The 106,342-nt window shown below is 40.7% G+C and overlaps 12 protein-coding genes across 14 annotated transcripts in view; 6 read left to right on the forward strand and 6 right to left on the reverse strand.

Annotated features, from left to right (window-relative positions):
* Positions 1 to 10,226, reverse strand: part of nup153 (nucleoporin 153) — a 12,833-nt gene extending 2,607 nt beyond the window's left edge. Inside the window, exons 1-18 of one of the 2 annotated variants that reach the window (XM_079571113.1) lie at positions 10,111 to 10,203; positions 7,067 to 7,283; positions 6,716 to 6,991; positions 6,467 to 6,606; positions 6,228 to 6,356; positions 5,146 to 5,262; positions 5,032 to 5,076; positions 4,891 to 4,944; positions 3,298 to 3,435; positions 3,147 to 3,199; positions 2,948 to 3,062; positions 2,526 to 2,696; positions 2,345 to 2,443; positions 2,165 to 2,249; positions 1,986 to 2,087; positions 1,405 to 1,905; positions 1,094 to 1,297; positions 108 to 1,016 (exon numbers count right to left, since the gene is read on the reverse strand). In XM_079571113.1, coding sequence (XP_079427239.1) covers positions 108 to 1,016; positions 1,094 to 1,297; positions 1,405 to 1,905; positions 1,986 to 2,087; positions 2,165 to 2,249; positions 2,345 to 2,443; positions 2,526 to 2,696; positions 2,948 to 3,062; positions 3,147 to 3,199; positions 3,298 to 3,435; positions 4,891 to 4,944; positions 5,032 to 5,076; positions 5,146 to 5,262; positions 6,228 to 6,356; positions 6,467 to 6,606; positions 6,716 to 6,991; positions 7,067 to 7,283; positions 10,111 to 10,188 — 3,433 coding nt within the window. In that variant the 5' untranslated portion in view covers positions 10,189 to 10,203. Of the gene's footprint in view, positions 1 to 107; positions 1,017 to 1,093; positions 1,298 to 1,404; positions 1,906 to 1,985; positions 2,088 to 2,164; positions 2,250 to 2,344; positions 2,444 to 2,525; positions 2,697 to 2,947; positions 3,063 to 3,146; positions 3,200 to 3,297; positions 3,436 to 4,890; positions 4,945 to 5,031; positions 5,077 to 5,145; positions 5,263 to 6,227; positions 6,357 to 6,466; positions 6,607 to 6,715; positions 6,992 to 7,066; positions 7,284 to 10,110 lie in introns of both variants that reach the window. The other variant, XM_079571114.1, reaches the window with a different exon arrangement.
* A 3,823-nt stretch (positions 10,227 to 14,049) lies between these two features.
* Positions 14,050 to 16,816, forward strand: mterf3 (mitochondrial transcription termination factor 3). Its single transcript, XM_079571116.1, has 8 exons — positions 14,050 to 14,134; positions 15,028 to 15,311; positions 15,386 to 15,538; positions 15,642 to 15,831; positions 15,906 to 16,053; positions 16,132 to 16,203; positions 16,302 to 16,463; positions 16,554 to 16,816. The coding sequence occupies exons 2-8, from the start codon at positions 15,035 to 15,037 to the stop codon at positions 16,746 to 16,748; spliced, it is 1,197 nt and encodes a 398-aa protein (XP_079427242.1). The 5' UTR covers positions 14,050 to 14,134; positions 15,028 to 15,034; the 3' UTR covers positions 16,749 to 16,816.
* A 2,255-nt stretch (positions 16,817 to 19,071) lies between these two features.
* On the forward strand, positions 19,072 to 20,023 carry uqcrb (ubiquinol-cytochrome c reductase binding protein; the record flags this gene model as incomplete). The annotated part of the gene is made up of 4 exons (XM_079570391.1): positions 19,072 to 19,090; positions 19,407 to 19,487; positions 19,570 to 19,736; positions 19,824 to 20,023. 4 exons carry the CDS (start codon positions 19,072 to 19,074, stop codon positions 19,899 to 19,901), a joined length of 345 nt encoding a protein of 114 aa, XP_079426517.1. The 3' UTR covers positions 19,902 to 20,023.
* Positions 20,024 to 20,695: 672 nt separating this feature from the next.
* Positions 20,696 to 25,335, reverse strand: lrrc14b (leucine rich repeat containing 14B). The gene is made up of 3 exons (XM_079570746.1): positions 24,516 to 25,335; positions 23,001 to 23,626; positions 20,696 to 21,464 (listed from the first exon to the last, which is right to left on the reverse strand). Exons 1-3 carry the CDS (start codon positions 24,789 to 24,791, stop codon positions 20,792 to 20,794), a joined length of 1,575 nt encoding a protein of 524 aa, XP_079426872.1. The 5' UTR covers positions 24,792 to 25,335; the 3' UTR covers positions 20,696 to 20,791.
* Positions 25,336 to 25,934: 599 nt separating this feature from the next.
* LOC306973468 (protein naked cuticle homolog 2) lies at positions 25,935 to 29,526 on the reverse strand (the record flags this gene model as incomplete). Its single annotated transcript, XM_079570392.1, has 8 exons — positions 29,099 to 29,526; positions 28,958 to 29,028; positions 27,626 to 27,668; positions 27,119 to 27,180; positions 26,961 to 27,047; positions 26,758 to 26,887; positions 26,437 to 26,574; positions 25,935 to 26,365 (listed from the first exon to the last, which is right to left on the reverse strand). The coding sequence occupies exons 1-8, from the start codon at positions 29,157 to 29,159 to the stop codon at positions 25,935 to 25,937; spliced, it is 1,023 nt and encodes a 340-aa protein (XP_079426518.1). The 5' UTR covers positions 29,160 to 29,526.
* A 116-nt stretch (positions 29,527 to 29,642) lies between these two features.
* Positions 29,643 to 31,481, reverse strand: gatad1 (GATA zinc finger domain containing 1). Its single transcript, XM_079571156.1, has 5 exons — positions 31,122 to 31,481; positions 30,816 to 30,938; positions 30,682 to 30,741; positions 30,341 to 30,524; positions 29,643 to 30,265 (listed from the first exon to the last, which is right to left on the reverse strand). The coding sequence occupies exons 1-5, from the start codon at positions 31,299 to 31,301 to the stop codon at positions 30,075 to 30,077; spliced, it is 738 nt and encodes a 245-aa protein (XP_079427282.1). The 5' UTR covers positions 31,302 to 31,481; the 3' UTR covers positions 29,643 to 30,074.
* A 314-nt stretch (positions 31,482 to 31,795) lies between these two features.
* Positions 31,796 to 33,510, forward strand: chrac1 (chromatin accessibility complex subunit 1). Its single transcript, XM_079571387.1, has 3 exons — positions 31,796 to 32,013; positions 32,459 to 32,585; positions 32,657 to 33,510. The coding sequence occupies exons 1-3, from the start codon at positions 31,855 to 31,857 to the stop codon at positions 32,734 to 32,736; spliced, it is 366 nt and encodes a 121-aa protein (XP_079427513.1). The 5' UTR covers positions 31,796 to 31,854; the 3' UTR covers positions 32,737 to 33,510.
* A 163-nt stretch (positions 33,511 to 33,673) lies between these two features.
* LOC306974250 (uncharacterized protein) lies at positions 33,674 to 35,403 on the reverse strand. Its single transcript, XM_079571425.1, has 3 exons — positions 35,059 to 35,403; positions 34,310 to 34,830; positions 33,674 to 34,009 (listed from the first exon to the last, which is right to left on the reverse strand). Exons 2-3 carry the CDS (start codon positions 34,819 to 34,821, stop codon positions 33,871 to 33,873), a joined length of 651 nt encoding a protein of 216 aa, XP_079427551.1. The 5' UTR covers positions 34,822 to 34,830; positions 35,059 to 35,403; the 3' UTR covers positions 33,674 to 33,870.
* Positions 35,404 to 36,378: 975 nt separating this feature from the next.
* pip4p2 (phosphatidylinositol-4,5-bisphosphate 4-phosphatase 2) lies at positions 36,379 to 50,009 on the forward strand. Of its 2 annotated transcripts, XM_079570510.1 has the most exons (8): positions 36,379 to 36,607; positions 41,281 to 41,429; positions 42,912 to 43,018; positions 43,333 to 43,456; positions 44,529 to 44,606; positions 46,199 to 46,251; positions 48,331 to 48,421; positions 48,843 to 50,009. In XM_079570510.1, the coding sequence occupies exons 1-8, from the start codon at positions 36,502 to 36,504 to the stop codon at positions 48,984 to 48,986; spliced, it is 852 nt and encodes a 283-aa protein (XP_079426636.1). In that variant the 5' UTR covers positions 36,379 to 36,501; the 3' UTR covers positions 48,987 to 50,009. The 2 variants fall into 2 exon arrangements, with proteins under 2 accessions (XP_079426636.1, XP_079426637.1); XM_079570511.1 differs by lacking the exon at positions 44,529 to 44,606 and having other exon boundaries at positions 36,380 to 36,607.
* Positions 50,010 to 52,584: 2,575 nt separating this feature from the next.
* necab1 (N-terminal EF-hand calcium binding protein 1) lies at positions 52,585 to 74,913 on the reverse strand. The gene is made up of 13 exons (XM_079570747.1): positions 74,682 to 74,913; positions 72,970 to 72,994; positions 69,596 to 69,704; positions 68,712 to 68,737; positions 68,404 to 68,501; positions 64,447 to 64,583; positions 61,434 to 61,555; positions 58,355 to 58,431; positions 56,254 to 56,310; positions 54,834 to 54,946; positions 54,217 to 54,294; positions 53,722 to 53,813; positions 52,585 to 53,065 (listed from the first exon to the last, which is right to left on the reverse strand). Exons 1-13 carry the CDS (start codon positions 74,766 to 74,768, stop codon positions 53,037 to 53,039), a joined length of 1,050 nt encoding a protein of 349 aa, XP_079426873.1. The 5' UTR covers positions 74,769 to 74,913; the 3' UTR covers positions 52,585 to 53,036.
* A 732-nt stretch (positions 74,914 to 75,645) lies between these two features.
* On the forward strand, positions 75,646 to 88,104 carry LOC306973469 (ATPase family AAA domain-containing protein 2-like; the record flags this gene model as incomplete). The annotated part of the gene is made up of 28 exons (XM_079570393.1): positions 75,646 to 75,735; positions 76,341 to 76,399; positions 76,487 to 76,515; positions 76,606 to 76,675; positions 77,513 to 77,591; positions 78,087 to 78,159; positions 78,841 to 78,933; positions 79,083 to 79,149; positions 79,233 to 79,304; positions 79,409 to 79,481; positions 79,735 to 79,850; positions 80,020 to 80,194; positions 80,409 to 80,497; positions 80,600 to 80,759; positions 80,849 to 80,939; positions 81,178 to 81,492; positions 81,602 to 81,701; positions 82,237 to 82,423; positions 83,219 to 83,404; positions 84,066 to 84,195; positions 84,697 to 84,893; positions 85,536 to 85,698; positions 86,006 to 86,128; positions 86,464 to 86,508; positions 86,651 to 87,238; positions 87,550 to 87,665; positions 87,728 to 87,856; positions 87,928 to 88,104. 28 exons carry the CDS (start codon positions 75,646 to 75,648, stop codon positions 87,967 to 87,969), a joined length of 3,657 nt encoding a protein of 1,218 aa, XP_079426519.1. The 3' UTR covers positions 87,970 to 88,104.
* A 564-nt stretch (positions 88,105 to 88,668) lies between these two features.
* tmem64 (transmembrane protein 64) lies at positions 88,669 to 105,315 on the forward strand. The gene is made up of 3 exons (XM_079570507.1): positions 88,669 to 90,072; positions 100,389 to 100,544; positions 104,380 to 105,315. Exons 1-3 carry the CDS (start codon positions 89,368 to 89,370, stop codon positions 104,572 to 104,574), a joined length of 1,056 nt encoding a protein of 351 aa, XP_079426633.1. The 5' UTR covers positions 88,669 to 89,367; the 3' UTR covers positions 104,575 to 105,315.
* Positions 105,316 to 106,342: the final 1,027 nt, after the last annotated feature.

Consider the following 106,342-nt stretch of genomic DNA (forward strand, 5'->3'; position numbering starts at 1 on the left):
AATACATTGTTGCCCATAACATGCATGTAAAAATGTGACAGTCTCATTTGGATTTTTCATTGGGTCTGAATAAAAGACTCAAAATAAAATTGTAATAATGCAAATACCTGCTGCACTTTGTCCAAAGCTAAACACAGGCTTCGGAGGCTCCGTCGTACATGGTTCATTCTTGTCTGCTGGCTTGCCAAAGGTGAAAGTGGGTTGATCAGCTGGAGCAGAAGGTTTGCCAAAGGAAAATCCTCCAGTCGAAGCAGTGGCTGGAGGAGCCGCGGCATCTTTACTGGCGCCACCAAAAAGGAATGCTGATGGAGCAGGAGATCCTTCCTTTTTCTCTACTGGTTTTCCAAAGGTGAATGTAGGAGCAGGCGTTTCCTTTTCAGCAGATAGTGATCCAAAAGTAGCGGCTCCTGACGCTGTGGAGCTTGCTAAACCTCCAAATACAGAGCCAGAGCTTGTTTCATTGGCGCTGCCTGCACTGTTGTCTGACACTGCTGTTGCAGAGGGTGCTGGGCTGATGCTTTTCTCTTGAGATGGAACAGAGGGAGTGAAGCCAACACTTTCTGAGGTGGAAGTGCTGTCAGTGCTTTTCTCTTCAGGTTTTGACAGTCCAAATGTGAAGTTCCCTTTAGAGGAATTATTTTCTGTGCTAGAGGAGCTTGTTCCAAAAACTATCCCACCACCGTTTCCAAAATTGAACCCAGTGGCAGTCGGTTGTTCAGACTTGTCTTCACTAGATGCAGTCCCAAATTTAATGCCCTCAGACGGGATACCAAATTTAAACGCTGATGAGGCAGTAGTGTCTTTAGTTTCTGATGAGCTTCCCAAAGTAGTCCCAAACTTGAATCCTCCAGATGCTGAAGAGGAATCTGTGAATGAGCCACTGCCGAATTTGAAGCCGCCAGATCCCGATCCAGACGACTTGCTGTCCGTTGTACCAAATTTAATACCACCAGAGGAGCCAAATGGAGAGGAGCCGTTTGTCCCAGTGGTTGATGAACCAAAGACTGTACCAAAAGCTAGATGAGAGAAAGCAGGGGTTAAGAGCACTGAACCACAACCGTAAACTAAACAACAGTTTTCTGAGTCATGTTACCTTTGGGCTCTTCTTTAGCTCCAGGTTTGAGTGACTGACAAGCAACACACTTGACATCAACAGCTTTGTTCTGCACTAGACAAACGTCACATTCCCATTCACCTTCTGGTTTTTTAAAGCCAAACAGCGGAGTACTGCTAGGTAATGCGGGGGCTGAAGTAGAGGCAGCCACTGGGGGCGCTGCTGCGGCCGTTTCTGATGCTCCTGAAGCATTAAAACAATAGAATATAAAATAGTTGAGTCTTGAACAAATAATAGATAATCAAGAGTTTAAACACTACTGTAAAATTGCTTAGTTGTGACAACATTACCTGGTTTAGGGGTAGTGCAGGCCACACACTTTGTGTCCTCAGCCTTATTCGACACCATACATGTGTCGCATTCCCATGAGCCTTCTGGTGTTTTGAACATGTCTCCAAAACCAGTCGTTCCTGTAGAAGTCGGCTCAGGAGCTGGAGAGACCGTGTTAACAGCAGAGAAAGCCGAAGGAAGAGTCAGTGACGACTTGAGTCCAGTCCCAGGCTTCGCAGTTTCACAGGCCACACACTTCACAGCCTCTGGTTTGTTTTGCACCATACATGTGTCACACTCCCAGGTTCCTACGGGTTTGGAAAACAGCACCCCGAAACCTGTGGAGGAGGATGTGGTGCCAGAGTCAAGACCCGTTGAGAGAGGTGCGGGTGGTTTACTGTCGGAGGGTTTGAAAGAATTGGGCAGTGGTTTGAATGGATCAGACAGTCCTAATGAAGGACCAGATGTTTTTAAAGTCGCTTCAGGAGCAGATGCCTTTGGGGTGACGGGTGAAATAAAGCCTGGAAAGATAGAAACAATGAATTAACAAAACCACTAAGTTTACAAAAATGATCCACAAAAACACAATGAGTGAACTTACCAGGATCTTTGAGGAGATCAAGCACACTGCCCTGCTTTAGGGTCTTGGCTGGTTTGAAGGGTCCATCGAAATCCTCAATGCTTTTGTTTGCAACTGGTTTCACTATAAATAAAATATTCAATTTCTAGATTTTCACGATATGAATATTAAAAGAAGTCAAAGTAGTTGAGATGTCAAACCTGATGCTGATATTGCTGTGGTGGGGTTGCTATTTAACATAGAGGACCCCAGCTTTGCTACAGGTGCACTGAAGGTAAATCCAGTCTAGTATTACAAAAAAAAAGTATTAAGGCTAAAAAGTATTAAGAGTAAGTACTTGTACTTTTGGGTTATTTGCATTTAAAAAAAATAATTCATACCGATGGTGAGAAGGAGGGGGGACTTGCGGCAGTTGCTTTAACAATAGGTGAAGAAAACGTGAATGGAACACTGGGAGGCGGTGATGCTACAGTGGGCTCCTACGAAGAAAAAGAAGATATGCAATAAAGAACTAATCACTGCTTTAGTCGCCACAATATATACATTTTAAGCTTTGCAAACCTTATTTATGACTTTATCCATTTCTCTGACAGGTGTCCCAGTCAGTGTGATAGAGGCTGGGCTGGGTGCGGTTGTGGCTGGACGAGGCACTGGGGAGGTGAAAGTGAACGTGGGCAGCGCAGAGCTGCTAATGGGAAGGGAAATGGCAGGCAGGTCTGGTGCTTCAAGAACCTGACAAGACAAAATCATATCTTGAAACAGGGCATTCAAATAAAGGGTGCATTTATCTCAAAGCCTTATGTCCATTATTTTAGTTCATTATTTAATCTGTATGTGGGGGAGGTGTGTGTGCTGTCATTTACTGCGTGTGTGGGGTGATTTTAATCTGTAAAGCTCTGTGTGTTACATTTTGCACGAAAAGCACTATATAAATAAAGTTTGATTGATTAAAATTGTCAATAAGTGGAAGTTGAATATCTCACCATATCATCATCATCTTGACGTTTAGCAGAGGGTCGTGTAGTGGTCCGTTCCCTCTTCATTTTACCCCCTCCAGAGCCTACTGCACTGGCTGCAGGGGTGCTGGACAGCGGGTAGCTTTGGGGAGATCATAAATTGATGTTGAACTATTAAGTGAATATTCACTTCTATTTAATTCAAATGATTCATTAATTAAAATACCTTGTAGATGCACCGTGTGTCATTTCTGGTAGTTGTGCCGATTGTCGTTTTGGCTATTGGAACAGAAAATAGAAGAAAGTGTTGTTTCGATTTGGGCAAAATATAAAAAATATTTAATATACTCTTTAATATTAACTAAATTAGCACTGACCGTGTCCCTAGGAGTCCTGTCCAAGGTCTGGCTGACTCCTCCTGGGGTTAAAGTAGGTCTAAAGGACACAGAGCGGTTTGTCGTCAAAGGCGCCGTCGAGGGGACCATCAACTTCTGCACCGGTGGGAGGTTATCCATCTGAATTACAAAGCAGTTCAATTATCACCCAAAACCTAGTGTTGTCAGTCACACACACAAAAGGAACACTAACAATGCATAGAAATTCAAAATAAGACATCATTAGCCACTAGTGTTGTCACGCGACTAGTTCTGCGATATGCATAGTCGAATACTTGTACTGCAAGTAAGGGATAAAGCACCGTTCGCATCGCGTCGGACGGTTCACGCCTCCACGTCGGCCATTTATTTGGACGAAGCTAGTTCCAGTGTAATTGTTTATCGTTACTAAGGAAACCGGTGCAGCCAATCAAAATCTAGTATTGACCCAGAACGTGGTATAATAGGCAACATAACCTACAATATAAACTATGAACCAAATTTGGCCCATGACCATCATGTTAATACACAGTCTGTTTCTGCCTTCATGAAGTCGCATTCAAGTCGCATTAAAGTGCATTATTTCAACTAAACAACAATTAACATTTAAAGTATACAATTTTAAGTATATTCAAGAGCCAAGTACAAATAGTAACATCTAACTATACATTTGGCATTGATACTATTTAATTTTATAGAGTATTTTAAGAGAAAAAAAACTGATAAATATCCAATGCTACCCGATACATGTAAACAAATGTAAGCGGCTAAGCTAAGCTACGCATGGCAATGAATGGTCTGCTACGGTAACACTATCGATACTTGCAAATTCTACCATTTTCATCAAAACGCAGGCTCCTTTCAACATGCCAGTGGTCGTATCCTACATTTGGACAAAGGATGCTTTTAGTGTTTGAACTTTATCCAGGGTTTTTAGCTCAAGTGTTGTGATACATGGCACTGACTGCGCAACAGCGGTGGGAGTGGAGCTGAAGGAGGAGGGGGCGGGGCTGCTCTGCACATGCTAAACATAAAGCCAGAAGAAATGACAGGAAGTATACCTTCAAATGAATATTTAGTTTAAATACTACTTATATTATCGAGGAATACATTTTTTGACAATGCTATACGAGCGATCACGATGTCGTAACATGGGCCATGGTAGGCATTTTATGTTTTAAACAAATGATAAAAATCCTAGATCGGCAAAAAACAATGTTCATAAACAGGGCATTGATTCTCTTGCGCTGTAACGGATCTATCATTTTATAAAACCGTGTTAGAAGCCTGGATGCATCAGCTGTTGCCGACCATTCCCCAAAACATCCGGCGAAAATTGCGGAAGTAAACAATAACAGCGATCGCTCGTATTGGCCACAGAAACGGACAGGGGTTAACAGCTGCCTGATGTGTGGAGAATCCTGTATCTGTATATGGGCCAACTGACGGCAGACAGAAGACGCACCACAACAAATGCTGTGCTCAGTACAATGAAGCCACTGTTGATGTCAGGAAAGTTTGCTTTGGAACAACTACAGCACACACAGCAAAAGACATGCTAAAGGCAGATGAGGACACGTCTCAGTAAGGACTCACCCGTTTCTTTTTGGCATGTATTGGAGACATATCTAGATTTGTGCCATCTAAAGACTACAAGAAGAGAGGTCAAATCAGTGTTTAAGTTAAAAACATACATGGGTATATTGAACAGCAATAGAACTTAAATTCTGTACTCACTGCTGAGAAAGAGGATGCAGTCGCTGAAGGGATTCTCTTTGCATCCTGTTAAGAATAGAAAAAGATATTCAAAATGCCCGGTCTTAGGTGACAAGATGCTGAAGATTTTCTTACAGCCAAAGGACTGGACATGCGCTCCAAGGACTGCAGTATCCGTCGTGCGGTTGCACTCGTCACACCACAGGGCTGAGCACCAGCCGGTTTGGCCTTGATCTGTCTTCTGACTGGAGCCTTCAAAGAAAAACTTTTATCAAAATCTATAATGGCATTTGATGTCTGTTTAAGTGCATATTATACAATGCTTTTTCTAAACAATAGTTAACGTGATTATATTTAAGATTTTGCTCAAGATTGTACCCAGCTTTCCGCCATTTTTGTGATGTTTATAGTCTCACTTCCTTATTGGACACCAACAGGAAGTGACATAGAAGAAGATAAACAATTCTAAACTGTTGCCATGTAGTTCAATGGGAAATGAATGAAACTGCAATGCGTTTGTTAAGTGATGACGTCACAGCTCTACTTCCGGGTCCGCATAGACCGGCAGATGTGCGAGAAACTACAAAAAAACCTCTTCAACGCCACAATCAATATTTCTGAAACTCAGCAGAGTTATGAACATACTTATTTATCGGGCACATTAGCCAAAAATGCTGCACCTACTGCTATAAAAGTAATATTTAGCAAAATCGCTACATCCCGGTTAGTGGAGAAAAATGCTTACATACGGGTCAGCGCAGCAGCTACGCTAAACCTGGAAGTAGCAACTTTAGGAAAATATTACTTTTTTTTGGCTGTGGGTAATATATTTATTAATATTGATTGTGTTTTTTTTTTTTGTGTTTGCCGAGCTGTGACGTCACACATTCTTATTCTATGTCACTTCCTGTCAGTAGCTTAAAAATTCAAAATGATAATTATGCAACTGGTGAACTTACAACTGATGTTATCAATCTAAATAAGTCATATTTTCAAAAGCATTGAAATGTGTCATGTGCACTTTAAAGCACTTATAACAGTAGGCCAGGATGAGTGAGAGTGTTTCAGAGTGCAGTAGGGGGCAGCAGATGGAAATGAGCCCATAGCTACAACCTGGAGCTGTGTCCAGACCAAATGAACAAATAAATTAAATCAAATAAGTAAAGCTGCTGTACCCAATATCTTTTGTCATACACAGTGTTTTTCATAGCACTAACTTGGTATGGTGTTCCAGGACGTGTGCGAGAGCTCTTCACAGCAGCTGCACCCCCATACGTCGTCTTTCCAGGATAGAATGGGGAGTCTCCAAGCCGACTTGAATTTAGGATTGTGCTGTTTAATGAAGACTACACAGAGCCAGACAAATGTATTATGAACGTTTGATTACATACAATGGAAAATTTAAAATATTTTTTTTAAAACACACAATCCTTTTTAAATGATGAAAATAACTCACATTAGATGAATTGCCAAAGACGGACAGGTTAAATGCGGGTTTTTTCAGACTATTATGAGATGGCTGAGGCCCAGAGTTTGTTCTGTCCGTCTCTGGAGACCAAAGCTGATGAAGTGATGCCGTTTTGGAGTTTGGGACATCTGTAAAATTAACAAAATGTTAATAAAAAACTGTATAGCATAAGTTAACCAATTCTAACAACTTATGCTCATAGACCAAACACTAGTAAAGATCGCTAGTGCTTGATACCTTTATCAGACGCCCGTGACGAGAAACCACTTGTCGTGGATATATTATCATCCTCATGTTGTGAGAGATTGTCCTTGATTTCTTTGACCAAGGAGAAGCCCGTGGAGAAGGGTCCAGGGGCTGAGGAGGTGGAAGGCTGAGAGAAGAGGTTGCTGGACATCCCGAGAGCTGGAGAAGAGGCATCCAACGAGGCAAAGTGGAGATGGGAACGACTCAGAGGAGGTCGGGACAGCACACACTCATGAAAGTTCAGGGAGGCACGGCTTGTTGAGGGCTCTGAGAGAGAGAACACAACATGAGCATTGGTCTGTCCTCATATGTTGATCTGACAGTGATGACTTGATCACTGACCCGCGTTACTGGTGCTGGGCTCAGGGGAGTCTCGTCCATCCACAGGAGGAGGCCCCTCTTCACTGCCATTTGGAGGAAGAGTCGTCTGACAGTTCTGTTCTTTGCCCACGGCAACCCCTGCTCCAGGTGAATCTCCATTGTTAAAATATTTCTGCAACCATGACGGGACGATGCTCTTGACTGTGTCTGTGACTCTGCTTATCAGGCCGATCTGTTGCTACAGGAAAAACAATGAATCAACATCTGCAATGACCATTGTGATATACAGTTTAAGTTTCACTAACAGAATTTTAGTTTTCATTTGTCTATGTTATTTATTATCATCATTAATTTCCTTTAGGTTCATTTGAAAAAAAAAGAAAGAAAAAGGGGTGAAAAGAGCAGCAATGGAAAGACATGATTACCTAAACCAGTACACAGTGGCTCAGTGGTATACTGAGCCACTGTGTACTCCTACTAACCAAAAGATCCCCACTCTGACCAGTGTATCTGGTATTGTGTTCTTGGTAGGCCTGTTGCGATAAATACTATATCGAATTATCGCTCGGTAAGTAAAATGAAGGACGTTTTCTAGTCTCGGTAAATCAGCAATAAGTGCATGTGCTGCGTGTGCTTAAATTAAATACAGAAGAATGAATGCTATTACAGCGCCGAGTGAGCGGAGTATACATCCAATCTGTCTGCCTGTGCGTAAAGGCAGCAGCATTGAACACACGGTCGAATTCCACATGTATCCAGATCAGTTATACATCAGCGCTGCTTTTGGAGAGAGGCGGGGTGTAAACAAAATGCCGTGCTACGGAGCTTTGCCGATGCCGACACTTTCTGAACTTTATCATAGAGCACTTTGAATTCCAGCCAAACGAGCGCATCACGGAGAGAACAACATTAATGCGCACAGCAGGTATGTCCAACGTGAGTGAGAACGAAACCACCGCCCAGTCAGTCAGTCAAGCACAATAGTCCTGAGAACATTACTCAGTGCTTTAACACAGAAGTTTGCTTTTGTCAGGAAATATTTAACCAGAATAATGTAGATGAAATAGCAATATTATTGTTAATAGGATACTTTTAAAGATGATATATTGACTATTTAAAAAAAAATGTGATAGCCCTAGTTCTTGGGCAAGACACTAAAATTGATCAATGCAATGCTTGTTTGGGAGTGTGTAAGTGTGAGTCAAAATCTTTTCTTGAAAAGGGTGTATATGCTATGAAGTAACCAAAGACCTTCTTAAAAGGTGCATTATGCAATTATTTTATGTGGGGGGAAAAAAAGAAAGTTATTATTGTGTATTTATTGTGTATTTCTGTGTTTGACCTTTCAGTGACCCAGTAGCTGTATGGGTGGTTAGCTTGTCTTTCCGTCCCGGTGGCTTCGATGATGCTCCAGGATCACTTTTATTTCATGTTTCTGGTAGGTTTCTGGATGAAATGTGTATGGAACTATGGAGACAGTTCCATGAGCAGTGACCAGAAACCCTAAAAATAATTATTCCTGGAGCGACATAGAGGCTGCCGGGATGAAATATAAAGAAGCGAAGCTGAACACCCACACAGCCGCTCGGTCACTCGGTCAAATAAGTACTAATATTAACTTTTTCTGCAAAAAGAAAAGTTGCATAATGCACCTTTAAGCAAGCTACAAAAATTCAGTTTGTTGCATTACCGATCGGGAATTTGTTCAATTACTGATCGGCTCAGTGGGGCCCCAAACATTCTATTTATCTGTCAACAACACCTGTCAGCAAGTACAACTTTTGAACTTTAGCCTCTGAGCAAACACAAAATGCATATTGAAGGTAAGATTAGCTCAAGTGCGAAAATTCTGCTTAATGTACTTTCCTCGAGGGCTGTCTTTAAGAATTTATGTAACTAAAGTTAACATGTCAGTGGTAGAGAAATTCACATCTATGTGTGCACAAACTATTCTGTAAACTAACAGAACATTTACAAAAGTGCTCAAGGATTTCTCATTATATTCGGACATAATATAACACTATATTTGAAGAACACTGCATAGAAGGTTTACAATGAGTACATTTTTTCAGTATTCTGGAGTGTCAAATCAATAAATAAATAGCATGCAGACTCGCTACTCATTTGGATTCTGATACCAGCTATTGCATGAATAATAATATCTTAATATACTAATCAGTCTGCTGGTCTTGATATGAAATTTCGCTGGACCATCTGAGGGGAAAGGTAAAAACTATAATTCAATAATTAAAAAAATGATTATGTATGGCAAGTGATTTCCTGTGTTTTGAAATGATGGACCCTTCCTTGTAATGTCAGTTAATAGGGGTGTATTTCTATTGAAATTTGTATTAAAGTTGTAGCCTTACTGTATGCAGTTCCTAAATATGCAATGTTGAGAATCAATGTAAACACAGTGCACACGAGAGCGGCAACGTAACGCACACAGAGCCATGTGAGTTTGAGCCAATGATCTGCGCAATCCAGCTGAGATTTAGCTAACATTAGCAGTGTTCAGACTCACATGAAATCAGAAACAGATTACAACTTTGCTCTATACATTACTCGCGTCTAATATTGATCGACATTAAATCTGCAACTAAATAAGCATGCCATTTCAAATAACACAGTCGCAATAGGCTGAAAGTTTGATCTGGAGACAACAATGCACAGCTCGCAGTTAGCGCGCTAGTTAGCTTTAGCAACATAAGCTAACTGTTGCAAAGCCATTTACTTGCTTTCCCCCAACTTCGCACCATGACATGCCACATGTTGTTACGGCTCTTTAATCACAATTCTCAACATTACTTCAGCAAATCTGCTTGATTAGACAGACAACAACTGTAGCAACGGGTTGACTAGACAATCCCGTCTGATTTGTGTGGCTCATAAGCCCTTTTGCTAACACACATCATTTCCCGGACATGCTAACAACGCGTGGAGGCCACGAGCAGGCCATAAATGTCTTCAAGATAACAAAAACATGGACACAAATATTGTCACGCCAACACCCGTGGAGATTGGTCCCTCCTGTGTTGCCTCGCGACTAATTTGTTGTAGTTTACCTGTTTGTTCTTGGCATAGGGTTTAGAAGCGATATGAGCTCTTCTGTTCCTAATTTTCCCTCCACCCGTGGCTGCCATGATAGCTTGAGTATGCGGTTTGTCCTGTCGGTGTTCGGCGCCGGATAGCTGTCATCCAGCAGCACCGCGGCCGACCAGTGAGGTATTATGGGAAATGTAGTTCTTAACATTGAGGACAAAAACAATATTAATCATAGGCGCGCCTTTACCTGCCGCATAGAGTTAGGGCTGGGTAACGTTAAAAAAAAAAAAGTTTAGGTAGGCCTGCTGGTATTAAAAAATAAAAATAAAAAACAGTGAAAGCAGTTACCGATTTTTTTTTTTTTATGTCTTTAGATACCAAATTTTGATGCCTGTTTGGTCCTGGGCAGTGTTAATTTCATCGACTAAATTATTTAGTCTTAATTTTAGTCAAAGTGATATTTCTGACGACTAAAATTGGACTAAAACTAAATTAAAAGTTTTTCATGAGACTAAAACTATGACTAAAATGTCCAGATATTTTAGTCGACTAAAATAAGACTAAATAAAAATGAAAGGGAGAGACTAAAATCATCCAAACTTCTATTGACCGTCTGAAAGAGCCTCAGATCATGTAAATTCTCTGCCAAAGGATCAGCTCTGAGCTTTGTTCATGTGGAGCAGCTCCATGAAGCAGAAGAGCTTTATTAAATATGATTATAATGCATATTATAAAAGCAAAGCCGACTAAATTAGTCTTAAATTTAGTCGACTAAATTTACATGCAATTTTAGTCGACTAAAACTAGACTAAAATTGAAAAGATTTTTTTGACTAAATCTCGACTAAAATTAAATTACATTTTAGTCAAAAGACTAAGACTAAAACTAAATTAAAATATGTTGTCAAAATTAACACTGGTCCTGGGCAGCATTAAAGCCACACCGTGTACAATTTTACCCACTAAATAAAATTGAAATACAAGCATTTATTTTATGACATATATATTCATCATCAGAAAAATACCTCATAAATGTACTGCCTTTGCTGTGAGCAGCTCACCTCGCCTAGGACATGTTTGCAACTTTAGCGGGAGTGGGTGCGTCTCCAGCTCGTCTCCAGCGAGATGTGACTAAAGGCAGAAGAATTTGAGATTTAAACAGGTTAGGTCCTCATCCAAATCCGTTCTTTGTTGACCCACTGCAGTAATAGCATTTTCTGTGCTGAGCTGGTCATTAGGAGCATGTTTTGTGTTGATGGCAACAGTATAGTTAAAAATGTTACGCAGTGTACCTTTAAAGGAAGTTACTAAATGATAGGCATAAATGATACAAATTTAAACTAAATATTAGGTCAGATTTTATGGATTAAATTAAAATTAATTGGGAAAAATAGGTAGGCTATCAGGAAAAATAGCCATGTTGAAGAGTGAAATGGAAATAGCCTACTATTTAGACTCGTTGAAAACTTGAATGGAAAATGATTAACACAAATAATACACAGCGAAAAGCAAAAAATATTCACAAAAAACGCAAAGAAAGACTTTTTATTTTCACAAAAAATAACCAGGGGTCCGGTCTAGGCCAGTTGTCCCAAAAGCGGGATTTGGGACCCCTGGGGGTCGGGGACACTGAAGTGGGGGCACAAGATGATTTTGAGACAACATTTTTTTTTTTTACATTCCTGACATTGAAGTTGATGTGTTTTGGATTTTTGACAGCATATTTTAGTGAAATTAGGCCATAATATCAAAATACAGATCTTTTACACTTTAAGTTATTATAAATGCTACATACATTTTACAGAAGGGGTCCTGAGTTGTTGATTGAGTGATTTTGGGATCATGGCCTGAAAAGTTTGGGAACCCCATGGTCTAGGGCTCTAGGCTATAGTGTCTAGGCTGCATAATTTTCATTAACCAAACCGAGAGACAAAATCGAATAACAATCATTCTCCTCTGCCCATAGCCTTTAGACCTACGCACATGTCTATTACTCCTAATCACATTGTTAGTGTGTGAGGGCAAATGCTACTGATATGCTGGATTTATACATAAAGTAGGTCTTGAGATGGGGCCTACAAATAGACAAAATAACCTTATCGAGAGATTTGCAGACAGAATTATCTCATCCCGTTGCTATAGAAACTGAAATAGACTGGAGGTGTCTTGTGTCTGAGGTCAATATCTCTCTGCACTGTGCATTCAAATAAAGCAGACAGATTGTGATATAAAAAAGATGAATGTAATGTTTTTAGACCATAGCCTACTAAAATGTTGGGATGCTTCAAAATCAGCTGAGTTTGGTAGTTTGTAATTAAGTGTAAGTATTAGTGTAATTAAGAAATATGACACTCCAAAACTCGTGTCTGATTTTAAGAGCAAATGCTTTTGGAACTTCCTCCTGCTCGTCCCTCCACAAACAGAGAAACCTGCAGCACCAGGTGGAATTTTATTGGCCTATAGGTCAGTGTTTTTTCGAACTGTAGCCCACTTGTACCACTGGTGGTGGGCTCAGGGGCGTAGCACCAAATTCTGGGCCCTAGGGACAAACTATCTTTTTGGACCCCCCTCATATTTCTTGTTCTTTAACCTCATAACAGTGGTTTGACAGTGCAGTTGATTTATTTTCTATTATAACTTTATTGTATACAATGACCTAAAAATCTAAATTAGTCCTGGATACTCAGTTCACTGTTTTGTTTTTGTTTGTTGTGTACTCGATGTTTGACTTGAAATTGAATCTGGATTGGCTTCAGTTACAGAAATTGAATAACCTTCAAACCCGGTAGTGATATAGATATTTAAATTGGTGGTGGAATATTCTGCATGCATAATGATTATTAGCATACCACATTAAACAGGACGACTGCACCAGGGACATGGGATATTTGTGCTGGGAATAACAAATGTGTGACTTTAAAGTAGGCATTAAAATGCTGCAAATTTTGCAAAAAAACAAATATTATACTATATGTTGTCTCATGAACAAAAAAGCTCAAGGGCTTCAGCATCATTTAGTCTCGCACCATATTTGAAGCCGGCTGAACCATTTGGCACATTTTTAAATTCATCCATGATTATTGTTTGTGCAAAATTCTGTCTAGCAACCATTGTATTTCAGCCTAGTTGTGTTCAATTCTTATAGTATCAATTATGAGGAAGCTTAGAAAGTACAATACAGAACGCTTTTTGCAGCACTTTTTAGGGCCCCCACCCTGCTCTGGGCCCTGGGTACACAGTACCCTTTACCCCCCCAGTCCGACGCCCCTGGGTGGGCTACTTGGGTTTTGTCAAGGGTTTTGCAATTTTACACTTTTTAGACTCAGCTTATAATCTCCTCTCTGCTTTAGTTTTCAAGTTTTCTGGTGAGACATGGTTCACATTTCCCCAACTAGTCCTGCACGATTTGATCTTGATTTAGTCAAAGAACTCATGAGGTGGTAGGTGCGCAATTTTTTTTGTGAGTTTTTGGGCTATACACAATCCAAAACAGTCTGCCAAAATTGTGGTTGATAATAATAATCGAATAATAGATTATTGCCATTGTCAGCGAACAGGGTCACAAACTGGGAATTTTCTTCGGTGCAACTGTGCAACATGAAACATAAAAAACATGGAGGAGATAAAAAGTAAGCTATAAAAACTTCAAAACTCTAGATCTGTAAGGGCATGCATAAAAATAGATGAATATAAAAAAAAAATATGATAAAATAACAAATTAACACAGAACAGCTTGGATGGATTTCCAGATGTAGGCTACAGCAGGTATGAGTGCAGACATGCCACAGTGCAATAAAGCAGTGCAAATGGCTGGAACAGATTATTAATTAACTGGTTAATAATCATTATCACAACAATCACAATTAAAATCATGAAGGAAACGAAGGATATAATCTAGTCTCTAATCCACTAGGGGGAGCTACTGGTGTGAAGAAGCGAACGTGCTAGCCTACATTTTCAGTCTTCTTCCGGATTTGCACGTGAAGTCAGTGGTTGTTGACATTGTACGGAGTCTTTTCTGTCAACGATTAGAGTAACGTGAACGGTTGGTCGTTTTACTGTCTAAAGGTTTTGTTGCAGTTATATTTGCTTCAATGGACACTTTGCTGTCATAGCACAAGTTTTGACCTCATTTCAGAAGTAGAGCTAAAGGCTACTAAAGGTAGCTTACATATTTCAGTATCTTGAAGCATAGCCTTCAAATAGTGCAAGTAACAAGGACGTTTTTGTTAAGATGATGGGATTGTATGAATTAATGTCATGTATTGCTGGTCAGTCAGTCTACCCCAGGGCAGCTGTGGCTACAACAGTGGCTTACCACCACCGAGTATGGCGTGAATGAACTCCCGCAAATGCACACTGTTGTTGTGTCCTTGGGCAAGACACTTCACCCTACTTGCCTCCAGTGTCTGCGTACACTGTTGTATGAATGAGAGAGTGAATGGGTAAAGCGCTTTGGGACTGATAAAGGTAGAAAAGCGCTATATAAGTTGAGTCCATTTACCAATAATGATGCTTGTAAAGCGCAATACAAGTGTATCATTATTATTAAAGGAGCTACACCTGAGCACAAAGAAACAGGGTCACTCAAATTTCAAATTGCTATTTTCTGGTCCAAACTCATCTCAAACTTTCCTAAAGCATTTACAACATCAACATTTGTTTGAACCAGGTTTCACAACTTTCAGGGAGGAAAACTGTCATTTCACTGTAAAAAAGAAAAGAAAAAAAAAAGCCTACTAGCCTGACATTTTAGGACTGTTTAAAAGGCTTTAAAACCAGTATTTTTTTTTGATAAATGTCTGCTTTTACCATGTGGACAAAACAATTTTTATTCCAATAACAGAAAAAAAAAAATCATCATTTTAATGATGATTTTTTCGCTTACATTTCGCTTACATTTAATTTGCAACGTCAATTATGTGTCCTTTATCTCAGGTTCCAAATGACTTCAGTCTATGTGCAGTTGTGTCTGAGATGCAGGAATCTTCTTGGCCCAAGGATTTCTACACAGGCTTTTACCAATCCAACACGAAGCTGTACAAGAGTTATCAGTGTGGCCACTCATGCTGTCTGGTCACCCGGTGGAAACCGAAGAGGGACAAGACACATGCAAATGTGCCATTACAGCTCTGCCAAACATGTGGAAGCCCTGACGGCAACAGAGTTTGTAATTGATAAAAGCCCCATATTATCAGCCACTGAAAAGGCACAGTTAATAGGTATAAAGAACGCTGTAGTTTGATAATATTATTCTTTTTTTGCTTGTAGTTTTAATCTTGCATATCATTTTCAGATCTAGAGGCTAATGTTGAGCCCTCAGTGCTAGAGGAAATTGATGATGAAGAAGCTGTCTCTATATCTATTCCTGTAGCTTTACCTCCATCATCGACTTCACTCAGAGACTATGTTGATAGATCTGAGACACTGAGTAAGCTGGTCCAGCTCGGTAATAAAATGTTCTCAGTTTGTCTTCATCTCTCTTTTCTTTACCCTCCACAAAGATTATTAGCATGGTTTATTTGTTAATGATTATGCTTTGTTTTTCCCAGGTGTCAATCTTTGGAAACTGGAACAGAGGCCCAATGTGGGCTCTATGCTTCTGAGACTTGATTTTGAGACAGATGTTGCACCAAAGCTGCTGTTTTTGAAAGACATTGGGGTTGAGGAGTCTCGCTTTGGCTACATCATCTCCTACAATCCATTCATTATTACTGAGAGTCTAGAAAACTTGGAAACAAGGTACAATGACTATTTGTTACAACAAAATTCAAATGCTGATGCTTGATTTGTTTTGTTTTAATATTCCACTAAAGAGTGAACTATCTGGTATCCAAGAAGTTCAGTACAGAGACAGTGGCGTCTATGGTGGCTCGGGCACCGTATCTACTCAACTTCAGTGTGAAGAGGCTCGACAACAGACTGGGTTTCTATCAGCAGCAGCTCAACCTTAGTGTTGCCAATGTAATAAGCCAAACATTTAACATTGTAACAGTAAAATGTTTAAACAATGTCAAAATCTTGCTTGAAAATCTTTTTCAGACAGTCAATATTTTATCCCGCCTACCCCGATTGTTGTGTTGTAGTTTGGAACCTGTGAAGGAAAATCTGAAGGTATTTTGTTAGAAGTTGATATAAAAAATGAATTCAACGGTTATTTTACTGATTATTTACTGTATTTGTCAACCTTTGCATATTGTGCACATTCTCAGGTTTGTGAAATAGAACTTGGCTTTAAAAAGAATGAGATTCAACACATAGTCCTGGCCGTCCCAAAAGTGCTAACGGCAAATAAGAAGAAGCTAACACAAATATTTGACCTGCTCCATAATACTATGAAGGTGCCCCATCACATGATTGCCAAGTTTCCTCAGGTAAATTGTGAGCCTGTTTTTATTGATTGATTTGCTTTTCTGTCCAATATGATATTTGAAATTGTATTAAGTATGCATACTTTTTTACAGGTTCTGAATACAAAGTACTTGCGTGTCAGGGAGCGACATCTGTTCCTTGAATATTTGGGAAAAGCTCAGTATGATCCTGCACAGCCAAACTACATTGCCCTTGATCTCCTGGTTTCTTTGCCCAATGAGGCATTTTGTTCTGAACTGGCCTCTGCTAAATTAGAAGATTTCTATTTGTTTCAAAAAACCTTATGATCTTTCAATAGTATGTTGTATGTATGTTATGAGGGATAATGGTCCTTGGTTTTTGACAGCTATCTCAAACTCTGAAATCTTTACAATATATCTCCATACAATGTTTCAGTGTTCAATGTTGCCCAGTGTTTGACTCTAAAATACACAATAAACTGAAGAATAACCCCAACAGGCAGTGAGTTGTCATACATTAAATTATGTTTTATTTTATAATCTATTATAGAAAACGCTATCTCAATGGCCGCCGCCTGGGCGCCGCCATGTTTATTTCCCATACCGACTTTGAAGCTAAGCAGGGACGGGCCTGGTTAGGACTGGGATGGGAGACCGTTTGGGAACACCAGAAAGCCGCGGTGCTGCGGTGCTGCTGTCCGAGGACAACCCACCGTCACAAATACGCGAGTGCACGAGATCTGACTGCCGTGCGTGTGCGCGCCTTCAACCTGGGCGCTGTGTGTGTGCGCGCGCGTTTGTGTGTGTGCGCGTGTGAGCGGCCGTGCGTGTATGTGTGCGCGCGTGCATCCAAACAGGGCTGTGTGCGCGTGCGTGCGTGTGTGTGTGCGTGTGTGTGCGTGCGCAGGCGTGTATGTGTGTGCGCGCGCGCATCCAAACAGGCCGCTGTGTGCCATCGTCACTCACCCTAAACTGCAGCCTCTAATCAAACGCGCTGCTCCGACTGATTTCTCCTCCGTGTGAGTGAAAGCGAAAATGAAACTACTACTTAACGAGCGCATGGCCTGCACTGCGTAGTTTTTTTTCTTTTTTTTTACTTTGCTGCTGTACCATTTGTTTTCTATTTTGCTCTCACGTATTGTGAGCCCAGAGGTACATTTCATTCTAAAGCAGCTTTGAAAGCATTGCCAATTTTATTGTAAGGTTATAAATACTGTCTAACAACGATCATTAGGCTATTTCAGTTCAAAACCTACTCATTATTTTTCTTTTTGTACACTACCGTGATGCACCAAACCACGGGTCCTGCACCGTGAACCAAACCGTTAGAGCTGAACCCCTAATATTTATCCATAATTATTCCACTGTCTCTTGAATTCTATTCCCTGAGTTTAGCATATAACATAGCATATTGTCGTTGTAGTTAATAAGAAAGGAGTACGGGTGCATCAAACTCTCCAATTGCTGTTTGTTTGAAATTATTTTTTGCCTTCATTATTTTAAACATTTGTCGTGGCCATAGTTTTTGGAATGGGTTGGGAACCACTGGTCTACAGCTGAACTGTGTGACGGGTTGGACATTTCTTTGTAATCACTCATAATCTCAGAATATCAAATGTGGAGACTAGCGAGGCCCGGCCGAAGGCCGGGTCTCAGCTAGTATAAACTATAATCAGGTACATGAGGCCGTTTTTATTTAACCTCTTAAAGGAACAGTCCACCGTTTTCCATACTGAGATATGTTCTTACCTGAGCTTAGACGAGTTGAAGAGCTTGATCACTTCTAACTTCACCCTATAGCTATAGGAGCTATAGGAATATACTGGGAGAGGCCAAATGCGAACAACATCTTTGATCTTATTGTGTGACTGAGGGCACACAGTTCTTCCATACTGAGATATGTTCTTACCTGAGCTTAGACGAGTTGATGTGTACCTGTCTGGTCTTTGTGCGTGTCTGTGGAAGAGCGTGGTCGCTTCCAACTTCACCCCCGTTTGGTGCTATAGGAATACATTGGGAGAGGCCAAATGCTAACAACATCTTTGGTCGTTTTGCGTGATTGAGGGCACGCAAAACGACCAGACAGGTACACATCAACCCGTCTAAGCTCAGGCAAGAACATATTTCGATTTCAGTATGTAAAAAAGTGGTGGCCTGTTCCTTTAACTCCCGCCCTAACCGAGTGCATTTTCTCCGTTTTGACTTTACCCAAATCTAAAAGCTTCTCGACTGGAGCTTACATCTTACAGGCCAGTGTAACGCCTCATTTGAAAGCTAAGACCTACAAAACAGATTTTTCCTTGTATTGTCGCTTGTTTTAACGCTTTTTTGTTGCATTTTTCTCACATTTTTGATGTTTTTTTGCTGTGTTATCATCCTTATTTACGTCTCGTTCTTGTCACTATTTTGATGCCTTTTTCAAGAAGCTTTCAGATTTGGTTAAAGTCGAACTGGAGAAAATGTGCTCGGTTCAGGCGGGCGTTATGCGGTTAAATGTAAAATTGAAACAGGCATCTTTGTGCATATGAAAATCTATATAGTTTCATTGATGAAAATGTGCATTTATTGATCCATGATTGTATTGCGCAATTTCCTGTTTATGACTTTCCTTACCCACAATCCACTGCGGCAGTAGCTTTCACAGTACAACATGGCGGCTCGGGCACCAGGTAAGTGATGGTCGCCTCTTTAGATTTTCGTGTTATAACATGCCTTAAAGCCTCCTTTGGCCATTAATTATCGAGCATAGATTATTAGTGCATGATCTAGAGCAGTTGCCATGACGATTTCCACCTGATTACTTATGTTTCCACGTTCAACTTGGATATGTCCTTTGGTGTCCCTGTGCTAGCTGATGCTAACAGCTATATTGACGTAATTGACGTAATGCCATAAAACGTTTAATACTAACGATGTGGATCTAATATGGTATATACTCTAAAAAGGTGCAACGTTTATAATTATAAATTTATCATTTTAATGTTTTTTCCCCCCCAGCAGCATCAGGTAGACTCCTGCTGGGTTTACGAAAATGGTACTATAGCATGTCTGGCTTTAACAAAGTGGGTATGTTACATGCTCTCTTACATACATGATTTACCTCATCTACCCATAATCTCAGTGGTTATAGCAATGTCTTTTTTATTAGGCCTAATGCGCGACGATATTATCCACGAGGATGGAGACGTGCAGGAGGCTATTCGGAGACTTCCAGAGGATGTGTACAATGACAGGATGTTCAGGGTCAAGAGAGCCTTGGATCTGTCTATGAAACAGCAGATCCTGCCCAAGAGCCAATGGACAAAATACGAAGAGGTATGTGTCTGTTCACATTGTCACTGTGGCATCAAGTCAATGTTTAGTAAAGCGTACATTCATACTTTATCTTAATTTCCTCTTTAGGATGTTCCTTATCTGACCCCGTACTTGGAAGAGGTCATCCGCGAAAGGAAAGAGATGGAAGAATGGATGAAAAAATAGAATATACCTTAAACCAATGTTATCCCTCATCTTGATTCACTGATCCATTGTAATATTTCTGTAACATTATCTATTAAACTGTCAATTAAATAGAATATTTTAAAAAGGGCACTTCATTTGTGTAGGAAAGTTTTTATTGTGCACAAAACAGTGTTTGAGAATAAACAATTATGCATGTGCTGTTAAAAATCAAGCTTTTAATGAGGTGAAAAGGGTAACAGAACCTTTTACAGCTAATTTAAAGCCACACTGTGGAACATTCCAGGTTGTGTCTACAGAATGGCAACAAAACTCATACAAGTCAAAACGTTGTTGCCAGGTATTAGCAGGCAAACACCACTCTCTCACTCTACCCAAAACCCATAATTGCAGCACGGCCATGATTTCTGATCAGTGCTTCCTAACCATTTTTGTCTCACGTACTCTAGTCATTCATTTACGCTCGGAGTACACCCTACCTCAAGGATCCTGCCAATATTCTTTACAAAGTGGTCAACTAAACTTAGTCAATGGCAGAGTGTTTTGTTCAAAATGAGGCTAAAATACTGTCAAACTCAAACCTTTTACTGAGAAATTAGCCAAGTGTGTCGTTTTTGCTTAAATCTTACATCTCGATTTGTAAAACCTCAAAAATCAGCTTCTGCTCAGTGTCACATAATTTGTTTTTAAAAAGTTAGGAGTGTTTTTTGGCAACATAAAAGAAGAACTGCATTAACATATTATGTAGCCAAGTGAAATGGTCCGCATTGTGGCTTTAAGGAGGGGTGTTGTGAGTTACAGCAGTACAAAAAATATATATTGGGATTATATTACAAAACTATATTATCAGTAATGATCATTAATGAACATGTTTCTACCCTGCCGACGCTATGGAGACCACTTAAGACCACTTAATTACTTGTATGTGATCTCCTAGTGTCTATGTCATGTATGGTGCCAATAAATGTCCCAATAACTGTGTTGACTGATTTTAACATAGATACCCCTAATTCATTTCTGGTTTCGTTAATGTCAGCATCAAAAGCTCCCAAAAGTGGAGTGCACACCTCTACCCCGCCTTTCCCTGCACCGTCAAGAATCCCCATGAGCTGCCCCCTAACCACTTGAAACAGTTCCTTGTTGTGCTGTATCAGGACTGAATCATCAAGGGGGTATGTGACACCGATGGGGTAACATTCACGGGGGACAGGCAACTCCAGATACCTCAACTTCGGAAAACCTGCAGACAGGACAGAGAATAATCGTCGCAGAGCCGTGCCTGTCAAAGGATTGCCAAGAAACTTAAGCTCCTCCAAGTTCGGACAGCACGTGAGGGCGCTCGTAAACGCATCCACGTGCTCATCTTCTATGCCGCACTCTTCGACTGTCAGACTGATGAGAGTTTTTGAACAGCGGCTCAGCAGTTTGTGGAAGGATGTGGGGAAACGCACAAAGATGACATGTCCACTGATGTCCAAGCGGGTTAAACTCTCACTGTGGAGGCTGTTGGACAAGTAAGTCATGTCCACACGGCTTAAGCTGCAGTTTGCCAATTCCAGGCATTTCAGCGGTGTATTAAGTGGGCTGGAAAAAGCAAAAGAGAGACAATGTTGAAACAGTTGTAATTATAAAGGTTAATACCCCAAAATTGCCACTTAACTATTTTGCAGGTGGTTTATTTTAAATTTGATTTCACTTGATTTTATCATATTTATTCATTTTTTCTTCCTAAACTGCCGATTTCATGTGCAGCACTTTGGAAGCACTTGTTTATAAAATGTGTAAATAAAGTGGATTGGATTTCCCCTTCAGAAAAAAGATAAATCCTCCAAATATGATCTATTTTATCAACTAATTAAACATGTTTTTATTTATTTTAGTTCCTCAGTATGTGCTAATTTTCCTTTTTTTTTTTACATATACATTTTCATATAAAATATCTTCATGTTCAAATCGAAATATGCAAATGTACTTATTCACCTGCAGTGTCTCGCTCAGGTAATATGGCCATTACCTGAGACTGAACTATAATGTAACTGAGTAATAAGGGAGTGCGTGTTGTTTGTGGTCTGATATTCGCATTTGACCCAGCACCTCTTTGTCAGGTTAACAAGCAGCTGTTTGTCCTCAAGTTGGCTTAATGTCAGCAGTTGAAACATCATGATGCCACACAGTGTTGACCAGAAGCCGCAAAGTATCAATGCATGACTGTGTGGATTAAAGTGATCCTTGTGTAAACGCCGTAATGATTTTGAAGACACGGAATGCAGTGAATGTCTTTGAAGGTGTCTTTCAGAGCTAATTTTACATGGAGCAAACAAGGGCACATATTATGACTCCTGAAAAGTAGTGATGCAAATGACACTCCCTCTGCCACCCCCTATTGTGTATATATGGTATGTATTTCATATAGTTCTTAGCTCTTTTTTGCACCAACATTTAAGAGCAAGACAATTTCAGTTTGATTTGTCTGTGCTTAACATGAGATAGAATTGAAAATAAAGCAAACTTAGTATAATTATTAGCTTTCCAATTTCATGCACAAGAAATGTTAGTTTATTACGTATTTATTTATCTAAAACCATTTCTATGCGCAATTTAAAACAACAAACTACAGTAGGACAGCACAATTAATTGCATTGAATTAAATCGCAATTTGAATAGCTGCAGTTAGCAAACCACAGACTGAAAAGACTGAAAAAATGTTGTATTTTTGATGAAAAAAAAAAAAATACAAACTTTTGTTTTCCACCTTTGGGTATGTAAAGTAGTGTTTTATACATTGTAAATTTCATAAATATTACGTCAGTGTCTCTGGACAATTATCCCATCAGAAAGCACAAATAGCTCAACTCATATTGTCACCAGATCCAATAGTTTAAACCAGTTTGGAAACATAAAAGGAGTCTCTCGCACTTCCTCAATCCCAGCTCCTGTCCCCGATAAAGTCTGGATCAGTGGATTCTCAGCCTTCAAATGTTCACAGAAACTTGTGCATGTCTAGAACCCTTCACAGAAAAAAGACTAAATATTTAAATAAATAAATAACAAATACACAAATGCAATACAATACCCAACCCTTTACAGGTACTACAGTATAGTGACTGGTGTGGTACTCACTTGAGTAGCCTGCGTAGGTGTCCTGTGAGAGTGGAGAATCCCAGGTACAGCTCAGTCAGCCGATCCAGCTTGGACAGGAGTTTCCCAATAGTGTCCAAAAGGTCTGCATCGTCTAAGCACCTTCTCACGTCAAACGCTCCGGCCGGAAGGGTCAGCGACTGCATTTTGGGAAACTCTACCCTGGACAGTAGCACCTCTAGGTGCGAGGCCTCCAGGGGAACATTATGTACCACTTCAAGTTTCGTCATGCACTCAGGCTCTGCTAGTCGAAGAACATAAAACAGGTGCTTAAGAGCGAGGGTGTCCGCTCTAAACCCGTCAAAGTGAAGCTTTAGAGGACAGCAACGATGGAGGAGCAAGGCCTGTGCTACTGGCTCGTGGTTGCGACCCGTGACAAAACCGTTAAAATGGATATCGATGAAGGTTTCAAAGGCAGTGTAACAAACGCTGCTGTCTTGCATGGCCACCAAAGTCTCGTAGCACATCTGAGTGAGCAGCAGTGTCCTCCCCCATCGGCCCAAAGTCGTCTTGCAAGGACAAACCTGGTGCTCAACATCCTTCAAAGCAGTCAGGTCCACTCTGTGAAGGGTTTTTGCGTATGTTTTTGGAGGACACAGCACATAATCCTAAAGGAAACATTGCAACTTAATGCATCTCAGTTGTAAAAGTCTTCTTAACTTGTATAACAGTTATGCTTTAACACAGTGGTTCTCAAACTGATGGCAAGTATCAACTCAGAAAGAAGTTAGCTCTCAGAGTAGATCTAAACCCACTCGATCACCTCTTAACCCCCACCTGATGAACCAAGCCCATTTTCTCCAGTTTGGCTTTTCCCAAATATAAACAACAAACAACAAACAAAGCATCAAAATAGTGGCAAAAACGAGGATGAAAATACCAACACAAAAAGTGACAAAGAAGCAACAAAAAAAAGAGCCACAAAAGAATGCCGGAAAAGCAACAATAATACAAAAAGAAAGTGACAAAATTGACAAAAATACAACAAAAAAGAGTAAAAAAGCAAGGAAAAAATGATGAAGAAGGTAACAATAAAAAACCTACAAAAACAAGACAAAAAGAGACGAAAACACAACAAAAATGCTTCCAAAATGTGACAAAAATGTGGCGACGACACAATAAAAAAGTGTGAGGCATTACTCTGGCCTATAGACTGTAAACTCCAGTCCAGAAGCTTCTAGATTTGGGTAAAGATAAACTTGAGAGTAAGAGGTTAAAACATTTCTGGTGAGGCTGCAGATTAATATTTTGCAATACCTTAATAACAATACATTTCATTAAAAAGCGTCTTTCAAAATACCCAAAGACACTGTAAAGTTGAGGGATAAAGATGGGGGAATTTTGTCAAACATAGAGGTTTTGTAAAGACCTATTTTTTGTTGGTAAAATTACAAATAAAAATAGTCACACATTTGTCTCTGAATTATGCAAAGAGTAGAATTGCCACAGTTTGAGAAACACTACATGAACAAGTTGTAATCAGATTGTTTTTGGTACCTTGAGACCAGTTATTAGAGCCTCTACACATCGGCGGCAGGTGCTGGAGGTGAGGTCCATCGGACAGTCTGAAGTTTTCCCCAGAAGTCTTTGCAGGTTGAGTTCGGGCAGAGGCCAGGTCTGCACTAAAGCGTGCAGCAGCTCAGCCTGTTCATGAAGATAGCATGCTTTAAACAGAAGAGGATACATGTTAAAAGAGACACACGTGAGGCTCTCCAAAGCCGCCGGGCCACTGTTTATGAAACCCTCCGCGGCAAGGAAACGCAGAGACTTCATGGTTGCGGGGCTCAATCCCTGAGGAACCGATGAGCTTTTGTCAGCAGTTCTCAGCAGAGTCTTCCTTGTTATTGTCCGTCTGCCTGTCTGTCTGTCTGTACGCTCTGCACTTGTAGTGTACCCGGCTCGCTGTGATAAGGCACAGGTTGCGTGGTTCAGTAACAGGCTACAGGGCTATTTAAAGAAGCAGCTGTCTCACGTCCCTCGCCCCGGTCCAGTATCTATTTGCAGTTTTCACAGAGCGTTAAGCTTGAGCAACATCCAAGCTTCAGCGGAAGATCTATCACTATTCATGTCACTCCATTGTGAGGACAGCGCTAGGAACAAGAGAGACAAGACGACAATACTTTCTGCTCAGGAATAGATCAATGCCAAATAACAGACAGGAATAATCACATAAATAGGACATGTGCTACTTGTTTACTTGCTTAAAATGTGGCCACCGTTCAAAGGCTATAGGGATGCAACAATTCTCAATACTAGAATCGATGAAAGATCGTAGAAGTATTTTCAGATGTGTCTCTTTTTAAAGGTCTATAGGAGCTAAGCATGTGATTCTGTGAAATAAAAGCACCATTTTATTAATTTGATCAACTTTCTATTAACAGACAGACTTAAAATGTGTGTGTTTAATTATATTCTTGTAATGTTGTTGCTGAACTAATCAATGAGACGAGCTGTGTGCTTTTATTTTGGCGTGCTGGATCGAAACAGGAAGTCACTTCTTGGGCGGCGTTGTTATGATTTGAAGTTATGCAAAGTCAATTTTGGACGAGAATGTATTTGGATGCAGTACAGCAGATCGTGTAATTCTGTTATATAAAAATAAAACATTTAAAAAGTAATCTATACGTTCAATATTTTGCAAATTGACTATTATTTGGTAATATTGAACTTTCCTGTGAATCGGCTGGTCAGTTCCAATCAGGAGGAGAGGGAGTTTGATCGTTTCTCTCTCCTCAGTTTGCAACCCTGCAGTTTAAATGTGTTGAATCAAAATCATGACCCTCATATCACAATACATATCGAATCGTGACTTAAGTGAATTGTTGCATCCCTCATAGAGTAAATAAAGTGGTTAAATCCTTACCTCGTATGGCCTTTGTTGTCAATAATGGATGTGGTTGTGTTTTCAGGGTCTCTTCATGCAGCGTGGTGATGGTGGTGGTGATGATGATGGTGGTGTTCATGCAGATGGTGGTGTCTCACTAAAGGAGAACATGGGCGCAGGTGAATTTGGGATAAAACATCACTGTCTCTGCCCGCATGGCCATAGCAGCACTGTGGTCGCCGAGGTGAGGCGTGATCTTGAAGTCGCAGCCTTTTGCTGTGGGAGCGATGAACAGGGCCGTTCACAGTGTGTTTGAAGTGGGAGGGAGGACACTGGGAGGGAGGACACTGAGACGCAGGACGCGACCCATGCAATCGACTGGACTTTTCCTCTTTCCAGACCGGTTTTGTTTTCAGGGAGTTTAAAACAGGAAAAGATGGAGAAGTCTGTGGGTGGGTGCAGTTATCACTTGTCACCACAGGATGGTGCTGATGTGGAGAAAGAGGCTTCTGAGAGGTGTATTCTGTAAAAAAAAGATTCGTTTTAACACTTTGGGTATTTTATGGTGGTTTATCAGCGCCTGTGTAGACTTGCCTTCATTGTCAAACTTTGAGTCAAAGTTTTCAATCCCGGCTAAATCCAGATAGTGGTTTCTCCGCTCAATGTTTTCTCCTGCACAATAGAGTCTTCTCACTGGCCGTCCTGTCTCCTCAGATGGACTGTGCTTCTTGTCTGAATAAAATTTTAAAAATATGGCCATTAAATTGTTTTCTGAAGTAACATTCTACAACGAAGTAAAGTTACTGGACAAAATTGTCACACTTTTGAATCGCCTGTGCCTCGGTTTTATTCACTACAGAAGCCAATATAACCTGAGTAAAATGTATCTTATGTATCTTGGAGTCTGTCATTTACCAGTTTGCGGGACTTGATCATCAGAGGAACTTAGGACGATCTTGATCTTGAACGCTGTGGCGCTTTCTGAAGCTGGTCTTAGGGAGGAATCAATAGCTTTACACACTCCATGCAAAAAGTTGGACATGTCCTGAACAGAAAAAAGGTTTTTGCTTAAACAAGTCAGAAACATTAATAAAACATTTATGAAAGTAGAAATTCACCTCCTTGTTGCCAGAGTCGCGCTCATGGCACAATGTGAACAGCCACTCCTGCCCCGTATCATCTGGAAATGTGCTCCTCTCTTGGCCCTAAATTAACCATAAGATATCACATTAGAGTTGAGTATATTTTAGGTAAAAGTAAGGTAAATTGCACTTACATCTGAATGGATGTTCAGTACAGTTTTACTCGTGTCGAGCCCCTGCTCTCCTGGCAGCGCCACTGAAATATATATTTTTGAAAAATAAAAGGGTTGAAATGAATTCTTTGGAAGAGTTTTCCCTCCAGCTCGTCAAAACAGCTCAGTCTTTGAATGTTTTTCTCTTTTGAAGACCCATTGGTTTTCACGGACCGATTTTCTTTGGTGGTTCCTGTTATTACTATTGTTTATACTTTAATGTATTTTTAACTGTTCAAATTTTGTATTGCCTGTGTGTTCGCCACTTTGGGCAGCGATGGTTGTTTTAATTGTGCTTCATAAATAAATTTGACCATGGCCTATTCTTGAAGTTATGAAGTTATTATCAAAGAAAACAACAAACAATAGTACATCCAGCTTATAATGTTGCTTCAGCCTCAGATTGAAATCTTTAATTTCTTGTACTTGAATATACTGTTAATTTAAATAATCTACTAATCTACTACTACTAATGAATACTCTACTTACCCTTAAGTGGACAATTATCGCTCTTTACATTCCTGCACATGTTCTGTAAATAAAGGGAGAGCTTATGTTGAGGAAATGTAACAAATCTTTCACTTTAGGCTTGTCAAGTGTAGGAAATGTGTAAGATCTGGATTTAATGCTAATCTACTTTACAATTGTCACGATGCCATTTCAACTTAACTTAAAAATTTACCTTTTTTTTTTTTCTTTTGTGCCACAAATCTCAGATATTCATTTCAACATAATTTGAAACTGGGACAGATAAGCAGCTTAAGGAATGCAGCCATTTGCCGACATCTACAAAAGTCTCTCCACACCCTCCTCTTCATCTGACACGCTCTGTCGGCTGTGACGCTTTGATGCTGACCAAAAGGGTACTTTACTTTTGTATTGGATAATGTACTTAATCCCACAGTAATCTAGAGCCAAGAACTTACTTTTATCGTTTTCTCATGGGATATAAACTACATCAGTTTGGAAAATCTAATGACAGGAAACTCTGGCACTAACAAGTTTTAATGAACTCCAAACAAGCTTTTACAACAACCTGGCGGCAGCAGGAATTCTCCTCTTACTGTAAGAATTTGAGATCGTCATAAGTACAGTATAGTACATGTAAGTATTTTCAAACCACCTCCAGTGATTTCAATCTTTATTTCAACTAATGCCATGTGAAATAATCGAACAACCACTACTTTTGATCCATTACATTATTAAGCCTCTCTTAGTCTGTGTCTGGCCGTCCCAAGGAAAAGTGGTACCAGATGTGGGCATAAAGAGCCTGCTGTTTCGGAGGGGGCGGCTGAGCTGCACTTCAAACTCCAAAGTCTCTTTATAGAGTCAGTGGAGGAAAAGGGTGGAAGAATAAATAGACGACTACCTGGATGTGATGTGGGCAAATAGTGTTTATCCTAAAACTGGCCCAAGTAAGATGAAGCCAGTCTGGTTTGGAGCTGCTGGTGCTGCATTTTGACCAGCATTAAGAGCACCTTCATGTCACATGTTGTTTTCTTTAGTGAAATATTCAGTGTTTATGACTTGGAGGCACTTAATGCATAGACGACTAAATGAGTTTGTGCAAAACATTGAAACAAACATGTGAGCAGTCTGTCAATGGTGACTATTAGTATCAAATTTACATATTTATATATGTGAAAAAATAGAATATATAATGACATAAATATATACCTACATACATAAATGATTGTATAACAACAACAATAATAATAATAATAATAATAATAATAATAATAATAATAATAATAATAATAATAATAATAATAATAATAATAATAATAATAATATAATGACTTCTATAGAGGTTTCTCTCACCTTTTCCTTACTGCTAGAGATGGATTCAAACTCCCTCTGACATTTCAGTAAACTGGACGGAAGAACACCACCTACAAAAAGAAAACTTTTGCGTAATAAAGACACCATTAAAATGCACAAAAGCAATGTTTAATCCCAAACCTTCAGGGCTTTGTCTGCGTTTTGAAGCTGAAGTGTAACAGAAAACAAACATCAGAAACATTTCTCAACACATATAAAGAATAAGAGTGACATGTGAACTCACAAAGTTTCGAGTGGAGTTTTCCCATAGCTTCGTTCTTCAAATAAATATTCTGTTTACCAGCCAATAAAACAAGTTATGAGTTAGACTTCATAAGAACACCTCTAAGGTAGACAGGACTGCGCTAACTCTCTCACAGGGACTTTCAGCTGAGGAGAGCGGGTAGTGATCCAAGAGCATGCGCTCTCTACAAGATCACCTACTGCAGAGTACTTCCTGCATTGGTGGAAAACCCAGTGGTTTCACATTACACATGTTATGGTTTTGCCTTAAAGGTTATTGTTGCCATAGTAAAAGCTCACACCCAACCATTGCCATTTTTGTCATAGAAATGTCTGCAAAGCAGATTTTCAATGAGCACTTTGTTGTAGAGCAGTGGTTAGATTGACAGATCTGCTTTTTTCATCATATTTTTTTACATTTTATTAATAGACATATTTATTCCTCAAGTCAACAATAATCAGTAGGAAAACATGATGTTTTGATAGAGTTTGGGTTGCAAAATATTCTTATTTGGGTCTTGTCATCCTGGGGTGATGGTGGGTCCTGAGGTCACACTAGTTTAGAACCACTGAACGAGAGAAACAATAAATCACAACATCTAGAGCCTCTAAAATGGCAAATCTTTGAAGTTAAATATTGATTGGGACAAACTAATAGAAAAATGTAATTCGAAAGACATGTAGTTTATTCATAACTGCAACTGCATAATTGTCAGATTGTTTTTCATCTACAAACTGACTAAGGCTCTTTATATCAAACTTCAAATCTTGAGGTTCCTTTAATCAGAATAAAAAATGTCTTTGCGGTCTTCATTTTTACACAAATGTACAAAAGAAATGTTTGTCAAACAGGTCCAGTCCATGTTAAATCGTTTCAGCAGCTGCCACTGATGGGCTCTTTGACAGAGAAAGTTGGAGTTGGTCCTATGTGTGTCCAGATGTAGCCTTTCTCTGGTCGAATGGGAATAATGGGAAATGGAGATGTCCGAGATTTGAAATACTCAGAGGGTGCATGGCACACAAACTCCAGGTACTCCATCTTTCTGGGCAGGTCCTCCTCTGGACCTGAGAAAACCACAAATCATTTCATTACCAACAAAAATAAACAAGTTTCAAAGAAAAATTATTAAAGTTTCTTACCAAGAATATATGTCCCGGGGTCAAACTGACCCTTTGGACTGGCCTGAGTGGGAATTAGCCATGTCAGCGCAGCACTCTTTTCACAATACTGATCTTGAACAAAGCCACGGATCTGGGCATAATACGCCTTCCCGTCCTCCTCATCGGTGACTTTAATCACGTCTCCAGTCTGGTAGTAAACCCCCTACATGATCAGAAGGAAATAAAGTTGTTATTCCAGTATGAACACATGGTAAACGGTCTCAACTAGTAAACATCAAGGAACCACTCACGCATTCGCACTCTCATTCACACACCATGCACACAGACACTGGAATAATAAATAATAATAAAATCTATACCTTGTAGAACACAGACTCAGAGGTAATGAACGTGGCAACTGATTCTGGTGCTTTGATCGGCTGAGGGAGAAGAACATAGTCAGAGATTATTTTACATTAAGTATTGGCTATTTTGCCCATGATTTGACTATTACATTTTTCAGCTTAAATATGTGTCTTCTCCCTTTGCCTTTGGTTGACACCTTCTTCTCTGATGCAGGGGCTTTATACTTTGTGCTTCTTAGTCGAGCAGACCTTCTGTGAATCTCCTGCTTTGACTGAAAACAGACATGTATATTTTATTCAAAGTAAAGCACATACTGATTTAGGTGGAATATGACAGTGATGACTATTTATGGTGCATACATCTCATTACTAATAGCCCAAACTAAGACACCTTTTTGTGCAGCTTACAGAATGATGTTTAAAGTTGGGGGGAAAGAAAACAAAGAGCCTCATACCTGTTTCCCCCCACCGTTGCTGGGTTGTGTTGCAGAGGACAAGGAAGGTCCTGATGTCCCGCTAATATTGCTTTTCCCTGTGCACGTGTTGCAGAGTATTTCTCCTTGGTTTCCCTTTTTCCACATTGACGAGGAGTTGGTCTTGCAAACCGCACAACACGGCTTCAGCCCCAGCGGCATTTTGCTCTCAGAAAGTAATGACAGAAGGGTATATAAACAAAGCACTGTGCAGATCCACTAGCGACTTGAGGTCATTTAAAACGCCTCTGCACAGTAAAACCTGATAACCTATAGCTATTCGTCTTTCCAACGTATAACTAGAAATAATAAAGGTAAATTAATACCGGTAAGTATGATTATTGATTTATTTTCTACAGATAAGCTGTGGCCATTTTTCCGGCTTCTTCTTCGTGGGTCTCCGCCTCTTCTTCATCCATCGCAGGCACTGGTGTAAATATTTAGAGCGCCACCTCTGTTTGTATGTGTCCAAAACGCTATCACTGTGGCATGTTTTTCCGTTCAAATGTATGCACTATTTGCGGGAATAATTAAGAGTTAATTTAATGTTACCTTTTGTCCAACGCAACGCAAAAAAAATCAAATAAGACTTTTTTTTATGTGTCTCCAGCAGGGGGCGGTAATGCGCCTCTGACTCTTTAAGTCTCGAACGTTGGAGCAGTAGAAGAAGAATTGCGTCACAGTTCAAAACAAAAGCCTCGCGCCGTGTGGGTTTATGAAGATGTCTCAAAACAGTTGTGACAAGGATGACCAATCTCCAAGTGGCAAGAAAAGCATCTCCCTTCCCATCTCCAGAGTCCGACTCATCATGAAGAGCTCCCCGGATGTGTCGAGCATCAACCAGGAGGCTCTGTTCCTCACCACCAAGGCCACAGTAAGAAGCCGCACATTTGGAGCTAAAGCCCCCGCGTCACTGAGCAATGCTAACCGCAGTCTGTGCACAACAAGGGATTAGCACCCAGTTAGCTTCCTTATTGATATAATGTCAAAATGCCGGTCTATTTGTAAATAAGGCCTGTATTCGTTGCTGAGACAGTGCGTTTATTCTGGCAAACGTGTGTTTAAGTTAGAAAAAGACAACAGTACAATTAATCCGGAATCTTTACTTCCTCTCTGAATTAAAGTTGATCCAGGCTATATAATTCAGAATCTGAACATGAACTTGAGAGAGGCACAGGGGATGTTGCACACTTATACTTGTTGCTTGGATGGCAGCACTGTCATTTAATGTGCATTGGATCACCATGCCTTGTCTATCTAAATAATTGCTTGATCATACTTGCCACACACTCATGAGGCTGACTGAATTGTTGTTACAGGAACTTTTTGTGCAGCATCTTGCTCTGTCTGCATTCAACAACGGCGCTGGAAAGGAGACCAACTCTCTGCAGTACAGTGACCTCGCCAGCACCGCAGAGGAGACAGAGACTTTTCAGTTCCTCACAGGTAAGACACACTTTCAGCTTGAAACACTGCGACTTCTATCACTGTCATTTATGATATGTCATCAATAACAGATATCCTTCCAAAGAAGATCTTGGCACGAGAGTATTTAAAGTCTTTGGAGGAAATGCAAGAAGAGGATGGAGACTTTTGAGATGGACAGTGGATACATTTAAAATCCAAAACTTGAATCGTATGTAAGATATACACACCTCTCTTTCCTGCCTTTGAAATGGATGTAACTTTGATACTGTTCTACATGTAACATAAATTAAATGTAGAGCATTTGGGGAGAAAAAAGTCTAATTAAATCAAGGGACATGGTTTTTAGGAAAAAATAGTCACATTTAAGAAGAACTCTTGCTACTTAGAGTTTCGTTAATGATATTCAGAAAACCTGTAAAGCATCCCTGTGTGCTTGACATTATTGTTGATGTTCAGTGTATATTAAACAAAATGTAAAGAAATGGGCAATTAACCATCTTGTTTTACATTGAAAATTCAATGGTAGCATTGCCATTATACCAGTTAACAGCTCTCACTCAGCCTTTAAAATGGCGTCATCATGTTCGTTACACACAGCTGCCGTGCAGATGTGTCAGCTCTTGCTAAACATTTCTGAAACACTGTTGCTGTTTCTAGTTAAAATGCACTCATTTATAAATGATTGTAGCTACTGGACTGATGAATTACAAAAGGATACCTTTGCTATACTTGTGAATAATATTAAGTGTCATGGAACAACTGATCACAACAAGCCATCTACTATTTTATTTTGATATTAAAACAATCATAAAAGCTATGTTTTGAGTTTGTTCTTGTAAACAGTAACGTTAGATAAACTCTTAAGCTGCCTGGGGTGGCTGTAAGATGTTACTAATTTTACAATAACTTGTTGAGTCACTTCAAAATCCACATTTAAAATGTTATAAAGATAAACATGATTAAATTGCATCATATCAACTCATTCTCTTCTCTTACTATACGATATCATTGTGCTATGATAATTATTGATGAAATAGCTCAAACGTATAAACAAAATAACATGCGCTTTCCACAATTAGTACATGGACAAGATAAATACATTTAAGGTTAACGTTAAGGTATACTTTATTAATCCACGTAGGGAAATTCATTCTCTGCATTTGACCCATCCTCTATGCTGCTGGGGCGACCTGTAGGAGCAGTGAGCTGCCAGCGTGGGCCGGCGCTCGGGGACCCATCTCCATGATGTGCAGCCAGGCTGGTGGTCAGAAACATCTGGCTGAAGGATTCACCTATTGTGTTGTTATTGGATGAGTTTGTTGATTCGAAGCTGCATGTTCATCAGCGTCTGCTCCAGGATAGTAAACTCATTTTGCAGGATTGACGCCGCAGCCAGTCTGTGGTCTATGGCAGTTCGTGTGTTGATGAGATGCTTTTTCATGCTGTAAAAGGCACAAACGTCTGGTTTGTAAATGTGCATTTTTAACTTTAACCATCAGTGTTATATAATGTATTCTTTAAGTTATGTTTTTTAAGGCAAAGGTGTTACATCAAGCTTTACATCATTGACAGTTTAGCAGCCTGTGTAAAACCCAAAAATTCAGTTTTGTTACAACTATAAAAGGAGATAGACTTTGACTCAATGCAAGGTTTGTGCGCTGAATTATATAAAGGCAGTGGAACCTTTTTTACAGGCCAGACACATTTAATGACGAGTGACTTGTCATTTATGAATACTTCACCTTGTGAGGACTCCCTGTTCTTTGCCTTCTCTCCTTTTCTCCTCCAAAGACACAAACACCTTCTCCACTGTCAGCATAGTTTCCGCTGCGCTCTGGTGGTCTGCGTGGATGCCTTGGACCTCTTCTTTGGCCTGGAGCTCATAAGAGGGCCCTCCCTCCTCCACTCCACTGGACACAGACACAGCCTGTAGGGCCGCTCTGTTCTGCAGCATCAGCAGACGGGACTGGGTGAACTCCTCTGCCCCTGCTACATTGTCCCAACACGCACTGGGGGCAGAGGGCAGCACAAAGCGCTGGGTGCAGTTAGCTGGTTTCCCGAGTGTTTCTGTGACAAAGGGGCTGTCAGCTGGAAAACTGTGGAGCAGGTGGAGAAAAGATAATCCTGAGCCCCATTCCTCAAAATTGGCTTCTCCAGAGCCATCTTCATGGGCCAACAGTATGTCCTCAGCCATAGATACGAGCAGGCAGCAGGACAGGCAGAGCAGGGCTGCCCTCTCTGAGCCCAGAAGCATCTCACAAACCTTCAAGAAAGAGATCCAAACGACCTATTAAGCCTCACAAATGTGCAAACTCAGACAAAACAAAGAATTTAAGTTGTGACGTGTAAAATAAAGAGAGGCTCATCTGAGAAGATTGCAGACTGTAGTTGGCAAATATCCACAAACCATCACAGACAACTTTCTTAGCAGTCCTCTTAATACCCTAAATATAATCATAATATTGCAATTTAAGACATAATAGGATCTTACCTTGTCAATTACTTCCAGCGACAGAGCAAAGCAGAGCGTGAAGCTGCAATAGTGCTGTGGATCCTGAAGTGTTTGGAAAAAATGACTCTTCTATTACACGTAGTCCAATCTGAATCACTGTTTACTGGCGACAGCAGCAATGATTTTCCCTCTAAATCTGCAATCTCCAAAGAGACTATCCCCAAGACAACAGTAAAGCAGCCTAAATCAGGTACAAATGTGATGAGGCAGGCTACAAACGACACAAATTAGTCTGGCACCTCCCTTTTAGTCTTTTCTGTTTTGCTGCATTTTCCAGCCTCTTTCTACTACAACTTTGTGAATGGAGTTTAAAGAAAGGGAGGTGTGATGCCTTGGAATTTATGAGCCATTTTACTATGTGCTGAACATGACCAGCCTATCCCCCTATTTGGCTGAAGTCCACTTAACATTATAACAAAACATTATGGAAAATGAAAAACATGTATCAGAAGATGTGTTGCCAAAAGATCTAAAAGCAAGCAATTAGCTCACCACATTTGTTTTTGTTTTTTTGAGTGAATGGCCAGTGAACATGCTCTGAGGCAGACTTCCTGACATAAGCATCCAGGAATGGGAGACATTTTGGCACAAACAAACAGTGCAACATCAAGCTCAGAGGAAAAACGGACATGAGGCGCACAGCAGCTGAAGCACAGTACACAAGCTTGAGAAATGTTTTACTGCTGGAGTTCAGTGTTCCCTTTCCATCAGATTGAATACATGTGTCATCATGTGATTTAAAGCTGGAGGGTCTGTGCTGAGCAGAGGTTACATGGTTAAAGAAAACAATGCTTTGTCCTCTTTCACACTTCTATCCACATGTTGGAGGCTTTCCATACGCAGCCGTGGGCTGTAATTTTATAGCAACGCCATCCCGAGAAACCGACATGATTTTCGTCATAAATTTATCCACGAGTAGCATCTAGAGGCCGGAATTGGTATTACAGTCATTCCAGGCCTATTTCACTGGATTTATACATTTTTCTATTATATATTTATTGATTTATTTTACAAAACGTCATTCAGTTTGGTTGTTATTGAAGTTTTGTAAAAAAAATAAAAAGGGGAATCCCCAGAAGAGCAACGCTTATGGGGGGGACCCAGGGACCCATAGTTAAAATACACATACAATGTAGGCCTAAAAAATTAAAACAAGTTAGATCCAATTAACTGGGATATTATCCATATTAAAAAATGAAACTATAATCTGCTTAATCGCACTATTACGCAGCACAAATATTGGCCTGTGAGGAAACTGATTCCAGGGACCGAGGGGGGGGGGGACTGAGGGGCGTGCTCATGCTTAAGCCCACCCCACTGCGCTGTACGTCAGCGGTGCTGCTGGACTGGAGCTCGGCACCGACAGCCACCAGCCTCTGGCCGCTGCTGCGCCTATCCTGACCGACATTTGCGCTCGTCGACATGGCTTCCGACGGCATGGACGAGCGCTCTCCGCTACTGTCGGGCCCCAACTCCGAGAACGTGACCCCCACTGCGCCTCCGTATCTGCAGGACTCCAGCCCCCGAGGTAAACACGACGCATGTAGCTCGGGAAGGGGGTATTACTGCCACAACAGATGCGTGCTGAATCATTACGGGGCGTATTGGTTTTAGTCCAGTTTTGTTCGTAAATAAATTGCAACACAGCAGACAAGACATGGCATCGGCGTGAGTCCGATCAGCCGCTGAGAAAAAGGTGGAGCTTGTGCAGAAATCTGGAGCAGTGGGTTAATAAAGAGAGGCCCTGCTCCAGAGAGCTGTGGTTTACTGCTGAAATATCATTTTTCCCTCATCAAATGCCTTTGTGTGCAATATATCTAATGAGCACGCACGTCAATAAACAAACACGTAGCCTATATATTAATGGTGCAGAATAATGGCCTCTTCATTTTGTTTGTCTCTACACACTGAACCATGTGCGAGTAAATGACAATGATCATTCTGTTCACAAAGCGTTTTTTTTTTTGTATGGAGACCTGTCCTTCAGGATATAGGATGAAAGTGGAGGAGGGCGCTTTGATTTACTATTTGCCTACACTTGTTTTTGACTGCTGCTGTCATTTCAAACATTACACACTGATGTTTACATTTCACAGCCTTCTCACTGATTCTCCTGGCACTGGATTTCCTCAATACAGTATATTAAAAGCACTGTGTATTTGGACAGGGCTCCAGACTTGTACTGGTTGGAGCTGGTTGCGCCGGATGAAAAACTTTGGTCATAATTTAGGTTCAGTGTTTCACCAGTTGAAAATGCACCAAAAACAAAACAAAACCTGAACTTCTCTTGTTTAGGAGGAAAATAGTGCTTTAGATGATCTACAAGTCCTGAGTGTTGCAGTTTAGTTTACACTCTCTCTGTTTCTTGAAAGGTAACGAGCAAATAGAGACAAATCAATGGCAATTTAGGATTTGCAAAGTGGACAACAACTACACTTCTATGTAGGAGCACAAGGTTGATGGAAATATCGATCAATTTATTCAAAATAGTCCCGTCTTCGGATTGTCGTATCTTGCTTTCGATAGTTTTGCTGCAGGGATCGACAACCTTGGCAGCTTTTTTGAATGGATTTTCTGCCAAATGCAACATTTACTGAACAAATACTGCATGACTAATCACACAGCATTATTTATTCTCATAATCTGGTTTAGATGTGATTCAGGCCACATCTTTTCGAGATACTTTAGTCACTCAAAGTTCTCCTGCTTGTTTAAACTTGTTAAAGTCTAGTAACCACTCCTATTTATTCCTGTATTGTAGAGCAAGTAGGTCAGTTGCCATCAGATTAATAGCACAGCCACTTAAATGCTACAGACCCATTTCATTATTGAACTTTGAATAAATCCCCCACTTGTTCAGTCGATAGTCATTAAAGCAAAGGCCACTACGTACAAATAACACAGCACATTTCTTTGAAGTTCTGCTGTAGTTTTTTCCAATGAGTGTGTTTTGATGGATTAATGGTTTGTAGATTATCGACCACTGCTTAGGCTTACTCACATGCAGCACCAGTGTTAGGGGAAAGGGAAATAGTTTGGTTCAAATCATTAATTGCGGTAAAAGCTCATCTCTATCCTTTTCTTATATTCCTGACAGGGATGAGTTCATAAGCACATTTTACATCTTTCACGGGGCAAATTGCCACATCCTTGTTCTGGGCCCTTTTTACCCCACGTACAGTCTGTCACCAAAGACAAAGACTGTACTGAAGGGGCTAAAATGGAGTGCACTATACTACAAGTTAAAAAAAAAACTGTGAAAAGCAACAAACTTTAAGCTCAGTGTTTTGCTCAAGTTGTCAATGAACTGATTTTGTTCATATGTATATATTTTTTTTAAGATTCAGTTGAACTTACTGTAGGTGCTTTAAAGGGGCTGGATACAAGTTTGCCATTTTATACTCACTACTGCCACCTCAGGTCATACGTGTAACTGCACCTTCTATATTATGCTCGTGCATGACGGCACTTCAGACCCGAAGTAACAACTTTTTGAGTGACAGTGCAGGATTTTAGAGGCAGTTGTGGTGAACAGGTCTGGGCTCATTCTACACATTAGGACAAGGCTGGTACATGTAGGGGGAGGAAAATACATAATTTTAACATTTTTAAACTCCATATAGCCCCTTTAAGGGCTGGACGATATGGCAAGATTTTTTTTTTTAATTGATCAATCTAAATTTACGATTCCTTTTATTATTTCATACTAAAAACTATGCAGCTGATTCCTTAATTTCGACAGACCTTTTATACAAACCTCAGCTTCTTTTTTTGACCAAAGTAGAGATTGTGATTTCAATAAAACTTTGATTATTTTATCCAGCCCTAGGTGCATTATTATTAGGACACTTTTCTGTGAAGTGTCTATAATCATTGTTGGTAAAAAATTCCACTGGAGCTAGTTATAAATCACAAGAAAAAGATTTTGCGAAAACCTTCTGTACCAGTTTCTCCAGTTTGTCGACGTCACAAATCCGTCCACACATCCTTTTTCTTCCTATGCACTGATTTTTGTGCATATAGTTCCAAGTGCTTCGATGATCATTTTGTATCACATTGCGGTCTTCGTGGATACTGTTTGTAAATATGTCTGTTGCTTGGCCTGGTTCGAGTGCTGCCGGATGTGCTGGTGTGGCGGCTCTTTGCACAACCCCGTCTGCCCAGAGTAGTGTCTTCTCATCTTACCTTCGGAGCAAAGGGCACGCTGCCAGCATCATATAGCAGCTGAATACAGTTCCCCCCCCTGCATTACGGCAACTCACAGAGGAGAACCAGGGAACTTGAGATTTTTTGGGAATAGCCGTGATTTGCCCATACCGTTTCTGGTATTGTTTTTGCAGCAAGATGTAAGAGAGATGACTCATTATGAAAAATAGGTGAAGCCACTTTTTTCACAGCTTGACAGAGTGTAAATGTAGTATCCCTCCTGTCCATACAGCCACAACACCACTGGTCCTGCTACCTTTGATCAGTTTATAAATTCACACAAAAGTTTTTTTATTTTGGTTAATTTGAATAAGTTCTTATTTCACCACGGGCTCGATTTATAAGATATGATTGTGAAAAGGATTAGCAGAAATATGTAGACTAATTAGCAAGAGCTACTGCTGGATTACTCAGACTGCTGCAGTTACCTCGCCTCCACTCATGACCTGGAAGTGAATTCATGGAAGGCTTCTGAGGCTTTGTGTCGCCAGTAAATCGCAGTATGATCATAATGGGTGGAAGTGATCAAGGCGATATTAAGCTATATTAGTCTAGTACAATTGTGTAGGTCCCTTGTTGTTCAGGTTTCCATTAAAGGGCATATGACACATTAGACACAGCTTTTGCTGAAACATGGCTAACACGATTATATTTAAGATTTTGCTAAAGATTTTACCCGGCTTTCTTTCGTTTGGCTATTTTTGTGATGTTTATAGCTTCACTTCCTTATTGGACACCGACAGGAAGTGACAACAACAAGTGAATGTACCATTTTAAACTGTTGCAATACGAGCGATCGCAATGTCGTCACATCCGTTGGCCGTGGTAGGCATTTTACATTTTCATATTTGATAAACATTTTATTAAAATCCTTTAATCAGCAAAAACAATGTCCATAAACAGGGCATTGCTTCTCTTGCGCTGTAACAGATCTGTCATTTTATAAAACCGAGTTAGAGACCTGTATGCATCAGCTGCCTACCAAACATCCGGTGAAAATTGCGGAAGTAAACAATAACAGCGATCGCTCGTATGCCAACCATGTTAAAGTCAATGGGAAATGCCTAATATTTCTTCATTAAAATTGCTGCTTCAGTAAAATAAAATTCTAATTAATATTTTAAAAAGCATTAAAAAAGAACCTTAATGTTTTTAGAGATGGCTATATGGACCTGTTTTGTCCTTCTTTGATCAGAGTTTGTTTAGGATTCAGCAAATTTGAATTGAAAGTAGTTTTTGTTTGGTTAAGTGGTTTTAGTTTTAGATAGCTTTGTATTTGTTTTCTTGTTTATTCCAAGTACAGACATATATAGTTGTAGACATATATAAATCATTAATCTGGTGCACTGAAAGACAGATTTACTAATGTGTCCCTTGACGTGTTGAGTTCACAGTTTATTTCACAACATTGACCAAATTAAATAATGTAGAAATAATTATCCCGGCGGATGTACAGGCTTTTATGTTGGAACCTGACAGTGAAAGGATGATACCGTTTTGTGTCCCAAAGCCTCATTGTTCCTCCTGCACTTCCACACGCATGAAAAAGTTAATCTGAATACCGTGAACAGCTTTGGACAGGATTTAAAAGCAAAGGCTTATGTGACTTTGAAAGGGAGTAAATGACTGTACCTACTGCTTGGTCAACAAAGCAACTTTATATGAATAACATTGCGCTACTGTTTGGCTACTTATCTCTGCAATGCTTTAAACTGATAGGAATTTACTGCAGTATTAGTACATTAATAGCAACAAATATCTCTAATTAAACTTTGACTTGTATCTATATTTAAAAAAGCAAAGAGCAGTAACTTGTATAATAAAGTACATTTTACAATTGGAAAACATTTTACTATATGTATATTTGCCTTTCTAATCAGAGTTGTACAAAGTTTTTTAGCCTGTTCTTTGTTCACACGTGCAATGACAAATTATTTCAGAGCTCACGTTATGCTGGTGATACTAATGGATATTTATGTTCTTTTTCTTCTGAAGCCGAACTACCTCCTCCCTACACAGCCATCGCCAGCCCAGACGCCGGCGGAGTGCCAGTAATTAATTGTCGTGTGTGTCAGTCGCTCATCAACCTGGACGGGAAACTGCACCAGCACGTCGTCAAGTGCACCGTCTGCAACGAGGCCACGGTGAGCTGCTGACGGGATCATGCGTCTGATAGTGTGTAGTGGTAGTTTCAGGTTCGACAGTTAAAGGTCACCATTCATTCATTCATTCTGCAAAAATTAGATGTAAAACTAGACTATTTGAATTTGCGTTGTTTAGTTAAAGTTGTTTTACCCAATAGATAGAAATGAATATTTTCATCATTGAAAAATACCAAATATGAGCCTTTGCTGTGAGCGGCTCAGCTCTCCTAACACATGACTGTAACTTTACCACAAGTGAGTCTCCAGCCCGTTTCCATGGAGATGTCGACAAAAGTCTGCACAATTTTAGATTTTAATAGGTTAAGTTCTCCAAATCCATTCTTTGATTACCCACTGCAGTAATAGCATATTATGTGTTGAGCTGGTCATTAGGAGCATATTTTGTACTGATTGCAACAGTATAGTCCAAAATGTTACATTGTTTGCCTTTTAAAGCAGTACTAAGTAACTTGTTTACCTTAATAATTCCTTTTTGCTGTCCGTCTCGGGGTAATACAAGTGTTAATTGATGATTGGCGGGTCTTTCATCTCCCCCTTGTGTCTCTGGCCGGAAAGCCATGCTTGCAACTTTCCCTTCTCCGACCTGGAGGCCCAATACACACTAATGGAATCATGACGAAGAAGCTAGCAGGCTAACTGGCAAAGCTAACTACGGGCTAGCGCCACTTAAACTGTATTTATAATACAGCCAAGTTGGAGTGAAAAAAATTATCTCCATTGAGTAATTGGTTGTGGCACAATATATATCCCTCTCTCCCTTTGTCTTTTCTGTCAGCATAGTATTTACTCTCACGGACAATTAATGAGTAAAAAAACAACAACAACATGCTACGACACCTGCAGTGGCGCTAATGGCCTCTTGGGGCATGAGCTACTTAGTTCTGCTTTAAGTTCCTCGGTATAATAATTATGACTATATCAGGGCTCGGCAACGTGAGGTCCAGTGTCCAAATCTGGCCCCTCAGCATATATTCATTCCATATTAATTCCTTTCAAGGAGGACCTCGAGAGGCACAATACATTATTGTACAATTGAGATTTGTCTGCAAACCTGAGCCCTCGTTGATAAGCAATGCGCAACCATCACGCTAACACTTTCGGACAGGCAAGTGGGATGACATGTCAGGCTCAAGGGCATAATGTCAGTTTGCACCTCTGGAATTTAACCATTTTCCCCATCTTGATAATGTGCAAACGATTAACTAAGCTTTTGTGCCTTCTCGGGGTAGAGATCGCCCTGTATTGTTCCTGCAGACACGGGGCTCATTAATGCCCTGCATCAGTCGACAGACGTAAGAGGCTGATGAGGCGGACTGTTGAACTTATATATATTTCATGATTGAAAGGCAAAGGAATTGATTTTTCGGAACACTAACCTCCATGAAACACAGAGGCAAAGGAGGCGCTATTAGTTTGTAGCAGTATATAAAATAACATGGCATTCTGATTATTTCCTTGCAGCCTATCAAGAATCCCCCAACTGGTAAAAAGTATGTGCGGTGTCCCTGTAACTGTCTGCTCATCTGTAAAGACACGTCGAGGAGGATAGGATGTCCTCGACCGAACTGGTAGGTCGTATTAAAAGTGAGCGAGAAAAGAAAAAGCAGTTGAAACAAAAAACAAGCATATTTGATCAGTTTGTGAAAGTGGAGACCTTTCTGTGTAAAGTTTGCATGATCTGCCTTTGTATTGGGTTTCTGCATGAGTTCAGGACCTTCTGATCGACATAATTTTGTTTTACTTGTTACCGTTACTTTACCCAAACTGAGAGGTTTAATCAGGCTAATGTTAAACCTGACAAAATATGAAAACATAAGTTCTTTTTGATAAATGTTCTCTGTAACTTTGCTCTGACTCTGCTTCTCTTGCTTTGCTTTCACAGTAGACGCATTATAAATCTTAGCCCAGTCATGGTGATCCCAGAGGAGCAGCCCGCTCAGCCAGCGCTGCCCATCCAGCCGGAGGGGATGAGAGTGGTCTGTGGCCACTGTGGGAACACTTTTCTAGTACGTAATGGCACTGAGACACTCGATCTGCACGCTCTCACCAAGGTTGTTGCTGTGCTGTAGTTTTTGTACTGTGCAAACTCGACGACAACTGTGGGCAGAGATTGTCTAAATCATTATCACGATATTTTTAGATCTCATGGCTTGCCAAAGTAAACGCACAAACTACATCTGAAAATGTCATCAAGCATATCATAGATCAATGACAATTATGTGTGTTTGTTTATGGATTTTCTTTTAAAGCGGTTTAAAGCCACACTAACAGGTGGTAAAGCAGGGCATGGGAACTGCTCTTACCCGCCCAATACCCTCAAAGAAGACGTCACTGTAGAAAGCTTAGATATTTACAAATTTATTTATTTGTATCTGTATAAAAAGGTGGTTCTCAACTGGTGAGTCGGAAGACTTTGCCTAAAAGATGAATTGCTTTGATTGTTTTGGAAACTCACCTTTAGGATCAATGCTTTGAATCAACAGGGGTAGGCAAGTTTGTGTCATGGAGGGCCGATTTTTTTTCAATGCCAAAACACCAAAGCCCAAAGTAAAGCACCTTTTTTTCTACAAATATACGTTTTGCACACAATACATGACCTAATCAGGTGTTTTGCTGGGAAATGTGAAAATATTGACAGTATTTTCCACATTATAGAGTCCTTTTCACATATTTGGTCTCTGATTTATGAATAAATGTTTCTTCAAAATTCTCTTGGGGACCAAAGGTTTTATGCTGGAGGGCCGAATTTGGCCCCCGGGCCTGACGTTGCCTACCCCTGGTCTATAAGGAAACTGAAATTACTATATTTATTTGGGTCGCGGCTTGTCATGATAAACTTTTTAAGAAAAGTCTCAAAGCTGTTAAGAACCACTAATCTAAAAAACATAATTTTCATATTTGCCGGGCACCCCTTATTTGAATAGAGGGTGTGTCCTGTATTTTCCAAAGGAGACCAGGGTTATATTCATCATAAAAACAACTCTTACTATTGAGATGAATCGGTAATATCTCGGGTGAAGTCGTTGAGCTGAATTACCTCTATTAACATGTGCACATTGTCACTTGGTGCGTCTGTAGGGCAGTGAGGATGCCAAGTCATCTCAGCCAATGTCTGGCCTGTCCAGCGATGGCTCTCCCCCAGCAGCACAGCAACAGGTTCACAGTGTTGGAGATATTAACCTCAGTCTAACATTTACATAGTGTTTTTCTTTTTTCATTGGTGATGACATCCATTTTGTGCACATCTGACTAAAACCTTGTACATTTGTGTTTTGCAAGTGTTTAAACATGTCGGATGTGTACAAGAGCCAGCTACTGTGATTTGGGTTATCATAACACAAGCTTATTAACAATGCTTTTGGTGAAACTAACACAATTCATTTGTGATTTTGGTATGATTAGTCAATGAAAACTTCAGATAAGTTCTAGGTAGGGCTGCACAATATGAGAAAACTGTCTTGATTCATTTTTAATCATCAATTTGTTTTTGTAAAGCCCAATATCACTACAGTTGCCTCACAGGGCTTTCCAAGTAATGACAATTTGATCTAACAGTAGCATGGAAACCGGCAATATTGTGATGACGATACTATAGCAATACACTGTATTTTCAACACAGTACGCTACAAATTAACTCTAGATGTGTCTAAGTGTCTAGTTTTAGTCGACTAAAATTGCATGTACATTTCAACAACTTTGTATGGAAGATTTTTTTGTCTCTCTGTCTGAGAAATGTATGCTTTTAATCTTTTTAGCATTGAAATTTTGATTGAAAATTGATTTTTTTTCCACTCACTGAATTTTCACTGCTCATTTCTGAAGGGTTTTTTAATTGAAAATGAAAAATTCACCTTTTAAATATTCACGATATTATTTTTTAACATATTGAGTTTAGACTGTTGATTTTGAAATATTTAAAAACAATACAGTGTATGTTTTCAATATGAATTTTTCATTGTGAATTTGAAACACTTTGAATTATATGTTGAATATTCAGTGTCTGAAATGCGAGAATAAAAAATTTCAGTGTAAAAAAAAATAAATGCAGAAAATTCACAGACATTTAAAATTCACATTCTGATGATACAAAAAATCTTCCATAACTTTGCATTTATAATATTTATTATAATTATATTAAATCAAGGTATCCTTTGGCAGAGAATTTAAATGATATGAGGTAGGGCTGAACGATATGGACAAAATTTAATATCTCCATATTCATGCCTGTTATCTTCAATATCGATACGATACAATATAACTATGGGTTAGGTGAAAACTAAGCATTTTTCAGAAAAATTAAATCCTAATACAAAAGAGTGCAGTTTTATTGATGAAAATCTATATCGTTTATATCTTGCCTTTTCGATTTTAATATTTTGAATGTTAATATCTCGATATCGATACGATAACGATATATCTTTCAGCCCTAATATGAGGATCTTTCAAACTGTCAATGGAAGTTTGGATGATTTTAGTCTTTTTGAAATTTAATCTTATTTTAGTCGACGGTTGTGTTAGCGCAAAGAAACCTTAGATCTTTGTCTAATTGCAGACGTCTGTGATGTTGTGACAGGTTGTGGCGTCTCGCATTGTGTCACTTAATATTGCAATAACAATCATTTTGCCATGTATTGTGCAGCCTTAGTTCTAGGTCTTTCTTGATAATTGGTTGTAGTGTGTGAGTTTATTGCTGTGTTTCGCGTTTCCGTGATTAAACTGATGATGATGTTTTGTCTGTTCCCTCGCAGTGGATGGAGCTTCGGTTTAACACATTAGCCAAGTGTCCACACTGCAAAAAAATGTGAGTACCATGGAAAATAAATGCATGTACAATAATTACTGTTATTTGTAGATGATAAGAGGAGCACAATATGAGGGTTTTGGGCCTGGACTGAGGCAGTGTGTTATAAAAGTACTGCACAGACCAGCTTTGTGTGCATTTGTAGCTGGAGTAGTTTTAAGGCATTTTCATGGCTGAAGCCTTAGTGGTCTGGACTTACTGGAAATGGGCTAATCTCGACGTGTGACTGGACTTAGCGATTTGCCTCAAACCAAGCGGTGGGAAAGGACTTTAGCAGAGTTTAGACAATAGAAGTGTTCCAGATCATGTCTGCAGAGGCCTACATAGGTTTATACAGAGCATCTTTTCACTAAACATAAGTGGCATCTTGTCCAAATGATGAGACTCATGTCTTGACATAGATGCTAATGCGAAATGCCAGGGGGATTACACATATCTCTATTGACATGGCTGTTAATGTCACATGGGTATAGATAGAACCATTCCCTTACAACAGTGCCTCTCTTTGTACCAGATGTTGTATCATGTACTGTTCAGAACTTCCTTGGATATTCCTGGATTGTCCGTATTAAACGTAGATTTGCTTGGCTATTTTCATTGTTTGTAAAGTAACACTACAGACACACGCAGTAGTAGCTGAACAAAATTATAGTCCATCCATGACACAATGCAGAGTAGTAGAAGGGAGGCGGTCAGGTGATGGCGGACCCCTAAGAGGCGATTTCTGAAGAATGCCTGAGTCCCGTCACATGAGAGGCATGTGAGCGCAGTGCAGGGAAACAGTGAAGTAAAGGGAGATGTGATGCCCGCTGCTGCTTCAGGCTTGATTTTAGCGTGTGTTTGAATGGAGCAGTACCATGTGACTCACCCATGATGAAAGCATGTGTGAGGTGATTCTTATTAGCCTTTGACCATGTTATAATGTAAATAAAACATACTTGTTATTGAGTTTTGCATCATTCATGTATGTTTGAGGAATCCATCATAGTCCGTATCAAATCCTCAAAAAGGTGTCGGTGCTCCTCTGTGATTTTAAAGTCAGCTTGGCTCGTTTTTAGTAATTTTAGCTCTAAAATTGTCTCCACTGAACAGCATTTCTTCAGTTAATGTTTAAGATTAATTTATGCTGCTTCATTCTTTGTTCTTCTCTTTTTATCTAAACTTTAGGTAGTAAAACATTAAAAATACCAAGGCTCAAGGGTCCATAGGTTTTGAAATAATCTGAATCAAGTGTAATGCAAGGACTGTTAGCAATTTCCATTTGTGGGCTTTGATTTGGTTATGACCATAAATCTACATAATAGAGATCGGCGGGTGCCATTCAGCCCCATTCATAGTAATGATCCCGAGTGGTCTGTCACATGAACATGGCTGCTCAATCTCCTCCTACAAAGCCTGTTCCTTAAAGGGCAAAATGGCTACGAGCCTCCACAGAGTTCCACAGCCTGTCAATCATAAACTTCGGCTTCCACTTTTTATTTCTTGTATACAAAAACCAGCATGGTTAAAAAATATGACACATAGCCCAGAGTTGTCACATGGGTCATAGCGATTTTTAGAACAAATAAAAGTCCTTGGAGCCAGGCTTTTAAGAAGTTTAAATGAGGTCCAAAGCTACATTAGAACCCTATTTCCAGAGAGCCGCCCTGGCCATCAGGGGGTGGTATTGCAGGTGCTCGTCATATAACTAGAAAATCATGAAAAAGTGCATTTACCTGTTGTTCAACTTAAAATGTGAAACTAATATATGATATAGACTCATTACATGCAAAGTGACATTTTGATGATTGTGGCGTACATTTTTAATTTGGGGTTTTTACAAGCTGTGAGCCATAATAATCAAAATGATAACAAATAAAGGCTATACATATCTCACTTTGCATGTAATGAGTCTATATCATAATTAGTTTCACAGTTTAAGTTGAATAACAGAAGTAAATGCACTTTTTCACGATATTCTTATGTCAGCTCCCCGCCATGAGGACCAAAGAAAAGGGCTTTCCTTGCCCATTGTTTATGACATATTAAATTGTAATCAGGAGTTCTTCAACATAAACATATTCTTAAATGTTTTTCCAGATCGTCTGTTGGTAGTGCACTCCCGAGGAGGCGCTGCTGTGCCTACATTACAATAGGAATGATCTGCATTTTCATCGGTGTGGGTTTAACTGTAAGTATGGCAGTTCTTTGCTTGATTTTTGTTTGAATTGAATGTGGCAGCACAAAATAGTAAAACCACCAGACTGTAGCTATTGGGGAATAAATCTGTAGCCTGGCCGGCCTGAGTACACGCTTCTCCTATTCTTCACAAAGACGTGTCCTGCTTTTGAACAGCTACAAAAGCAGGTGTGGATGGCTGGCCAGGCTAATAAATCTGTACAACTGTAGTAAAGTTATTTATAAAACCAGCCACTAGGGGTCATAAGCTTGTGAAATCTTTGCGTAGCTTTCAAACCCAGTCTGCAAGAAGGTGAACTAACTGACTGACATTGGAAGAAAACACAAAAAAATAAGGGAAAAAAATGTTTATGAATCAATCTTAATTTCTAAAATGAAACAAATGTAAAATGTTTAATTGTCTGCATCTCCAGGTGGGCACTCGGGACTTTGCCAGCCGATACAATGCCACTTACGTGTCCTGGGCCTTTGCTTACCTGCTGGGGCTCATCTGCCTGATACGAGCGTGTTACTGGGGCGCCATCAAAGTCAGTTACCCCGAGAACAGCTTCGCCTAATGCACCCCAGCCCTCTGCTTCAACACAGACCGGAGTTTTTCTGCCCCACATTGTCAGATTGTATGAAAGAACTCAAACGCTGGATGTCAGTCTTTAAGCATCACTGAACAAACTTATTGTATGTTGATCTGCGCGCCCAGACAGATCATAAATACCCTGCTTTCATCCAAGTACCTTCTAATAACTGTGATTTAGTTTTTTTTTTTTTTTTTTGAGGAATGCTTGAATCAGGTCGGTCTGGATAGTTTAGCAGACTTTGGAGTTGGTCTCTGCCATGTTTTCTCAACAGTCTGACCCAGTTTTTAAGAAGCATTTTCAAAACTACCCAGACCAAATTACAGAAAGAAAATAAAAACCCATTGCACTTTGATTATATGCAATTTAAGTGTTGTTTTGCTGCTAGTTTGACTCCAGTTGTAGACCTCGGCATCTGCGTCATGTACTCTAACCATTAACCTGCCTGTGCACATTGACACATTCAACTAAATGATTTTAACCTTTGAGATTTTAAATGAAAATGCCCCATAAGGCTCAGTGTGCCAATTTGTCCACAGCAAATTGCCAATAATGTATTTATTTTTCATTGTGCCATGCAGCTTTCAACCTTACAGCAATAGCCTCTTTATGTTGACAGACGTACTGCTCACTCCAAAGTATAATGACGGTTTATATTTGCATGATATTTACATGATGACATGGTATTTTATGTTGCAGTTGTGCCGTTACTTCACTCTGACAGAAGTAGCTTGGTATTCTGTGAGTTGTAGGATGTTTAGTCCCCTTTGCTCGTCAATAACCTCCAGTGACCTCTGCGCTAGACAACTTTGCTAACATCAGTAACATTGCTATAAGCTAATAACAGCATCTTGTCTTTTGATGTCAACCATTGGGCACAAACTGCTAACCTTGTTTTGAATGTGATGAAATGATAAAACTGCTTTGTACATAGTTCAAATCTAGTATTTGGAAAAGTGTAGTGAGACTAAAGGAAAATGGATCTTGGGTCTTTTTAAAAATGATAATTTATCAATAAAAATGAAAATGTATAAATTTGGACGTCTTGAATTTTCACTCGACAAAAAGGCATCAGAGAATAAGCCTTTAAGTTCAGCCTATAAGCTTTGGTTTTATTATTGGCTTGCAATACACAAGTTAAAGAAGTACTTGACCTACAACATGAACTCAATGAACATTCACCATAGTTTAAATAACAAAAACTACTCAATTATTATTTTTCGTTAGCCACAGAGCAAAATTGCCTACACTTTCTACTACACCATTACACATCCATTAACGAGGTAAAAGACAAATGGATGATGAGGAAAAGCCATATCAATAGTATTAGTGTTTGGACATGACTTGGCAGCTTACTCAGACTTACTCAGTCGAAATAACAAAAGTCGTTTTTCAAAACCAGTCACAAAATACATTGGTTAAAAAAACAGATTGAAGCTTTTGATCAGGAATGTCAGAAATTCTGGTAATGGTACCTTCGTATCTAGGATGTACATTTTACGTATTTGCTAAATAGAAATGATAAAGTGGTTAGGAGAGAGTGGACTGATATATTTCTTATTCTATGCTTCTGTAAAGTAAACATTCATTCCATCCTACAATAGCAATAATAGAATACCAATGTGTTGTTATTCCATGTTTTCCAAAAACTGTGAAATATGAGTTAGGCAATTATGCTGTGGCTCACGTTTTGATAAATTCTCTCACCACCAGGGGGCGACATTTACAATGTTTAAAACGCTGTATTGTCGTTTCTCAAACTGGGGCCATCTGGTTTAGAACTACTTTGATCATAGTTTACTCAAATTTTGGACATGGTTTGGGCCCCATTTTAATACATTTCAGTCTTTATACAGTGCCTCTCGTTAGTATTCATACACCTTGAACTTTTGCACATTTTGTCATGTTTACAACCCTAAACATAAAGATTTTATTTTTATTTTTTTACTAAACGTTCACACACAAGTAACAGACAACTGTGAAGTGAAAGCAAAATGATACATGATTCTGTTAATTTTCAAAAAATAGAAAAGTGAAAAGTGGGGCTTGCATAAGTATTCATACAGCATTTTCTGAGTGCATTAAATTGCCTTTAAAACATTTCTAATGACTCCAGAATGTTCACACCTTGGCCTAACGGTTAAATAGAGGCACCTGTGTGTAATCTACTCTCGGTATAATTTCAGCTGTTCTTTCAGGCCCTCAGAGCTGTGGTCAGAGTGTATTGGTCACTGAACAGCATAATGAAGGTCAAGGAGCACCAGAGAGGTCAGGGATAAAGCTGTGGAGAAGTTTAAAGCAGCCTTAAGTTATACAAAGATTTCCCAAGATTTGAACATCTCCCGGAGCACTGTTCAATCCATTGTTCGGAAATGGAAAGAGTATAGCACCACTGCAGACTTACCAAGACACGGTCACCCATCTAAAATATCAGAGCGAACAAGGAGAGCACTGGTCAGAAAGGCAACCAAGTGCCCCATGATAACTCTGGAGGAACTGTGAAGTCCTGCTGCTGAGCTGGGGAAACTGTACATGGGACAACTATAAGTCGTATTCTTCACAAATCTGGCCTTCATGGACGAGTGTAAGAAGAAAGCCATTATTGAAAGAGGCCCTAAAAAATCCTGTTTGAAGTTTGCTAGAAGTCATATGGAGGACACAGCTCCATGTGGTTTGGTCAGATGAGACAAAAATGTAACTTTTTTGGCCCAAATGCAAAACGTTATGTATGGAGCAAATCTGACACTACTCATGGTCCTGAGTGCACCATCCCCAATGTCAAATATACGGGGGAAGCATCATGCTGTGGGACTGCTTTTCCTCAGCAGGGACTGGGGAGATTGTAAGAATAGTTGGGAACATGGATGGAGCCAAATACAGAGAAATTTTGGAGGAAAACCTGCTGGAGTCAGCAAGAGAACTGAGGCTGGGGCGGAGATTCACCTTCCAGCAGGACAATGACCCTAAACACAAAGCTAAATCTTCAATGGAATGGTTCAATAAAAACATATTAATGTGTTAGAATGGCCCAGACAAAGTCCTGACCTAAATCCTATTGAAAATCTGTGGAAAGGTCTGAAAACTGCTGTTCACAAACGCTCTCCTTCTAATGTGACAGAGCTGGAATTGTTTTTTAAAGATGAATGGGCTAAAATGTCAGTCTCTACATGTGCAAACCTTGTAGAGTCAAACCCAAAAGACTTGCTGCTGTTATTGCAGTAAAAGGGGGTTCCACAAAGTATTCATGCATGCTGTATGAATACTTATGCAAGCCCCACTTTTCACTTTTCTATTTTTTGAAAAATAACAGAATCATGTATCATTTCGCTTTCACTTCACAGTTGTCTGTTACTTGTGTGTGAACGTTAAGTAAAAAAATCAAAATAAAATCTTTATGTTTAGGGTTGTAAACATGACAAAATGTGCAAAAGTTCAAGGTGTATGAATACTAACGAGAGGCACTGTGTAGACCTGGTAGTACTTGGAAAACACTTTCTAAGGTAGTTGGTATCCTGATTTCCAAATAATATATCACGACATCAGTATAAAAACAACCTCAGTTGACTTTCAAATAAAATGTTCATTGTATAGACAACAATAAATAGTCTTTATTTAATCCTAATAGAACAACAAAACACAACAGCAACAGAATAATGTCTTAATGAGCTCCCTGAAGCTGCTACAATTTATATAATTATCTTTTCCCCATTCTTCTCCCTCATTCTCTCCCTTACAACACGCCGCATCATGCACATTCACCACACGCTCGGTTTCCTCTGAATGACCCAATTACCCTGGGCTCTTGATGATGACACGTCAAACACAGTGATGTAAAGTCACCAGGGCTGTCTCCGTCTGATGAGGTCATTGCTTTAAGTCTTCTATGATTGTAAAACAAACACGCACATGGTCTACTTGAACTAACCATCAAACTATGAAGGAACATGGAGGTCTTTAAATAGATACTAAACACCATGACTTCACGAGTGTGGAGTTAGTGTGTGCGTCTGGCGTGTCGGTGCTGCGTTCACCCTCTCAGTTATTGTTGAGGACCCACCACGAAGCTGCGAACAAAAGGGACAAGAAATGTATAGAACAATGAAGCTTTTGAGAAATTCACAAGATACTGATGAAGAATTCACAAGAATTTCCACTGCTAAAACTGCAGAATGTTTGATGCAACTGATTTTTCCTTCTCTCTTATGATTGTCCACGAAAAGCCAAATGACATGTGCAAGAATGAATTCAAATCCAACTCATTCCATCTAAGTGCATTTAATGTTAGATGGTGGAGTGAACAGATACAGTATGGATCGCTCTTATAATAATGCACTTGACCATTTAATAATACACCTGTACATTTTGCAATCTATTTCATATTAGCCTTATACAGGTAAGTTTGTTCGTGGCTTCTTTGATTCAAATGTTCAGAAAAAGCTTTAGCTACAGGCAGCATTATGTATACAGTAAACCTGCTGTTTTTGTTTTTGTATCATTCCCTATTAGAGCTGCATAATTAATCACAATCAAGTCAAAGTCGCAAAGACCGCAATTAATTAGGTATTGTAATGTCGTCTGAAAACAAACAATAGTCCATCTCCATAAGGATTAATCATGCACAAAAGCTGCTAATCCTTTGCTTCTGACGTGATTAAAATGATCACTGTGCAAATATCAAATGAATATAGTAAATGGAATAAATAAAGGTAATTGTTCTTACCAGGAACGAGCATTGTGGTGAGGGCCTCCGGTGTTTCCAGAAAGTCCACGTTGGACCTTTGGAAGGTTTTACTGTAGTTGGTCTGAAGGTGGCTGAACACAACACAACAGAGCTCAGCCTTGACAGTTCATTGAAGTTATTATTGTAAAATTACTGGTGTTTGTGAAGTGCACTTAAAATATGTTTCCATTTGGCAGTCAATTGGCTTTCTCAGCAGCAAAAAAGGCCTGATCCGTTATGATTTATGTTGAAACTGACATTGCTTTTATGCAACACAGTAAACAATTATTGTAGCTACTTTGTGAATGCCAAGTAGTTTATTGTAGTTCCTTCAGGCTAAGGAATTAGATAAGAGAAAATCAGATTTATAGTAAATAGAAATCCATTTGTAGTAAAAAAAATACAGCAGAACGAATACTGTTTATGAGATAGATATTAGAATGGGAATTAATTATGCATGACCAACTTGATATAACAGACTGAAACGAAACTTACTTCTTCCAGACGCTGTTGTGCTCCCAAAACTCGTACAGAATGAAGCGTGATTCATTTGCGAGCCGCTGAACTGTGATGCTGCAAATACGAAACAAGATTGTTCAAGTCACTAATTAGTTGCTACGTCGTGTCCCTCACAAGAGTCAATGTGTAACTGAGCCTAATCTCTAAACACCATTACACATCCATTAACGAGGTTGTTGGTAAATAACAAATAAATGGATGATGAGGAAAAGCCATATCAATAGTGTTAGTGTTTGGACATGACTTGGCAGCTCAACAGAGACTGATTCAGTCGAAATAACAAAAGTCACAAAATGAATAATACATTAGCTAAAATAACAGATTGAAGCTTTTGATGTTTTATCAGGAGTGTCAGAAATTCTGGTAATGGTACCTTTGTATCTAGGATGTACATTTTGCTACATGTATTTGCTAAATAGAAAGGATAAAGTGGTTAGGAGAAAGTGGACTGATATATTTCTTATTCTATGCTTCTGTAAAGTAAACATTCATGCCAGTGAGTACTGTATATGAGCCTAAATAGGTTTGCCTTGAACCATTAAAGGACTAAATATTTGTGTGCATTATTATAATAAAGGGAGGCTTAAACTGACTGTAGGCAGCCGGTCTGAGCGCAGGCACAGTCCATGTACTGCCTCAGAGACAAACGAAACTCCTCCACCTCGTCCTCCAGCACCGACAGCTGCCTCTGGACGATCAGGATGTGCTGGACACAAACACACGGGGTTCAATACTTTATACACTACCAGCAAATCAGTCACATAACGTGTGACCACTTTGATGCTGACTGCAAATGGTCACTAAGATATTTTAGACTGTGTTTCTAACGCACAGACAACACACTGTTAATGTCAAGAATGTTGTTATATAGTCTTATGCAATTTATCTGATCAGGTCCAGGTGTAAAACACAAAAACATTTTTTTAAACAAAAACACAGTTTGTTAAGTCTGCAAACATGCCTGATGCCTGATATTGGAAACATGCTGACAATGAATTCCCATCTCCATAAAGTGGTCCAATAAAGTAACACTCTGCCTCAGCTCCGCTGTGGCTGGGAAAGTGGCTGCTAATCATTTTGTGCTAACCCTGATGAGGATTTGTGACAAGTGGGAGGCAGGCTGCTGATCTAAACAGGAAATGAGTGTTCAGCCCGTGGGCCAGAGGTAACAGGGCATGTGTTAATGATGCTTCTGTGGGTGAAGAGATGCTCCAGGATGCTAAATCAGAGGCTAATTCAGGACCGCAACGCCCCCTGTGAGTGGGGTCAGGGTAGTTCTTTCAGCTCTGAGTCTATCATTTGAGACAGTTGCATATTATTCACTTTTCCAACACTGGCCTGTCTGTTGTAAAGCAGTGATGAGGCATGACACACATAACAGTGATATGGTTCATTCGTGTGATACAGCAGAAAGAATCCTCATTCACAGAAAACTCAGTAGCAGCCAATACTGTTAGCTCCTATAGATTTGATCATGTGTTCTGAGTCTGACACAGCACACGCCACATGTAGATCTTCAATTCTCGACTGACAACTATCTTTAATAAAACAGACATTCTAACTATAGGCCTGCTGCCTGAGTAAACGTTAACGAAAGCACTGGCCTAAAGTGTGACTGTCAAAGCAGGAATAATTTGTAACAAAACATTTGCCAAAATCCTATTTCATGCAGCTGAGGTCATTATGAGCCCTCAGAGAAAAGTCACAGTTGATTCAAACAGAGTTGTTTATCCACCAAACTGACTATTACATTGGCTTGATATAACACTGCTTCCGAAATAAAACTTGGGTCACTGTATTTCAAACATAAAGGCAAGCTGTTATATATGCAAGGCCACAAAAGACGTGTTTTTTTGGTCTGAAACTTTCATTTTATTAGGCAGATAATTGTTGAAAATAATGAAACTTTGAGGGCTGCTGTTGCTATGACGACACCTCAGCACTTCTGCATGCAGCTCTGATTTGTACATTATTAAACAAAGAACCACATGGCAAAGAGGAGGTCAGACTCACAGATTTACTGGCGCTGTCCAAGACCTCCTCCTCCTCCACCGGCTCCAGACGAATGTCCTGTGCAGATTAGTAATAAAAAAACAACAACTTAGAATTATGTAAATGAAGTGAAATGTAGGGCTGCATAAAATACATCACCAAAAAAAACCTGTTCAGTTTAGTTTTAGTCATGATTTTCCCAATGAAATTACCCAAAATCCAGATTAAAAGTGACAGCGGCATTCACAACTACCCAGCCACAAACTCCATATTACTGAAATACTAAATGTGACAGTATATTCTTTCTTAAATTATGTCTATGTAGATCTACCCTATTGTCAAATGGAGCATGTTTTATAGGTTGTGGCTCAAATTTAATGAGGCAAATGACATGATCCGGTTTCTTCTGGTTCACTGTCCTGGATAATGTCAAAAACGTGGGTTAATGAGAGCTGCTTTTCATTCTGAATCCTGTGAGACTTTGGCATCGCACATACATGTGTCACTCATGTACGATGCACGTGTGGCACGTCAGCAGGAGCAGTCGGGCCAGAATAATTTGTTGATGTTGTACAGCGTCCAAGTTGCTATAATTTGTGAGAGGTAAAGAGCAGATGGCATTGAGAGACGGGGAATGTTGGAGTAAAAAAAATAAGAAGAACCTGAGCTTGTTCAAAATGCTACTGCTTAGAATTAGATAAATAAATACACCACTAATTACAGTGCACTTTTGATGTAAACAAGCATGATTTGTCAATTAGTGGCTCTCAAACAGCACCATATGAGGATTTATTTGGTTTTCCGTTGATACAAGATCTCAACCTTGACATAAAAGTGGGTCGCGGAGCCTTTTGCAGAGGGTTACTGTAAAAGCAGGAAAACACAATCATAGTCTGTTTAAAATGAATTGTTTTGAACTCAATTTTAAGCTTCATAAGCTTATCCAGAGCGTAGATCAATATGCCTTTAAGTCATGTGACTTTTGTTGTTATGGTGGCCATTTCGAATACCGAAGTAGAATTATGCAGTACTACAACATGTAACAATAGCTCTACTCGGGATATAAATGAAAGACAACTGATTGACAGTGGCATTTTTGTGTACCCATAATCATTGCTCAAGAAGATAACAGTTAAAACACGGCCCCAGAGAGCGCAAGTTAAACCAGTAAGCCAGTGTTTAAAATGTTAGCATGCAACTGGTTAGCATTTAGCTTCAACAGCTCAGCTCTGACCACTCCAAGAGAAAGCCCTGAACCACACTCTAAACATCTAGCCTTGGCTACAAAATGTGACAGAGGTCAGAGCTGAGCTGTTACTGTAGTGTTTCCTCAGTGTTCATGGATGATAAACACACCATGTGTTTATTCTGTTGAAGCCATTGACAGTTGATTGAATCAACTGTCAATGGTTGACTGTTGCTAACCGGTAGCATGCTAATGTCTTGAGCAGCTTAAACACTGACTCAGACTGAGTCCTCCTGTTTCCTCTAAAGTAACCCATCAAGTCATTTAGTCTGAGGAGTGAAGTAGATCTTTAGTAAGTCCTGCTGTAGCTCGACAGACAGCGCCACATCTGCTGGTTATATCACATAAACATGCGTCTCTGGGGCCGTGTTTTTACTGTTCTCTTCTAGAGCAATGATTATAAATAAATAAAAATGCCACTGTCAATCAGTTGTCTTTTATTTTCATCCTGAGTAGAGATTTTGTTACATGATGTATCACTGCATAATACACTTCGGTATTCAAAATGGCCGCCGGAACTATGCGCGATGTCATTGGAAACGCACGTATAATCTGAGGGGAAATACAGCATCATATTCAACAGATTCAAACTGAACAGTGTTTTATAGACTGAAAACATTTACTGGGGTCGTGGCTTGTTGTTGGGGTAATGCCACACTAGCTGAGAAAAAAGAGCTAAATGGGTCTGAAACAGGACACAACCCTGAGTAAAGTAGTTATAAACAAGTACTTGGCCAAAGGAGTACAAATGAAGCATTGCAACTTTTATACAGACTGAGATGCCGGGCAATAATTAAGTAGGTGACCCATAAAGTTTACACACCATCCCACTGCATTTGGCCAAATCCAGTGTTGTGTAAACCAAGTCAAGCTCACCTTTTTCTCCAGGCGGTCGATGAGCTTCTGCAGTCTGTTGACCTGGATTATCCACTGACTGTCCTCGTCAAAAACACCTACACAAACCCAGAAACATCCAAAACTCAGTTAAAAGGAGCCACACGCATTGATTACATTATTTAACATTTTACTCCATTGATTGTTGTCTGCACTGCATTGACAAAGCCTTGATGTATTTTCTTTCATCTCATGTAGCCCATAGACCGACGAGCCGGTAAATGCGTGAGCTTCGAGATGCCTAATCGAAAATGATTGAGGCACTTCAGGTGGGTCACCCATCTCCTAGCAACTGCCTCTGGAGAATCCACCAGACAAATACTATATGACTGGAAGGAGGCAATTGTCTGTGTAGGTAATTTTGTCTTATAGTGTTATCATTAGAACCTCCTACAACCACCTACATGTGTTATAACAGAAAGACAAGCTGAGCAAAAGGAATGGCAGTTGTCACACTTGCAGGGGCATGTGAATTTGTTTCAGCAGGGGTAGCCGGTTTGGCACTTGAGTTATTCTAGGGTGGCCCTGGGACAGTCTCATGCCTTCAGAGACAAACTATGAACTGAGCATATTTCTCCCTTTTGTGATTAGATTTTTAAATTCAAACTGTTTTTATTTGGTTTTCCTGGACCACGGTAAAGCCCGTGACCTGTTGGAGCACAAACACAACAACTGTTGTCTTGTCTATGTTTGGCCGGTTCGCTGCAAAGAATTGCCCTTCATGGGAATAATGAAGTTTTCTGATTCGGATATGCTTATTTATTTATATGCCATTTCCACATAATTAGCGACGGTTCAGTGTAATATTACTGGCATAAACTGCATTAAACTTGCTACTGATCACCAATATAGGGCCTATGAGTGGGGTGGCCTGGCTAGCCATGCAGATGTATCCCTGCTCACACGTCTAGATGTCAAAAACCTATTCTCCTGTCCCTTTGTCTAAGGTTTATGTGGTCAATTGGGCTATCAGGGATAATAGTGCTTAAATTATTACAGTCTCCATTGTTTTATTATAAAATAATAGTGTTATGGTGATTCATTCTTAAAACCTCTTACAGCTTATAAATAATGAACTGAATACCACAACTTCCACTGTTGTTTCCTGTTATTTAAGTTTGTAGTGCTTGGGCTGTGATCAGACTAATCCTGAGTGGTGTTCACAGATAAGTGAAGCTGAAGTAACGCACAGAACACATAAGGACAGCGCTGCTGCCTCTTGTCTCACACCAAACACACCTCTTTATCAACTTCCACTGTGAGACACAGTGGGACGCTACGCTAGTCGATACTGCTTTTGTAACAACACAGGCCTGCACAAAAACACCCAGACAAAAACAGATAACACCGAGATGCATTGCAAGTAGCAGTCTGTCTTTTCAGTTAGTCTAATAGATTTACACTTTAGAAACATGTTAAGTGAAAATTGAAGTTCAATAGATACGTTTTGATCAATCTACACTAAAATAAAAAAAACACCCAAGTCTTAATAATGCAAGTCATTTTTGGTCTGAATGTCCTTTTGGAAGTTTCCTTTGCAGGGTGGCTGGGCGCACCCTTCGAGATAGGGTGAGGAGCTCAGTTACCCGGGAGGAGCTTGGAGTAGAGTCGCTGCTCCTTCACATCGAAAGGAGCCAGCTGAGGTGGCTCGGGCATCTGATTCGGATGCCTCCTGGCCGCCTCCCTCGGGAGGTGTTCCAGGCATGTCCTATTGGGAGGAGGCCTCGTGGAAGACCCAGGACACGCTGGTGGGACTATGTCTCCGAGCTGGCCTGGTGTCGACTCGGGGTGCTCCCAGAACAGCTGGAGGAGGTGTGTATGGATCGGGAAATCTGGGCATCTCTGCTCAGACTGCTGTCCCCGCGACCTGGCCCCGGATAAAGCGGAAGAAAATGGCTGGATGGATGGATGGATGGATGGATTTTCGTCTGGATGATGCTCATATTTTGCTCTTTCAGGATCAATGCACAGATAAAGTATATAGGGCAGAGACTTGGTAATCAGCTGCTATAGTGATGCTAGGAGGCAGAAGGCCAGCTGGACTGGTTTAGTGTTGGATGAATGGGCACATGATCAATTGCATAGTTTTCTCTAGGACTCGTGATTGATCTGGCTGGAAAGAGGCAACAACCGGGAGTGTGGGCTTTAATAGTGGAGTGTTTTGACTATGAAGTGCAGGTGTGGACGGGTGGAGCTGGGAAAGGGTGCACTCAATTTCTGCTTCTTTCCAGGGCAGATGAATGGTGGGAATTTGTAACAAGTTCACTAGGAAGTTTGTGAAAGTCATCTCAAAATAGGGCTGCAACTAACTCAAATTAATGTTCACCTAATCTAATTCATGTGGCTTTTTAAAATTATTATTATTACTGATAAATCCTCAGATGGCAAAAGGAGCATAAATGATTTATTCAATGAATCTATTTTTACCAAAATTTTAACCACATTTAAAGGAACAGGCCACCGTTTTTCCGTTCTGAGATATGTTCTTACCTGAGCTTAGACGAGTTGATGCGTACCTGTCTGGTCTTTGTTGTTGTCATTTTTATACTCGCTACTGCCACCTCAGGTGTTCTGCGTAACTGCAGTTTCTATATTAAGCTCGTGTGTGATGGCACTTGGGACCCGAATGAACAACTTTTTGAGTGACAGTGCAAGATTTTAGAGGCAGTTGTGGTGAATAGTTCTGGGCTCATTCTACACATTAGGACATGGCTGGAACATGTAGGGGGTGAAAAATACATAGTTTATCTGTCTAGTCTCTTTAAGATGTATGCTTTTAGACAAAAGTCATTCAGGTGTAACTGACGCTATGCCTGAGTGATAAAACCTTAACACGTTTTTGAGTCTGTGTAACAATTATTCACTCTCTAAATTAATTGACAACTAGTTCACTGTCAAATTGTTGCATAGGATGAGGAAGTCTGGGCATCGCTGCTCAGACTGCTGCCTCTGCGGGCTTGCCCCGGATAAAGCAGAAGAAAATGGATGGATCAATTTGTAACAACTAATCTGATTAGTTGTTCCGGCCCTCCCTTAACCAAAATATTTGATATTCACTGACCTGAATTAACAAGGCTGAGGAGCGGGTTGTTTGGCGACAGGCTGCTGTTCCTCTGAAGTCTCCGATTGGACCGGCGTCCCGACCATTGGATGGACAACACCTCAGGCTTCACCGGACCCTGCCTTTACAAACAAACAAACAACAGCATTCACAAGGAGGCCATTTGTCTTGTTAATTATGCCCCTGTTTCTAAATCTATCCGAAGTAGGACTTGCACACACAGCTTGTTGATGAATAATATATAAGTGAACATCAGCTGGGCCTTTTTAAAATGAACTCTACTTCTGTATTTGGTCCAATGGCTTTAGATGTAAACACAGGCTGGGACCAGGAAACATTTGTCAGCTACATAGAAATCTTGAAAACTCCCCAAAAAAACGTGGGCAGCGCTATTTTCAATTTGAACTGAAATGCAGAAAGGCACAAAGGTGAGTGACGCACGCGGGAGAATAAATTTAGCCAAGTCCAGGCGCTCTGTTCTGATACTGTGTTGGTTTGACGTTGAAGCTAATGCCTCACAGAGGTGCTCACTCCCGCGGGTGGCACACGCTGGTCCGAGCCTGCTGCTGTCAGAGCGAGGAGACCAGAGATTTGAGGAGACCCCGGGGTTTTTGGAGAGATTCAGGTGGATACGTTACAACAGACTAACGCTGTGATTTACGAAGCAAGCGAAAAAGCAGCCACTATTATCAGGATTTCAACACAAACTCATCAGTATTTGTAGGGGTTTGCCTCTCGGAGCTGGAGCAGATACTAAACGCTGCTTTCCACATCTGTAAGCACATTATAATTAATTCACTCGCTGTGTTCGATCTGTCGCACACTTGAAGCCTGGAGGAGGAAGTTGTGGCGCCCCTCTTGGCTGCCTCTGACTCATAGTTGGTGCCTAATTTCTAAAATGGGTTTTGATCGGTGACAGATGATCAGCCACACCCAATTTAGCAGCAGCAACCCCACACACAACTAATAAGCTGAATCACATCCATAAATGTCATTTGAAACACAGGGGAAAAGTGACCACAGAAAGCCATTTATAAACCCACAGAAAAGAGGGTGTTTCCGTGAGGTCAAATACATGTGGGAATTTCTCATGTGCTGCTTCTCAAAAAGATAGAGGAGAAAATGGTGCGATGGGAGCATGGGACAGTGGCACTTTGAAAAAAACAAGAGTGAGAAAAGAGAGAGAGGAGCTGGCAAAGCTGCATTATTTAAGAGTGTTCTTCAGTCACTTTGTATCAGTGCAGAAACAGGAAGAGGAAGCCTGTGGAGCAGGTTCTGTTTGAGGACATTCACAGCAACTTTTAAACATTTAAATAAGTGGATGTGTTGTGCAGGCTAAAGACTGTAGTACACATTACACGAAGGTCAATAGCAATAGAGGGCATGCAGATTATGTCACAGCTTGGTAACCATATGACAAAAAGGCTTGGATTAGCAGCTAGAAGGTCCTGGGTTTGAGCTCAGTTTGCATCTTCTCCCCGTGTCTGTGACGGCTCCCTCCGGGTGCTCCTTTTCCCGCTATCATGTTATTCAGTAGAATAACGGAGTGTATGTGAGAGTGAGTCGTTGGTCCTTCACATGATGGTCAAAGGGACTGATGATGCAGCATCAGTCCAGGGCAGCTGTGGTCACTAGCTTACCTCCACCAAGTACAGAGTGAATGTTAATTGTCCTAAATAAAGTGCGCTGTAACCATGTCTGTGAAGGGCACTACAAATTAAGTTCTTTCTTTTCCTTCCTTAGTTTACCACCAACTAGTGTGGAGCGTAAATGCATAATGTACAAAACTGTAAAGTGGCACTCAACGTCACTGTTAGACCATTTGTCTTATTGACACCACAGACAGATGATTCATTGTGGCATCCATTCACTAAAATCATTAACAGAATAAATGATATAAAAGAATAAAAGGCTCATTACTCCAATCACAGGCCATACATTCAGTTGGGAAACAAGTCTTCAGCGTTAAATATAAGCCAACAAATGTATGCAGCAATCTCTGAACCCATAGGGAGACAGAAATGGTGGCCTTCAATAAACTTGTTAACACTAAAGCAAACCTGTATCCATATTCATGTATAGTATAGGCTAATACACAAGTAATGCTTTAGGCGGACCTGCGTCATCATATGACCTGTAATTATGGTATAAATTATGTCTCAGACCTCTTCACTCAGGGGAGATCCTTCACATGTCTGTGCACATATCACACAAAGATCACAGCTCCTTGTTCAGAAATGTTGTGGACAGAAATATTATTAGATGAGTCACACAGTAATGAAGCCGACACTCAAGAGGCTTCTGCCCGATCTTTTTCAACAAGGTATTGAGCCCACGATTCAAAACTCAGAGGAGCAGCTCTCCTACACACACTATAGACAGCGGATGACTCTACATTTAAAATCAAGTTAAAGTGCATTTTAAAGTTTGACATCTTCTCAGAAAAAAAGTGCTTCTCTAAATTCTCCTTGAGTACATGTATGAACACTACTTGGTGCAGGATTTTGAAAAAACTGTCTGGTCCAGGAGTTTTGTTTTTTGACGCATAGTGGAAGTTTATCCCAGCACGACAACTATGGGCCTTGAGAGGAAAAAAAGACAGGGCAATAGCCAATAACATATGATTATCTAGTGGCACACTTTATAATTGCAACAACAGCAAAGTAAAGGTTAAGTACTTCATTTGTGATTAAATTTAGGGTCAAACACAATCACATGGAAGATCAGTCCTGAGCTACTGCAACTGTGCGCACCCCGACTATGGGCCGACCTGACCAGCATGTTTTGAAGAACGGGAAACAGGAGCAATCACAGGGAGAACAGGCAAACACCCACAAAAGGCAGGTCTGGGATATAAACCCAGCAGCCACCGTGTTTGATGATTACAGCAGCTTTATTGCAATGTGGCCTTTGGATGAAGGACAAGACTGATCCGTCCCAGCTGTAATTATTAAACCCCTGTAATTATAATGCCATTGTTCTATCCCGTGTCCCTGCATTGTGCTGAACTTACTTCTCCTGCCGGGTCTGTTCGGCGGTGGTTTCCATGGCGCACTCGAGCGAACTTTGGAGCGAGTGAAGCTGATTGGTCGTCTCTTTGAGCAGGAAGCGGGTCACAAACTGCTCCAGGTGGGTGGACTCCTGATAGTCCTGTCAGTCAGAGGGGGGCGTGGGGCGAGTGGGAGGAAAAGGGGGTTCGAAAAATGAGACAAGCGAGTCAATACTTCTGCTATTTATTACAACACCTCTCATCAGTGATTCTCTTTTCATCATCCCACAAGATTTTAGATTGTAGCTAGGTTGAAAGATGTACTTGTTGTTTCAGTTAATTTTAATGATGTTTCTCAATATAAGGTTTGTCTACCTGTGCACGAGGAGTGCATTTTCACACAAAAACATGCTGAAAACGAGTCATCGAAGCAAATTGTACATGCTCATAGGTGACTCACTGTGGCATGCTGCCGTTGCCAGAAGCTCATACATAAGCAGTGAGTCTGTTTAACATGTTATAAAAGGTCTCGTGTGCTTTGTTTGGGTCTGGTATAGAGTACTTAACTGTTGATTTGGATGTAATCAAAAGTGAAGGGATTCTGAAAAGCACAGATGTCTTGTTTAAGCATTTCTTTGTCAAAATGCTCCACACAGCAAAACCTTTACAGCGTATTCTGAATACCAAGCATATATATATATTTTTAACACATTTTCCTTCCCTCTCCAGAATAGTTAAACAGTGATGATATGATGGCTTGTTCTCAGTGGGGAAAGTCAACAGCTAATGGGTTGCTTTACTTAAGAATAAACTGTGGTAAATGTCAGCTCTTGTGTGTTTTAAAAGCTCAGTTCCCAGCGGCCGTATTGTTTTATTCAGTGACATTCACATGCACTGGCTGCACACCTGCGTTTACACGAGTGGGAGTGAGGCTAGGCCAGACGGGTAAAGGTCAGTCTTCTGTCTCACATGGAGCATAGATTACCTCCTGCGATCGGCCCCACTGCGCTTACTGTGTGTGTGTTACTTCAAACAGCTGTGGTTCTTTAGTAGCTAAATAACGGGAAATTTACAATGACTTTGTGTATGTTTTTTTCCCCTTATCAAATAATCAGTCTACAAAGGATCACAGTGTTTCAGGTTTGGGTAAATGGAGAGATGCTTACAGCAGGAGGGGCATCTGGGGTCAAAATGTAGGCAAAATAAACAACAATAATAGTGATGATCAAAATAAATGTTTTTTTCTGTGCAGTATGTTCCATTCAATTTGTTCAGACTTGGGGCATTGAAGTGACTGTAAGATGAATTGTCACAGTATTTGTGAGTTCACAAACAGATGAGAATCCATCTTGAACACTCAAGCCTTCACCGTTCGGGACCAAACCAAAAGTAGTTTGGTCAAATAGATACTAACTAACAATGTGATGATGACAAATAAACATGAGGTATGCTGCTACACATAACACAAACGCACATAACATTTTTCAAAACTAAATATTAAATGGATTTGCTGTGTTTTTGATCCAATCAAAAAGGAGGAAAGCATTCATTATTATGTTATATCATTCTTAAATATTAGAAAAGTTCATCATCATCAGTAACATATATTTATTTTTATCATGAAAAAATGTAATGGAATCTGTAATTGAAATTTGCGATCAATATGGTGATGATTTTTTTTTGCCATATTGTCCAGCCCTAACAAGGTGAGTTTGTTGTTTAAAAAAAAAAAACTTCTAGACAAATCAAAGCTTCCAGATCCATTTCACCATCAAATGTTGTTCTGGGTGAAATAAAAGCCAATGTAATATTTAAACCTGACACAGTTCAAAACTATTCCCAGCAAAGTAAACCACACAGTGTGACCTCAATAAAAGCTGTGGGTGTTGTGATTTTGAATGCGGTAAATAGCTTTGTCATAAATAAGTGCATGTCTGTTTTGGCTCCCACTCACATGTACAACCATGTCTGGAGCCTGCGCCCCTCCCACTTACTCAAATCAACACCAGCCCACCCACGCAATACAGCCACCGGTCAGAACAGAAGACTTCTGCTGTGATTAACACCACATCTGCTGTACCTGACACTGGCAGCACAGCACCTCTTTCTACTGCTGTGACTCACTGTGGGGTCACAGAGGTATCACATGCTCCTAATAAAGCATCATTTGGACCAGAATACGCAGTGATTGCACAAAAATGACTAAAAGGCACGTAAATTGATTTAAAAGTTATTGCCTCGGTCCATTACACCTCTATTGTGTTAACATGAGGCATAATGATGCAGCATTTGGGAGATCCAAATTGTTTTCATCTGAAAGGAATGCTTTTATGTCCATGTGATTCTGGGCTGTCTCCTCAGCCGTCTCTCGTTTCACGAGCATCTTGGAGAGCAGAAAAGTGATTGCAGGTGCAATTTGATTTTCTCACCTCATAACAGCCAGTGTTGGACTCTCTGAAGGCTTGCACAGGGACAAAAAAGCCTGTGCCTACATCTCAGTGAGCAGGAAAATCAAGGCTGTATTTTCCGAAATGCCCTTCAGGGCAACGCTTTAGAAATTTTGATAATGACTGATTTTTTTATTCATAATTTGAGACTGAAAATGTGGTTAACCTACGATGCCCTGCTTTTGCAGTTTGAGCTATGGTGTCAGCAGGGGCATTAATCCTTTCAGCTGTATGTATTCCTGAACCAAGGTTGAATTCAATTACTCTTCTCACATAAAAACTCTAGCCCTGACAAATGAACGCCTTGACGCCCACGCTATTACTGCTGGAGCAGCTTGTGTGCAGATCTGAGGCTGTGCCACACGAGATACTACCACCCTTGATACTGCATCCAGAGCTTCTCATCCTCCAACCTCCTGTATTTGAGGTCTGCGGTTATTCTCTGTTGTCTTCAGTATGCAATGCATGTGCTTCACTTTAGCAACAAGAGATCGCTTTAGCACAAGAGATGGAGACAATATATCGTCCTGTAAATTTCTTTCACAGAATTAATATGGATTCCATTCGGGCTCAGCACAGCAGCATTACAAAGAGAGACTAAATGCAGGATCTAAAGCCACCAGCAGAGAAGCAGGGATGCACGCTGGGAGATATGTGTGTCTGTGCGTAGCCCAGGTTGCACAGTGAGAAAATCAAACATCTCTGATTATCATTACAAGCACCACATGAGACAACAGAGTGCTGTGGCAGCACTGACTTCAACAAAACAAAATGACAAGATATTTTAGAATATGAACTGTCATCAAGCAAACACAGACACTTTCCTCTATACTGTTGCTCCATAATATATATTTGTAGCTAAAATACTGTATTTATGACTTTCATCATTAAATCATTAAGGTCAATATAATCCAGAATGCTACAAAAACACTGAGTGTAAAGTTGATCTGACACAATGAGAAAAAGAAAAGACTGTTAAAAGCAATGACTCTTCAGTGATTTAAAAATTGCCATTTTACACATTTCAGTCTTCAGAATCACACTTAAACAGAGGTGTTGATGCTTATCACAAACAGTTCCAGTTTGAACAATGGACAGAAAACGACTCCACAAATGTGACATTTGTCTTTTCACGGTGCTTGCTTTTTCATTTTAAAGTTAAAAGTAAATATATGTCATCTCTTTAATTGTGAGAGTTGGTGGATGTTCTTGTTGAGCCCCATGGTTACATTGTTCATCAGTAATCTTGATAATCCAGAATTTATAGTCCAACTTTGATGATAGAAGTTTGAGATATTTAGAAGATACAGTGATTTACGTCACTACAGAATTAACGATCACATACATTACAGTGAAAAGTGAGGTCCTTGTAGTGTGGCTAAAATCAGAAAAAAACTTTTCCCAAGCTTGACATCGTTAAAAGTCAGCGATGTCCTAAGGACATGCTCAAAATGTCTTTTTCATCCAAGTTGTTCTATCTCTGGACCTGTCTGTACTGTTTTGTGATGAGATGACTAAACCTGGCATGACATACCTTCTTTGTTTTGTCCATGGCCTTCAGTATCGACATGTTCAGGTCTTCTAAAGCAGCGAGGACATTCTCATATTCACCGAGGTGTTGGGAAAAATATTCTACAAAAACAAAGACAAAAGAAGAAAATATTTACTTTGAGGTGAACAGCTTTGACAGAGCCGTGGGCGTGTAGTTGAAACAGGTCAACACATCTGTCAGAGCAGGTAGGAGGGGGACAGAACTGAGAACGATTCTACAGGTTTATCTTTTTGGTGAAATGCCCAATGGGATTAAAATCTGTGGGTTTGAAGAAAGAAAAAAAGGCTTACCACATAGCTCATCGGTGTCCACGTTGCTGCAAGAAAAGAGAAGATTTAAATTAATGCTTTTCATTTTAGTTGCAAAATTAGTAATTACTAGACAATGTGTTTTGTGGTAAGTATTTGGTTAATTTAAAAATACAACATTCTGATTTTCATAGCGGAATAAAGCTAGGTCTTATATAGGTTCAGTAACATGTCACCAGAGTCACCAGAGTCACCAGAGTCCAGTGTGAGGGCGATCAATAGGTCAAAACAGGGGAAACCACTTAGAGCTTCAGGACGCACATGGACAGGTGATGCCCCCAACAGGGAAATGCACTACAACTCGTGCTGCACTGCCCCCAATTATTATCACTAGACTACAGATGGAAGTATGGTGAGCTGGATACTACAAACAAAGAAGAATACACGTTCTTAAGAGCTAACCATGTCCATTTATCCAGGCTTGGGGACAGGAATATATATTAAATAAAAGGAATAAATAAATAAGTAACATTGTACAGTACAAATTTCATGGCGCGGAGCTTCAGTTTGAGGCCCATGTAGTGAACAGCCTCTTTTACTCTTTCCATAGCCTATAATCACAATTAAACTGTGTAAAGAATGCCTGGTGGTTTCATTTTCATCCATTTAGTTATAAAGATTAAGGTCATTCAAAAACTATTAATGAAAGGTCAGATCTAGCGAAGACAGCTACGTATCAATGCCTCTGCAAATAAGCACCGTATATAAAGTCTTGGTACAAGTTTTAGTATCAAAGTATCTGGGGTTGATATGCTTTTTGACAACCCTCCTCATTGGAAACACAAGCTGTTTGTGTTTCTGGTGTTGCTATGTTGCCAACAGGTACTTTCTTTCCGTGAGTCTTTGAAATAGATGATAGTCCTTACTCTGTGTTGTGTGTGTCGATAGTGTGGAAGAGCTCCTTCAGCTCGTCTGCTGTCAGGACCCCATCAGAGAAATAGGCTTTGAACTCATCAAATGACAGCTTCCCATCGTCTGGGGACACAGCACAAGTGCAAAACATCAACTTGGTGTCGGCATAAGTGAGGGCTCGAAAAGGTACATGAGGCTGGTGAAGATGTTTCTTTACAGCGTCGTATATACATTAACTCAATGGACAACTGTTTTTGAAATATGTTGGATATTTTGACTTCTTTTAATTGAAAACTATTATGCCTGTGTGGATGAGTGATGCCACAACGTTTTGATGCTCTTGTGAGAAACATTTAGATCAGACATTCCCAAAGTCTGGGATATCGCAGCCCCCTCATTGCAATGAAAAGTAACATCTAGCAATGACAGTAGGCGAAATACTGGTGCATTTGTCCGGATAAATGCATTTTTTCCTTTCACAATTAACTTTTTTCATTGGACTTGACAAGCTTTGGAGCCCCCCTGTAGTGCCTCTGAGGCCTCCCAGGGGGCCCCAGACCCCACTTTGGGAACCACTGATTTAGCTGCTCTCCTTGTGCTAATATAGAGGACATTGAACTTTGTGCCAGCTTTCATTGCATGTGCGTTGGGCCATTATTTAAAGGCGCATTATGCAACTTTTTATGTGAGGAAAAAAAACCTTGACCGTGACCCAGCTGCTATATGGGTGGTTACCATGGCGACTTTACTTCCCACAGTGACTCCAGGATCAATTGTTTTGGGGGTTTCTGGTAGGTTTTCACTACTGGCGGACCTTCTCACCAGGAAGCCTACAAAACAACTTGTTCTGGAGCGTTGTAGAGGTCACTGTGACTGAAAGTAAATGTGCCATGCTAACCACCCATACAGCCTTTGGGTCACAAAAAGCTCAGTTACCCACAAATATGATGTGTTTTTTTTCAGTTCCATAATGCACCTATAAGTAATAAAATAATTAAGCATAAACCAACAGTTAAATGCATATTCTCTCCCATATCCTGTCCTCCACTTCCCTATTTATCTGTCTTTAGAGGGTTGTGAGATGCAAATCATTGTCACGCACTCAGACACAGAAAATAAGAAGAAATGTCGCTCAGAATGAAGGCAATATTCATAAACTCAAGATCAAGATCACATAACACACATTTGATGAGAGCACAAGTAAAACTGGCAACTGGCAAAGGAAGCTACAGTGTAAACCAGCATCTGTTCAAATAAAATATTTCTCGTGTAGCATGTGATTGTGCGCATTCTGGGAAGTTGAAGGCTGATTTCTACAGCTTTATGAAGAAAATGAGCTATAGGACTAAAGCTGCTCCACTTTGATCTTGCCTGCCACATAATCCATGACAAATCCCTTCTCATCAAAAGAGTGTAGTAAAGGAAATATAAGCCTGATCTGTTTGTCTGTAAATATGTCACAATATTAACGCTAAACCATGTGTGTGTGTGTGTGTGTGCGTGTGTGTGTGTATATAGCATATTATAGTGGCACAATGTTGTGAAAAAAAACCTTTTCTTTTCATAGTATCATAGTCTTTTATATTAAGACAAGGGACTGATCAAAGAGTACACTAATATTTGGGCCACTGTAAGTTATGTAAAAACAAAACAACATCACAGCGACAATTTCATGCCAAAAAAAGAGATTTTTAAAAATACCAGCACGTGTTCCAAAACAGCCAGCCACTTGTTGCTACCTAAAACAATTCTGATGAGTTGCATTATCACGCCTGGCGCATTTAAAACAGGCCTCTCTCCACAGTGTTGATTCAGCAGATAGAAACGGTGGGAAAAAGTGCTAATCTTGGAGGATTTAGCACCTTTAAAGCTACAATATCTTTGAAGACTGTGGTAGTCGCCTCCAGATCTTGAGCGATGAGCCGTGTTTAGATCCTTGAGGGTTTTGTTGTTTGTTCGTTAGTGCTTCATGGCAGAACCCTCTCGTGGGCCTGGTCAGTGTCCTGTTGCTATGGAAACTGACGAGCGCATCAGCCGAACGCTGATCGGAATTTATGAAGTGAAATACTACATCTGTTTTCAATGCAACAGGATGGAGTCAGAGACTGATGAGGAGGCAAAGGGAAGGATGACTAAACAACTAACTACTATCTGTTTTGTGCGTCTTACACTGGCGCCCTGTCAGCCTTCGTGTTCAATTTAAGGTTTTGTTGATTGTTTTTAAATGTCTCCACTCTACTCTGCTACTTCATTCCCCATCAAGAGCCGTAAAGGAACAGTCCACGGTTTTTCCATACTGAGATATGTTCTTACCTGATCTTAGACGAGTTGGTGCATTTGGCCTCTCCCAATGTATTCCTATAGCTCCAAACGGGGTGAAGTTGGAAGCTACCAAGCTCCTCCACGGGCACGCACAAAGACAAGACAGGTACGTATCAACTTGTCTAAGCTCAGGTAAGAACATATCTCAGTATGGAAAAACGGTGGACTATTCCTTTAAGGTTAGCCGACCAGCTTCTGTTAAAGGTTCCTAAAAGTAGGCTAAAATTTAGGTGATAGAGCCTTCTCTGTAGCAGCGCCTGGACTATGGAACAGTCTTCCTTTGTCTGTCAGGTCCTCTCAGTCTGTGGAACAGTTCAAGTCCAGACTGAAAACACACTTGTTCTCTCTGGCCTTCAATACGAGCTCACTGAGGGGTTCTTGACATGTTATTGATTACTTGTATTTGATGTCTATGCAATATATTGTCTCTGTGAAGCATTTTGGTCAACTGCAGTTGTGCTATACAAATAAAGTTGAATTGAATAAACTAGAACTACACAACATTTAACACTTTGAATGGCTCAAACATCCATTTTATGTGAACTGTCTTTGATTTTATTATTGTACATTCCGTCTTTCAATGTTTAGAAGTGCTGTATAAATAAAATGTATTATTATCATTATAACTACCTATAACACTGCTGACATAAGAAATATCAGTGTCACAGAAAAATTGCACTGTTTAAATAACCATATTTTAAATTGATTGTAACAAAAAGTGGTCTGATAATGTTCTGAAGCCACATTGTATCCAATCTATGTTTATGTCTTGTTTAGTCATGATTAAGCCCCATGTCAAACTTGGCTTAGTCCAGGTTTAATTTAGAAAAGATAAAGGTTTAAAATATGCATTTAGCATATTTTAAATTCTGGTTTATATAGTGTATGTTGCAGTTTAGACTTGATTTAGTCCTGTCTTAAAAACCTGACTTAAGTCCAAAGCAATCTATATCTTCATAAATTAAAAGTATCATTATAAGTATGATGAATAAAATAAAGGAAATCATGGCTTTATCTTTACAATTGCTGATAAAATGACATTCCAGTCTAGACAAGATATAGTTACCATTTTTGTCAGCTCTCCGTAAAATCTGCAAAGAGAAACAGAATGCGATCAGAAACGGGTTCACATCATCAAAACATTTGTTCATGTGTCAAGGTGAGAGGGCATCGAATTGATCACACTCAAAAGCAGGGTGCCATTTAATAATTAATGCAAACGGTCCAAGGGCCCAGAGGAGATAAAAGAGACTCGGGCCAGACCAGCGGCAAAAATAGCTCCAATCTGTACCGCGCGCCCCGCTCCTGATGAATATTGAGCGTATCTGGGAAGCACTGATGTGGTAGTTAATCTAATGAATGCAGGTCTTCACTAGAAAGCTTCTTCTGTACTTCTATTGGAAGAAACGATGGTTAAATCAGAAACAGTCAAGTCTACAGGGACTTCAGCACAGCAAAGGGTTGTCAATGAACAACACTTCCAAAAAGAAAGAGGGAAAAAAATATAACAATGAGCACCTTCATCACAGGAGTTCAGGTATCCATGTGTTCAACGTGACGAAATATGAGTTAAAAGTCCACAAACTCGCATACAAAACATAAAAGAAAAAATGAATGAATGTATTATTATTATTGAAAAACATAACTGTACATCCATTATGCCAGAAAGTACGAATGTGAGTGGGAAGTACATATTTAATCCCACTCCTGCTTTACAAAACCAATATCAGCTTCATCCTAAACTAGTGCTCGTGAACCTTCTATTCTTAACTCTCATCATTGACATATTTATTTTATGTATGTATATTTTTTTAAACTGGTGTATAGTTTGACATTGCTTGAGTTCTTGATCCAATTTATTCCATTTTACAAAAAGCTTTTTATAACATGTGACTAAAATCTATCTATAGTTTCCACCATGGCCACATTTTATGGCGGCAATCTCTTCCATTGGTTTAAAGGTTCTTATTGAAAGACACTAGGTAAAACAAATCTCTTTCATTCATAAAGGTTAGTATACCTGTAGTTGTAGTTTTAGTTGTACCAAAAACACAACTAAAACATACAGTAAAAGGTAATACCACATATTTGTCAGTGTAGTGTTGATCCATGAAACGTACACTTCTGCTGCAATGATCATTATTACTATTATTATGTATATCTATGTGAGCCGCACCATGAGCTCCAGCCTAAATGTGAGTGTCTTGCTTCTGCAGCCTGAGCTCACAAGAGACACAGAAACATTTATCTTGATCAGAGAGATGCTGAAATCTCAGAGCCATCTGCTCAACATCAGCCTATGAATAAATCAGGCTTTTCTTTAAAAAACAATAAATGTACTGCAGAAAGGCACCGCGCGCACATAACACGTGAGCTGCAGTATAAATAACTGACATGGCTCATTGCACAGGGTCATAATCATTAGGCTGATCATTTGAATATTCATATTTAGTATCTCTTGTTACTTAGGCGAGACTTTAATTGTGTATTCTGTCAAACTGATAAGCTAATTAAAGGCGTTGACATAAATGAATGACCACTGGTTGATGTGCTTTTTCACACATGCACCAAACTGAAAGGTCAGGCTTGTCAAATGAACTGATTGCAAAAAGCTAGACGATATGCATGATGCAAATGGTGTGAAAATACAAAACATGATTCAGGAAATAATGATAACATTGATGTCAATAAGTGGCTATAAGTTTCTGTGCAGTTTTTTTTTGTCAGTATCTTCTGGCTATAAAGTGTTAAGGGCTATTCGAAAGGTAATTTACTTACATCAATAAATATGGACATTCCCTTCTTGAGCTCCATCTGAAAAGCGGGCTCCTCGGGCACAATCTGCACCTCGTCGCAACAGTCCATGTTGTTGTGGCGGCTCCAGGAATGAACTGTGCAGGAATGTGTCGCTCTCGTCAGTTTTTTGATCCGCTGCGAGACGCGGGAGCGAGGCGCGTCACTGCATCAATAGAAACTTCCGGCGGTAAGCGTGCATCCAGGCGCAGTTATGAGTTTACCGTACATTGTATTATTCGAGTCAAAGAGAATGATCTGCTACAGAATTGTGTGTAAGTGAAAAGGTCTGTTCTGTCAAAATTTTGACTTTATTTTGAAATATGGCTTCCATTAGCTGCTCTCTTTGTGATAGTAGAGCTATATTTCCTCTTATTATAAGAATATTGAGATTATGGTTATTATTTCAATAAAATGCTTTTGTATAGCTCAATATCTCCTCACAGGGTTTTGTAAATATTGCTAACCTAACAGGAACAATTTGGAAATATCGAATAGTGAAAAGAACTAAGCAAAAGTAAAAAAAAAAAAGAAGGAAAAAAAAGAAGGAAAAAAAAAAAAATCAAGTAATTTTTCCGCTTTTTTATTATTATTTTTTAGCACAGAAAAATAAATAAATAAATAAATAAATAAATAAATAAACAAACCTTGGTAATGTTTTGATTTATATTTGAGCCGTTGCGCTGCGGTCTTGTGGCAGCAGAGGGAGCCTTTTTCAAACGTCACAGCTCGCTGTTATCAGATCCATGCGTTGTTCGCTGCTGTTTCCCCCCTCCGGACTTTTAAACATCTGCGAAGCCTCTGCCAGAAGCAGAAACATCTGAACATCTCCCGAGGACAAGATTCTGCAGCTTCAGCCGAAACCAGGTCAAAACCAGGCCGGTCTTCAGGCTTTTGTGGAGTTTTTAATCAGTATCTGTGCGGACTGTTGGGCAGCAGTGTGGTTGCCATGGTGAAGGACCGAGGCAGCGGATCCAGGCAGCGGCCCAGGCAGCCCAGGAGCGCGAGCGCGACCTCCAGAGCCGGAGCGCAGACCAGTGTGAGTGGAACTATTCACGTGTTTCTTAAAACTTCAGCCTTGGCCTTGTGGATTATGTATTGTGGGGAAAACAACTTTACAGTTCAGTATCGTTATGCAAAGTTACAAAAGAGTGCACAACCTCTGTTATGTACTACAGGGAATTCACTTCACAACGTTCTGGACTGAATAAAGTGAAACACTGACTGATGTGTTCATTTTGTGTCATAATTTTAGTCAGTGTAATATTTCTGAGATTAAAATCGAATAATATGTAGTTGAATCTCAAAATATTTTTGATCGACTAATGAAAATTAGCAACATTGAGTGGATACTTCTACAATGATATCCTTTTGTTATTTCCTCAATTTGACGTTCTTCTTCGGCTGCTTAACGGCAGATGCAATTTGTTATTCTAGCATATTTCATTTCATTTGTCCACTCATTTGAGGTTCCTTTTCTATTTAGATTTAAATAGATATAGAGTCTGCATAACCTCTATAAAATCACATGGAAAGGTCACTACATCTATTTTAGATTTAAATCAACTAGAACGACTAAAACGAAATGACTCTTTTATCAAGACTAAAACTAAATTAAAGTCATCTGACACACCTCTGTTGCAGAGCTCAGATTCCTATGATGAGCGCAGCAACAGTGACACTGAGAAGGCCACAGCACGCAGGTATGACATTGATATCACTGGTCCTTCAATGCTTGGGTATGACGCTGATGCCACTCCTTCATAAACTGTTTGTAACTGCGTTTTTAGGAAATCCAGCAGGTCACGAGAGGCCAAATGTAAGTCTGCTTTTAACATGATAAACTTGTTTAATACTGTTTTGGTGTATGCACATCATGTCTCTCCTGTAATGTCCCTCTGATATTCAGTGACAAGGCTGAGGCGTAGTTCCAGACTCCGCAACAGACCAGGCAACATGTTTGATGGCCTCAGACCCAGGTCAGACCTCACAACAACACAGCAATACACAATAGTCATGCATCACACACAACAACACACAGATACACACTAAACAACACACAATAACGTCACAATACGCAACATGTTTGACGTCCTTGGGGAGATAGCGATGTGACGTCAGTGACGGAAATGGCTGTTTAATGTGAATGATTGGAGCCAGATCTGATTCATGAAAAGAGTGACATCTTTTTTTGTCTGTTTTTTATTTTTATTTTGATCCAATTTACACAGATGGAACTGAACAAACAGCAGAGCAAAAGTTTTTATTTTCACACAAAAAATTGTCTCTAAAGATTACTTGGCAAAGCAGTTGTTGCCTAGCCTGACACACCAGCCTGTTCTCATCTGTTTATTCTAAACAGTGTTTGTTCTAAACTGGAGATTACACTTTCTTTCAAATATATTTCAAATATAAAGAGAAATAAATGTATGGCTGGTCAGGCTAGTTGTTGTCTGTTTTCCTTAATTGTAGCCCAAGGTTATAAAATCTAAATATTTACATTTTGATTAAATGTAAAGAAACTATAGTAGGTCTCAGACAATGAGTTTTCTCAATGGCGAGACAGTTTTTTATATAAATATAAGGCCTTTTATGCCTAAAAATGACCACAATTCCACATTTTGGCGATTAAATCTGAATAATGTATGGAGCCTGGTTTAAATTGTTATTATTATTATTATTATTTTTTAGATATTAGTTGAATTAAACGTATACCAAATGTTTAACTCCCAGTAAAGAGCCAAATACCATTACTTCCAACGACCTCGGGGTCCCCGGGTTTGTGTAGTGTTCTAACATGTGACCTGTGTTCGCAGCTCGGTGCAGTCTGAGCGGAAGGCCATCAGCAACATGAAGAACAAGAGACGCCTGGTCATCCGCAACATCAGCCACAGAGTGAGTACCTCCCCTCTATTTACCTGGTACCCCCTGACAGACCTGTGGAGGTATCCTGACTCTCTGACTGGAGGGTACAGTGGCCCCTCTGAGGTTGTTATCAGTTCTGCCTGAGGGCGTTTTACTGAGGGCCTCTATCAGCCACTCGCACACGGCTCTGCCCTGAGTGAGCTTCCTATTCACACCCCACGCTTTCTTCACTTCTCACTCTGAGAGGTTTACCTCTGACTCGTTTGTGAAGGCACTCAGTCATCCAGGGATTATCCTTTACCTTTTACACAAATGTCACTATCAACATGTCATCAATGAATATTATAGTTCCATAGTTCCATCAGAAGGGGCTGTGTTTGACTGTGTTTGAAGTGAGACGTGACTGTGCACAGGTGTTTAAAAACAATTAAGGATTCCGATGTTTGTCACTAGAGCTTTCACATCAACCCATAATATCTTAAATATCAAACTAAATTTGATCTTAATGAACCTATTTTTGTACAGTTCTTCTCACAACCCCAGAAGAACAGGCCCCTGGTATCGCAGAGAAACCTCGCAGACATCGAGGAGGAAAAAGGTGCGTCCTCTGGGCCTGTGGCAACAGTGACGGTTGTTCCGAATTCCAATACCATTTTTACAGTCTGATTCGATACTGACATTTGGTTCCTGATACTGAGCACTAGTCCAATACAATGTGTTTATTAAACAGCCTGGCCTGGAGATACAAAACCCCAGAGCAAATGGCTAAGTACTTCAAATAAACAAGACAAAACTGCACAGATTAGAATTAGTCTGACTCAAAGAGGTAAATAATTTCTCTGTATGAAATCTAGTTCCATTTGTGTCACTGTTTTATTCTATTTAGGCGGCACAGTGGCGCAGTGGTTAGCGCTCGTGCTTCACGGCTAGAAGGTCCTGGGTCTGATCCCCGGGCAGGGCCTTTCGGTGTGGAGTTTGCATGCTTTCCCCAGGTCTGCGTTGGTTCCCTTCGGATACTCCGGTTTCCCTTAACACTAAAAACATGTACAATTGGTCAATCCTCCAGCCTGGCTGCCCACTGCTCCTAGAGGTCCATCCTCAATGCCCAGCGGAATTGAGGGTCAAATTGATGGGTCAAATGCAGAGAACTAATTTCCCTATAGGGATTAATAAAGTATACCATGTTGGTGCTTCGGAATCAGGACTTAAATTGAAATGTTCATCTCAGACTTTTTAAACATCTCACCCCAATGACGGCTTGTGTTTTGTTTTTGAGCAGACAAGACCCTGGACCAGGACAGTGACTGTGGCCTGAGCATCGATGCCAAGACGAGCCGCGCCTCATCCCTGTACAACGAAGCCAGGGCCAATGGTGAGTGGTGAGGCCAAAATAACCAAGCAGACCTGAACTTATGAGGCTTTAGTGCTGTAGTTGAAGCTTTGACGCTTCAAATAGTGCTGTGGTTAAACCTGTGACGATTCAGATAGTGCTGTGGGTGAACCGCTGATGTCTTGTTTCAGATTTCCTCAAAAGCTCGTTCAGGATCCACGTGTCAGGACCAAACACGGTTCAGTACAGAGGCTACAGGTCAGACTCACTTTTGACCAAAACCTTGATTTCGTTCTTCTCACCATCCACTCAGTCCTGGATTGACCCTCTGTCCCCACCAGGCCCTCTCCATGGATACGCAAAGCCGACTCCGACGAAGACTCTGATGATTCTGACGCCTGCCCTCCTCCCAGGTCTCTAGCATTCTTTTTTAAATATTAAAGAATATAAATGTGATAAAATCCTCTGCCCAATACTTTAACTTGAAACTTTTGACAATTCCTTGATTGCCCTGCAGGTGTCGCCCTCTGAACCAGGACCGCTCTGGGGCCGGACTCGCTGACATCGACCCCATGGCCATTGACCAAACCGTATGTCTCCAAAACCGTTTCAACCGTTTAGCGAATTGTGTTTTTAACCCAGATGACTGCGGTGAGGGGAAAATAGCAGACGGCAGAGTCATGTGACCGTGCAACCGGGGCAGGGAACTCGCGAGCTGAACTGTGACTGGTCCGCTCAGACCAGGCTGTATTTAGTGTCTCTACCCTCTAAAATACATGTTGGTCGACTCAGTATTCGTCTGCATCGGTCAGTATTGGTTTGTCAGTATCTGTCTCATTCCAGGTGGGATTCGACAGTATCGGAGGTCTGTCAGGACCGATCTCAGCGCTGAAGGAGATGGTGCTGTTTCCTCTGCTTTACCCCGAGGTCTTTGAAAACTTCAAGATCCAACCGCCCAGGTTAGTACTGCCTTTGTGGACAAACCGGTTCATTACACCAGGTCAGTACTGCCCCCTGTGGACACACTGGGTTACTACAAAGGGTCAGTACTGCCCTCTTCGTACACACAGTCACTGTCCCCTTTCTCCATAGTCTGTTCCACAATAGAACTTTCTGGTGTTGTTTCAGGGGGTGTTTGTTCCACGGCCCACCTGGCACAGGGAAAACGCTGGTGGCCCGTGCTCTGGCAAATGAGTGCTCCCACGGTTCCCGGGAAGTGTCCTTCTTCATGAGGAAAGGCGCAGACTGTCTCAGCAAATGGGTGGGCGAGTCCGAGAGACAGCTCCGGCTGCTGTTCGAACAGGTAAGAGACAACTCTGCCCCCTGTACAGATAAGAGGCAGCACCCCTGCTATTGGAACAGGTCAGAAACAGCTCCTCCTGAAACAGGTAAGAGACAGCTCCCCCCTACGTTTGGTCCGGGTAAGAGACCGCTTTCCCTGCTGTTGGAATCGGTGACTGCAGCTGCACGGGGTTAATGACATCGGACTCTGTGAATTACGCTGCTCTCTCTTTCAGGCATACAAGAATCGTCCCGCAATTATCTTTTTTGACGAAATCGATGGTTTGGCTCCAGTTCGCTCTAGTCGTCAGGACCAAATCCACAGGTACACCGTCTGTAAAGTGCTCCTTCAGCAAGCTGCTCCTTCAGTGAGTTATCCTGGGACCCTAACTTGTCCTCTCTGTCCTCTGCGTCCTCTCTGTCTAAGCTCGATAGTGTCCACGCTGTTGGCTCTGATGGACGGTTTGGACAGCCGGGGAGAGGTGGTGGTGATTGGAGCCACGAATCGCCTGGACGCCATCGACCCGGCACTGAGACGACCCGGGCGCTTCGACCGCGAGTTCCTGTTTGGGCTGCCAGACCTAGAGGTGAGCCGCGTGACCCTGTCTTTACCCTGCCCTGACCTGACCCTGACGCTGATGACTGTAAATCCCCTCCTGTCCTTTGTGGGCGACAGGCACGCAAAGATATTCTGAAGATACACACGCGTCAGTGGAGTCTGGCTCCTTCAGACGACTTCCTGGAGGAGCTCGCCCAGAAGTGTGTTGGTGAGAAACATTTATTCTTCATCCTCAGGTTCAAATGTGCGACCTTTCTCTGCTGGTCATATTATTTTCGGTCATATCGGTCGTATGAGTTTCTCTGTCAGTTGGATTAGTTTCCTTGAAGATTGTATTAGTTTACGACCCTCTCTGACTCCGACCCTCAGGTTACTGCATTACAGACTTCTGTGGCTTGTTCTGTCGGTCGTGTTAGTTTGTAATCCTCTCTGACTCTGCCCCTCAGGTTACAGTGGTGCAGACCTCCGTGGTGTGTGTGCGGAAGCGGTTTTGTGCTCGCTGCGGCGGAGGTATCCACAGATCTACGGGACGTCTCTAAAGCTGCAGCTGGACCTGGACTCCATTGCTGTAACAACCTCCGACTTCCTGAGCGCAATGAAGAGGATGAACCCCGCTTCCCAACGTGGCAACAACACTGCGGCCACACCCCTCAGCGCCACTGTTGCGCCGCTGCTCTCCACCGAGCTGGAGGGAGCGCTGGAAATGCTGCAGCGCCTCTTCCCACACACTTTGTATGGCACCAAGAGTAAGAGAGAGCCAGGTGAGTCAGACTTCAGACGCCCTGGGTGTTTGGAGAACTGTGTGTCTGAAAGTAGTGCTCTGTGTGTGGGGGAGACGCTCCTTACATGACCTTTGACCTCTCTCCTCAGACCTGACCCCTGGGTTCCATGACGATGGTGTGATGGACATCTCCGCGAGCAGCAGCGTCTCCGCCAAAGGAGAAACACGCAACTTCCTGCACTTCGCCAGGTCATCCTCCAAACAAGCTGTGACAATATATCGTTTTGCAATGTATCACAATTTGTCGCAACACCAAGTATTGAAATGATTGATACTTTGATAAAGTATTGTTACTTCCAATACTTTTTAAATATAATACTTCTTCAGGACTTCAGCAATGTATGTTAAACCTTCATTTTGCTGTGGTAATGCATTTTACAGTCTTAACACTACTAAAGAAATGTCAAGTGGTATTTGGTTTATAACTTTTTCCAAAATTTTGTAAAAGATTGGATTGAGAAGGTGTATTATTTATCCATTCCGGTTCGTATTTCTTAAAACACGAACCGGAGTCCATTAGCGGAATGGATTTTGCAAAGACGCTCGTTTTAATGGTTGGTGATTAGCTCTGCATAATAAAAGGCTATTTTTCAGAACTCACTCGTGGCAAAACAGTTAAAAATGTTTAAACATTAATCTGAAAATCCAAAGTTGTGTTAGAAAAGTCATAGTGTGACGTTTAGTGTGAGTTTTTGACAATGTGTTTGATGTGTTTGTGTTTCAGTAGCGCGGTGGCCACCCCTACCTCACATCGCCCGCGACTGCTGCTGGTGGGACGTCCTGGCTCCGGACACAGCTCCCATGTGGCGCCCGCGCTGCTCCATGCACTTGAAATGTTCACTGTGCATAGCCTGGAGAGCGCAGCGCTGCACGGAGCGAGCAACACCACGCCAGAGGAGGCCTGCGCCCTGGTGAGAGGCCCCGCCCCTCTTTCACTTGTGTGACTTGGGGCCCGATCTTGTGTTTCTAAAAGCAGACTATAGAACTTTGCAGCTGACAGTGAGATCTTCCAGCTCCGGACCTGTAGAACAACCTTTTTTCTCCAAATCAGAGTCTTTCCGCGGCCGGGAATTGGCGAGGGAGAGGGGGAGTGGGGGTGAACAAGTGATTTTGTGAACGTTTATTTAGTCGAGACAGTGCATGTTAAACACTCCACGCGAGATTGTAGCCTTGGGCTAATTTTGCATCTCTTCTCCCACATTCACACTGGCTTATTGTACATGTTTTTAGTGGTAGGGGAAACCGGAGTACCCGGAGGAAACCTATGCAGATACAGGAGAACATGCAAACTCCACACAGAAAGGCTCCTTCCAGATGGGAATTGAACCCGTGACCTTCGTGCTGTGAAGCCCGAGCGCTAACCGCTGTGTCACCGTGCCGACATGAAACATGAAACAGCGCAATGTAAACAAAGAAAAGAACAGTGTTTTTTTTTTACTCCTTTATCTGTTGCTGTGTCCTTGGGCAAGACAGTTCACCCTCCTTGCCTCCAGTGTCTGACACTGGTGTATGAATGAGAATGTGAAGGGGTTTGTGGTTCCTTGAGGTAACGCGCTTTGAGTCCCTAACGCAGGTAGAAAACACTATACAAGGATATATGTGAACATTAATTTTTTTTACCACTTGTTTACCTGTTTATCTGTGTGTTGTTTACTTGTTTACCTGTTTATTAATGTTGTTTACCTGTTTATTTTTATGTTGTTTAGGCGTTCCTGGAAGCACGCCGCTCCTCACCTTCAGTGCTTTACCTCCCGCACCTGCAGCAGTGGTGGGAGACAGCAGGTGGCGCTCTCCGCTCCTCCTTCCTCAGTCTGCTCTCTGGGATCCCCCCCTCCTGCCCTGTTCTCCTGCTCGCCACGAGTGACACACCCTGTGACCTCCTCGACCCTGAGGTAAGACACGCCCCGACCTCCGCAATATAAAGCATTAAAAGTAATTAAAGTTATTATAACAAAATTAAGGTCTGAAATGTGATTAAAAAGGATTCATTAGGTTGTGTTCATGTTCTAGAATTTGCTATTAATTTCAGTTGGAGAGCAGTGGCCAATACATTGTTCTGGAAGAGAAACTGTTTGTGAAAGAAATCTAGAAACTTAAAATTGACAAATGTTGAACCTGGTCATTATTTGGTAGAACCACATATCTGCCATATTAATATTTTGGTTCAAAGTCTTTTCTACTGGTCAACATGTTTTTTAATATTGGCATCACTTTGGGACACCTTTATGAGAAACGTTTAGAAAATATTTTATATTTGCTAAATGAGAAGATGTATAACTTTGTTTTTGTGGACAGGCCATGTACTCACAGAGATATAAGCCTAAATAAGTTCATAGGGTCAACTGGGTGATTAGTGTCAAAAACACACTAGTGTAGTTTATTTGAGCAATTTACAAAATCACATCATAACAGTGATAAAACTCAAAAGTAGAAGCAAGAAATAATCAAACTATTCAACAGAGTGGTATGAAATTGTGTTTTGTTTTCTGCTCAGAAGTGTTTATATTTTTATTCACATTTCACTCGTTTCTCTGTTTGATTAATATTCTGCAGATCAAGAGTCTGTTTCGTGAAGAGTACGGGGAGGTGTTCTCGCTCACAGCGCCCTCTGAGGCTCAAAGGAGAAAATATTTTCAGGACCTGATCCTGCGGCAAGCCGCTGAGGCCCCTCCCCCCACCACCTGTAAGGCCCCGCACCCCCACCGCCCATAATGGCAGCTAGCCTACATCACACACTCTAAAGCCATGATGTGGAGAATTCCTCCTGTAGTATATCACACTGGAGCGTCCCTCCAGTAAAATAGTAAATGGACCCAACTTATATAGCGCTTTTCTACTTTTATCAAAGTGCTTCACAGTAAGGCACCAGTCACCCATTCACACACTGATTCATACACCAATGTACACAGACACTGGAGGCAAGTAGGGTGAAGTGCCTTGCCCAAGGACACAACGCTTGTGTGCATTTGCGGGAGCTGGGATTTTAACCCATTACCTTCCGATCACGAGACGACCCGCTCTACCAATTGCGCCACTGTCGCCCGATCATACATCACACACTTTAAAGCCACACTTTGGAATATTTCCCCTGTAATACATCACACCCACTACAATAAAACAGATGGGTAACATGTACAAACACACGTTTGTAATGTCGTATTACACTGCTGTCCTCTGGCCTCAGCGATGCTTCCTGTGGAGGTCCTGCCCCTGGCCCCGCCCCCTCCTCCGCGGCAACCCTCTGAACAGGAGCGCCGCCTGCTGGAGGAGCAGGAGGAGGACACGCTGCGCGAGCTCCGATTGTTTCTACGCCAAGTCACCGAGAGGCTAACCTACGACCGCACGTTCAAGGTGTTCACCAAACCTGTGGACACAAAGAAGGTAACAACACACTAACACGCATACAACAAGCTTACAACATGCTTTTATACCATGGTCTGGGTGAATACTTGATTCTGATTGGCTGGAGGACAGCTAAATCACATAAACAAATAAGTAACGATGAACAATTGAGCTGGAACTAGCTTCAGGTAAAACCGCTTAAAAAGTGAAATAACTCCTGCCGGAACTTTCACTTTTCCTGTTTCAAACTGTTTGAACCGTCTGATGCGAAGCTGTCGGCTCGTCGGGCATTATCCCTTACGTTACGTGCTTGTAACACACTAATAGCACGCTGACTGCAACACAGAACCTAAACATAAAGCATTTTTTATCATAAAATGATGAAATTTATTTTGTGACATATTCATTACAAAGATTAGTTCAAGGGGTTTTGGGATTTTTTACTTGTCCTTATTACAAAACATTATAAAATAAACACAAAGTTAGAGTTTGGTCTATTTTATTTTTAGGACGAATCTGTGTTTTCATCTGAGGCGTCTCGACTTTGATTTGAAGGTGGCGTTATATTTTTTACAAATTAAAGATGATGATGGTGGGATCATATTTTCACAGATTAAAAATGATGACAGAACGTTATATTTTTACACTTTTTAAAATGATGAAGGTGGCGTTATCTTCCAGTTTAAGGATTATCGGAAGGTGGTGCGCTCGCCCATGGACCTGTCGACACTGCTCACTAACATCGACAAACACCGCTACATCACTGTTAGCGAGTTCGTGGAGGATGCCGACCTCATCTGGCAAAATGCGCTGAAATACAACAACCCGCAGAGTGGTGCAACTGGTGAGACTCGAGTGCAATAACTGATGGTTACTGTGGAGAATATAGATATCAGTCATTGAGCGTTCTATCCCTATAGGGAGCCAGTCCTTGTATTAAATGATGTCTGTTTATGACATATTTATAATTTCTATGATTTCTCCATCATTAACATTGATAAGAGGAAGTTTAGTGACAATTGGATGTTTATCCAACACACAAAAAGCAAAAACTTAACTGTATATGATTTAGCATTTAGCTAATTCCTATCTAAAGTAAACTCTCAAAGAGTACCTCATTCTGAACCGTGTGACTGTGGCGTTTGTTTCAGAGAGTAAGATCCGACACCGTGCGTCTGCGCTGAAGGACACACTGCACGCCATCCTCAGAGAGGACCTTGATGAAGAGTTTGAGAGGGAGTGTCAGGATATCAAGAGGAGGCGCATGGAGAGAGGTGAGGGATTTTATCTTCATACCCTCATACAAACTACAGATAAACACCTAGGGTCAGATGTGAGGGGTTTTGTTACCAACACAAGTGTGCCATCTGCTGCTATGCTTCTGCATTGTTGTGACATCACTCGAATATCGTTCATACAAATGGCACGCTAGTCCTAGGAGCAGAAGTGGGATACAATATAAGATGAAAATCAGCTCCTCCAAATTTGAGGAAATCTAGGGACGGTTGTCTACAGTGTTGTGGTCCCTGTATCATTAAGGAAAAGTTCTGCTATGAGGATGTATCCTACTGTGAGGGGTTGTTAAACTGTTGACTATGTTTTGTTGCAGCTTCGAGTCTGGACTCTGACCCAGAGAGATACCTCCGCTCCAGCAGTAAGTCTCAAATATCACACGTTTTCCTCATAGACCACTGAGTATCGCCACATGCTGGACACTGGTCCTGGTGACTTTAGGTCAGTATGAAAAATTTGACCAGTAAAACAATGATCACCTCTGCCCCCTGCCCCACCCCCAGTGCTGAAGAAGAAACGTAGAAAGTCCAAATGGAGCAGCGGCGTCCTGCCTAAACCCAAGAAGAAGAAACTCAACCCTGCTGTTGCCGTGGAGACTCTTGCGCTCTCCTCTGACTCCTCCTCCCTGTCATCTCTGACCGAACCCTCGGAGAATGAACACGCCTCAAAGCTCCCCATGGCCCTGACCAACGGCCATAGCCCCGCAGCCCCCAAATACAAGACCACAGCCACCACCCCCAAAGCCCATGATCTGGCCACACATCCCAAACACAGCCCAGCAGCTCCCACACCCCCCAAACTTCGGACAACGGCTAAATTCCCCAAACACCCCCAATCCAAAAAATCTGCCTCATCCCAGACCATGACCAGACCCTCCAGACCGACAAAATTGCAGACCAGGGTCGAATCGCGGGCCACAGACAAATCGCGGGCAGTGGTCAAACCGCGGGCTGTGGTCAAACCGTGGGCTGTGATCAAACCGCGGACTAAGATCAAACCGCATGCTGTTTCCAAAACACAGACCACGGTCAAATCACGGACTGTGGCCAAACCGCGGGCTACTGTGATACGGCGCAGTTCGGTGAAAGTGGGTCAGTATTCTGCGTCGACTATGGGCTAAACCGGAGCATTAACCTGACTTAACAGCTTCTGCTTTGGCCAAAATCCAGTCGAGTAACAACTTATTTAATTAATAATTAATAAACACCCCATAATAACAGTACAGATAACAACTTTATCTACCACACACATGGCTTTGCTTCATCTGCGCCAGGCTGCAATAGAAATACCGACAGCATTCCTAAACAGCCTCCAGTGTGTCTTCAATGTCAAAGAAGCGGCTTCAGCTTGTTACTGAGAGTCTCCACGTCTCGATCTCTGACACATCTATTCTCCTCTTCAGAGCGGCAAAAGAAAATGGCCACGGAACAGCAGAAGAAACACCTGCTGCAGCTAAACTCCGACAGAACCTCAGGGAAACGCACTGAGTCGCTGCGGGTCGACCACAGGCAGCTGCAGGTGAGTCCCACACTGGTCATACACTGGTCCCACACTGGTCAATGACCTGGTGTTTGTTTCAGGGGCTGCTGCAATGTGCTGTGGTGAAGACAGAGGGCGTTGAAGTGGAGCCTTTGGAAAAACTCTACTCTCTTCTGTCCCAGTGCATCTATCGTCACCGCAGCAACACAAACAAGGCTGACCTCATCAAGGTAACATGGTCATGTGGGAGGACATCTGACACATGGGAAGGGTCTCAGACTCTGAAGCTGTTGTGTTTCAGGACATGAAGACGGAGATGTCGACTTTCTGTGGCTCCGACTGAAGTCTGTGATCAATAAAAGACTGAAGAAGCAGAATCTGTGTCACTTTAGTATTTATGAGATTTATCAGCGTTTCAGAGTAAAACTATTTTTATATTATTTATAATTTAGTCTTCCTGTTTGTTTGGTGGAGTGTGCCGTTGATCATGTAAATATAATAAAGTTGAATCAAACTGTTTTTGTCCTTTATTATGCTGTGATACTAAATACAGGTAAGAGGTGCACTTTATAAATGTTTTAAGATAGAATACCAAAAGAATACAAGCAATAAATTCACACCACACCTGTTGCTGTGAAAGAAATGTTGTGTTGTAGCGTCATCTAGTGGACAAATTGTACAATATTTCGACATCGGTTCAAGGCCTATTCATGCCTTGAACCGATACATTTACAAATATTTTACTTCTTTTCTTGTTCGTGACATTGTGAATAAATGTTGAGGGTCTTTTGTTGAAGACTGATAAACCACCAAAGGTTTGTAATAATCCTAATAAAATATAATCATCACCATTTTATGTTGATAATATTTGAAATAATGCAATAATCGATCAAAGTTAGTGATACTATTTTAGTATTAGTAAAAGTTAATAATATATTGTGATTGTCCCAAACATCGCGACAACACGTAGAGTGCGCTTGATTGGACGAGAGCGCCCTGATTGGTCACGTGCTCTAGGTTACTTGGCATTCTGGGACACAAACAGAACAGTGTATGGGTCGCACTGAGCTTCACTGAGCATCCGCGATAACAACAGCTCCATCCTCACCCGGAGCAAATGCTAAAACCTCAGCTGCGGACGGAAAGACACGGAACTGACCGTGCGTTTGTACGGATATCACGCAGTCGGTTCTCTGTCTGCGGAGGAGCTGAAGCCGAGCTGTGTAGTCTGACAAATGCACCCGAGGACTTTATTCACGCAGCGCTAGTTAGCTGCCACCGACGGAGTGAGTGAGTAGTTAGCCGCGCTGTGATTTATGCTACAGGCTCCACTTCAGCAATAATGGCAGAAGAAGAAGTTGACAGTTTCGCTGTACTTTGCTCCTAAATGTGGACTATGAACAGTCGTATTTGATTGTCTACGTTTTAACGTAAGTCTCAGATTAAAGCATTGGATATGGCGTGTAGGTCTGGAAGAAAATACAAAATTGCTGGTTGTAAACCCATAAACTGTCCTGCTCAGCTAGTCTATCCAAGATAGACAGCATGACAACCAGAAAATAAACATTTTCAATCCGACTGCAGTAGGTTGGATAAACCTATTCTGCTGTACCTTTGCATATTTGACAACATGCCTGTGTCCTGCCCTTGTTGTAATACGAAATAACTGCCTGGACACCTCAAGGCATAGCTCCTGTTGATGAAAGGTTACCCGAGCCAACTGCAGACCTGAGGGGCCATCATGTCCACGTCAGGGGCCACAGCTGTCCAGCTGTTCTCCAAGCTCCTGAAACACGCTGTGGGCAAAGCACAGATCCAGCTGAACCGCTGGCTCCAGAGGAGCGCGACTGAGGAGTGCGACAAGATTGACATCCTGATCTGCAGCGCCTTTGACGAGAGGGGTAGCGGTCTGAGCAAACTAGATGGAGACTCGGAGGTCACCGGTGACAGTGGCGGGACATCCTCCCCTGCAGAGTTCAGACACCCGTGCTGCATCACCACTTGTTGCTTTAAGAGTGCCCTTCTGGCCTGCACCCTGACTCTTGTATGCTTCTCCTCTGTCGCCTTGGTGAGGCAGTACCTTAAAGACCTTCTGCTCTGGGTGGAGAGCTTGGACAGCCTCGTAGGAGCCATGCTGTTCATAGTTGGACTCATCATGGTGTCGTTCCCCTGCGGATGGGGTTACATTGTTCTTAATGTGGCAGCTGGCTACCTCTATGGCTTTGTGCTGGGCATGGGGCTGGTCATGGTGGGAGTGTTGATAGGGACATTTGTGGCCCACCTGGTTTGTAAACGGCTCCTGTCAAACTGGGTCCGGAACAAAGTTGGGAACAGTGAACAGCTCAGTGCTGTTATCCGAGTGGTGGAAGGAGGGAGTGGATTAAAAGTTGTGGCCTTAGCAAGACTCACACCCATCCCATTTGGGCTTCAAAATGCAGTTTTCTCGGTGAGTATCCAATGAAAAAAAAACTCTTCATTGTAAGACTTTGTTGATTCTTTTTGTTCATTCTAAGCTTAACTAAAATGTACACAAGTAAAAGAACCAATTAGAGTGCACTCCACTGCCTATCCCATAATGTGATTACAACTCCCCACAACTTCCCATTGAGTTATAATGCGAGTAGACCGTGCTTTAGCCTCTGCACTTAACCTCAAACACTCGACCTTCATACAAGGCATGAATAATTTATGCTTGCTGATTACACCACTTACTCATCTCGCTCCATGAAATGGTAACACTTCAGGTTAGAGGGACTTTATACGTGATGCTAAAATTGGCAAATGTTTTGAAGATTTTATGAAATATAAATTAAAAATAATAAACCCCCTTTAATTTAGTGGAATACATTTTCTGTGACCTGTGGCTTCACAGAACATGTGAGAAAGATGACATTACATTTTACATTTTGACAGATATATATCAGTGTAGTGCCCTCACTGAACCTCATTGACTTTAAATTCAGTGTTTGTTGGTACTAGTATGTTGTAGGTCTGGGACGATCCACTTTTGTCACGATCCGATACGTATCACGATACTCAGAGGCCAATCCGATGCGTGTTGCGATACACTAAGTAATTATGATTTGTAATATGTTCACCTTAAAAATAGTAAAAAGAAAACAGTCATTTGTCCAAAGTTTATAAACCCAATGCCATTTGATATTTATTGAAGTGTTAAGATCGAAAAGTGCTTTCACACAAATGTAACAAAGCGCTGTTACTGGAAAATAAAGGAGTACAAGATAAAAATGCCTACAAACACAAGTATTGAAAGTATTGCGATACTTGAAAAAGTATCGATACTTGGTATTGCAGTACAAAGTGTTGCGATCCAAGTCCAATCCCATATTTTGTCCCAGCCCTAGTATGTTGTACAGGATGTACAGTACGAGTGAAGGTGGTTAACTTCCCTTTTGCATGATGTCGGTTTGGACTTCATATGAGTGCTTTATGCAAAGCTGTTGCCATGAGTGAAGACGGCCTGAGAACAAAGTTCACTTTATTGAGCTTGGCATGAGGCCTGCGCAAACATCGCATTTAGCAGCAGGATACACTCGAAGCATTGAAGCCGTCATCAGTCCCATGCTGCAAAAAACATGCTCACAACATCACCAAGTATGACATTGTTCACAAGAAAATAGGTCACTATATTTATAAGTCTCCAAATATTGTAGGAGGCAGAAGGCAGCAGTAGCAAAAGCATTTGGGCAAAGTGCAAGCTTGAAAGACATTTATAGCTCAGAGCAGCGGGAGTTGATGCACTGGTTTGAGGCAGAAAGAGGAAAATGACGTAAGAGCCTTTCACAAGTAATTGCATGCTCCAAAACCGGCCTTGTTTTCTGTTGAGTTTTCCTGTCGGCGTTGGTCGAGTCACATGTCTATATCAGATGATAACTGGACCAAAACCAACTTTGGCCCATGGCAAGAAATGGGCAAGGCAAGGCCTGTTTATTTATACAGCGCATTTCGTACACAAGGCAACTCAATAAAATAATAATTGAAGTACGGGATGATTTGATTGGCCAGATACAGGAAATGCAACATTTTTCTGCTTCCAGTTAATCGTAGATACAGTCTTTATCATATTCACATCTGTCTGTCTATATGCAAGAAGCGCAGGCTACTGTTTGCTGTATTTTCTTGTGCAGTGATGTTGCCATTTGAGAAGCTCATTGTGCCCCAAATACAACAAAGCTAATAGGAATGTAGACTTTACTCAAACAGATGGTAGACCCAGAGCAAGCTGACCATAGGATTGACCCTCTCCCTATAATGGTGTGCGCAAAAGTTGAGTGACGAGCTTAGAGATTAATGCTAATGCTTTTACTTTGTTGGCCTTGGCTCGCTTGTAATACTAACGCACCGTAGCATCTGAGCAGGTGGTTTTCCTCCGCATCACTAACTTGAATTGTCATCTGTGCATAGTTGAAGCTCCAACGCGGCGCTTGTCCGACAGAGGCCTTTTTTCTGTCCGCGAGGGTGAGAACGGAGTGTCAAGGTCGTGGTGACTCCGGTTTATGTTTGCGTCCACTGCCATGTTGTCTGCCACTGCTCCTCCATCATCTGGCCTAGGTCACATTACCAGACGGGCTAATTGCATCACCGAATGTTGACTGAGCTCGCTGTAGGTCATTACAGGGAAATTACCACCTAAACACATCGGATAACGGGACGTTTGTTGAGAACATCCATTTAGTAAACAAGAGACGTACAGTTGAAATAGCCATTTGTCCTTTAATCATTCGCCCATTTGTTTGTCTAAAGTTTCATCTCCTTCAGAGTGCAGGCAGGACAAGGATGTTATTTCATGACTTCTACAAGAAAAATACAGTCAATTTATAGCATTCAAAGGCAGGATTTGCAGGATCAATTACAAAATAGTCCATTAATGTGATGGGCCCGACTGATATGGAGGATTAAACCGCCAAAATTATAAAACAAAGCAATAGATGTATGTCCATTTTGGAGAATGATTAATATCAGAATATATCTTCACATGCTGAAAAAACATATATACAATAATTGTCTAGTTTGGTTAAAACAAAACAAAAAAACTCTCAACTCTCTCCCTTTCACATAGGCTGAACTCTCTCCCTTCATTCTCTCAGGCTAAACTCTCTCCCTTCTCTCTGGCTGAACTTTCTCCCTTCGTCTATGATTGGCTCGATTGCTGAGGTCCAACTCTCTGAAGCTCGCTCACCTAATTTGCATTTGGAAAGAGGAATCAAGGAAAGAATAATGCAGGCCGTAAAAGTTTTGCATGGAGTATAAATAATGTAGTGAGTAAAAATTAAAGAGGCAATAAATGAAACGGGAAAAAAGAAATGTATGAATGAATAAAGTGCTTCAAGGAACCACTCGCACTCTCATTCATACACCAATGTATGCTACACTGAAGGCAACGCGGGTGAAGTGTCTTGCCCGAGGACAACAAGACAACATGTACAATAGAGTCGCTAACCTCTCAATTACAACCCGCTCTACCATCTGAGACACTGTCGTCCAATAATTATGCAACGTTTTGTTTTTGTTTTAACCAAACAAGAGCCATTTGATAATAATAATTGTTCTCTCATATGGACATCTATTGATTGATTGTTGATTGATTATTTTGGCAGTTTTGGTCCTCCATATGACGATGCATCATCCTATAAACGTGCTTACTCCTTGGGTAGGAGCTTTCAAGTATCCTCGACAAAATGATTGTTCCTAGTCTTCATTATGCAGTAGCAATATTACTTGATAGTGATGCACATCGGCCAATTCTAAACATAATAGAGTTTATTTTACCGTTTTCATCAGTAGGCTATGACTTTGCAACGATCAACAAATGCACACACAAAATAAATAATATATTTACAGGTTGAAAATGTCCCTAGTTCTGCTTTAATCAACTAGATGAGACTAGATGTTACGTTTTCTGAAGAAGCAGCCAGTTCAATCCTCTGACACGTTTCCATATTGTTTCCCAGACAGCCGACTCGGACTGCATTTGAAATTTGGATCCTCTGACTATTTTCTCTGTTTTAGTTCGTTTGAAATGCCACACTTTCACATGCCAGAGCTGACTTCACAGTATTTATGATCCCTCTGTACGGCCGGTCACTTTATCTGCTGAAGAAAGCTAATAACGTCCAGCAGAGATTGTGTTACACTGGCCTTTGACTGGCCTTTCACACACAAACTCCAGTGTTGGCCTTTTGTGGAGCTGCTGAAAAGGTGAATGTCACAAATGTTCATTGGGGAGTTCGCTCGGACATAAATGAGCTAATAGCTTGAAAAGTTACACCTGCTTTCTCCAGGTTTTTTTTTTGTTATTTCGGCATTCATCTCGATAGAATTCCATGTTTACAGTTTTGCTGTATAAAAACTGGATTCTATAACATACCTGCATGTGGCATTCAATCTGTTCACACAAAGCACCATCAAAGAAGAAAAGATTGGGTATAAGTACCACTAGATCCGAGCCAGGTCTATCACAGGACTGTATGCAGGTCAAAACTTGGACTTAATCAGGTCTCAAATTAAACCTGGACTATAGTTTGAGAACACTGAGACACATTTCTTGCAGTAGCAGTGCATCTCAAACGAAGTCTTGCTCATCAAAAGGTTGAAGTTGCTTGTAAACTCGTAAATTAGGGCTTCACATTATATCGATAAACTAATGTTATTGGCTGACGCGATATCCATATGTACCCAAAATCACGATACCACAATATGTCCCCAAAAACACTGAGGTAAATTCACACAAAATATCTGACACAGTCTAAAACAAAAACACAACTTTAAAATGTGCAAGCGTTCAGATTTAGTTACGACTATACACATGTAGATCCATTTTAGCCTCGTTTTAGTCCAAATGTAGAAGTCTTGTTATGACGATTTGATGTAAAAACTCAAATGAATTGCTTGCTTTCGGTTTAAAGAAATAATAGCGTAATTAGGGCTGGCAGTTTGGTATTGGGGGGGGGGGGGAGTATAGCTACATTTTGATGTTTTTGATGCTCTTGATTCAGGGACAGTTTTAAAGAAAGTGACTTAGTTGTTTCAGCTCAAATAAAAGAAAAATGTCCCCCATTTTTTTCAGTTTCACCCCATTTTTTTTCTTTTTCCCCCCAATGTTTCCTGATTTTTTTTCTTATTTTTGTACCAATTATTTCTTTTTTTGCTCATCTTTTGTGAATAATATTTACCCTATTTCCCACAATTTAAATTCCCCCCTCTATTTTATTACAATTTATTTTCCTTTTTTTTCCCTATTTCTCCCAATTTCCCCCAAAAAATTATTCCCCATTTCCCACACATGTCCTGACATTAGAGATGAACCCGATAATGTACATTTGCTGATCCTCCAAACATTATTGTTCTGTTTTCTAGCTTAAGATGACAAATGTTTTCGTATAGGCGTCGGAAAATGTATCGTTCAGGTATCGTATCAAAAGCCAAGTATCGTTAAAGTACTGGTATCGAATAATGTAATGGTACCTTTATTATTGTCGCTATAATCCAAGAATGAAAAGATTGAATATCTCTGTTTTCTCATTGTGCAATCCTAAAATAAGTTATTATAAGTTACAGTGTATTCTCACAGTCGCGACAAAGGGAACAAACAAACCTGACTGCGATACATACAGTTTCTTGATGTGTCGATGTTGCTGATACTGTAATAACCATACACTTGAGCTTCAGCTTAATGCATTGAGCGGTCTCGTACTGTGCCCTTGCTATGCACTTTCCCTGGCTACATTTCACCGTGTGCCCCCTGCTACTTTGTGCTGCAGACGGCGTATATCGGGTAACCTGAAACGACTCTGGGACTGCAGCAGTTTGCAAAACAATAGGACAGCTCAGGAAATTTACTCACAAACATTTCTGTGGAGCCCTTTCGTATGCCTTCACCTCGACTGTAATGAATTGATCAAGCACTTGGCGATTCCACGGGGACGATTTATTATAGGATTTAGTGGCCAAGATATTTAATTTAACACTCTTCACTGTCTCTTCGTCTGTGTCTGGGGAAGAGAAAGCATCCCGGGAATTCGCTAGACTGCATTGTTACTTCAGGTTGGGCTTGCTTTGAGACACTATAGCAAAACAGAGTAGCAGGAGGTTTAGTGGGAACTCGGCCCGGTTATAAAAATACTCGCGCCTATAGAAGACAGCTGCATGTGCGAGAATGCTGGGTGTGGCGTTATAAAACATGTGCAGCGTAAGTCGAGGATGATAGTGTGTGCTATTCGTGCTGGACTTTCACACGCAGGAGATAAACATTTTATCTTCATGTTGTTGACACTGTTGAACACACGGCCCTGAACAGTGGTTTAGCCTGTGAAACTACAGCTGAGCAAAGATGATGTCAGAGAGGAGTGGCTTATGTAACAAATGTAAAGCAAAACTAGTTTATTAGTTAAACTCGAAAGGTGTGAGACTACAAAAAGGATTGAAGGATAGACAAGTGTTACTGGGATGATTGGGGGGTCTTTCATCTCCCCCTGGTGTCTTTGGCCAGAAAACCACAATATCAACTTCGCTGCCACCGGGTCGGAGTCACCAATACACACTCATAGAATCACGAGGAAGAAGCTAACAGGCTAACGGGCAAAGCTAACTGTCTTTTCTGTCGGCGTAGTGTTTCCTCTCACAGACAAAGATATATAGATATTTCAAGATTTTTGACATAGGGCCTCATTTCCCAGTTATCCAGAGTGTTGTTCATTTCTGGAGATATTTTTTTTGGTAATTCATGCAGTTCTTATATTTGAGGAGTCTAGTGGCGCTAGGCTAGTGCAAGGCTAGCACAATTCTACGGTATCAGCTAGCTTCATTAAAAACACACTCCACAGTGCACCTGAGGCAAATCACTTGTAACACCAGACTAACCATATAAATGTCTGTGTCGATAGAATATTTTTTGGAATATAACGATCGCATTTTGAGGGACTATTTTCTAGCAGATCACTCCGCCGCTGCTGCTCAAATATAAGTTCTTTTAAATGCAAAATGGTTCAAATTATTCTATCGACACAGACATTTATATGCTTAGTCTGGTGTTACAAGTGATTTGCCTCATGCACTGTGGAGTGTGTTAGACTGTTTTTACTGCAGGCTCGCTGATACCGTAGAAATGCACTAGCCTAGCACAAGCCTCGCGCCATGTAACTCTTCAAATATAAGAACTGCATGAATTACAAAAAAAATATCTCCAGAAATCAGCAACACTCTGGATAACTAGGAAATGAGGCCCTATGTCAAAAAATCCTGAAATATCCCTTTGATGAATAAAAAATGCTACGACACTTGCAGTGGCGCTTATGGCCCCTAGGGGCATGATTTACTTAGTTATGGGTTACTTTGTACTGCTTTATAAAGCATTAAATTAATTGTGCCTTAATCTCTTAACCCCCACCTGAACCAAGCACATTTTCTTCAGTTTGAAGAGCAACAATAACACAATAAACAAGCGTCAAAAAACATGACTATAAAGTGAAGAATAAGCCACAAAAGAGCGACAAACGGGCTGGAAAAGCAAAAATAACACAAAAAATATATATAAAAAACACAACAAGAAATGATATTGACAAAAACACAAAAAGATTAGATTAGATTTAACTTTATTGTCGACCTTAAAATTTTTTTGTCTTTGGTTCACCAACACAGTCACAATAGACAGGACAGACGACATCAAAGACAATAAGTTAATGATCAGAACAATTGTGCTGCATACTCCACTAGCACGACGACACAAGCTTTCAAACGAGGCATTGCACTGTCTTAGAGGCTGAAAACTCCAGTCGAGAAGCTTTTAGATTTGGGTAAAGCCGAACTGGAGAAAATGTGCTCGCATTAAATTGGATTCAAACTGGCATGAAATCTAAATTGATGACATCGCTCAGCATTTTTTCGAAAATACCAAATACATGATCTAAAACGGGGTGCCAAACGTTTTTTCACCGAGAGCCGCATAATGAAGTGTATGCAGAATGGAGGGCCTCTAAGACTCATTTGAAAGCTAAGCCCCACAAAACTGATCGTGACTTTTTTGTTGCATTGTCGCCGCGTTTACTCACATTTTTGTTGTGTTTTTGTCTCTTATCTAGTTATATTTTTTTTGTCTTGTTTTTGTCATTTTTGTTGCTTTCTTCATCGCATTTTGTCACTTTTTAGTCGTGTTATTGTTGCTTTTCCGGCGCGTTTTTGTTGCTCCTTTGTTTGTCTTTTCATCCTCGTTTTCGTCACCATTTTGACGCTTTTTTCAAGTAGTTTTTAGATTTGGGTGAAGCCAAACTGGAGAAAATGTGCTCGGTTGTGGTGGGGGTTAAGAGGTTAATGCCAGCTCAGTATAACAACAAGGTTTTGTGCGGAATAATACTATCTCTGGATATATGTGCCAATACCCCGAGAAGTCTGAGGGCATTAAAAAGCATAACATTTGACATTTCTTGTTGCAAATGTTTAACTTTGAGGGCTGTAAAAATGTTCCGGTAAGGCCAAAAGGTTGATGACTAAAGTCTTATCTTTTTAATGTTGTACCAATGCAAGAGAAACCAAAAGCTGTTTGCTCAACTCAGGTCAGTACAATGTTGTTTGACGATGAAGTTTAAGGGTTAATGTTTCACTACCTTTTACCCATGGACTTAAAGGTTTGGAAATAGAATCACCAAAGCTTTATTGGAGATCTGCGCTCTACCACACAATATTGAAATACCTGGCTTTGCTTGAAGGAAACTAGATTCATCAATGTGGCAGCAATCAATCATGTAAGACTGACCATCCTTACTTTTGTTAATAAATACTCAGTGACCATTATGTACAACTCGACAGACCAGATGAGCTCATAATGCCGGCAAATATTGATAATCTCGAGAGCAAACATAGCGGTCGGTACTATAGCTCATTGAACAGCGGGGCTTGTCTGACCAGAGCCGTTGTATAAACGCTCTAATGACAATTTGGCACCGTCTGCGCCTTGCGGTTCACTTTATCAGCCACAAAGTCCACAGTACAAGGTCAGAGCAGCTGGCTCCGCCACACACGAATCACTCCATCAAAGGATCACAGGCACCTGTTTATTTTTAGGCTGTTCTACAGAGGTATGAAATAAAATCCTGAGCTGCAAGATAATGAAACCAGATCGCACTCGTCGACTGTTTACACCCAAGAGAAGATACTGGATTTTTGTATTGAGAAACAAATAGCAGGTGTCACATATGCACTTTTGATATTTGTGTAGGTCTTTTAATCAAGATTCAACAAAATATTTGAGATTTTGGCAGGTTTTTGTCGCTTAACAAATAAAAAGTACAACAGATTATTAAGATGTCTTACCCTCTTTGAACAAATGGTGTCCAAACTGATAACCGAGTAATTAATAATTTAGTCGCACACATCACATCCTTTGCAGTTGCCTTAGCTCTTCGGGATTGGACATCATTTTACAGTATTAAAAAAAAACTTCCAGTCTCACACTGTTCATCCTTTGAAAGAAGATGGACAATACTCGCTCTCACAACAGCAAAACAGATTCTATTAAGTTTAAAAATATTAAAATTATGTATTTTCATGCCCCTGCATGTTCTAGCAATGTCTTAAAGGGGCTAGATGCAAGTTTGCCATTTTATACTCACTACTGCCACCTAAGGTCATACGTGTAACTGCACCTTCTATATTAAGCTCGTGCATGACGGCACTTCGGACCCAAAGTAACGTGTTTTTGAGTGACAGTGCAGGATTTTAGAGGCAGTTGTGGTGAACAGGTTTGAGCTTATTCTACATATTAGGACATTGTTGGAACATGTAGGGGAAGGAAAATACATAATTTTAACATTTTTAAACTCTGTATAGTCCCTTTTAATGTGTAGAATGAGCTCAGACCCATTCGACATAACTGCCTCTAAAATCCTGTCACTCAAAAAGTTGTTACTTCAGTCCGAATTGCCTTCATGTAGGAGCTTAATATAGAAACTGAAGTTACGCATAAGACCTGAGGTGGCAGTAGTGAGTATAAAATGACCAACTTGAATCTAGTCCCTTTAAAGCAGTACTAAGTAACTTGTTTACCTTAATAAATCCTTTCCGTGGTCCCTCTGGGGGTAATACAAGTGTTGATGGGATGATTGGGGGGGTCTTTCATCTCCACCTGGTTTCTCTGGCCAGAAAACCACACTTGCAACTTGACTGGAGTCACCAATACACACTGGAATCACAAAGAAGAAGCTAACAGGCTAACGGGCAAAGCTAACTGCAGGCTAGGGCCAGTTAAACAGTATTTACAGCCAAGTTTGAGTGAAAAAAATCCCTTTATCTTTTCTGTCAGCGTAGTATTTACTCTCACGGACAGTTAATGAGTAAAAAAACGCAACATGCTACGACACCTGCAGTTGTGCTTACGGCCTCTAGGGGCATGAGTTACTTAGTACTACTTTAATGTGTAAACTGAATAATTAATGGTCGGTGTGGTATCCTATGTATGCTTGTTTTGGTGCCTGTTTAAAACAAGAAAAATCAATAAAGTGTGCATTATTAAAAAACAATGTAGGCACAGTATTTTGCTAAGGAGAGTAGTGAGGTTTCCAAAAACACCCGACTTGTTTGTATATGTACCAAATATGACTTTGCTAATCTGCATGGACCTGACCTTTGACTTTGCTTTCATAACACATGAAGCTTTTAATCTATTTTGAAAAGATCTTTATTTAGTTAGCTTGTAAACAAACCCCTCGGCGTCTCAGATCCTCCTGTGTCTTATATTTTCATGCTTTGCAGATCACAGATGTGTCCTTGCCAAACTACCTGGTGGCCTCCTCCGTGGGTCTATTGCCCACGCAGCTCCTCAACTCGTACCTGGGCACGACGCTCCGCACCATGGAGGACGTCATTGCTGAGCAGAGCATCAGCGGCTACTTTGTGTTCAGCTTTCAGGTGACTACCTTGCACGCCTATCATTCCTGCTACATGTTAGCGTGAGGGTTTCAACAGTGGAAGTAATTTGTATTTGCAGAATATGTATCTTGTTATGGTTCAGAAATAACATATTTAAGTGGAGAAATAATAATAGTCACCTGTCAGACTTTTGACTGGGATACCCTTCAATTATTTTTGGTGCCAGACTGTACTGAAACAGCATTTTTGCTCCATTATTCATCAAGAGAAATATGTTTGGGCCTTTTAGAGCATTAAAGCATCGGATGAACCAACCCATGGAGTTTCTTAGTGTGACATAATGAGTCTGATTTGTTCTAAGCCCTTCATAGACAAAACAAAGGTCAAAACAATGTGCTGCTGTGAATGGGGCTGGAATTCCTCTGGTGTGATGGCGTCATCGCTTAACAACTCGACATGCCACATCATCTGCAGACACACCTATTTAGACACAAAAGTGTTTAAATAGCTTGTATGGAGCCACATCCCTGTAGCATGTAACACCCACTGTGATTTCAGAAAGTTCTTTCAATGCTGGATTCTGAATCTATTGGTAAAAATTCTACACAAATCTATATATTAAAAAACATCGAATACAACAACTGCACGTCCAAACCTCCGCTGTGAATTGTAGTGGTGAATGAATGAATATGAATATCCTAGGAATATACAGTTGTGCTTAAAAGTTTACATACCCTGGCAGAATTTTTTATTTTTTTTGACTCTTTTTTTTTCAGTGAATACGGAAGAAAACACAAAAGTTTTTTTTTCACTCATAGTTGGTGGTTGTGTGAAGCCATTTATGGTCACACAACTGAGTTTGTTAAACTTCCAAAATGACCCTGATCGAAGGTTTACATACACTGGTGAAGGTCAGCATCCTCACCTGTGATCTGTGTTTGTAATCAGATTGTATCAAAGGTCAGTGAGTTTTGGGGCTCCTGACAGACCCTTGCATCTTTCATCCAGTGCTGCACTGGCGTTTCTAGTTTCTGAGTCATGAGGAAAGCAAAAGCATTGTCAAAGGATCTGCAAGAAAAGGTAGTTGAACTGTATAAAGTGGGAAAGGTTTATAAAAGAGATATCCAAGGTACTGAGAGTATCAATCAGCAGTGTTCAAACTCTTAAGTGGAAAATGCAGGATTGTGTTGAACCAAACCACGGTCAGGTCGACCAACAAAACTTTCAGTAACAACTGCCAGGAAAGTTGTTTGTGATGTAAAGAAAAAGCCCACAAATGACTTCAGCTAAAACACAGGACTCTCAATAAAAATGAAAAAAAAAAAAAGTGGTGTAGCTGTTTCAATATGCACAATAAGGAGGCATGAAAAATGAGCTGCATGACTTAGTCACCAGAAGAAAGCCATTACTTTGCAAATGCCACAAAGTATCTGCTTGCGGCACAGAGACAAGCCTCAACATTTCTGAAACAATGTCATTTGGAATGATGAAAACAAAATAGGACTTTTTGGCCACAAACATAAAAGTTACATTTGGAGGAGTCAAAAAGGCCTGTGATGAGCGGTTCACCATTCCTATTCCTATAGTAAAACACGGAGGTGGATCACTGATGTTTTGGGAATGTGAGAGCTATAAGGAACTTGGTCAAAACTGATGAATGCAGCATGTTGTTAAAGAATATGATTTACAAAGAGTAAACTCAGTTGTTTGACCATAAATGGCTTTGCACAACCACTAACTATGAGTGAAAAATAAACGTTTTGTGATATCATTCATATTCTTTGAAATATGGCCATAAATTCTGCCAGGGAATGTAAACTTTTGAGCACAACTGTACGTAGGGGTATGATGATCCCACTGTGTGTAGTAATCATAGCCGCTGTCATGTTTGATCTGTCAGACCTCAGGGGCTGTACAGTGTCTTATGTAAAGACTGTCACGTGAGCAGCTCCTCTTATAGCATTACAGTGTAGCCTTAAGTTGCTGTATATTTGTGCTTCTCTGGAGCCCGGGCCCACCCTCGGGCGGCTCTAAGCCTCTGCTCTGACACCTGCCCTGCTTTATGTAATCCCGACAAGTGTGAGAGCATCATCGGGCCTGAAATATTGGATGGGTTCAGGGGGTTTACGGTTCAGGGGTCGGCTGAAGATTTACAGCATTTGCCCTTGCTCACTTTGACAGCTGGCCTTGTTCACTCGAAGGTCTTTCACTTTGAAAATAGCTGGGTCATTTGTAGCAATTTCCCCAGAAAAACCTGGACAGTTACATTAAGGTGACATCAATTAGAAACGTTAGGAACGCTTTTTGGATTAAAGCCGCAGCGCATAACATTTCACCCTATAAATAGTATTAAATACAAACATTTATTTTATTTTTATTGTTGAAAAATACCTAAAAAGTGAACAAACATGTGTTTGGTCTGGGGAAATCTCGAGCTCGTCTCCATGTTGTCTAAAGGCAGCCAATTATGAGATTTAAATTATGTTAAGTCCTCATCCAAATCCATTCTTGATGACCCACTGTAAAAAAAAAAAAAAGCATTTTCTGTGTCAAGTTGGTCATTAGGAGCATGCTTTGCTTTGCTGGCTACAGTATCTTCCATAATGTTACGCAGTATGTGTTTAATTTAGGATAAAATAGATGGGATGTACCACAAAACCTGACGTATGCCTATTTTACCTTATTTTACCTCGAGTTTTCCCTTTAGTTTGGAAATGCTTTATTCTTGAACAACTCACATTCTTGCTTTGCAGCTAACCAGACACCCCAGAGTAACATTATATTTCTCTGAGATAATCAGTGTAGCAACACACACTGGATGCAGCAGTGTTTTTCTGAAACAAAGGTACACTGTGTGCCTTTAATTAAATCCCTTCGGATTACATCAATATAGACGGCTACAGTTTCTTAAATTATTTGCTCATTTTACGTTCAAGAAATGTAGTCATAGTCAAGTTTTGTTTGGAGAGTGTTGACTTAGGTCTCAGTTTCATGACACCTACAGCAGAAGGTTTCCTTAAAGCCCAATAGATAATGGTGTGTCTGGACCATCTCTTCTTTAAAGAGTTTGACTTACTCCCTACAGTAGTAGGCTGAGAATGGCCCGGATAAAAGCCCACGGGGCCAGGGCTTCTTTTATTCCTGAGGCCAAAGCTTGGATCAACTGTGTCGCAGTCGCTGTTCTGTTAATTCTGTAGCTGCTGCTTTTTCTGTCTTTGCTGTTGTCCAGAAGTCAGCGCGTGTTGAGCTTCATTGGCTTGGCATAGCTTAGAGCAGTGTTTCCCAACCAGGGGTACAGGGACCCCTGGGGGTACTCGAGGACCTAGCAGGGGGTACTTGAAACTATTTCAGATTGAAAAAAGGGGGAAATTGAACATATTTTTTTATTGGAAAAGCTATATTTTTCAGTAAAATGTGTTGCCTTGGGAGAATTTTAGGTTGATTGTGAACGCAACACTGTCCTTTTTCTTACAAATACCATTTTTAAGTAATTACTTTCTATATAAACAGCAACACCCCTGAGGTAGAGGGTACACGGACGACCATTGAAAGGCCTGAGGGATATACAAGGCAATAAAAGTTGGGAACCACTGGCTTGGAGCTTGACCATTCTGGCTGGGACTGTATGAAGTATGTTTATAATTGTCTGTAATACGATAATTATTATACAAAGAGACTTAATTTTCTTTGGGATAACAATAAACTTGAACCTTGAACAATAAAAACTACTATATCGATGATTTAACTTAATGTGAATGAGTAATGTTCCTAATCCTAGCTTCAGGATTGGCTAATCGACCCGACGATTAAAGAGCCCCATGATTACGACTGACTATAGCTGAGATTGTGATTAACCGCTCGTGTTGTGTTTCAGATCATCATAAGTATCGGTCTGATGTTCTACGTGGTGCACCGGGCCCAAGTGGAGCTGAACGCAGCCATCGCCGCTTGTCAGATGGAGCTGAAGTCCTCCCACATGAACGGCTCTTCTTCGAATCACAGCGGCTTCAGCTACTGCAACAAGAGGCCCCACGCTGGCGGGACAGGGAACTGCATCAACGTGGTGTGAAACGGACTCCCAGTGTCAATGACTACTCGTAAACCAGCTGTCCTCCGCTACGGGAACGACAGGATAGCTTTACACTTATTGTCAGCAGCAAATTCTGACCACCAGTTCTGCCACTTTAGCCTGTTTGAGGTTCACGCACTCTTTTATGGCTTTGCGGTACTTGCAGTGTTTTAGATTATTTAAAATTTGCTAGGTACGTATTGCACACTTAAACTGTTACATGAGATGTCAAAAACGTGAGGTTGGCTTTAACCTCTTGCTTTATTTGACTCGTATGAATGTGCAATCTGGAGCTCACCAACAACTGCATTATAGTCTCAAAGATATGCTAACCTATGCACCTTTGTCCTGCCATTAGTTTGTTTTCAGTGGTCTAAAAAACACAAGGGCATTCATTATTTTTACTGCACGTTTTTAAGACGGCTTGGTCTTCATCGAAAACATCTCAATACTATTGAACAGAAGATTTAGTTCACATAGAATGAAATATGTGAAGCATTGATCCTGCTGACCTTGAAACCTGCTCTGGTTCCTGAAGTAAAAAGCCTATTGATTTTTACAGTAAACTTTCAGAAAGATTAAAGGTACATTATGGAACTTTTCATGTGTAAAAAAACAAACAAAAACATTTTATTCATTTGCATTTGATCTCATACTGACCAAATGGCTGTATGGGGGTTTAGCATTGTGCCTTTACTTTCCATCATGGCGGCCTGTATGACGCTCCAGGATCAATCATTTTGAGAGAACACCTACAAAACAATCGATCCTGGAGCGTCCAAGAGGCCGCCCTGATCAAAAGCAAAGGCGCGATGCTGAGCATTCATACAGCTGTTGTATGAGTCACAAAAAGGTCAATTACGCACCAACTTTGTTTTTCTGCAGAAAAGGTTTGGTTAAAGGTTAAGGAATGACGGAGGCTGTTCAACCATGAGGTAACTGCTGACAAAGCACAATTATTTTTAATGAAAGAAAATGCTAAATCCTTACATACAGTGTTTTATGATCATAAGTTACCACAAAGCTTTTTAGCCTCCATCATTCTTGGATGCTAAAAAAATGAAAAGTTCCACACACTACGGCTTTAGCTTTGGGGCCAGTCACAACCACAGTTTGCAGTAGTTTTTGCAGGAATAGAACTGCTGATCATCCAGTTAGTGGTTGACATATTTCTCTCTTTGTGTGCTAACAAAACTATACTTTTTAGCATTGTCTAGCTCAGTGGTTCCCAAACTTTTCACACCATGTACCGCGTTTGTACCAAAAGATAAAACCAGGCTTTAGCGTGATTCTACCAACTCGGGCTAAAACTGGTCAAAATAGGACAAAAGCTGAAGTTATGAACAAGGAGCAACTCAAAGGAGAGCAACACATTTGACAACTATCGAAATTCAACCCCTCGTCTAGTTGGTTAACACGGAGCAGTAGCATCTTTAAGTTCGACTTTAGAGCGAGAAAAGGCAGTAGTTTCGCAGCAGCAGTATCCTCTCTGCGCTCGTGCGATTTGTGCTGAGCAGGAGCCGATGTCCTGACGATGGTTTTTGGCGCCGCTGCAGTTTTGATAAGAGCAGCTGGAGAAGAGAGCCCAGTCACAGCAGGAAACTTAAGAGCGCTCAAGAAAAAGTCCAAGTCAGCTCCACAGCCGCCCGCCACATGTTCCCTCTCACACTCGAACGCAGCTGAGGCGAGATGTCCTGAAGTGTCTGTGCTTCTTTTTACTCTTTTATTTTTCTTCAATTATTTACTTTCATTAGTACATGTACGCTTT

This window comes from Gobius niger, assembly GCF_951799975.1.
Source record: "Gobius niger genome assembly, chromosome: 14".
In the NCBI taxonomy this organism is placed as follows: Eukaryota; Metazoa; Chordata; class Actinopteri; order Gobiiformes; family Gobiidae; genus Gobius; species Gobius niger.

Coding starts and splice junctions, on each gene's coding strand:
- mterf3 (XM_079571116.1), top strand. CDS start 15,035: ATGACTTCAGTCTATGTGCAGTTGTGTCTGAGATGCAGGAATCTTCTT. Junction 15,539..15,641: donor GAGTAAGCTGGTCCAGCTCG/GTAATAAAATGT, acceptor TGTTTTTCCCAG/GTGTCAATCTTTGGAAACTG. Junction 16,464..16,553: donor TGATTGCCAAGTTTCCTCAG/GTAAATTGTGAG, acceptor ACTTTTTTACAG/GTTCTGAATACAAAGTACTT.
- lrrc14b (XM_079570746.1), bottom strand. CDS start 24,791: ATGAAGTCTCTGCGTTTCCTTGCCGCGGAGGGTTTCATAAACAGTGGC. Junction 23,627..24,515: donor CTCTAATAACTGGTCTCAAG/GTACCAAAAACA, acceptor TGTTTCCTTTAG/GATTATGTGCTGTGTCCTCC. Junction 21,465..23,000: donor CACCTACGCAGGCTACTCAA/GTGAGTACCACA, acceptor TGCTTTTTCCAG/CCCACTTAATACACCGCTGA.
- gatad1 (XM_079571156.1), bottom strand. CDS start 31,301: ATGCCGCTGGGGCTGAAGCCGTGTTGTGCGGTTTGCAAGACCAACTCC. Junction 30,742..30,815: donor ACATATTTAAGCTGAAAAAT/GTAATAGTCAAA, acceptor CTTCTCCCTCAG/CCGATCAAAGCACCAGAATC. Junction 30,525..30,681: donor CTGAGTCTGTGTTCTACAAG/GTATAGATTTTA, acceptor CTGATCATGTAG/GGGGTTTACTACCAGACTGG.
- chrac1 (XM_079571387.1), top strand. CDS start 31,855: ATGAAGATGTCTCAAAACAGTTGTGACAAGGATGACCAATCTCCAAGT. Junction 32,014..32,458: donor TCCTCACCACCAAGGCCACA/GTAAGAAGCCGC, acceptor TTGTTGTTACAG/GAACTTTTTGTGCAGCATCT. Junction 32,586..32,656: donor GACTTTTCAGTTCCTCACAG/GTAAGACACACT, acceptor CATCAATAACAG/ATATCCTTCCAAAGAAGATC.
- LOC306974250 (XM_079571425.1), bottom strand. CDS start 34,821: ATGCTTCTGGGCTCAGAGAGGGCAGCCCTGCTCTGCCTGTCCTGCTGC. Junction 34,010..34,309: donor GAACAGGGAGTCCTCACAAG/GTGAAGTATTCA, acceptor TGCCTTTTACAG/CATGAAAAAGCATCTCATCA.
- pip4p2 (XM_079570510.1), top strand. CDS start 36,502: ATGGCTTCCGACGGCATGGACGAGCGCTCTCCGCTACTGTCGGGCCCC. Junction 44,607..46,198: donor CCCCAGCAGCACAGCAACAG/GTTCACAGTGTT, acceptor GTTCCCTCGCAG/TGGATGGAGCTTCGGTTTAA. Junction 48,422..48,842: donor TCATCGGTGTGGGTTTAACT/GTAAGTATGGCA, acceptor CTGCATCTCCAG/GTGGGCACTCGGGACTTTGC.
- necab1 (XM_079570747.1), bottom strand. CDS start 74,768: ATGGACTGTTGCGACGAGGTGCAGATTGTGCCCGAGGAGCCCGCTTTT. Junction 72,995..74,681: donor GAATGTCCATATTTATTGAT/GTAAGTAAATTA, acceptor TTCTCTTTGCAG/ATTTTACGGAGAGCTGACAA. Junction 54,947..56,253: donor TGGACAGCGCCAGTAAATCT/GTGAGTCTGACC, acceptor GTTTGTGTCCAG/CACATCCTGATCGTCCAGAG.
- tmem64 (XM_079570507.1), top strand. CDS start 89,368: ATGTCCACGTCAGGGGCCACAGCTGTCCAGCTGTTCTCCAAGCTCCTG. Junction 90,073..100,388: donor TTCAAAATGCAGTTTTCTCG/GTGAGTATCCAA, acceptor CATGCTTTGCAG/ATCACAGATGTGTCCTTGCC. Junction 100,545..104,379: donor ACTTTGTGTTCAGCTTTCAG/GTGACTACCTTG, acceptor GTTGTGTTTCAG/ATCATCATAAGTATCGGTCT.